The following is a 140736-nucleotide window of genomic DNA, read 5'->3' as shown; positions in this document are numbered from 1 at the left end:
AAAGGCTAATATACCTATTGGTGCTGATGGCTTTCGCTAATGGGTAAATTAGCCTTTTGGCTACTAGCCGTTTTTTTTTCCAATGCACCCATTAGCGTTGGTGTTAATGGCCCCCCTTGTATGTTCGCCATGAAGCTATTATGGCATTAACACTGAAACGAATGGCCCTGTTAGCTCTTGTCCTGTTTTTTTTCTGGCAGCAGAGAGCTCTAATTAATGCCTGAGTACCTAGAGAGACCAGGCAGCCCAGATTGGAGAGCTTTTGCCCTGGGGGAGAGAGGCGTGTTCTGAGGCTGCTGTCTAGGTGGTCCCAGGCCCCCTAATGGTCTAGTCTGGCGTGAGTGGTCTCGCCGCGTGCTAGTGGTCTATGCGTATGCTAGTGGTCTAGCCGCGTGCTAGTGGTCTATGCGTATGCTAGTGGTCTAGTCGCCTGCTAGTGGTCTATGCGTATGCTAGTGGTCTAGTCGCCTGCTAGTGGTCTATGTGTATGCTAGTGGTCTAGTCGCCTGCTAGTGGTCTATGTGTATGCTAGTGGTCTAGTCGCCTGCTAGTGGTCTATGTGTATGCTAGTGGTCTAGTCGCCTGCTAGTGGTCTATGTGTATGCTAGTGGTCTAGTCGCCTGCTAGTGGTCTATGTGTATGCTAGTGGTCTAGACCTGTGCTAATGGTCTTGTCGCGTGCTGATGGTCTAGTCTCGTGCTATTGGGTTAGCCCTATGCTAATGGTCTTCCCAGCATGCATTTGGGCGGCGGTGGTCGTGCTGGTAATGAGAACTTTCTCCCAGCTCTCCGTGTGACTCAGAGATACACGAGGGGGGGGGGGGGGAGTCTGCACTGCGGCACCACCAACCTCCAAACTGCCCTTCCGTTGTGATGTCCTAGTGATGTCACTTCCTGCTGCTGCTCCTGGCCTGAGGCCCGGTGCCCGGGGGGGGGGGGAGTACTCTGTATTCCTGTGGTGAGTCGGTCTGTCTGCATGCCGGAGTCACTGAATGACAACGAAGCCGGAGCAAAGAAATATATCTGATATGAATATAAATGTTCAGAACGCAGCCCTGCATGGACTTCCAGATCCGGGAACCTCCACACGCTGCTGCGTGTTGTAACGGCGTCTCTGCGACACGCCGCTGCTTGCACAAGGCATGACGATGTGGCAAATGTACCCGAGGTGGCAGTTGCGTGTGTGTTCTTGTTGCCTACCTGACCAACAACTGATCCTGGGCCGTGTCGTTGTCGTTCCCATGGAGACGGTCTCTCCGGGGTCATAGGTCGAGAAGGGACCTGTGTGTGTGTGTGTGTGTGTGTGTGTGTGTGTGTGTGTGTGTGTGTGTGTGTGTGTGTGTGTGTGTGTGTGTGTGTGTGTGTGTGTGTGTGTGTGTGTGTGTGTGTGTGTGTGTGTGTTCGCATTGGCCTTCTGTGCACACGGATTAGGAGGGGTGTCCTCGCCCATCATACCCCAGGCTGCTAGTTCGCTGGTTCCTTCATAGAGCTCCCCCATGCAGCTCCTGAAACGGGTTACTGAAATATGGTTCGCTCGGGGCCAGGAGGTGAACCCCCCCAACCCCCCCCCCCCCCCCCCCCCCCCCTGCTCGTTAATGACCTGTATCTAATACCACTAAAAACAACTAAATGCTAATTCGACCGTCGAAGGGCATGCCGGCACCAGCGGCGGCCATGTTGAGAGAGTGTGGTGCTGGATGTTATGATGGGTCGGAGGCTTTAGGATTAAGGAGGTCTCACTGTTCAGGAATGTCCTCCTGATCTCCGGGTCTTTGAGAGCCAGCCTCCTCTTTATGAAGCCCCTTGCTCTTCGTCCCTCAGACCTCCCCCCCTCCTCCTCCTCCTCCTCATCCTCCCCCCCCCCCCCCCCCCCTCACACCCACATTTAAATGGTTGTGTTTATTCCTTTGGTTGTCTTTTGTTGTTTTATATATATTCTGTTGTCTTTTTAAGCAGGTTTTATTTGTGCGGTTGCCGTAAAACAAAACCAAAAACATTCCCCTTAATCCCTGCCCAATCCTAAACTCTGTCTCAATCTAGTTAACCCATACTAGCTAGCCTAACCCCTTAAAATGATTCATCTGAATTACCGACTAACTAATAGCTTTGGAAACTCTAACCCGGGTCAACAGGACTGACCGGGTGAGAGTTCACTCACTCACTTACTTACCTGATCCCTCACTGTCTCATAACCAAGCCCACCAACGAACCAACCTCACTCACTCCCCCACTCACTGTCACCAAACCCTCTCCTCTCTGTGAAGTCACTAAACTCCCTCCCTCACCCACTCCCTCACCCAGTCACTCACCGATCTCTCATTCAATCTCAACAACTGTGTGAATAGGGGGTGGGGGGGGGGGGGGGGGGGGAGCAAGCATATTATCTTGAGTCGTAGAATCATATTCAGTTTATATACACACACACACACACACACACACACACACACACACACACACACACACACACACACACACACACACACACACACACACACACACACACACACACACACACACACACACACACACACACACACACACACACACATTTCAACACACAGACACTGCAAGACATACTGCAACACACAGACACTGCAAGACATACTGCAACACACACACATTTCAAAACAAACATACACATTTCAACACACACACACACGCGTGCCAATTTCAACACGCTTAGCAACCAGCATTCTCGCCGGCCAGCTAAACACACGCATCCCTCCTTGCACCCGTCTGAGGGCTGACGTTGATGTTGTCACGGCCGTGCACTCCCTGTGGCGTGGCGTTGCCCATAGCGACGGCGGTACTGATGCTGTCCTGAGCGACCGGGGTCCGCCCCCGCTAGGAACGTCGTTACCCAGCATGCCCGGGGCTGAACACGCGCCGGACCCGGGCGTAGACACCTAGGGCTGCTGGACCGCAGGTCTGCTGTCAGACAGACGGGACAGACAGACGGACAGACAGTGGGAGGCGCAGCCTGTTGGGGGGGCAGTGGTTGATGCGGGCCATGGAGACGCTATGAGTGGTACACTTCCACCGCTCATCCCTTGGCTATAGGGCCGTGTTGATCTACCAACCGGCTGTGACTCTGATCAGGCATTACCAGGACTCCAACTTGTGATGTCATTAACAGCTCAATTCTAAAACGGCTGGTCATTTCTGATCAACATCCCCCCTGGTGGAGGAATAGTGCCCCCCCGCCCCGCCGCCCCTCTGCGTCTCTGCGTTCTGCTGGTCAGTGTTGAGAGTAGGTTGACTCTAAAGGCAAACCTGGGATGGACTCAGATCTAGACCGGATCTGGAGTCTCCATCTCTAATCCCACCGCTGTTGCTTGGGTCATGATGTCATCCCAGTAACACCTCGCCCAATAACACTTCCTGTTTTGGAAAACAAAACAAGCCAATCACCTCCCCGGCTTCTCATCCACTAATGCCACACCACCCAACACCCCGCCCCGCCCCCCTCACCCTAACCCTAACTCCCCCCCCTCCCTCTGGGCTCCACAGAACAAGTAGACCTCATCTGTAACATTCTCATGCCTTGTCCCCTCCCCCTCACTCTGACCTCCCCCAATCCCCCCCTTCTCCCACACCCCCCCCACCAACCCATTCCACTTCCAGGACAGGAAGTTCTTCAAAGGATTCTTTGCAAAAGTAAGTTACGCTTCGTGTGTCCTCGCTGTGTGCCTCCCTGCCTCTCTCTCCACCCCCGTCTCCTCCTCCTCTCTTCTTTTTTTGTTTGTTTTTGCTGTTTTGTTTGTTGTTGACCGATCTTCTCTCCTTACGTAACATGGTGTCACAACTGTTTCGTCAGTCAGGATAGGAGCACGCACACACACACGCACTGACACACATAGAGCGACTGAGAGAGAGACATTGATATGAAGGAGAGCGAGAGAGAGACAGAATAAGAGGGAGCGAGGCTTCTTCAGTCTCACCTCCTCTTCCTCAGAACCCCTGAGCTCCATCTGCTGCTGTTTTCCCTACAAGCCTTCATCAAGGCCTCCTCTTCCTCCCAGTCTATCCCTACCTCGGGGGTAACTCCTCCTCCTGCTCCTGCTGCTCCTCCTCCTGCTGCTCCTCCTCCTGCTCCTCCTCCTCCTCCTCCTCCTCCTCCTCCTCTCTGAGAACAAACTTACTCTGTACTTTCTCACTCTTTCAGGTCAGGGGTGTGTGTGTGTGTGTTTGTGTGTGTGTTGAGTTCATCCATACACTTTGTGTCCCTAAAGACGTCATAACGGGGGCCATGCGTAGTGGTGGCGTGTTGCGGTGGCGTGTCTAACGCCGCCCGTCTCTGATTGGCTTACAGGCAGGGAAGAAGGCAGTGCGCGCCGTGCTGTGGGTGTCGGCGGACGGTCTGCGCGTGGTCGACGACAAGACCAAGGTAGCGTCTGCTCTCCTCTTCCTGCCCTGTACCAGTTCACACCCTGGGGAACACCGCCCCCTGCTGGAGGAAGCTGGTATCATTTGTTTAGTTCTGCCATGTGCCATGACGCTATTCTTTATTTGAAGCCGGCAGCTGGCATTTGTTCTCATCATTCAGCCGGTGTTTTATCTAAATGTATCAATGAATATTTTTTGGATGAAGTCCATTGATCCGTGATGCATTTTTTTCTTTGTTCAAAGGCCGGGTCCCCAAAAGCAAAAACGGTAAAAAAACGGGGCATAATAAGTCAACGCAAAATCCAAAGCACATGAATAAGACATGAAAAAAAAAATGAGGACTGTTCAAATAAAAGCTTTACCAACGATGCATTAATAGAAGCATCTCAGTAAGTAGGGCCTCTCTCCACGCTCACAGGACCTGATCCTGGACCAGACGATAGAGAAGGTCTCGTTCTGCGCTCCAGACCGTAACTTCGAGCGGGCCTTCTCCTACATCTGCCGGGACGGCACCACGCGGCGCTGGATCTGCCACTGCTTCCTGGCCGTCAAGGACTCGGTGAATACATATCTATAGATTAGGATCATAATGATGATATGACGATGACATCTGTGTGGGTCATGTGACGTGCATGTGGGTCATTTGAGGTCGGGGCGACCATGTGACGTCGGAGACCATGTGACGTGCCTGTGGGTCATGTGACGTCGGGGCGACCACGTGACGTGCGTGTGGGTCATGTGACGTGCGTGTGGGTCATGTGACGTCGGGGCGACCACGTGACGTGCGTGTGGGTCATGTGACGTGGGGACGACCACGTTGACGTGCGTGGGTCATGTGACGACGGTGTGTGTGTGTCTCCCCAGGGCGAGCGGCTGAGCCACGCGGTGGGCTGTGCCTTCGCCGCCTGCCTGGAGCGGAAGCAGAAGCGCGAGAAGGAGTGCGGCGTGACGGCCACATTCGACGCCAACCGCACCACCTTCACCCGGGAGGGGTCCTTCCGCGTCACCACGGCGACGGAGGCGGCGGAGCGGGAGGAGGTGATGCGGCAGCTGCAGGAGGCCAAGAAAGGTCAGAGTTCGGGGAAGCCCCCAAGTGTCCGTGACAACCGAGGACAAACAACCGTCGATGTTTACACGCTAGGCTAACGAGTGACGCTAGCCAAGCTAGGCCCAGTGAGCTCCCAGTTAGCTTATCGGCTATCAGGCCGACAAGCTAAAATATGTACAAAACTAGCGCCTAACTTTCCTTTACTGTGTGTAGAATAGTATCTAAACTAAACACGGAGGCTGTACTCCCACTTCACCCCACACGGTGTTCGGGGGCTAGGCTATCTGCTAGGCTATCGGCTAGGCTACCGCTAACCATCCAACGCGCTGAACTCCTCCCACAGCCGAGGCCGCGCCCCCGCCGCCGAGCTCCGCCTCCAGCGGCAACGGCTCCTCGGGCCCCCCGTCGGACTCGCCGGGCTCCTCCCCCCCGCTGTCGGCCGCCACACTGGGCCCCCAGGCCATCCCGCGGCGCCACGCCCCGGCCGACGCCCTGGCGCGGCAGGGCTCGTTCAGGGGCTTCCCGGGCCTCAGCCAGAACAGCTCGCCCTTCAAGAGGCAGATGTCGCTGCGCATCGGCAACGAGCTGCCGGGCGGCGCCCCCCCCCGCAAAGACTTCCCCCTCAAGAACAGCGGTGAGCGGCTTGTTGTGTTAAGGGTTGTTGTGTGTGTAGTCGTTGTGTTTAGGGTTGTTGTGCTCAGTGTGGTTGTTGGGTTTAGTGTTGTTGGGTTTGGTGGTGTTGTTGTTGTGTTTAGGCTTGTTGTTGTGTTTAGGCTTGTTGTTGTGTTTAGTGTTGTTGTTGTGTTTAGGCTTGTTGTTGGGTTTAGTGTGGTTGTTGTATTTAGGATTGTTGTGTTGAGTGTTGTTGTTGTGTTTAGGCTTGTTGTTGGGTTTAGTGTGGTTGTTGTGTTAAGGCTTGTTGTTGGGTTTAGTGTGGTTGTTGTGTTTAGGCTTGTTGTTGGGTTTAGTGTGGTTGTGTTTAGGCTTGTTGTTGGGTTTAGTGTGGTTGTTGTGTTTAGGCTTGTTGTTGGGTTTAGTGTTATTGGGTTTGGTGTGGTTTTGTTAAGGGTTGTTTTGATTAGTGTTGTTGGGTTTAGTGTGGTGTTGTATAATGTGTTGCTGTCTCCATAGCCCTGTTGTCTGGTGTTGTGTAACGTTGTGTTTCTGTCTCCATAGCCCTGTTGTCTGGTGTTGTGTATCATTGTGTAACATTGTGTTTCTGTCTCCATAGCCCTGTTGTCTGGTGTTGTGTATCATTGTGTAACATTGTGTTTCTGTCTCCATAGCCCTGTTGTCTGGTGTTGTGTATCATTGTGTAACGTTGTGTTGCTGTCTCCATAGCCCTGTTGTCTGGTGTTGTGTATCATTGTGTAACGTTGTGTTGCTGTCTCCATAGCCCTGTTGTCTGGTGTTGTGTATCATTGTGTAACGTTGTGTTGCTGTCTCCATAGCCCTGTTGTCTGGTGTTGTGTATCATTGTGTAACGTTGTGTTGCTGTCTCCATAGCCCTGTTGTCTGGTGTAGTTGTGTATCATTGTGTAACGTTGTGTTGCTGTCTCCATAGCCCTGTTGTCTGGTGTTGTGCATCATTGTGTAACGTTGTGTTGCTGTCTCCATAGCCCTGTTGTCTGGTGTTCCCTCCCCAGTGGTGGAGGTGGAGGGCGAGGCCGACAGCATCAGCTCCCTCTGCAGTCAGATCACCACCGCCTTCAGCGGGGGGCCGAGGGACCCCTTCGCCTCCGCCCCCATGCCCAAGCCCACCTCCTCCCCGCAGTCGCCGGTCGCTCCAGGTAAGCTCCCCCCCGTCTCTCTCTCCCCCCGTCTCCCCCCGTCTCCCCCTGCTGGCAGGGCCATGTACTGCGCCGTTTAGTTCAGCAAGAGAAATGTGTTGGGGTGTGTGTGTGTGTGTGTGTGTGTGTGTGTGTGTGTGCGTGCGTGCGTGCGCGTGTGCGTGCGTGCGCGTGCGCGCGCGCGCGTGCGTGCGTGCGCTCTCACTGGGCATGGGTTCGATCAGAAGCCGTTTCTGACTCAACTATCTCATCCGTCACGTTGGCTCACTCTTTATTTTTACAATCATTAATTTGTTTACATTTGCATCCACCGCCTAACAACACCCCGTTCGCTCACAGCATGTGTTCGCGGCGCGCGCCTGCATGTGTCGCGGCGCGCGCCTAGCCTAGCCTAGCATGCCCGGCTCTAGCGTCTTGTCTCTCTCTGTGCCGTAGTGAACGGCTCGTCGCCTGCTTACCCCCCAGCCCTGCCCCCTCCGCTGCCCGCCCGGGACACTAACCCCTGGGCTAGGCTCCCAGCGGGCCTCCATTCGGCCCCAGGTAAGCGCCACAGTCCCCCCCCCCCCACCACCACCCTGGAGCTCACCGGAGGTCCGGTCCTCGTGTTTGTCCGGCATGAGAAATGTGCATGATGTGTTTGGTGCTCGGCCTGCCTTTCCATGAGTGCTTGCTACGTCTGGCTATGGTCTCTTAGCTTACATGCTAACAGCTATGCTATGTCTGGCTATGGTCTGTGAGCATAGCTTTTAGCACGTAAGCCATGTCTGGCTATGGTCTCTTGGCACATATTTTAGCATGTAAGCTATGTCTGGCTAATCTCTCATATCTTGTATCCAAGCAGTTAAGCTATATTGCCGTCTTAGCATAGCTTTTAGAATTTATGCTATGTCACAGCTAAAGCATAGCTTCTAGCATAAGAACATCTCTTTCCAGTATGATTCTCTCCACGTACTGCCGATATTATGTAGGAAATGGAAACTTTATTCGCTCATAAAGTTTCGCATATCAAATATTTCTGTTCGCTTTGGTCGCTGGTGTGGACGCACAGTCAGTCCTATAAGCCCTGACCCCTAGCTGCTCCTCTAATGAACTGGTGTCTGACTAGGATTGATGTTGGGTACCCCCGTACCTCCATGGGTACCGCTACTCACTGCTGTCCTGTTCCCCCCCCCCCCCTCCCCGAACAGGAAGTGACTGGTCCACGTCGGCGACGGGGCCGGCCCTGGGGGGCCCCGGCTCCTCCCCCGCCCTGCCCTCCCACCGCCGCACCCCCTCGGAGGCGGACCGCTGGCTGGAGGAGGTCACCAAGTCCGTCCGGGTGCCCCCGCAGCCGGCGGCGGCGGCCGTGCCCCACCTGGGCCCCCCCGCGGGACAGCACCCCGGGGCGGCGGCCCCCCCGCCCCCGCCGCCCATGGGCTTCCTGCCCCCGCCCCTGCCCATGCTGCCCCCCCGCCAGCCGGCGGCGGCGGCCTACCCGGTGTCCAACGGGCTGGCGTTCGGCCCGCCCGTGGTGCCCGTGGTGGGCATCACCCCGTCCCAGATGGTGGCCAACGTGTTCGGGTCGGCCGCCCAGCCCCCGCCCCCCTCCTTCGCCCCCCACCCCCACCCCCACCCCCAGATGCTGCAGCAGCCGTTCCCCATGCCCCACTACGACCACGGCCACGCCCACGCGCTGGCCGCCGCCCACTACAGCAAGCCCCTCCTCCTGCCCCCCGTCCTTAGCCCCGCCCCCCTGCTGCAGCCCTCGTCCAATGGCAGCGCGGCGTTCAACGGCGGCGCGGCGGGGGAGAACTGGGCCACCGCCGCCGCCTCCCATCAGCTCCCCTCCCTGGCCCCGCCCTCCCCCGCCCTGGCCCCGCCCCAGACCTCGCTGGCCCCGCCCCCTCCCGCCGGGCAGGTGGACGCCTTCGAGGCCCAGTGGGTGGCGCTGGAGGGGCGGTCCCGTCAGCACGCCTCCCCCTCCCCCACCAACCCCTTCTCCAGCGAGCTGCACCAGACCTTCGAGATCCAGCTCTGAAGACCCTCCCACTCTCCCCCATTCTGCTCCCGGATAGAGGGGGGGGAGGGCTCTGAAGACCCTCCCCTCCCCCCATAAGAGGGGGGTGGGGGGGGTTAGGGAGATCTGAAGCCCCTCCTCTCTACCCCTTCTCCTGGGGGGAGGGGGTTAGGGAGCTCCCCTACAGCTGTTGGAGACGGAAAGACTTGAGGAGGAAGATATATAAAACTAGAGGCTGATGTGGCGGCTAGAGAGGAGGGGGAGGAGTCTTCTGAAGCAGAGGGGGGGGGGGGGGGGGGTGACGGACGAGGCGTGAGGTTCCGCCTCTAGTGGTTGGCCCCGCCCACCCCAGCATCTCATTACATTGCCTGTATCTGTTTTTGTTGTTATGACATCATGATCGTTGCATCATCCATCGCCCCTGCAAAGTGGTGGGAGACCCCGAACGCTGACCCACGACCTCCCTCTCCCCCCCCCCCCACCCCCGCCCCCTCACTGGCCTTCGGACCACCGACAGCACTGAGAGACCCCCAGCTTCCAGACAGGAGGTCCTAACCCTCGATGACTTCACAATCAGAAGGAACTCAAGAGCGACCGAATGCCAAAATCTTTATTTTTATGCATCGAGTATATTTTAAATAGCTATGAAATCTAAAACGGAGAAGTTGTAAGTTATCTTTGCCAAAGGCACAGGCTAGCTAAAAGGTGTGTGTGTGTGTGTGTGTGTGTGTGTGTGTGTGTGTGTGTGTGTGTGTGTGTGTGTGTGTGTGTGTGTGTGTGTGTGTGTGTGTGTGTGTGTGTGTGTGTGTGTGTGTGTGTGTGTGTGTGTGTGTGTGTGTGTGTAAGAAGTGACCCTATATATATTACGCATAAATATATATCTTTAAAGAATCTATACTGAACACACCGCCGGTGGCAGTGGTAGTTTTCCATGTTCTGTAGAGAGGTTGTGTGAAGGGACTGCTGCTTTTACTCGTTTATTTAACGATTTTTATTTTTTAAAACGAAAAGCATTGCCGTCAAAGGTATCCTGTGATTGGATGCCCAGGATCGCATTGAATATAAAGGGGCGTCATTGCAGCAACAATCAGTTTGGACCCGACAATGGCGGTGGCGCCCCCTGCTGGTGACTCCTCCACTGGCGTCCTCTTTTTAAACTCATTTATTTTAATTTTAAATAGTTTAGTACTCGCCATAGTACTTAACATTCGATTTTTCCTCATGATCTTCCTTTTATTTTGTGTTAACATTCTATATTTTCCTCGGTATTTCCATGATTTTTTTTAATTTGCACAAGCACTAAGAATAGATAAAGGACCTCACAGGTGGCTGTGATCCGCAGTAAGCAACATGGCGACGGGATTTGTAGTTCTGCACAAGCTACGGCCCAACGGTTAGACCGTGGCGTCACCTCAACACGGTCTGCTCTCAATCTGGTTCATCTCTCAATGTCTTATTTTCCCTCGTTAAACGCTAGATTCTTTTTTTTTCTTTTTTATCAAGCCTGTGAATGATTTTATTCTGATTTTATTTTATTTTGTACATTGAAGCTAAAGGAATGAATAAATCTATGGTGGTAGAGGAAAAAGGCTGCCTGTGTGTGTATTCTTTTGGCTGTGTATTTATCTACATTAACTGTCATAAGAAGCTAAAATCCTTTGGCTGCATAATCCAACCTTCCTGAAGTCCGCCGCATGACTCACCGGGGAGATGGAGAGAGCTGGGAAGCGTTCGTTTTCCACCTTGACATCGTCCGTCCGATGGGCGTCGCTGCGCTGAACGACCCCGCCCCCTGACGCTGTCACTATATAAAAGGACCGGAAGTGCTTTATCATAACTGCATAAGAAACGAGCGTGGATGTACCCGGCTCTGGCCTCGTCCTACACAGGTAACCGTTTGAACGTTTTACCAAGTCCATACTTAATAACAGGTTTTACACAGTGAAGCCAATGCCAGATAAGGACACAGAAACGCACGTTTTCATGAGATAGTTGTAGGAGAGCGTTAGCATGTCTCACATTCTGAGCTGTCTGTCTTCGATATGATAAACAAATCAACGATGTGATAAACAAGCGTGTGCGACATGACAAGATTGAAACGTTTGATTTGCAGTCTGTCGCTCTGTTCATGACTTCCCGTCTACATCTGCAGCTGACTGACGTACAGGTGTTTGCAGTCATCATTAGCCACATGGCTAGCAGTGGATCAGACCACCTCACTTTTTCTGTTGACCAACTAGTCCCGAGTCCACACGTCTAACCGCGTGGTGAGTATCGATTGTAGCTGCAACGTGTTGACGTAAATCAATAAAGATCGCCAATTAGACAACCTGATTGGTGTCTGAACGCGTACGACTTGGGTACGACTTGGCATGGCAGGCTTGTCACTTTGAACGTTTGTTTTATAATTAGTTTTCCAGGGCAATGCTGAGTCGGGAAGTATCATAACGGAGGAGATTGATTTCCAGTGGTCCCCGGTGACAAAGGGCAACGCCGATACCTCTCCATCCAGCGAAGAAGCCGGGCGACGCACGTTGAACTCTGCCCCACGGACGGCATGTTTTGATACCCAGTCCAGTATCCTCTACCCGTCCTACTACCCCACTCGAAGATGTCTCCACGCGGGTCCATCTCGACCGTCATAACGACGGTTCTCGGGGTGACTCTAGGCGGGTTGCTGATATGGCGCGTTTACCGGAGACAGAGGAAGCGACTACCTTGCAGTCACAAGGCAGTCGATTCACCCGTGGTGGAGGCGGCCCCTCCGCCTCTCTCAGTGGAGTCTCCAGCCACGCCGGTTTCTTCGTCTTCTTCTTCTTCTCCTCCTCCACCACCTCCTCCCCCCACCCCGGCGCTACCATCTCCAGAGCAGCTGCTGAGGGTGGCGCCTGTGGTAGTGGGCTCCGAGGACGAGTGGGAGCGCGCCTGGCCCGCCCTGCAGAAGGACCTCGCCGTCTTCCCCGTGTTGGGGTTGGACTGTGAATGGGTAAAGAAGCGCGGCGTAAGAACAGTTTTGCATGACCGTTTAGATGAGCGCATGTTGTTGTTGTTGTGGCAGGCCCTCCTCACCCCCTCAGCTGCTCTCTCCCCCCCCCCCCCGCTCCAGGTGTCGGTGAAGGGTCGGACCTCCATGGTGTCTCTTCTCCAGATGGCCTCCTACTCGGGCCGCTGTGTCCTGGTCCGGATGCTCTCCCTCCGAGGTGGGGGGGCGCGGTCCATCCCCCTCAGCCTGATGGAGGTCCTGCGAGACCCCCACGTCTTGAAGGTTGGGGTGGGCTGCTACGAAGACGCCAAGCGGCTGATCCGAGACCACGGCCTGGCCGTGGGGTGCACGGTGGACCTGCGGTACCTGGTCCTCCGAAGGTGGGTTAGACCCCGCCCCCTTCATGGGGTTAGGCCCCGCCCCCGTGGGCAGGCCTCATTAGTGACCCACTGTAGCGGGATTAACTTTGGAGGTGAGGAGAGAGTGGTTACGCTGTGGCACTCCCAGGTGAAAGGTTGTGGGTTCGAAACCCCCACCCCCCCGATTATGGTCCCACGTTCACGCAACGCAAGGGGGTGACGGACCCTCCTTGCGTCCACCGCAAGAGCCTGACGGGCGCCTCCCAAAAAATGTTAACCTTCCGTCGCGGCGACGCAGCGTGGGCTGTGATTGATCCCCTCGCTAGAACCCGACGCAGAACCATAAAGGTTCACGACTGCGTCGAAGCGTCTGCGTGGTCGTTGCGTATACGTGGGACCATGTGTCCCTAACCCTAACCCTAACCCTAACCCATGACTCCAGTTCTCGGCGAGTTGCAGAGAGTAAAAGTGCTAAATGAAACCTAAACTAAAACCACTTGAATTCGAGAACCCCTTTACCTCCTAGTCTTGGATTGATTTTTATGTTCATTAAATCCGGCAGACGCAGTTGAGTTGCTTGTCACAGTTATGATTGCTCATAGAAAGAAGATGTCAATAATACATTTTTGCTAAAAAATTAGGTGTCTCCTTTTTCTGGAGGGTTCTGAAGACGTCTCCGTGTTCTAAAGGGTGTCCCCCCCCCCCCCCCAGGAAGGTGCTGCTGAACAACGGCATGAGTCTGAAGTCTCTTGCGTCCGACCTGCTCGGCGTCTCTCTGGATAAGTCTCTGGCGCTGCGCTGCAGTGACTGGGAGGCCAAGAAGCTGACCGCCGACCAGGTGACCTCTCCTTCTTCCTCCTTCTCCTCTCTCCTTCTGCTCTCGCCTTCTCCTCTCTCCTTCTGCTCTCTCCTTCCCTTCCTCCTTCTGCTCTCTCCTTCTCTTCCTCCTTGTCCTTTTTAAGGTAACTACAGCTAACTCCTCCATGTTGTTCATCACAATTATGCTCAAGAAGTACATTCAATAGTGTGTGTGAGTCAGAAAATCGAATGTAACTAATTCTTTCCTATATGTAGTGAGCTGTTTTGTGTCTGTATATTTGTAGATGTATTTAATTGTATCATTTAAAAAATATATAGATGTCAGTTGACTGGTCCAATCGGCTTATTGCCATGTTTCTTTTTTATTTTAACTGAACTATCTCCTCCCTGGTCATATCCCTCCCCCCCCCCGGTCATGTGACCCCTCTCCCCCCACAGGTGCGCTATGCGGCGGGCGACGCCCAGGTCTCCGTCGCTCTGTTCTTCCACCTGCTGGGTCTGGGCGGAGACTCTAGCCCCTCCCCCTGCTCCTCCATCAGCCCCTCCCCCTCTAGCCCCGCCTACTTATCCACCGGCACCGCCCCCTACGCCCAGCTGGCCGCCCAGTGCCAGGGGCTGGTGGACGTCCCGTTCCGGGAGGGGCGGGGCTCGGGGCGGGGGGCCGCGGAGGGCGACGAGAACACTCCGTTCAGGGGGGGCGGCGGCGACGGCGGCGGCGACCGGAGGCCGAGGAGGCTGGCCTTCGAGAGCCCGGAGGCTGGGGACCAGCAAGTCCCAGACCCCCGGCGCAACCAGAAGAGGAAGCCCCTGGGGGTGGGCTACTTCGCCAGGTGAGGAGGGGGGGGGAGGGTCGCCACTGGGGTTGGGTGGACCACTACTCCACTACTACGGCCACATGTGCATTTTATTTTGGCTCCTGAGAATAAAGTCTGACTTGTGGCCCTAATCCTCTTCTGTTATTCATACATTACCCTCTCCAACTCGATTCCCGAAATGCCCTTTCCCATGTTCTCAGTAACGACTCCCTCTAGTCTACCAAGTATTAACGGGTTAATTAAGTTTCCCGTCCAGCTCCTAATTGGCTGACCACCGTCTCCTCCCATTGGTGTGTCAAAACAGGAAGTCTCCTCTCTATGACAACTGCTTCCTGTACGCCCCCGACGGAGAGCCGCTCTGTACCTGCGACAAGAAGAAGGCCAAGTGGTACCTGGACAAGGGCCTGGGAGGTACCCGACCACTAGTTACTATAACTAGTACTATTACTAGTAGTTACCCATAGCTAGTACCAGTACCGTGTGTGTGTGTGTGTGTGTGTGTGTGTGTGTGTGTGTGTGTGTGTGTGTGTGTGTGTGTGTGTGTGTGTGTGTGTGTGTGTGTGTGTGTGTGTGTGTGTGTGTGTGTGTGTGTGTGTGTGTGTGTGTGTGTGTGTGTGTGTGTGTGTTCCCAGTCCTGGAGTCCCAGGACCCCTTCGTGGTGCGGCTGCTGTTCGAGCCGGCGGGCCGGCCAGAATCCAAGCAGGACTACTACCTGACGGCCAAGGAGAACCTGTGTGTGGTCTGTGGCAAGGAGGACTCCTACATCAGGTGGGCCGGGCTGAACATAAGGAACTTTAAAAATAAAATGTTCATACTAAATCCCAATTAGATGATTTCCCCAAATCGTTCAGCCCTCAACTAGATTTTCTTCTTACTTTTTCAAAAGATTTTTTTTTTATTTTCCACACAAATACAAACCTGCATTCGAGCCGCCATACTTGTAGTCCCCCGTCCACGCTCCCCCTCCTCATCCCGTCCGCTCCGCCCCTCAGGAAGAACATCGTCCCCCACGAGTACCGGCGCCACTTCCCCGCCGAGCTGAAGGACCATAACTCCCACGACATCCTGCTGCTGTGCACGGCGTGCCACGCCGCCTCCAACGTCCACGACGGCTCCCTGAAGCAGCTGCTGGCCGAGGAGCACGGCGCCCCCCAGGGGTGTGAGGAGGGGGTGCGCGTCCTGGAGGACTCGGACCGGCGCCGCGTGCGCTCGGCCGCCAGGGCGCTGCTCACGGCCGGCGACGCCCTGCCGCAGCGGCGGCGCTCCGAGCTGCAGGGGCTGATCCAGGACTTCCTGGAGCCGGACGGACGCACGGACGGCGGGGAGCTGACCTCCGAGGACCTGCAGTACGCGGCCGAGCTGGAGACCAGGTGAGGAGGGGCGGGGTCATTCAGGGAGAGGGGCGGGGCTTCAGGGAGACGGGCGGGGCTTTCCAGGTGATCGGGGAGGGGGCGGGGCTTCTGGGAGAGGGGTGTGGCTTTCCAGATGAGGAGGGGGATTGGGGCGGTGCTTCAGGGAGAGGGGCGGGGCTTCAGGGAGAGGGGGAGGGCTTTCCAATGAGTGGGTAGGGGGTGGGTCTTCAGGGAGATGGGCGGGACTTTCCAGGTGAGTGGGAGATGGGCGGGACTTTCCAGGTGAGGAGGGGAAGGGGTGGAGCTTCAGGCGGAAGGGCGGGACTTTCCAGGTGATGCTGGCAGGGGGAGGGCTTCAATGTTGGATTTAGACCCAGAGACTATAGTACCATCGTTGTGTAACTGTTATGAGTATTTTTTGCTATGCAATGTTGTGTATGAAATCCGCCACACGCCGTAGCGTTATACTTAAGGTTTCCGGGAAAGTCAAACTGTCACTCGAACGCGACAGTCATGATGATTAAATGGCATACATTACTATGTTTGGGATCATATAAGTCAAATGACCATGTTTAAAACAAAATAAAAGTGGTTTTGGGTTCAATGGCTCTTTAAGACCTGCAAGACAGCGAATGCGGGTAGAAAGTAAACTGGTAACGACATGACGAGGTTAATGATGTTAATATCATTAATCACCACTGTCTGCTAGCACCAAACAAGACGCCCTTCTGTCAGCGAGCGCAGCTGTAGACTCCAATATAGGGCTGTTCGGTTATGGAAAAATCATAATTACGATTATTTTGGGCATTATTGAAATCACGATTATTCTATTTTGTGTGTGAAACAAGATGCATTTCTCTCCAAAATAACACTTTGTAACTGAGAACTTTGAAATTTGCCATTTAAAAACAAATACAGAAAATGTTAAAATAGAAAATGTTAAAAAGAAAATACTGTACTAAAATGTAACCAGCGGTTCATTATTGCAATTTCTATAGAACACTTAATAAATAATATAAAATCGTTTCAACTCTTAGTGTGGAGATTGTTTGACCCAAGAATCAAAATCGGGATGAAAAATTAGATGAATCGCGCAGCTCCTCAAACCGTGTTTCTCTGCCCCCCCCCACCGCCTCCTCCTCGCCGCAGGATCTTCAACGCGTCCTACGTGCCCCACGGTCTGAAGGTGGTGCGGGCGCAGGCGGGCGGCGTCGTCGGCGGCCTGCGCGGCCTGATGGAGCTGGAACGGCGCTGGCGCCAGCACTTCCTGTCCTCCATGCGGCCGCGCCACCTGCCCCCGCTCTGGGCCGTCGACCACAACCACAGGAAGCTACGCCACAAGTACGGCGAGGACCTGCCCGTCCTGCCCCTCTGAGGACCCCCCTTCCCCGTTGCTCATGGCAACCGGAAAGAAGGAACGCTGACTGGAACCGGGTGGTTTGTGGGAACTTTGCCAAAAACTATGTTCAATAAGGGAACCCCCCCCCCAAACCCGGCAGCAACTGGCACGAAGGAACGCTGCCCGGAACCGGGCGGTTTGTGGGACCGTGGCCAAAAACTATGTTCAGTACAGAGACCCTCTCCCCCCCCCCCCCCCCCCCTCCCCACGAAGGCCTAACGCTGGACTACAGAACCTGAATGTACCAGAGCTCGTTTCTGATTGGACCGGGGGACGACCCGGTCCGGTGCCAAAGACAACCCGTTGGATGAGATGTACAGTGGGCGGAGCTTGGTGCGCACATGCTCAGTCCACTGACAGCTGTCCCTTTGCTCCCCCCCCCCTCCCCCATGAAGGCCAGCACCGATTGATACACTTGATTCATTTAAAAAAAAACGAAAAAAAAACGTTGATCTAGATATTTATTTACGTATTCCTCCTCCACAGATAAGGGAACATAACCAACTATACAAAACGGCAACACTCATCCTCATTGGACGGATGACTTAACAATATCAGCTCTCATTGGACGGATGTAATGAGGCTCTCTTTCATTGGACAGATTAAAGGACAACAGGGGTCCCAAAGGCACCAATCAAGAGCATCTTACTCCCCTGACGGTCAATTCATCAGGGGACCTCTCTCTGGTTGGTCCTTGGGGCCCCTGAGACTGGGGGGCCCCAGGATGAAGGTCCAGGTGGACCCTCTCCTACCACTCCCCCCTCTCTGTTCCCGGGCTCCCCCTGAAGGCTCGGATATTTCCCCGGCCCCTGTCCCCAGGGGCCCCTAAACCTCCGAGCACCACCGAGGGACCGGGTTCAATGCCCCGCCTCCGCCACGGTCTAGATAGTCTGCTTATTATGTTTGCGTTTTTTTATTCTGGGACAGGGTGAGGAGACGTGGGACGTCAGAAGTGTGCACCATGAAGTTTATTTTAAAAGAGATTTGTTTGTTGTTGTGAAATGTTTGACTCGACATTTTAAAAAAAATAAAGTTCTTTGTATTCTGCATCCCAGTTTTTCTCTAGAACTCTTCCGTCGTGTCTCCATTGGTTGAGACCTTTTTATAACATCCCGCAGCCGAACTTAAAGGGGTGATGTCATGCCACCAGGTGAGAGTTTGATTGCCGTTAGAAGAACTGCTCTTCCCTGTGCCTTATGGTGCGTTTTTAGTATTCTCTGCGAACCGACTCGGACCTCGGATGTGACGTCACACTTACCCTTCAATCGTTTTATGTTTCGCTCGGTCGTTGGAGAAAAACATCCGGACGCCACCCGGAAAGCTGTTGTCGCGGTAGCATTGGCAGAGTACCAGGCGCTCCAAAATAAGTAGGCTATAGGCAGAGATACGGACGCAGTAAGGTATTGCATTAATACGAGTGATTGAAATTGCCATTTAAACCACCAAAGTTGTCCAAACACAATGAAAACAGTTCATACAGCAAGTCACACCGGGCGTAGCCATCTTGAATTCTCTCTCGGAATCCTTGCTCGGCCGCATATGAGTTCATCCGAGCAAGCAAGTTCGCCGTCCGAGCAACAGGCGCGTGTTCATGAATGTCGCTAGGCAACGTCCTCGGACCTCCGAGTCGCATGGATAATAAAACGCCCCATTAGTGTCATCACAAGTGGGCGTGTCCACCTAGATGTAGGCTGGGTGGATCAGTACCAGCCTACAGAGTGGACTGTACCAATTGTTGCTTAACTATCATACATTCTGGATTGACAAGCCCACTTGGGATATCACTAAAACACAGGAAGAGATGGAGTTTCAAACTGCTTGTAATGGTTAATCACACCTAGTGGCATATCACACCTTTATAATGTCTCTGTACCGGTCTCAACCAGCAAAGGATTTAATGTTATAAATCTTTTATGTTGTCAAAGGACGTATTCACACCAGGAAAGTCCTTAGTTCGATAGATACAATGAAGGGCACTGAAATGTATTCTGAATTTATTTTACAAAACGTGTTTAAATGTACACAACGTCATAGTTCAGAACATCAAGTATTCCATGGAGATCTTTTCTGTTCTGCTGAATTCCTTGAATCTTCTGTTCGTTAATTGAAGGAAAAATGCAACTGACAATGTTTCCCATTTAATGTTTTTATTTCTTACAAAATCACAGTTTAATAAATAGTCTGTAAAAAATGAGTAGAAAAGTGGTTTTAATATTTAATATATGAATCATTCGTGACTTTCACGTCAAAGCAGTCTTTAGTTGAATTTTTTTCTTACAATCTGGTTTTGCTGAATTAAGGCCTCTTGAATTTGGCATTGGAACAATACGTCAGTCGAATGGTTTGTATCTGGAGTTGAATTGGGGAGGTTGCCTCCCTCGGTTCACAGTTCAGTCACAAATAAAAACAAACCTCAAAATAGTACTACGCGCTGATTAAGTCCTGGACGACGTTCGCCCGAAATATCACATGCAGATCACATACCGACAAACGGCCACTTCTCTAAAGTAGAATTTACATCAGTTAGAATAGTGATGCACTTTTATGTGACAAATTTTTCGATAGAGTGTTAGGTTTGTAAGTATGTCTTTCATTCTATTAAATGTCCCATCTCCTTCGAAGTAAGCGTTACCGTAGACGACGGCGTTATAACGCGCGTTCTGAATGACATTGCTGATGAGTGAGTGACCTCGTTAGTCGTCACTCCTTAGCCACGCCCCCACACCTTAGCCACGCTCCCTCCCTCCCACCCACAACACTAACCTTACTGCATATTATTGAGCAACTTTGATCATCCCAGCTTTAGAACAGAAAAAAAACAAGTAGTTTAAGGACAGAGCGACATGATAAGGAATGAGAAGGCCTTTTGTCACGTCCCTAAATCACTATCAAGTGAAGGGGTACGTTTGGTTCAAATGTTTCACATTTCATAAACCACGCGGTAGAATAATGTTATCGAAGTATTTAAAACATTAATCTTAATCTCTAAAGACAGTCGATTTAAGTAAGGCATATTCTGAACACTACATTTAACCTTAAAGTTGTCTCCAAAAAGCAAGAATTTGACACTTTTACTTCATAATACATCAAATTTAGATTTAGATTTGACAGCGAATGGAAAGATTCATTCCATTTTCTGAGAACCTTTTGCTCAAATTTCCTAATAAGGTTTGGCACTTCTTAAGCAAATCATCTTTCTATGACTAAGGGATTAACATCTCCCTTGGACAGGATCCACCTTATTACACAGGAGAGAACCAACAGATTGTCAATGTCATGTAAAACATTGCAAAACATCGCTTCGAAATACAACAAAGCGCATTGGGCAACTGCTGCAAATAAATAATATTAAATATAATGTTAAATTGTGATATTGTCTTAATTACGGTCTTTTTTGGTCAAAGGCTGTATGTTGCAGTCAAAGTATTGTCATACATCGGAAATTAATATTAAAACTACCAAAGTGACTGCATATCCTTGCTTGGTTTCTCGACTTCCCAACTGACTGCTGGTCTTACTGGTGTGGTGACCTGTTCTGTGACCCCTGAACCCAGGGTACTGCCTAAAAGACACAGTATTTGACTTTTACTGAAATACATGGGCACCAAATGATAGAAAACCCACAAACACACCGTTCCCTTGTGTTTGTCACATGACGATTTCCCTCCATTTGTTAAGCGCCGTCGCTGCTCTCCCCCCCCCCCCCCCCCCCCCCCCCCCTGGCCAGCCCCCCCCCCCCCCTTTATTGCTTGCGTGATAAAACGTAATGCTACTTTCTTGGTCTTTCTCAAAACACGGACATCGAACTACTACAACTATCTCTCGTCTGGCCTATCTCACGTCCGTCCGTTGACAGCGAGGGAGGGAGAGGAAGGGACAATGCTGTCATTTGCTGGTGATTTTAGAAAGAAGCTCACGTATTCTTTGGGGTTCACTCCATGAAGACAAAATGGAGCCCGCTGAATTCAAGATCAGCCGCGGCCACCAGGGGGCGGGGGGGGGGGGGGGGGGGTTACAAAATCACGGACAAACTCAACCACCTCAAATCACACCCTAAGTTCAGGCACGCAAGTCAAAGATAAGTAAATATATAAATATTTCAGGTACACACACGCACGCACACACACACACACACACACTAACCTACTGCATTTCTCCGTCTTCCTCGCCACAACACGGTTTTTAAAACACGCTTGGCACGGATCATCTAAATAAACACCCTGGAAGCTTGGCACTATGCAAAGTAGAGTTCACATTTTAAAGGAATCTTATTAAAAAAACGAGTGAATCGTTTGTCTACGCCACGCGTGTCGGTTCCGCTCACTAATATTTAAATACTATATGCTGATGACGGTGGCCTGTGGTGAAGTTATGAACTACCACTGGAACTGTAGAGCCTGTTCAAGTAGAACTTTGTTTCCACAAACATGTACACCAAAACGAAGTATCTAACATCTATATACCGTAGATAGTGCTGTCGTCTGCGTTGCATCTGGGTCCCGGTGTCTCTCTAGACCCCGCCCATACAGAGACCGCCCACTGTGCGTCACGATCGGTCAACACAGAGCGTAATCTCGTCAATCTCGTCTGGCTCTGGCCGCTCTGTTTCAGGGCGCCGACGCCGAGTCGGTCCGCCGCTGTAAAGGGAAGCACGCCTCTCTTTAGTACAGTGGGGCCCTTGTTCACGAGAGACCCCCATGCTGGAGACCCCCCGCGATGGAAACCCCCCGCGGTGGAAACCCGCGTGGTGGAGACCCCCACGATGACATGGGCCTGCTGGTGGGGGTCATCCCGCCACGCCCCCCCCCCCCCCCGGTCAGGCTACCTCACTGGTTTCCCATCCAGGATGCCGGTGAGGGCCTGGTCCAGGGAGTGGCCCAGCGGTGCCCTGGACTGGGCCCCGCTGGGCCCCTGGAGACGCTGGAGCTCCAGGATGCTGTCGATGGCGCTCTGGAGATGTTCAGTCAACACGTTGTCCTCCTGGCGCGGCGAGGCCGCAGGGCTGGCCCTTAGCTCCGCCCACAGAGGCACCTCCGGCCTATAGCGTTTCACGCATGGGTTGACATCACGAGGCGGCGAGACGGGCCGCGGCTCTTTGACGGCGATCGGACCCGCGGGCTTCACCTCGGGGGGGGCCCGGGGTTCAGGGGCCTTACTGACGGGCGGGGGCGGCCCGGGGGCTTTAAGGGGCGGAGCTCCGTTGGATATCCCCTTGCCGTTCAGAGGCCGTGGAGGCGGGGCCTCTCCTGGTGCCTCCTTGTCCCGCCCCCTCATAGAGTCAGCGCCGCCATTGGTCAGCAGGCCGGCGTGGTTCCGTTTGCGCGCCGGGTCGCAGGCGGAGTGGCGGACCACCTTGCGGGACCCGGACTCGTGCTTGATGGTGAGCCGGAGGCCCCCCCTGGAGCTGGAGCGGTAGGTCTTCAGACCGGGGGGGCGGTCCGACAGGCGGGGCCAGGTGGGCGGGGGGGACTGTCTGGGGAGGGGGCCGGAGGGGCCGCCCGGCGCGGAGGCTGGACCGGTCAGGGCTGCCATGAAGGACTCTGGAACAGAAGCAACAGCTGGTGTCAGACGGACCGCAACGGGACTACAGAGGTGGAGGGTCATCAGCCTCGCCTTATGACTCCACCCTCAGTCAGACGGCTAAAGGCAGACATATCAAGACGTGTCAAGATGGTTTCACTTGCACCCTTAAAGGGCTCGTGTCATGCCACCAGGTGAAGCTGTGATTAGCTGGTTCAAGCATTCCTTCCCTGTGTCATAGTGACATCACATGTGGGCGTGTCCAAACCAGATATATAAAGGATAAATGAGCAACGTTTGCTACAGTCCACTGGGTAGGCTGGTAGACTGATCTATCCAGCACACATCTAGGTGGACACGCCCACTGGTGAAGTCACGTTGGCACAGGGAATGATTTTCAAACGGCTTGTACCAGCCTATCACACCCACACCTGGTGGCATGACATGAACCCTTCACCCAGGGTCTGGTTCCCCAGGGTCTGGTTCCCCAGGGTCTAGTTCCCCAGGGTCTGGTTCCCAGGGGCTGGTTCCCAGGGTCTGGTTCCCCAGGGTCTGGTTCCCAGGGTCCTCTCCGGGGGCTCACCTGGGTCTCTGCGAGCACGTCGCCGGTCCTCCCCCAGAGCGAAGCGCTCGGCCTGCAGGAAGAGCCGCTCCAGCATCACCATCTCTGCCGAGGGACTGTCCTGCTGTGGGACCCCCAGAGGGGGAGCAGACGGTGAGCTCACGCTAGGGGAGTGGAGGCCGATGCCCCATGGGGGGGCGGCCACTTGGTTCAAACGGTCCCCAGGCGTTTATCTTAGTGTTGAAGAGGCAGCGCTGTCTCACCTGTGCCTCCGCCACCAGCAGCTGTCGGTATTTGTTGACCATGTCTTTGGTTCGCTTCAGAAGAAACCCGGACACAGAGTCAAACTCCTGGTCCACTAGAGAGAGAGAGAGAGAGAGAGACTTCATTACGCTGGAGTCATCAAGTGGAACAAAGTCTGAGGAGGTGTTATCTGCTGCTTTCAAAGAGGCCGATTTTGTCTCGGCAATTTCCAGTCTGCTAGTTCAGTCCCAAAACGAATCAATCTGGGTCTGACTTTTTCAGTAATTAAAGTAATCAAACTATTACTGGAACGGTCTGAGGTCTAAGGTGCAGCCAATGCTGCCTGTGTGACATTTCTAAAACAGGAGGGATGGTTCTAATGACTTCAACGTGTCAATAAAGAAGTCAGAATCCCTGAAGGAGATCCCAAGACCCTGCTGACCCAGGTGGAAGTGGTCCCGGGGGGGTAGGGGGCCGGCGCAGGCGTGGTAGGGGAGCAGGCGGCCCACGGCCTCCCCCAGCGTGGTGAAGGACGTGTGGGTGTAGGGGGTCTGGATCGCCGCCCGGTCCCGGAGCTGCTGGTTCTCGAACCTGGGGAAAAGGGAGGGAGGAGTTACTACTGGGAACCCGGAGAACTGGGAGGGAGGAGTTACGACGGAAACCATGGGAACGGGGAGGGAGGAGTTAACCGGTAACCCGAGGAACTGGGAGGGAGGAGTTAACCGGTAACCCGGGGAACTGGGAGGGAGGAGTTACCACGGAAACCATGGGAACTGGGAGGGAGGAGTTACCATGGAAACTATGGGAACGGGGGGGGGGGAGGAGTTACTGCTGGGGGAGGGAGGAGTTACTACTGGGCTTCGAGTAGTACCCTCTCCCCCCCCACACACAAACACCTGATTGGCACAGCCCCTTATGCATCCATCTTCAGGAAGTGGGTGTGGTCAATTCTGCTGGGAGTGCGTTCGCTGTGTCTGACAATCTCAGAACAGGGAAGAAAGGCCCATGATTGGCCAGGTGCCGACGGTGATGGTAATGAGAGGAAACGTGATCGTTTACAACAGCCCTCCCCGTTCCCAGTGCTGCTGGATGTCAATGACTTTTATGGAGCCCGAGGGATGTTGTGTGGCGAGGAGCCAGGGGAGTCACAGGGCTGTGCGTCTCTACCGAAAACAGGATCAAACACTCATCAACACTAACCATTCGCCGGTCTCACTGGGCCAAGGCCAGACCACAACTGCTACCTTGTTTTTACTCATTTATCAGACACTTGGGGTAAGTATCTTTGGGGTTTCGGCTAAGGCCCAATCCCATTTCTACCCCTTACCCCTTCAAAACAAGGGGGAGGGGTAAGGGGAAGGGGTAAGGGGTAGAAATGGGATTGGGCCCTGAATTCAACGAGTCCATACTGAGCAGGTAGGCTGAGGGCATCTTGCTCAAGGATGACTAACTCCGCTAGGCTGAGGATACGGGGGGATCAAAACAAGAACCTTTCCTATGAGAGTAAAACGCCCAGAACCTATCCTTCCCCTGAGGCCCCCCTAAACTCCCCCCCCCCCCCCCCCCCCTCCCCCCCTGGTAACCCACGCACTGAACACAAACTAAATAACATTCTCTTCCGGGTTCAAACGGTAAAACGTCTACTCTGCGGAAGTAATCTGTTGTAAAGTTGTTCTGCTGTGGTATTGTGTAGTACCTGCGACTGCCAGGCATGGCCGCGTACCTGAGCCGTCGCATTGCAGGGGTGGGTCGGTCCTCCATCACCTGCTCCACATGTTCTGCCAGCTGGCCCGAGAAGGTCGACAGCCCAGAGGACGTCAGCGGGGGAGAGCCCAGGTCCGTCTTGTAGTCGGACAGATACGACGGATTCTGGTAAGCAAACAAATGTGTTGAGATGGATGGTCTCAGTTACAAGTAAGAAGCAAATAATTTTTGCAATAACAAACCCTCTGTAGATTTAGTTATTTGAAATCTTTGGTTAAGTTTGTTGTGGACTATTGACTACTTGTATAACGTATTTAATAAAACAATGATAGATCTAATAATCTATTGAAGGATTTGGCTTCAATGGTCCGTCTCCATGCCTCACCTGATCCTCAGGCTGAAGGGAAGGTTCCTGAAGGACCTCCAGGTGATCCAGGGGTCCGAGGCTCCCCAGGGCCTGGGTCATTAGAGACGGCGGGGGGACATCAAGGGAAAACTCTGGACCCTCTAAGACCAAGGCAGCTGCTGGCTCTGAGCAGGGGACACCAGCGAGAAGGTGGAATGAACATGAGGTATGAACAGGCTAGAAGTTGAACTGGGAGAAACCGATTGGGTGATGTTCAGGTTACAGGAAGTGATGCAACCTACTGCTTAGTGAGTGCTGTTGGACCGCTGGTTCTTCTGCCCCGCTGGAGAGGCTGGCGGGCGTGACCGGGGCGTCATGCTGCTGGTACGTGGGGTGATGCTGGTGCTGGGACAGGTTGAAGACCTGGTCCTGGTCCAGGACCACCAACTCGGGATGGGCGTGAGGCACTGAGGCCTGGGTTTGGATGTTGGACACAAAGGCTTCTAAGACATGGGCCTGGGGTTGGATTTCAGACTGGGTTTGAGGAACCGAGTCAAAGTTCTGCATCAGAGGAAGGGAGGCCTGCAGAACCGGGGGCTGGATTAGGGGCTGAGGCTGGTGACCTGGTACTGGGGCCGGGGGAGTCTCTGGTTGAGATGGAGCCCCCTGGTTGATTGGTGAGAAGCTGGCTGATGCTGTGTTTGGTGTCTCCTGTACAGGGCGGGACGAGCGGTGTTCAAGGGCTTCCTCAGAGTCAGGCGGGAGGGGGGAGAGCTCCACACATCCGTCCACGAGTGCAGCAAGGGTGTCAGCCTGGGCCATGGAGGACTGTATCTGGGACAGAGCCTCTCTCTCATTGTCTGAAGTAGAATCAAGGGAATGCATCGGCTCGACTGGCAGAGCTCCCATCAGGAGCTCAGAAGGTATGATGGGATGAGAGCTAAGTGCTTGCTGCAGAGGAGACAGTCATGCAAATAGAGGGGTAGAGGGTTAACAGGTGGCGTATCTTGGTTTCAATTTCCCCATCCACACCATCTGAGTCCCAAGGGGGCTCTTTGGAATGTGACCTTTGTTCACGTATGATGAATGTATGAGATGACATGATATTACTTAATAGTGTAGGAAGATCACCCCATGGGTCAATGACTCGTTACATTACCCAATACATGCATCAACGATGACATCGATCAACCAAAAAATCCATCCCTACATCATCCAACCCGTGCATCCCCATCACATCGCACGGTGACCTCTGACCTGTTGGAGTTGCATCAAGGCCTGGTTGGTAACCGTGGAGTGGTCCAGCTCCTCCACCTCTTGGCTCATGTCTGTTTGGGGCAGCAGGGGTTTGGGGAGCTGGGGGACCAGAGGGGCTCCCGCTGGGGCCTGGAGAACGGTGACCACCGGGGGAGAGGGGGGCTTGACGGAGACATGATGGACGACCGGTCGGAAGGCCTTCAAGGACACAAAGAGGAAGGCGTGATCCTATCACCCAAGTTTGGTGAATTCAATATTAAGGTGTATTAACAATACTAGGCCTACTTCCCTTCAATCTGATGGTTCAGGGAACCTACCTGGGACAGTTGGTGGAAGGTCTCTTCTGGATGGACCCTCTCTTCAGGAAGCGTGCGGTCGGCCAGAACCACGACCGAGGCCTGCTGGAGGTTCAGCTGTCCCTCGGGGCCCCCGGCCTGCAGGCTCGGGGCCGAGGCCGCGAAGGGAATACCGTGCACCAGCTGAGAGCCGTTCAGGATGGAGATGGAGGTCAGGTCGGTGGGCAGCACCCCGGAGCTGTTGATCAACGTGATGTGGTTCCCCAGGGCAGAGTTGTGGACCAAAGTGGCCCGCTGGCCCTGCCCCCCCGGGTTATAGGCCCCGGCGAGGTGCGCCGGCATCTGGAAGACGGTAGGGGCCGCTGACTGGAGCTGCAGAGACCCAGAGAGCACGGTGGCCTGGCGGAGGGAGAGCTGCCCGCTGGGGCTGGTGAAGACGGGGCTGAAGTTGAGCTGCCTGTGGGGGAGCGTGAGGATGTGGGGCCGGTCGGCACCGTGGACCGAGGACCCCTGGTGGCTGGAGGTCAGAATGGGTCCCGCCGCGCCGGCCGGCTGGGCGATGGTGACGGGACACTGGCCCGGGAGGAGGAACTGGTTCTGGCCTTGGAAGAGTCCCTGGGGCTGGAGCACGAAGGAGCCACCCTGGTTGACCAGCTGCAGACTGAGGGGCTTGCTGAGGTGCTGGTTGGCCTGCTGCTGCTGCTGCTGCTGTGGAGGCGGAGCCTTCGACCCCGCCTGGGACAGCAAGATATTCGACGAGGGAGTCCCAGGGACAAAGGTGAGACCCTGTTGGGATTTCTGCCCCGACGGCTTGGGACTGATCTGAACCAATCGGGGCTGGATGCTGACGGGCAGTTTGGGCTGGATGTGGAGGGGGGCTCTATGCAGGAGGATGCCAGGGGTAGAGGCGGCGGTGGCCGCCCTCAGGCCCGGGCCCGTCAGGTGGCGGCCGGTTAGGCTGGGCATGGCCTTGTGGATGATCATGCCGGAGGCCTGGGCCGGGCTGAGGGAGAAGGAGCTCTCCGGGGGTGGGGTGGGGAACACGCTCCCAGGCAGGAGTCCCATGAGCTGGGGTGGACCGGTCGGCCTCAGGGAGGGACAGCCGGGCCCCACCGCCAGCAGGGAGGGGTGGGGGGGCTCCACGGCCGCTTGGGTGTCCCTGGGCAGGGTGTGAGGCTTGGGGAGGAACGGCGGGGCCAGCGGCGGGAGCAGGAAAGGGGCGGGGGCGTACAGGGACAGGCCGTCTCCAGGGTGGGTCAGGTCGGCCCCCAGGGCCAGGGTCTGCTCTGTGATGTCCGCCTCCTGGAGACTCTGCTGCAGAATGTCACAGGCCATCCCCTCCTGCACCTCCTCCTCGTCCTCGTCCTCCTCCCCTCCTCCTCTGCCCACGTCCTCGTCCTCATCGTCTGGGGTTCGGTGGTCTCCCACCTCCTGCTGCACCTCCTCCCGGGACCCCTCTGGGGAGGAGAGCAGAGCCTCCTCCAGGAAGGAGAGGTCCACGCAGCCCGGAGGAGGCGTGTCTGAGGAGTCCCTGTCATCTCCCAGCAAGGAGACTGGGCTCTGGGGGGGGAAGGAGGAGGAGGAGGTGGGACAGGTTCACATCATCTAATTGCTAATTGGCATGGTTTAGCCGTTACCTGCACAGATGCTGCCAGTGAATCACTCTCTAAGGGTGTGCCTGTGTGTCTGAGCCCATATGTGCCTGTGTGCGCAATGTACTCCTGTGTGTTCCCCCGTGTGAGTTCCCCGATGTAACTGCCTGTGTGTGTGTGTGTGTGTGTGTGTGCTTCTGTGTTTGCAGTGTACCCATGTGCTTGTACCAGGGTGCGTCTGTGTTAGTGTGCATGCGTTGTGTAACTTGTGTGTGTTTCTGGGTGGATGCAGTGTACCTGGGTGTGCGATTGTGTTTGTGTGTGTGTGTGTGTGTGTGTGTGTGTGTGTGTGTGTGTGTGTGTGTGTGTGTGTGTGTGTGTGCGTGTGCGTGTGCGTGTGTGTGTGTGTGCGCTCCACTCACCGGAGGGTCTGTGAAGAGGGAGGGCTCCCCGGAAGACGAGGAGATGAGCAGGTCCTCAGACTGCAGCTGGAGAGAGAGCAGCGTTTAAGGGAAGGTCCCCAAATACACAAAAAAAGTGTGTGGGTGAGTCTGTCCCCAAATACAACAATACTTCCATGCTGTGTCTAGTGCTATGATAGAGAGAGGGCGTTTATTAAAGCGCTACCTTGTGTATACTATTAATAAAACGATAGCGGTATGGTTCTCTCACCTCATTGGTCCCATGGAGGAAGTCGTTCAGGGCCTGGGGGTCACTAGAAAGGTAAAAAGCAGACCCGTTCAGACGGACGGACGGACAGACAGACAGAACAAGAGAGACGGACCGACAGCGTGACATACGGGTGGATCGATGAATATAAAGATGAATGGATGAACCGAGTTAGATATGTTTACCAGAAATGTAATGTACGTTAAATTAAGATACAAAGAAATTGCCCCCCTGTTGTATGAGTTGCTGTGTCCACAGTCCCAGCGAGACACAGAACATAGACTCCAGGATATTTATGATACAGGTCCCGGTGGGGAGAGTTAGAGTGACGTAGAGTTTGGCGCCCGGGAACTGACGTGACATTAACAGCAATGGATGAGGACGATTTTAGAAGAACCCGGAACATCCCGGAACAGCCTCGACCCAGACTCACCACAAGACGTCAAGCAGGCATGTCCCATCTTCATCGTCCATGTCAACTGAAACGCACACGACACAAGCATGTATTAATTTATTACTATTTACTGTTGGGTTTACAGATGGCCCAGTATTAGGCAACCTACGAAGGATTCAGCTGCTTGTCTTTAAGGAGGGATCGAACCCAGGACCTCTCCGCTGGGCGTCGGACAGATCTCTACCTTCCGACAGGTTGGTACACCAGGGCCAGAAACTCAAGCAAACATCTCCACTTATTCCAATGAGGAACACGGACATTAGAACGATGGCAGGCGTTTTTACTTAGCAATTAGCACAGGGCAATTAATTTAAGTAAATTCATCACAATCCTTCTAAAATACATCAAATATCCATTATGATGTTTTGTTGTGATCTTTTTCTGAACCCACTTCATGTGTTGTAGGAGACCCCATGCAGAGCGGTGGAGCTGCGTTCTCGCTGCGGTGTCATGGGAAGCTCTGGCCGGGTATCACAGCGGCGAGGTGACGGCTCTCCGGGTCCAGACGTCTCCGTCGGGGCATCGCGGTGATCTTGCGGCGTGGGAGGGCGGAGGTGATGGAGGAGGAGTCAACTACGACCGGGCTCAGCACCTGTGGTCTGCAGGGTCGTCTGAGGCCGTCAGAATCACAGTTCAGTTACACAGAGATCCGTAAGATCAATATATTATTTCAGTCTGGGGGGCAGGGGGGCGTAATAATAATAAGCTTAATCCGAGAACTTTCTATCGCGTTTTCTTATGACAGACCCAATCGTTATCAATGATGACGTTAATACCGGATTTTATTGAATATTCCAATGAAACTACAGTTTGGGGAGGACGGGACACAGACAGACCTGGAGGCATGTCTGCTGGCCGCAGCTGTCCAGATGCCTCCACCACCACCAGCAACATCAGGTCGAGGTAAACACTCATGCAAAACCCCCGACGCATGAAACCAGCCAATTAGAATAACACACTCCGTCTCGCTGGGTTTCCAGGGGAGCTCCGTGGGAAGGGAAGGAAAGCTTTCCTCACCGCTGCCCCTGTCATTTGTTTTGTTTCACAGCCCAAGTCGACCGCATTAAGGTACCGCATCGCCCGTCGGAAGATGCGGTCAGACCCTCGTCCAAACCCGCGGCAGCACATGCACATTGTTTCTCCGTCACGGCGCTCGGTAAACACAAACACACACACACACACACGCGCAGAGGGTCTAAATATAGTCCATTCGTTAGGGGACCGTGTGTTCATCTAAAAATAATGTCCCGAGCGATGCCTGGGAGGAAGGGGGGTGCGGGTGGTGGTCCTCCTTGTTTTGAGGAGAGCTAGAGGGAGAGGGGGGACCACGGCAACTGATGCCCGCTGTAAGCCCGAACGCAATAACAAAAGACGCCGGGGTAAATGTCCCCGTCCTGCGCCCGCAGACCCACGCGTCGCGTCGCGCGTCGCCTCAAAGCCGCTCCGCGAATCCGACAACAAAACAACTCACCGCTCCGTCTTTGTGGTTTATTGTGCTGTCAAGCGGCCCTCTGCGCCATCGATTCTCACTCACTGGTCCTTTCACATGCTAAGAGGAGAAGGCGGGGTAGGGTGATGAGAGGGGGGAGAGGGGGGCTGAGGGTGGGGTGGGAGGGTGTGAGAAACAGACGGGGCGCCGAGCGCAACACAAAGGTGGATATAGTAAGGAGCAATGTGCACAGCTGCTGTCGCGATACCACACGCACGCACCCACATACACTTCAAATATGCCCGCTCTTCCATCGCAGCTAGAGCAGTAGGCTACAATCATATTTTACTCCAGGATGTAGGCCTACTCCCCCCAGTGAAGAGGCGATTGTTCAGTTTTATTAAAAAAAGAATATACAAATATTTCAGTCAACGGATAATGGAAAAAGCGTTTTCTGAGACCACTTCCAATGGGAAATCGATATTTCAAGACGATTATCATTTCCATAGCTTTGAGCGACTTTTGTTTGACGGTCCCAGTTAGACCGCACAGCAAAGTAGCCGCTCATCCAGAAACATCGCAGATAAACGCCATCCATAAAAAATAAATCTGCATCTGCAAGTCAATTTAGCAGGCAAGAAACTACTTCAATCGCTTTGTTATGGTTGTTAAACATTGATCTCTCACAACCAATGACTTTGGTTCAGCTTAATCCAGATGTTGGTTGAATTCGGACAGGTAACCATGGCAATAGAGATGAAACATCCCGGTGGAGTTGAGATTCCCTCAGACATCCATAAAGTTGGGTTACAATTGATGGCCTCTAAAGCTCCTTAGGAAAGAGAAAAACGCTTTAACAATCAGAGTTGTTTTTTTAAAGCAATTCTTTATTTATAACCCGGACATCGTCATAGAAAATAAACGCTGTTCCCCATGCAAAACAATCCACCCATCCCTTTGACATGTGACAGATAGGAAAATAACGCATTTTATTACAACAACGTTTCAGCCCGCCCCCACCCCCCCACCCCCACCCAGACCAGCCCCCGGTCCCGAATCAGCCCCCGGTCTCCGGTCTCACTTCCCCGCCTGCTGTGCCTGTCGCCGCAGCAGGACGTAGATCTTCTCCTTGATCCAGTCCTTGTTGTAGGGCTGGTAGGTCTGGGTGTCGGCACGGTACCTGGAGGGGGGGGGGGGGGGGGGGGAAGACAGACATCAGTCTTCAGGTTGCACACAAACTCTCAGGGTCTACACTTAAGAGTGACATATTATACCACCAGGTGAGAGCGATTAGCCGTTACAAGCGTTTAGGAAATCAGCCTCTTCTGACATCACAAGTGGGCGTGTCCACCTAGATGTGTGCTGGTTAGATCAGTCTACCAGCCTACCCAGTGGATTGCAGCAAACGTTGCTGCAGTCTATCCGTCATACATCTAGGTGGACACGGCCACTTGTGATGTCAGAAGTGGCAGATTTTCCCGGCTTGTAACGGCTAATCACACTCACACCTGGTGGGGTAATATTAGGGCTGCAACAACAAATCGATAAAAATCGATTACTAAAAGCGTTGTCAACGAATTTGGTCATCGATTCGTTGAGTCGCGGGATTAATGCGTCACTCGTAAGTTGGTTCATGCACACCCACAGCGAGCTTTAGTGTGAGCGACCACAGCTTGTATTTTGGTCATATCTTAACACTGGACTGTAGGCCTACATAAAAGTGTTGTACCTTCACTGTCTTTGGGTTAAAAAAACTCCTTCAACTCTGTATCTGTCTAGTCCAACCAAAAACTGTCAGCTGCTGCTGCTGCAGACGGTGTGCAGACGGGCTCGGAGTCGGCACCGCGTGCATCAACAGTCATTCAAAGCAGTGGTAGTAATCACACAACCGGACGGTGTAGAAAGTCCCGTCATTTAAAAATAGTAATCCGGTTTCTAAATCCATGTTAAAATATAGAGCTAGTTAGCTTAAAAAAAAGTAGCTAACAGTGTCAAATGTGACGTCTTCAGGTCGGCTCAGTTTTATGATTGATGTGTTGAAATGCAACGCAAAAAAAAAGAAATTTGAGATTTTGGCGAAATCTTGTTTTCCCAGCAATATAAAATAGATAGTAATTCATGAATGTTAGGAATTGGTGTCATGGCGACAACCCCCAAGCACTAAACTTGGGGAGTGGTTCAACCACCAAAGTAGCATTTATAAACATGGAACTCCATCTATTAATCAAAACTATTTCAAGTTTTCATATCGGCAAACATACGCGCAGATAGATATACCTCAAAACTTATATCTGTGCACATCGCTTTGGTTGAAAGCGTCTGCTAGACAACACGGTGATGGTGATCGTCACGGCCACTTACACCAAACAGCTGAGGTCAGCGAGGTCGTCGATGAAGTCGAACAGCTGGCTGATGTCGTAGGTTATCGACGGGCTGCTGGGGTTCATCCTCTTCAGATGCTCCTCGTACATCTTACACACCCCTGGAAACACAACACGCCGGTTAACCCTCTTACAGCTCTGTTACTGCTAACATACACCTATAAGTCTTAAGAATAAGTCTTCAGTGTAAATGCTTTGGTTCCTCTTGCCGTCATTCCTCCAGCGGCCATATTGGGTCAAACCGCTAAACAAACTCTGTTCTGAATGGAACCAAGACGGCTGTTGGGTGAAAAAGGAATGGCCCTTAGAACGGCTAAAAGCTAGCTCAATCCCTGGCGCCTCCAGGCAAGATGCCCAACTGCTGCATGGCTGACCCCGCGGTCCATCTATGAATGGGCCTCATGAACGGGCGAATGTGAGGCACTCGTTTTAAAATGCTTTGTGTAGCCAAAGGTACATTTATACTCCATTTAACAAGATTCCTCTTACAGCAGACCTTCAACCTGGAATCTTGAACCCCTATTCTCGCCAGTGTTGTTGATGCCTTGCTCACCTTCCATACACTCGTTGACGGATTCATAGTCTGCGTACGTCCGCCCTTCGGGCCGCTTGGTGGGCTGTACCAACAGGATGGTGTGCGACTGCAAACACAACAACGATTATTATTGGAAACTGATAACCACGCATCATTTGTTTTACAGTCATCCAGGGTACCAAGTCTGACTTGGAGAGAGAGACCATGCAAACTAAAGCGAGAATTACATTATTTAAATTACGAATTTGATTCTCGTCCTGAGTCATTGTGAGAAACTGGATGCGTGACCTATTTTTTGCCTAGTCCACGTCAGGCCACAGAGCAAACCCCAAAACGATCACGTTGTTTTTCCCGTGCATCTTAGTTTGTAGTAGAGCCCACGGCCCAACGCCATCGTATCGTCCTATACCGCTGTTATATTATAGCATCAAATAACGCTGAATGTTACTGTTTTTTTTCAACGCTGATTGCGACCACTACACTCCGCGGACGCTCACTAGACGTGCACACCTGTGCTCGAGACGTCAGCTGGACGACAGAGCACGTGACAATATCACAATGTAAACCAAATAAAAAAATGATTGGGCCACAATAGTTGTATCGTGTAAGACTAACCATTGCTTTGGGCCGTTTCTTCTCGGTTTTTGGTAGATGCTTGATGCTCGCTCCGTCAATGACCGATGAGCTACACTTTGACACCGGAAGAATAACGTCGTAACCCAGCGAGATCACAGATCTGTTAACATAGAAACTGTATAGAATCAGAGCGCGGCGATACGTCTCGTGGTCGCCATATTGGGAAGGTAACGGTGCACCAAATCAAACAAGATCTTGAAGGGGTTAAAAACCATCTACTCGGGTACTATTTCACATGACTAACAACCGATGTTCAGCAAATGGGTATTGATACACCTATACATAACAGCAAGATACAATTTAGCAAGTGAAACTTCAGTGGTAACTAAAAAGCCTATTTCCGTCATGAAGTTCTTTGAAAAATTCTCAATAAACATGTACATATTTATTTTATTTTTGATGCATGCAAAATATGTCAATTGATGTGTTTTTACAGGATGCATTAAAAAGGATTTCCAATGGTCGCCCGCCTCAAAATGGCGGCCGCGCCGACGTATCTCTCAGCGCATCTAGGTTTTTATGTCTATGTCCAAAAACGCTGTGCCTCGGCCAGACATAACAATATACGAATTAATTCAAGTGGGGTTTTTTATGCATGTACTGTCTCTTACATAATAGCTAATAAAAAAAACATTTCTGAACGTACAGTTAACTATGATTGCTCCAAGTTAACATCTGGAATAGGCCAACAGATATCGGGGTAGTCACTCACTACATCTCGCAACGCTTTTTCTGAAATGAAGTAAAGGCAAACGGAAAACAATTAAAACATATTGAACATTTTAAAAGTGTGTATACATATACATACACATACATTAAACGGCGAACTATACATCTGTTAACACATAAAATTAGAAATAATCATCCAAACCAAACTAATAAAACATACACTGAAATTATTGCTGGACTTCTGATTCAATATTCAGAATATTTTACTCAATATTAACACACCTATGATTATTTTCATTTATATTCATCATATTTATTTATTATTTATTTATTTATCAGAACATGCTTACTATTTTTTTCAACCTTCCTCCTGTGACCAGGAAGTAGCGGATCATGACCGGATCCTCTCTGTTGGGGGGAACAATAAAGAAGAAGAGGGAGATAGTCCCCGGGTTTTATACACATCTGAGAACGCTCCGAATGCCAAATAAAGTGCTGTGTCTACGAGCCTTGCCAGGTAAGACAGACGTGTTCATACCGTCCGACTGCATTAACGGGGCGCCATGGTGGCCGTGCCGAGGAGCCGGTTGGGAAACGTTAAATCTGCTAGCCTTGTAGCTAACGCTACAACACCCCCCAACAATCTCAGCACATTTCACTAAATCACAGCTCTCACATACGATCAGAAAGTATGTTTTTCGTGTATGATAACTCTCCGTATGACAGGTGATTCAGCAGGCACTGTGATATTGCACACCATGATCATTTGCATGTGGTCTTTGTGTAGAAACGGCCACATAAATGTATATTTCATAGCATGTTGAACTAAGCCACCCCGCCCATTTCGTCATCCTGCACCGCCACTGTTAACGTGCGGTGCTCCTTCGCCAATCTGTCATCGTTTGCTTTGCTTTGCTGATTTGCGTCAATACGTTTAACCTCTTTCAGATACAGAAGAAAGCGACTTGCATGTGAGGACAAGTGTCAGCTCGGGCCGACAATGGCGAACAATGCAGAGGACGTGGAGAACAACACGGTGTGTATGAGCAATGCACTCAGGTCGCGGTGCACCTCATGCACAGATAATATTCTGTGTGCGCGGAAACTTGTAAATCAAATCGTGTTTGTTTGGCGAAATTGTTCCACTCGTTGAGCAGAGTGTTAAAACGTTCAGGAGGCTCTTAATGGGATGAATGAAGGATTACGGCTCACCCTGCCATTAATTAATCAGAACATTTTACCGGGTCAAATTTATTTCCACATTTCCTCTAGAGTCAATCGACATTGTAACGTTTGAAAGAAATTATTCACATTTTAACTGCAACGCTTACAATGGTGTATATCCTTCAATGCATGTCATTTATTCTTGTATTCTAAATTACACCTACCCTAAACATTGTCTGTGTATGTGGTTGTCTGACAGTTATTCAACCAATCAAATCATTCCCCACATTTAATTGTAACCCGTTGATATTTCTAAAGATATATGACACAATCCTTTTGTCTCCCTTCATTGGAGTATCCCTCTTTTTCAACGAAGGAGATGTGCCCGAACAGGCATCACTAATGTAGCTCTAGTGGTGTGAGTGGAAAGACTCGTTTTTGAGTTTTTTTTTTATTATGAGCCTCAGCCACACTGGGTTTAGAATCCCTGGAGAATAAACTCCATATCATCATCATCATCATCTACATGCACCCCCTCCCGATCACCCCTGGGTTTGTGATCTGTCCCAGCGGGGTATTAAACGTGTTTCCTGTCATTCCACTGTGTGTGCATGCTGGTGTTTCGTGGTCACTATCCACCAAACCCTTATAACTTTGTCATCCAAGGATATGTTTATTTGTTCTCGATACGGCCTCATTACAAGCCGAAGAGAGATTTAAGAGTTAATATGTAACGCATGCAGTTGTTGTGTTATACTGTGATAAAGGGTATAAATGCTGTTCCTGACGGTAGATATAAGGCTCTCTAGTTCAAAGTGCAGACGCTGGTTAATCGTACTGCACACACCATGCTTAGGTGTCTGAAATGTCTCATTATGCAGTTGGCTGGACTGTGTGTTCACGCTCCAACGATGCAACCTTGGCATGGTAAAATTACCCATGATGTTTTGCCAAGACTTCCAATGTTATGGCCACAGAACAGTCCTACCGAGCCCATGTTGATGTGATAACAGGAGCTCTGCTAGCCTCCCGCCGGGAGGCATTTTGGCTTTATACATCGGAGAGAGTTCTCCAGTTCAGTTCAAACACTACATGTATCCCTGCTTTTTCTGAATGAGTGACTCCAGGATATCCAGAGTTTCCACTCCAGTTCTTCTCTGCTGGTGTACAATTGTAGCATTGCGGGGGCTTAACGATCTAGTACAGTAGTGCACTACACTAGGACAGTACAGTAGGACAGTACACTAGTACAGTCGGACAGTACAGTAGGACAGTGCGCTAGTACAATAGGACAGTACACTAGGACAGTGCACTAGTAGAGGTCAGTAGTTAGAGCTAGGAGATTAATTGTTTGTTTTTTTTATCGTAATTCGAATTAATGGTTTAGGACGATTTTTGTTTTAGAAGGTTAAATATCAACATTGCAGCATGCAAAGTCTGTGGCAACCATAAGCAGCAGTACAACACATCTATTCCAACATCCTAAACTGAGGCACGCAGCAGAATGGGAGATGTGTTATTTATTATGATTTTTTTTAATCATTGTTACTCTTCAAATAAAATCCAAACTTAAAAAAATATGTATATTTTTCAGTTATTAAAATCTATAAAAAGATATAATCGTAATGGGGTTTGGTTTGAAAAAACAGAGTTTTTATTTTTAGGCCAAATCGCCGAGCCCTATCGGTAGTGAGGACTCAACCTCCTCCTTCTGTCCTCCAGGCGGTGACCCCCAGGCCAGAGGACGATGCAGGGGGCCTGCGGCTGCGCTCCCGGGGGGGTGGCGGGGACGGCGCCGACGGGGACGCTGGAGGGGGCGGGGGGGCGGAGCGTAACGGGCAGCCCCCCGCCACCGGACCCCAGGGGGGCGGGGTGACGGCGGCGGTGGAGGACGACGACGACGAGGAGCTGACGCTGAAGTACGGCGCCAAGCACGTCATCATGCTCTTCGTCCCCGTCACGCTCTGCATGGTGGTCGTCGTGGCGACCGTCAAGTCCGTCAGCTTCTACACGCAGAGTGACGGGCAGAGACTGTAAGTGTGTGTGTGTGTGTGTGTGTGTGTGTGTGTGTGTGTGTTGACCCACATCGGGTGATTACGGTTCTAGACTCTCTTGTCACCCTCTCACTTTTCAACCCACTTCCCCAGTTGTCTTCACCGTCCTGCACAGAAAGGCACAAAACAAATTAAAAATAAACATCCATCTACAGTGCGATGGCTCCATCATGCCACTAGGTGGTGCTCATACATTGGCTGTGGGGCCGGTCTGTCCATCAACCAGCACAGTGGAACTACACCTGAACTGAAAACCGGATGTAAGGAGGAAGCTCTCCCCCTGGTGGTTCATCTCAGTCTTGGACTTGAATTTCAGACGCTAGACAAACGTTCTTCGAGTCCTTTCGGTGTGGGGGTCGGACATTCACTTATTATTCCCCGGGGCTAGGCACTGGACCAGGCAGGAGGGGGAGTGACAGTCTAGCGCTGAGGGGGTTCCACTCCCACGCCAAATGTCCCGAATTCATGTTATTCTACTGATTTTTACTGATGTGCAAATCGTCAGTGTAACCCTGAAGTTGAACCCTGAAAAGTGTCCTGTGGACATTCGGGGCTTGTAACACGCTTTTATTCAAAGTGACTCACATACGTACATTTGTCAGAAGAAGAGAAGCAAAGATGTATCGCTGTCGGTACAGTAAGAATGTTCATAGAACAGTGTGCAAAGCACTAGCATTTGTTTGGTTAACCCCTTCCCCGTATACGACGAAGATAGCTAGGATAAGATGCTACACAATGCTCAGTACTATTTTTAAGTGCGAGGACGTACATCATACAATAAGTGTGTAAGAAGGGTCACCACCCCCTCCTCCCCCTCCCTGTTCCCTCCCCCCCCCCCCCCCCTCCCTGGTCGGGACCTCACTGACCCGCGCTGCCCCTCCCAGGATCTACACGCCGTTCTCGGAGGACAAGAACACGGTGGGAGAGAAGGCGCTGTACGCCGTCCTCAACGCCCTCATCATGATCAGCGTCATCATCGTCATGACCGGCGTGCTGGTGCTGCTGTACAAGTACCGCTGCTACTCGGTGAGCCGCCGTCAAGTACTGCTGCATACTGCAGTACTGATGCTAATACCGCTAAGTACCACATACTGCAGTACTGATGCTAGTAATGCTAATACTGCTGCTCCTTGGTGAGACGCTAGTAGTCGCTAGTATCGCAAAGTACCACATACTGCAGTACTGTCGGAAAAAGGCTAGTACCATTAAGTACTACATACTGTATTACTAATGGACTGATACTATTGGTACCTGTACATACATGCTGCAGTACTGTTGGACTGATGCTGTAGATACATGTACACACTGTAGTACTGATGGACTGATGCTAGTACAGCTAAGTACTGCACACTGTATTGTTGGACTGATGCTATTGGCACATACTGTAGTACTTCTTGACTCATGCTGGCACTGCTGTAAGTACATCTACATACTGTAGTAATGTAAGGCCTGCAATGATGCAATGTGTATCAGTACTAGTATCTTTTTCCGTATTATAGTAATATTAGTCATGGGTACCTGTCCGTACTTTGTTGAATATCCATAACATGTCCCATGTCGTCATGGAGACTGAGCCTGCTTGGTGTCCAAATGTCGTCATGGAGACTGAGCCTGCTTGGTGTCCAAATGTCGTCACGGAGACTGAGCCTGCTTGGTGTCCAAATGTCGTCACGGAGACCGAGCCTGCTTGGTGTATCGCGGCGTCTTGGGGCGTTGTCGTGGCGACGGCTTGGTGCGTCGTGTCTGATGACCTCTTGTCCCGGCAGGTGATCCAAGGCTGGCTGTTCCTCTCGTCCCTCCTCCTACTCTTCATGTTCACCTACATCTACCTCAAGTGAGTCCATCGCATGCTCTTCCTCTTCGCCTCCATCTGCCTCCAGTGGGTCCAGTGGGTTCAGTCCAAAGGGCAGAATGCAGTACCCTGTTGACCATTCAACCTGAGTAGAGGATCAGAGTGTCTTCCCATTTAAAAACGGCCAATCACAGCAGATCAACACAGGCTGATCAACTTTATTTCTAGACCACCTTTTTCCAAGACAAAGTGCTAGAATAATGTGTATTGGTAGACTTAATGAAGACATCGATATATAAAAAAAGTTAAAGTATCAATTAGGCCTTAATCGTCAATGAAGGTAGGAAGAGAGCGGGAAGTGACCTCCGTGTCCCTGACGACGTCCTGTCCCCTCGCAGGGAGGTGCTGAAGACCTACAACGTGGCCACGGACTACATCACCATCGCCGTGGTCATCTGGAACTTCGGCGTGGTGGGCATGATCTGCATCCACTGGAAGGGCCCCCTGCGGCTGCAGCAGAGCTACCTCATCATGATCAGCGCCCTCATGGCGCTGGTCTTCATCAAGTACCTGCCCGAGTGGACCGCCTGGCTCATCCTGGGCGCCATATCCATCTACGGTGAGCTCACCTGCTCACTCCTTCATGAATGAATGAATCGACACCCCAAGGGTTGGGTGGGTCGGTGGACGGGTGTCTCTAACCTTGCATTGGTTGGAAAAGGGGTTTACGGACGGATCACGGTTTATGATATCAGATGACACACTAGCATACTGTTCCCTCTGGAATCTAAGATGGAAGTTTGGCAAAGTTTTTTTTCTAAATGCAAGCACATTTTCCCCACATTCTGTACAGCATGCAAATCTTATGTTGGTCTCTTATGCTGGGTTTAGCTAATTGACAACCTAGCCTTGTAGGGCTATAAAGTATGATGACACCGAATACATTTGTTCTGGATCAGTTTACCAAAGCTACCGGCAGGGAGGGAGTACTCCAGTTTGAGCCCTTATCTTCACTCTGGTTCTTAGGGGTCGTGTGGATGTCCCCTCAGGGAGCATTGAGTTGGGTGTGGGTGGTGTCATCTGACCCCTGTGTTCTCCTGTCTCCACAGATCTGCTGGCGGTGCTGTCGCCCAAAGGTCCTCTGAGGATCCTGGTGGAGACGGCCCAGGAGAGGAACGAGCCCATCTTCCCAGCCCTCATCTACTCCTGTAAGGAGCGTTGTTGTGTGGGGGGGGGGGAATGTATCAGCAGTGAGACTCATGAATTATCGAGTTGTTCCGATACCGATACCAGTATCGGAAATACCATCGGGTATCGGCGAGTACGCAAGTCTATGGGCTGATCCGATACCGTCACATGACTCATTCACTACCCAGAACAAGTGCTATTAGTAATCACAAATCTAGGTGCTGTATCTGTATACACTCGGTATCAGCCCATACTCTAGTTAAGGAAGGAATTGGTATCGGGACGCAAGAAATGGTATCGGAATAACTCTAATAAATTCCCCAAAAAACGGGTTGGAGGTATTCATGAACTCCCAGATGACTTCCGATTGGCTGTCATCTGGACTTCAGAGAGCCGTAGTAACGATTATAACTCTTCTTAGTTGGCACGCAAGGCAAAAGCAGCAAGCCCTGGTTCAGCCTGAAGTTCAGATCAGATTTCACAGCAAAATCAAGCTTAATCTTTTGAATGTGGCAGTGGGACTTTTACTTTGAAATGTGAGGTGCATTTTGGGTAGGTTTGCTCCCGGTTCTTCCTAATGACAGCATGTGCTTCTTGCTGTGTGCAGCCACCATGGTCTGGCTGGTCAACATGGCCGACACGGAGTGGCCGCCGAAGAGGAACACCACCCAGGCACCCGAGGCCCCCCCAGCGCCAGAGCCCCTGGGTGAGTAGAGGGACCGCAGCCCCCCCATCTCTATAGAGGCCCGTCTGTTTATAGACCCATCTAGTAAACCTGTCTATATAGACCCATCTCTATACAGTCCTAGCTCTATATAGACCCATCTCTATATAGTCCTAGCTCTATATAGACCCATCTCTATATAGTCCTAGCTCTATATAGACCCATCTCTGTATAGTCCTAGCTCTATATATTATAGACCCATCTCTGTATAGTCCTAGCTCTATATAGACCCATCTCTGTATAGTCCTAGCTCTATATAGACCCATCTCTATATAGTCCTAGCTCTATATAGACCCATCTCTGTATAGTCCTAGCTCTATATAGACCCATCTCTGTATAGTCCTAGCTCTATATAGACCCATCTCTGTATAGTCCTAGCTCTATATAGACCCATCTCTGTATAGTCCTAGCTCTATATAGACCCATCTCTATATAGTCCTAGCTCTATATAGACCCATCTCTGTATAGTCCTAGCTCTATATAGACCCATCTCTGTATAGTCCTAGCTCTATATAGATCCATCTCTATATAGTCCTAGCTCTATATAGACCCATCTCTGTATAGTCCTAGCTCTATATAGATCCATCTCTATATAGTCCTAGCTCTATATAGACCCATCTCTATATAGTCCTAGCTCTATATAGACCCAGCTCTATATAGTCCTAGCTCTATATATTATAGACCCATCTCTATATAGTCCTAGCTCTATATAGACCCAGCTCTATATAGTCCTAGCTCTATATAGACCCAGCTCTATATAGTCCTAGCTCTATATATTATAGACCCATCTCTATATAGTCCTAGCTCTATATAGACCCAGCTCTATATAGTCCTAGCTCTATATAGACCCAGCTCTATATAGTCCTAGCTCTATATAGACCCAGCTCTATATAGTCCTAGCTCTATATAGTCCTAGCTCTATATAGACCCATCTCTATATAGACCCATCTCTGTATAGTCCTAGCTCTATATAGACCCATCTCTGTATAGTCCTAGCTCTATATAGACCCATCTCTATATAGTCCTAGCTCTATATAGACCCATCTCTATATAGTCCTAGCTCTATATAGACCCATCTCTATATAGTCCTAGCTCTATAGGGCTTGTACGTCGCAGTGCATCTTGGGACTTGGGACTGTCGCTGATGACCTGCTGTGGTGTGGTGCGGCCCCCCCCAGCCGAGCCCTCTCCCCCCCCCAGCAGCCCGCGGGAGGAGGACAGCGGCTTCAGCCGGGACTGGGTGAACCAGCAGCAGAACCAGCTGGGCCAGCTGCAGTCCACCGAGGAGACCCGGCGGCAGATCCAGGAGATGCCCTCGGACCGGCCCCCCGTGGAGGAGGAGGACGACGAGGAGCGTGAGTACCGCCCCCGCCGTCGGGGTTTCTACCCACTTTTTGGATCCGTTTTCTACTTGCGGAAGTCCGGTATTTTCGACATTTTCGGGGCAGTGGCGTTTTTACGAACTTGGCACGTTATTTTCGTAGCTTTAGCGTTTTTCGTAAGGTATTAGGCATTTAGTTGTAACTTGACGGTTTTTTGGAGCATTTAGTTCTTCCCGGGGTCTTTGGAACTCAGTTCTACCCGGTAACAAAGATCCTTTGTCCGTGAGAACCAATCACAATGAAACGCTGATGGGATTTTAATCATACGTGTGTGTTTTCTTTTTACAACCCGTTTGTCGGGATGGGCTTGGGTCTCCGAAATACTGTCAAAGGCACGGGAACCATTTATAGTCCCGGCCGATCAGGAAGCGATTATTCACGACAATTACATGTTCAGAGTCTGTCTCCCTCTCTCTCCCTCCCTCTCTCTCTCCCTCTCCCTCTCCCTCTCCCCCTCACACTCGCTCTCCCTCTACCTCTCAATGTCGTAAAAATGGGTTGGGAAAGGCTTGTTTGTACAATAATTACGTGTGTGTTTGCGTGTGTCGACCTTAGGGCTGTCACTTTTTCCAAAAATGAAATTCGAACGAATTTCGAATGTCCATAATTAATTCGAATACATTCGAATACATTCGACCCCCCCCCCCCCCCCCCCCATAGAACTATTAAAAAAAAAAAAAAAAAAGAAACACGACAACAGCTGTTGTCGTGTTTCTTTTTATTATTTTATTTCTTGTGGAAATCACGTATACCTACTGAATTCATAACAGCACAGGATAAAAACACATCTTTGATAACACATTTGTAAACACAACAAGAGGAAGCTCCGACACACAAGTGCGGCTGTCTTTTACGCATTAACAATAACTGCTCGGAGCGCGATATGCGGAGCGCATGTCGTCCATGGCACACACAGCCTATATAAACGAACAATCTGTGAGGCCGACCTCCAACACGGCATGCTGCTCTTTTTATTCCTTACGGAAAGAAAATTACAAGTAGTCTCGCAGCTCTCCGTTACCGCTGCAGCTGCTTGTGTCAGCCGTGCTGTATAAGTCCCCAAACAGGCTGCCCATCGCGCCCAGCGCAGCAGCGGACTTTTCTCCCTGTCGTGTGCGATCAGTGTCGGTCTCCGTTTCAGTGAGCTCGTGTGAGAGGCTTTCAGTCACGAGATGTTTCTGTGCAGTGGAAAGGTGGACTAACCGGGAGAAGCGGGAATCCAGGAGGGCCGCTTTATTGAGGAGAAGCCACTCGCCGCTCTCTTCTTTATAGCGCATTTTTACAGTTCGAATGGAGAATTACACTTCGAATTCGAACTTTTCACCCCACCTTCGAACGAATATTCGAACTTCTAATAAAAAGTGACAGCCCTATTCGACGTGTGGGTGTGTGTGTGTCGGTGTGCTCTAACGCGCCTGCCTTGCTCCCCAGGGGGTGTGAAGCTGGGTCTGGGGGACTTCATCTTCTACAGCATGCTGGTGGGCAAGGCCTCGGCCACGGCCAGCGGGGACTGGAACACCACGTTGGCCTGCTTCGTGGCGATCCTCGTGGTGAGTCCTCCATACTCTCATGATGTCCTTCTGTTTCTCTGGCTATTTCTCTGCCTCTCTCTCTCTTTGTCTGTGTCTTTGTGTTTGTCTGTCCTCCGTCCCTCTCTCTCACTGTCGATCTCTCTCTCTCTTCTTCTGTGTTGTATGCATCTGTCTGTCTGTCATTCTCTCCATTTCTGGCTCCTATTGTTCTCTGTAGTGTCACCTCTCTCTCTTTCTCTGTCTCTCTGTGTCTCTGTTTCTGTCTCAATGCCTCTCTCTCTCTCGCCTCTCGTGTATTTGTATTCTCATTGTTTTGGTTTTATTATAGACTCGAAAGACTGTTCTTTCGTTCTCGTAATTCTCACACCCTCCATCTCTCCCTCTTTGTCTGTGTCTCTCTGTGTGTCTCTTTCTTCCCATTGATCTCTCTCTCTCTCTCTCTCTCTCTGTCTCTCTCCCTCTCTCCCTCTCTCTCTCTCGCTCTCTCTCTCTCTCTCTCTCTCTCTCTCTCTCTGTCTCTGTCTCTGTCTCTGTCTCTGTCTCTGTCTCTGTCTCTCTCTCTCTCTCTCTCTCTCTCTCTCTCTCTCTCTCTCTCTCTCTCTCTCTCTCTCTCTCTCTCTCTCTCTCTCTCTCTCTCTCTCTCTCTCTCTCTCTCTCTCTCTCTCTCTCTCTCTCTCAGGGTCTGTGTCTGACGCTGCTCCTGCTGGCCATCTTTAAGAAGGCCCTGCCCGCTCTGCCCATCTCCATCTTCTTCGGTCTGTTTTTCTACTTCTCCACCGACTACCTGGTGAGGCCCTTCATGGACGAGCTGGCTCTGTACCAGTTTTACATTTAGCAGGACCTCCCCGGCACAGGGGGGGGGGGGGGGGGGTGGTCTGGTGGCCGGGGCAGGGGTGCTGGCTGGGGGGGCGACGGGTGAGTCTTCCTCTCCCCCATTAGCCTCTTGTGGACTCATGAACTGAACAACGGAACTAGTTGTTTCATCACCTTCATGCTGGAAGGACTTGCTTCCTCCATCCTCCTCCTCCTCCTAGCCCTCTTCCTCTTCCTCCTCCTCACTTTTTGTTTATTTACGATGAATAAAAAAAGGATCATTTTAATTGAACGGATCTCGGGCTGTTGGCGGTCCCCCCTCGCTGCTAACCAGATGGTCCGGTCCTGCCTCCGTTCCAGCCAATGGGAGAAGACGATCGGCCTTGTTCTGATCTCTGATTGGCCGAGAGGTCGATGGATCAGAGCACAACCCCCCCCCTCCCCCGCACGCTGCGTTCCCCTCCCCTGCCCCATACACACACGTTAACACCGCCGTCTGCTTTGGCCCGCCGTGCATGTGCACTGAAGAAGAACTTTTTATTTCAAGGACTGAGGAGGTGCCTTGCTGAAGGACACTGCGGTGATGGTTCGTTCCAACACCACTGCAGTGGGTCTGCTAACATTTTAGCGCCTGCTAACATTTCAGCGTCATTGCGATTACATTGTTTGCATCGTCTGTAGAAAGACTTTCCTGAAACTAAACTACCTTAATGATGACGAGGGGAAGAGGATGATCCTGTTCTCCAAAGCCTGGGACCGTGGAGCACTGAGATCATTACCCATCAGCCCCGTCACCGGTCTGAGCTGGCTCTCCCTCCCCAAGGTGAACATGTGTAAGCGTAGTTATTATAGAAGGAAAGATGATTATTATTTTATCTTTTTTTGAATCATGAAACTTGCACTCTTTGCATTCTCTCACTATCTCGTTCACTCTTTCACTCACTCGGTTTCATTCACTCTTTCACTCGCACATATTCGCCCCCTTATTCCTGCCGGACCAGTGGTCACGTGACCGCACGGCGACGTGCGCGTCGCCATGGCGACACACCCACCGCCACCACTGTACAGCGCTGTGAACCTCTGAGCGGCTATTGGTCGACCCATCAAAGGACCTCTGTACTGGGTGGTGATTGGCCCTCACTAGCCATCTCAAACGTACCGCATCACGCGTGGCCCCCGCTGGAGTCGGACGCGGCGTCCGGGAGGACCCGCCCACTTGTGATGTCACAAGTTTGACGTGACCTGTGACAACCAATGAGGCGCCACGCCTGGTGGCGACATAGGGACACTTTACGCTGTGTGACTGAGTGTGTGAGTGTCCAGGTGCGGATATCAGTCTCTCGGGGGCGGGGCCATCATTCCTTACGCAATATGCCGGTAGGGGGCGTTGTCAGGAGTTGCGCTGACGACTGACTTCCTGTTTCTCGCTGCTCACATGGAGGTCAAAGTCAGCCTGCGGAGACTTTTATCCTGATTGTTGATTGTCTGATTGGCTGTAATGCGTGATTGATTGTTTTGCTGTCGTGCATGTGTACATTTATGTACATTATGCAACAGTGATTTCTTTAACGTATGTGTCATTTTTTTTCTTCTCTTTTTTTAATAAATACTGAAACAAGAACACAGTCCTTCGTCCGTCTTCCTTCACTATGGTTACAAATATTTTTCCCAAGATGAAATTGGTTTAAATACAACTGCTATTTCTTAAGCACAGTGATGAATGCAGAGCGAAAAAAAAACACAGGATTTTCCTTAAAATATCTTAAAATAATCGTACAATCTCGAACGTTCATCTGAAACATCTAGCGGCCGTGTAAGGTTAGGACCCTGCAGTTACCAAGCGCCTAACGAGAGCAAAAGGGGAGAGAGACCTTGACCTTCAACACTGAAGGCCCTATTGACCCGGCGGCCATCTTGCTTCTTCACCCTGGCTCCGCATTCAGATCCGCCTGCCAGGGTGAAGAACCAAGACGGGCCCAAGATCACTCGGGTCCATAATGTGGGAACTCCGTCAACATCCGTTGGAATTCTGGGTCAGGGAATTTCCCTGGTGAACGAGTCGCCCCATGCTGCCAACTGGCCCGTCCTGTGATTGGCCCAGTGCCTAGAACGCGGCAAGGTGTTAACTGTGTCGCCATGGGGACCGTTTTGTCCTGGCTGCAGGGGGATGCCGGCCTTTAGTGTCTTGTCGTGGTGGATCTCCCCCCATTGCGGCATCCTGCTGTTCCGTTGGTGTTACATGTGCCAGTTGACGTTTGCTCCAGTCCACTGGGCAGGCTGGTAGATATAGGTGGCCACGCTCACTTGTGATGTCAGAAGGGGCAAGATTTTCTAAACGGCTCGTAACGGCTAATCACACTCACACTAACCCTATAATATGTCACCTTTTTAAACGGACATCTTACTAGTGGGTTGATCCGCCACAGTTTAGCTCATGTTTTACAACGCGCGCCATTTGTTTGTGATCTCTCTGGACATGTCCCCTCCCAGCGATCTTTGCACGCCTTACGACGCTCGAGGTGTGTAAGCTGTTTCAACTTGGGAAGGGGACACGACCGGAATCACAAGATGATGTAACCTCGTCAATCACCCTCATCCTATTTGCCAACTGAGGACTCCATGGGGGGTGTTGTTCAGGTAAAGGCTCACATCCCATGTGGTCCAGGGCTTCCCTGAATAGCATGTCCCTGAGAGGATTAGCGTATCTTCAAGGGAGGGGATTACCACTTAGCGATCCGTCTGGACCTCAAACATCACCAGCCGGGCGCAGTCAGAAGTCAGCGCGTTCCGACGGGATACTTCAACTGCCCTCAAACGGATCCTCTCCTCGCTCGGCCACCTGAGAGAACCGGGAAAAAAAACGCAGCGATGTCCAAGGAGAAGCTGGAGAGCCTGGTGCTTCGCATGGAGGAGACGCTGTCGGAGATGGAGCAGCTGAAAGCCCACTGCGGGAAGCAGAGCGGGGAGCTCAGCCAGCTGGTGGTGGAACTCCGGCGGGAGAACCAGGAGCTGATGGAGCGCTACGAGGAGCTGGCCCAGGACATGAAGGAGGCCAAGGAGATCATCGAGCAGCTGCAGGACACCAGGTACGCCTTTGAGGCCAAGGAGCGGCAGGCGCAGAAGCTCCGCCGGCAGCTGTGAAGAAGCTCCTCCAGAGGAACCGGGAAGAGGAACCCTGGAGAGATGAAGGCTGTAGAGAGGCTGGTGTTGGACGCTACAGGAGGAGGTCTCTTGGGTTTCCTGGCACTGGATCTAAATGTGTGTGGCGGGGGGGGGGGGGGGCTATAGAAACGGTTTGTTGGATGGGGGAACTGCATGTGGTGGGACGTCCTGTATGGTTGTGGCTGGAACATGTAGGTCTTGTGTTTACCCAGACAGAACATATGTGTACATTTTAGGGATGGGAGGGACCAATGTAAAGCTAAGGAAGTTTCAACGTCGACCAGGGTCTTGTGGGTTTGGAGCTCTTGTTAATGCCATGGAGAGAAGTAATGACCAGGAATCAAAGTTGGGTTTCTTGGGGGAAATTTCGGGTGCGGACAATGTGGAATTTGTTTGAAAAGGGGGTTAATTTTTTTTTTTCTCCCAAAGTGGGAATGGATGTTGTTTCGAACTCTTTACATTTCTATAACTATCCAAAGCCTGTCTGCTCCCACCTTAAAGACATACGTTTTTGGATCAAGGGGCGGAACCACGGACAAACATCGGGGGGTCCAACTGTCACCCCTCCCCAAAACTGAATTTTCCAGAATTCTGATATTTATACATGAAAATGTGCACATTTAGAACATACTGTATATTTGAGGACTGCTGACCAAATCAAACCCCTGAGATTAGCATCACAGCCCAGAACGACGCACGGTGGATTAGAACCTCAGGAGTAGTCATTCTGTGCTTCGGGGAACTGATTCTTAGATTCTTAAAACTTCAGGAGAACTCAGATTCTTAGAACTTATTCTGAGCTCCTTAAATGACAATTAAAAGCGCCAACATTTTGAATCTGAGTATCTACATGTGTGGGCTGGCTGACCCTGGGCGCAACCATGTGTTCAATATGGGAGGTGGAGGTCATGCACTTTTCGTGTGTTTTGTTTGTTTGCATTTTCTTGACAAACGCAAATCAATTGAACATAAATAGGAACTAACGAGACAGATCTGTTGACGGTGTTAGTTAAAGGAGGGCATTTTTAACATGTTCTACTACTGTATATCCCCCCCACCCCAAGAATGTGTGTGGTTACACCCATGTGTTGGATATTATCTTAACCGAACCAGGGCCCAGAAGAAGTGGGTGGTCACCTTTTAGTGGAGCTGAGTCTGTAATAAACATGGCTGATCATTCTTCTCCACCCAAATCCTTGCCTTTCTTTGATTTACTTTTGACACCTCTTCCCTGGGTCAGAAAACCAGAAGCAGGAGAAAACGATTACCTGATTTCTTTCTCCCACTCCAACCAAATAAATGATTGTTGATCATTGACTAAGTTAAAGTTGGCAGGGGGAACACCGAGTTGCAGGTCTTTTGCTGCGGCGGCCTTCAAAACATTCTGGATTCCCAGTAAACATCTCACGGCCCTCCCTCGGGATGCAGGAAGAAACAAACACCTCCCCGCTTCACAACCTCGCCTCTCCCTGGCGTCGAGACTCCAACGGGAATGACAGGTGGCTCTTTGTTGTGAAAGCATCAGAATTTCCCAATGCTTAGGGTTTCCTGGATGCTATGAAGCACTATACTTTGGCCACTTTAGGAGCCAATTACTCTCCCAGGAGTTACTGCATGACTAAATTAAATAATGCTATTGCGCCATCCAAACGTTGGCGTTGGGTTTAACCTCTCTTCACTGCAGTCACACCCAATCTACTATGTCAGTGTCCTCCCCTGCAAATTATGTTCAACAGTCAGTTTTAGTTTGCAATATGGTTTTACTTCACTTATAGGATTTGCTGATCAGCCAACCATACTTACTAAAACATAAGCCTAAGGATGTCATTACGACTAGACACATTTCTCTTGGAGTCTGTAGTCTATATACGGCTATTTCATTTTTTGGGTTGAGCTGGTCTATGAGCTGGTCTAAGAATCCTGGCTCCGGTACCACCTAGCACACTGATTATGTATGCATCATGTATGTTTGAGGAACACATCCCACGCAGTCCATGTTTGTCCGAACCTCGGTTGGTACGTGTCGGTCTCTGAGTCTGCGGGCGCAAAGAGGGACACACAAACACGCACAAGCACTTTCTGGACACTTTTGGAGCATGATGAAGGACAAACACGTCTTTCACATGGCAAGAAGGTTCTGCACTACAAGCCCGAAATAAGTTGTGTGGTGTTTATATGTCTGCATGTAATAAATAACGCCCAGCTGTGGGAGACATGCTGTCGTTTCCTAGGCCTGAATATGAAAATAACTGGGTGGTGATTTGATTGCGCCAAGAGTGGTTTGCCTCAATTTCATAGCAGGCCTACTGTCACTTTCACTCCTTCCTCGTGTCATATCGGAGTACAATTAGCTGTACTTTCCATTTTTACCATCAATATCCTACCTTTAACTAACACCAAGATTTCAGTTGAAATAACTGGATAAACACGGTCTGGGGTATTTGCGGATATCCCCGTACCCGCATTCCCGGAGCATATAGCGACATAATGAGGACGTTGGTTAGCACAAAAGTGGCCGTAAACTTCCCTAAGAACCACCTATAGTGCGCAACAACTAGCGCACACGCTGATTTAGCGTTATTTTTACTTCTCCTTAAATTACAGTGCGTGAAAAGGCTGCGGTCACTCTTGAGTTACGGGGGCCCGTAATTGCCCTATACGCGCAGTGATTACAGGAGCCGTGAGTGCGCCGCCACTGCAGGAGTAGCACACTGATCCGCGAGTTGTTCCTCCTCCTGTGCGCTTCCTGTCGAGCCCCCAGCGGAGGGAGCGGGGACCAGCCTGCCTCCCGTCCTATATCAGGACCACCTCCACACAGTGTGGGCCACACCGGGTTCCTCTGAGTCCGCCCCGAGGAGCTTTACCAGGCGTTTAGCAGTCCCGTGGATCGCGATCATCACTTACAAAGTAAGTTCTCTTCTTAAACAAGACTCGGGTAAGGTTGTTGTTTTCACCGTTTTATTCAAACGGTTAAACAGTGTTTAGCGGGGGAACCACTTATTGCAAGAGTGCCTTCATTCTTTACAGCCAAAAAATAGTTGATGAGGAGATAATAACATGAGTGTGCCTGGTAAACGGTGGTGGTTCATTTAAATGTGATTGTCAGTGATTGCGCAGTGCGCACGTTATTAAACTTTGGGATTTGATTCGACTTTGGCATGTTTATGTTTCAACAAGGCATGTTTATGAATGATAGGAGTACTTATCCTTCAACTGACACGTTTAAAGACTACATAATAATTTATTCTTTCTAAAGATGTGATCGAGAAACGGGGCGGACGCTCTCTTGGACAATCGAGACTTTATTGAAATAGTATTGATTCGATTGGCTTGACTTCCTCACAGTAAATCACCGTTACCCTGTGCGAACTTTCAACAGGCTCTTTAATAACATGAATCAATTCATCAGTTAAATCGCTTATGCTTATATTATTGTTATACATTAGGTAAACTGTATTTTGGTAATGCATATACAAAATGACACACAATATACGTATACCCAGAAATACAATACAATCCAAAAATATTTGAGCCATTCTTTTCTACATTTCTACAGTTAAACTTAAACTCATCTTTTAATCGTTTTCTGGTAATCAGGGATAAAACCTTGACGTCACCTCTCCTCGCTCTTTCCCGTATAGATAAAGGTTCTGATGGATTTAATTTAACATTTGCCATAGCAGTCCATCAGAAGCAGGTCGATCCACCAGCAGTTCTTCCTGCTCTGGGGTTATCTGACAGGAAATGCGGACCTGGGTAAACAAACCAAGTGGTTCCAAGCTGGTTCGCATTACAGCTCAGTATAAACACTGAACCCATAGGCAAGGCAGCGTCGGGTTGTGTGAGGATGGGTTTCACCCCCAGGTCTGAGGCCCCAGAGATACTCTCCACAGGGGGCCAAACGCAGGACCACTGAGCTGACGTACTCACAGTCCCTCACGCGTGACATCGTGGTTCGGGTCGTTTGAGCAGTCAGGGGGAGAAAGCACTCACTTTACGTATCACAGAGATAAAGAGGCAATCTGAGTATCAGGCCAACCCTGATGGCCAGCGCAGAAAGTGGTCCTTGCCTGTTTTTAGTTCAGTCCACTAGGCCTTCCCCAAAACTTGCCTAAAAACAGGCATAGCAGGTCAGACGTAGCAGGTCTGGTCGTCTACCAGGAGTTCTGAGGCCTAACTCTCCCGTGTGGTTCCTCCCAGATGCTGGTGTCTCTGGCCATCCTCCCGCTGCTCCTGGTACCAGCACTCACGGTAACTAAAGACCCTCAAACACAGCTGAATACGGCCGGGCTTGATCCCCGGTGCCCACGGTCTACCTGTGGTCCTCCTAGAGCACGACCCCCCCACCCCCCCCCCCTGACCCCTGACCCCTGCTTGCTCCTTAACCCCTTCCTGTGTCTCATCCTCACTGAGCGCCGCTTTAGATCAAGGCCGTCCATCACCCAGTAGTGAGTGATCTGTAACGGGCTCTGGACCGGCCGTCTGTCCGCAGGTGCCCACCGGAGACAACTGGGAGCCCTGGGGGCCGTACGGAGAATGCAGTCGCACCTGTGGAAGCGGCGTTACCATGAGAACCAGACGCTGCATCACCCAGAGGTACCACGCTAGGGCAGCGCACGGGTCTGGATGTAGAGCGTGTAGACGGGCAGTTCACATAGAGGCGGTTTGATTGAGCACACAGAAACGCACGCACACACAGAAACAGACACACACAACCTCACTCACTCACTCACTCACTCACTCACTCACTCACTCACTCACTCACTCACTCACTCACTCACTCACACATGAACTATTCATCCCTTTCTCTGCCCCTCTCCGTCTCTTTGGTGCATAATGTTTCATATAAATGATTGTTGATTCTTATTAAGCGATTATATGCCAGTTGATTCGACACCCAAAGGGGGACCATTTCTGTGCCTTTTTAAAAGGTCGTGATGTTGTGTTCTTTCTGAGAGAGAGGGAGAGAGAAAGATCTCGACGTACTCAGGCAGAGAGGGAACAGGGCGTGGTCCCGGTCCGACGGGGGCTAGCCCTTTGTCAGAGGTTGGCCTGCAGGTACGTGTAAAGACCGGTGAGCTGATCCTGCCTTTGTGTCTGGGTCCAGTTGGGGCAGGTTCAGGCTGTTTCTGCTCCTCCAGGGCCTCTGTGCTGTCATTCTTCTGACACGGTTGTTATTCTTTAATACAACAAGCAGGAGGTGAACCCTTATAGTCATCAAGCTTGATCTATTTATGTCCATGTTCCACCACACCCCGGGCAGACGTCTCTTCCCAAGTAAGATTCCCCTTTAGCCCAAATTAGGGGCTCTTACCCCCCCAAGTATTCCAGAAGATGCACTATACACTGTTTATATTCCAGCTAGAGATAAGAGAGTGGTTTTTTTATCCAGGATAACGGGAGATTCCGGGTCCACAGCAGCAAGCACAGGAGAGTAGTAAAAATGTAAAGAGAAACGGTAAAACTACCCGAAATTATAAAGAAAATACATCAAATACACGATAAGGGAGGACGCAAACATTAACGTTATTATAAGCGACCCGGGTTTGATGCCAGCCGGCGGTCATTGGCGGCCTGCCCTCCGCTGTCTCTCTCCCATACCTTCCTGTCTTACTCTCGTTGTATCTCTCATGAATAAAGCATTAAAATGCTCGAATGAATCTTTAAAAACCAACGCAGCCTTAGCTAGGGCCGTCCGTGTGCTTCCCCGACCGGGCGGCGGTGTTATGTCCACACGACCGCCGCTATCTCCCCTACGGCCGCAGCCAGGCAAGGTGTTTACCGTGTGAATACCTGAGACCCGAGAGAACGCTGCGCTCGTGTGCTCGTGTCAGGAGCCCGAGGGAAGGGAACCTTTGACGTTAGGAGTGTGGGCGAGACAAGGCCCACGAGCAGAGCATTGGTGATGAATCCATATATCCGCTCCGACACGTCAGGTGCCCGCGATGCTGACAGTGGCCTGAGGCGAGAGGGCGTGATTTAGTGGGTTCTAAAGGGAGTCGTTTCCTTAAGGTATACACTGATGTCGATATTCACAAGCTGTCTCTGCTTGCATCCACGGTGCAAGCCTTCAAAGTTGAGTTCAGGTCAATTCTGTGGTCCAACTAAGGGAGAATTTCTGTTACGTAACCCAAATGGCCGACCAGTCAGAAACAAACTGTAAATGATACATAAATAACCCTGAAACCACCCTCAGTCCTGTGTCTAGAACCAGCCCTGTTCTAGAGGGTTGTAGTAGGTTCTCCAGTGTCCGGACCCGCCCTCAGAGTGTGAGCCAGTGAGTCAATCAGAGTGTTGGTCTAGACGTGCGTCTCCATGGAGACCAGGTTGATAGTCACGGCCTGACTTAAGAGTATGATGGGTACTTTGGCGGGGGCGGGGGGGGGCGGGGGGGGGACCATGTTTTGTCTTGTTGGGCTGATTTCTCAGAACTCCCAGGAGGCTTTTCTCCTGTACTCTGAGTCACAGTGTGGTCGGGCTTTATCAGAAACCCGGTCCCGATCCCGTATCATTACCGCAGATTAAAGGGGTGGAGTCCATCATTCTGCCGTTACAAACCGTTTTGGAAATCGGCCTCTTCTGACATCACAAGTGGGCGTGTCCATCTAGATGTGTGCTGCATAGATCGGTCTACCAGCCTACCCAGTGGACTGTAGCAAACGTTGCTCATCTATCCGACATACATCTAGGTGGATTGACACTCACACCTGTGGTATAATATGTCCCCTTTTATAAGCATGCCGCTACGTCTCGCTTCAGAACCGTGGTTCTTTCCCTGAATTCTAACACAGTGTTGCCCTCCCTCCGCAGATAAAGCTAGCATGTCCATCCCAGGAGTAGACCCCCACTCTGTTTGCACCCCTCCATGTGTGATGTCACAAATGGCTAGATTTTTTAAAATGGAGAAATTTCAAAGTAATCCTGGTACTGAATTAAAATGAGTGCTGCTCAAACTGTAGTCTTTGGTGTTTGTTTCCGTTCCGACCTCCGGGCCGTTTTCTCGTTGTGTTTGACATTGTGTTTGGTTGTCCTGTTGTAAGGGAGTAAGCGTGACCTTTAGAACAGAGCGTCACTTCATACCAGGTTACAACGGCGGGTTCACCATCCAGACGTTGGTTTGGAGCTGTGAGGGATCAGGTCGTTGAAGTGAAAGGTTGCTTTGATGTGTCTCTCTGTTGACACGCCTGGAGGAATAGTTCTTTCGGCCGGTCTACCTGCCTACCTGTCTTTCTGTCTGTCTGTCTGTCTGTCTGTCTGTCTGTCTGTCTGTTGGATTCAAGCCTTTGGGGCAATGCAAAGGCTGTTCTGACTGTATATGCATTCCTGTGTGTGTGTGTGTGTGTGTGTGTGTGTGTGTGTGTGTGTGTGTGTGTGTGTGTGTGTGTGTGTGTGTGTGTGTGTGTGTGTGTGTGTGTGTGTGTGTGTGTGTGTGTGTGATGAAAGAGTTATGACTGGTACTTGATGTCAAGAACACACCTTGTTCTATATCCATAAACAAATCACTCCAAAATGTTTGATTCTATGATATGTATTCCTGTATTCTGTTACTGCTGAGTTCTGCTCTGTTCAGGAAGATGATCTGTTACTTCACAGGCACTTTTGAGGAGCTTCTCTGTTTTAATTCTCAGATGTTGGACTGCTCACGTTCCTCCCCTTGGTTTTAGACCCACGATCTCTTGCTCATCCTGCTTCTGATTCTTTCTGTTCAGGACGGACGGCGGACACAACTGCGTGGGTCCCAACAAGTCTTACAGCTCCTGCAACGTCCAGGTGAACCCATGGACTCACCTGTCCCCCTGTGTTACTGTCATTCCCCGTTTACCGTCTGCCTCTGTCTCCTTATCCCTTTCACCGTAGAAAACGTTTCCCCTTTCTTGCCTGTCAAGTGTGGGAGCGTTTAACGTTTTGTTACTGATCAACTGGTCAAGCTTGCACATTAAAGATCCCATACTATACCACCTGGTGTGAGTGTGATTAGCCGTTACTAGCTGTTTTGAAAATCTGCCTCTTCTGGCATTACAAGTGGGCGTGTCCACCTAGATGTGTGCTGGATAGATCAGTCTACCAGCCTACCCCGTGGACTGTAGCAAACGTTGCTCATCTATCCGTCATAGATCTAGGTGGACAGGCCAACTTGTGATGTCAGAAGGGGCAGATTTTCAAAACATCTTGTAACGGCTAATCACACTCACACCTGGTGGTATAATATGGGACCTTTAAGTGTCTGACCTATTCTTGTTTTCACACGATGAAAGCAGTCCTCAGAGTGATAAATGATCAAATAATGTCATCGACTTCCCGTAGAGTCACTGACTTAGGGAGTTGGCAATTAACTTTCTTGTTTGCATCATAGCAACTTCGTGCGACTTCTTGAACCCTTTTGCGCTAGTCATTTTCAAGTGTTGGGTTGCTTCATTTAGCGTTCATCTCCCTTTGACGTCGACGGCAGGGATGTGTTTAACCTCTGACCTCTCCCTCTGCTCTCCTTTCGGTCGGAGCAGGACTGTCCGGAAGGTTCCAGGGACTTCCGTGAGGAGCAGTGTTCTCAGTTCGACGGGACCGACTTCCAGGGCAAACGCTACAAGTGGCTCCCCTACTACGGAGGTTCGTCCTCAAAACACACACAAATGACTCACACCGACCAACACATCCTCGGGCTCCACTTCACCACCGTCAGATCGATGTCCCCTCCTAGAGAATACGCTCTTTTGTTTACTACGTACAATATCGAAGTCGTACATACGTACATATGTACATATGTACGTACATATATTGTATGCACATATATTTGCTATACGACTAGCTATTCCAAATACTATCTACATTTTTATTTTTTACACTATCCAAAGCGACTTGCAATAGTTACATTTCTCAAAAGAAGGAGAAACAACAATATATTGCTGTCAGTACAGTAAGGATGTTCATAGAACCAAGTGCCAGGCCCTAACAATTGTTAGGTTCACCCATTCCCCGTATACAACAAAGATAGCTAGGATAAGATGCCACACAATAATACTACTGCTACTAAGTACTATTTTTAAGTGCGAGGACTTGAGTCTTGAGTCTTTTGTTGACTACATAATAATTGAGTGTCATCAAATGAGCGAAAGAGCAGAAGCTGGTTGGCTGAGCTAGAGGGTTAGCATCGCCATGACGCAGCTAGCATGGAACTTGAACCCGGAGCTCCTGTCTGGCTGGGTCGAGTCTCCTGACCCCTGACCTCTGACCCCTGCCCCTCCGCAGCGGAGAACCCGTGCGAGCTGAACTGCATGCCGCGCGGGGAGAACTTCTTCTACCGCCACCGCAGCTCCGTGGCCGACGGGACGCCCTGCCACCCGGGCCGCCGCGACGTCTGCGTGGGCGGAGTCTGCAAGGTAACCGCCAGTCACCGCCGGTTATGACCGGTCTCCGCCGGTTATGACCGGTCTCCGCCGGTTATGACCGGTCACTCCCGGTTAGGTTGGCTGTTCATGTGATATTTTACAGACTTATTCTTATTCTTTAATTCAAACCCTGTTTGACCCTTTTAACAACAAGAAACATATTTTCTCCCTCCTGTGTGTTTGTGGGCTTGGACGGCTGTGTGTGTGTGTGTGTGTGTGTGTGTGTGTGTGTGTGTGTGTGTGTCTGTGTGTGTCTGTTTGTCTGTTTGTCTGTGTGTGTGTGTGTGTGTGTGTCGGTGTCGGTGTGCCTCTGCTTGTGTGTGTGTCTGTTCGTCTGTGTGTGTACGTGTGTGTGTCTGTTCGTCTGTGTGTGTACGTGTGTGTGTGTGTGTTCCTCTGCTTTTGTGTATGTGTGTGTGTGTGTGTGTGTGTGTGTGTGTGTGTGTGTGTGTGTGTGTGTGTGTGTGTGTGTGTGTGTGTGTGTGTGTGTGTGTGTGTGTGTGTGTGTGTGCGTGTGCCTCAGCGTCTGGGCTGTGACAACCTCCTGGAGTCCACCCAGCAGGAGGATGCGTGTCTTCAGTGCGGGGGGAGCGGCCAGTCCTGCCGCCGCGTCCAGAACACCTTCTCTGTCCAGAGCCTGCCCAACGGTACGGCTAGCCCTAGCAGTAGCATTAGCATTAACCCTGGTGTAAGCCTCAGGAATTAGCCTTAGTGTTAGCATAAGCATTAGCATTAACCCTAGTGTTAGCCTTATGAATAGCCTTAGCGTTAGTTTTAGCATAAGCATTAGCATTAGCCTCAGTGTTAGCCTAACTGCATCAGGACAGATCTTTATGAATAAACGGTCTTTATAGGACAGATCTTTATGAATAAATGGTCTTTATAGGACAGATCTTTATGAATAAACTGTCTTTTTCCCGCAGGTTACAACCAGATGTTCATCATCCCTGTAGGCGCGACCAGCATCCGCATCACAGAGACCACGCCCACTCGCAACTACTTCGGTGAGCCCCAGCAAAGACTGGGAACTGTCGTTGTCTCTATTGGGATTTGAATAGTTCCCTAAACACCTAAAATCCCTAAACACAATCTGTTAAGCGCTGTCTCTGTTGTTTTCAAATGGGCGATGGAAATACATTTATTTGAGTCGTACTAACAAACCGTTTAGCTCGTTTAGATATCCTTTCTTCTCGATTAGTCAAAGAGTTATTTTTTTAACCAAACACAATCAGGTTAAATGATACAAGAACACACAAATAATTGTATAAAGTGATCAATATCATTAGCTCGTCTCCTAGCGTATTTTAGCTTGCGCGGTTGAGGGTTTAGCGGTTGGCCCTTGGTTCCTCTGTTCCTCATCGTTCCTCTGTTCCTCATCGTTCCTCTGTTCCTCATCGTTCCTCTCTTCCTCATCGTTCCTCTCTTCCTCATCGTTCCTCTGTTCCTCATCGTTCCTCTGTTCCTCATCGTTCCTCTGTTCCTCATCGTTCCTCTGTTCCTCATCGTTCCTCTGTTCCTCATCGTTCCTCTCTTCCTCATCGTTCCTCTGTTCCTCATCGTTCCTCTCTTCCTCATCGTTCCTCTGTTCCTCATCGTTCCTCTGTTCCTCATCGTTCCTCTCTTCCTCATCGTTCCTCTGTTCCTCATCGTTCCTCTGTTCCTCATTGTTCTTCTGCTCCTCATCGTTCCTCTCTTCCTCATCGTTCCTCTGTTCCTCATTGTTCTTCTGCTCCTCATCGTTCCTCTGTTCCTCATTGTTCTTCTGCTCCTCTGCTCATCGGTTCCTCCTCGGCTCAGCCATCAAGAACCTGCGGGGGGAGTACTACCTGAACGGCCACTGGGTCATCGAGTTCTCCCGCTCCACCCCTGTGGCCGGCACTGTGCTGTACTACCAGCGCGGACCAGAGGGGGGCAACACGCCCGAAACCATCATCGGCCGCGGCCCCACCACCGAGCCCCTCGTCATCGAGGTGAGGAACCAGGACCTCAGAACCTCAGAACGAACACAGCAATGGTTCTGACAATGGATACAATCCCCCATATCTATGAGTCATTTCCTTGATAGACCATCACTTCTTCTAACAGTCGCTCACAGATAATTTCTTGCTTTTTCTCCTTTTTTCTTATGTATGATTTATTGCTGTCTTTATTTAGTTAGTCACCATCTGTGGTCATCCCAGATGGAGACATGAAACGGAAAACAAATGAGAGTTGGACAGTCTTTGCCATTCATCAGTGGTGGTCTGGAGAGGCAGTAGCTCAGGAGGCAGAGCGGGTTGGCTGGTAACCGCAAGGTTGTTAGTCCAAGGTTGCTAGTCCAAGGTTGTTAGTCCAAGGTTGCTAGTCCAAGGTTGCTAGTCCAAGGTTGCTAGTCCAAGGTTGCTAGTCCAAGGTCAGCTCCTCCTAGCCGAGTGTCGAGGTGTCCCTGAGCAAGACACTAACCTCACCCTAACTGCTCCCTACGAGCTGGCTGTCGCCTTGAATGGCCGATGCCGCCGTTGGCGTGTGAATGTGTGCATGAATGGGTGATTGTTATGCAGTATTGTAAAGCGCTTTGAGTGCTTTATAAATGCAGTCCATTTACCATTTACCATTGTCCAATGAACGGATGGGTTAACGGGTGGTTCTGTCCATTTCAGATGATCAGCCAGGAGCCAAACCAGGGGGTCGATTTTGAGTACTACCTTCCCAACGGACGCTCTCGGCAGGGGTACTTCTGGAGCTACGGCTCCTGGGCGGCCTGCAGCAAGGAGTGTGGATCAGGTGAGAGGCCTTACCACCTGGTCGTTATGTCTGACGACCACGGTATCGATCGCTGACCACTGGGTCATTTTTACAACGTCGTTAAGGCTCATATTGGATTGAGCTCAAACCAGTAACAAATAATTGATTTAATTTATATAGCGGTTTCCGGACACTCAAAGACGCTTAACAGTGAAGGGGGGACCTCACTAACCACCACCAGTGTGTAGCACCCACTTGGGTGATGCATGGCAGTGAATCTGTGCCAGAATGCTCACCACACACCAGCTTGAGGTGGAGAGTGAGGGAATTAATGAATAAGCCAATTATACAGGAGGATGATTAGGGGGCCGGATGAATGAGCCTGGTTGGGCAGTTGTAGCCAGGACACCGGGGAGTCTCCTACTCTTTGGGATAAGTGCCCTGGAATCTTTTATGACATCAGTGAGTCAGCCAGTGTGTGTCTGTGCATCTGCGTGGGCCTGTGTGTGTGTGTGTGTGTGTGTGCGTGTTCCTCTGCTTGTCCGTGTGCGTGTGCCTCTGCTTGTGTGTGTGTGTGTGTGTGTGTGTGTGTGTGTGTGTGTGTGTGTGTGTGTGTGTGTGTGTGTGTGTGTGTGTGTGTGTGTGTGTGTGTGTGTGTGTGTGTGTGTGTGTGTGTGTGCGTTAGAGTGTGTTTGTCCCATGAAAGGATTGATTAACTGGTGATTCTGTCAGGCCAGCTGATCAGCACTCACTCACACACACACACACACACACACACACACACACACACACACACACACACACACACACACACACACACACACACACACACACACACACACACACACACACACCAGTGCTGTGGTTTCCTATCTGGAATTTGTCTTTTGGCTGCTTTCTGTTCCTGATGAGTTTTCTGATGGACCCCTGTTCCAGGCTTCCAGTCCCGTCTGGTGTTCTGTGCCATCGATAACGAGGTGTTCCCCGACTACCTGTGTGCCTCCCTGCCCCGACCCTCGAGCAATCGCACCTGCAACGCCCAGGCCTGCCCCCTGACGAACAGGTACGCCAGGACAGACCAGGGACGATTCAAGTTATCACGTGGCCCTGTTGACGCTGTACTGAGAATATATATGATACATGTTTAATATGAGGCTCTTGAGTATGGATTATTCCCAGGAGTATTGCTGCATTACTGCAGTAACACTGCAGTAACAAACAGTAACAAACCATTAAGCAATATTGCAGTATTACTGCAGTAACACTGCAGTAATACTGCAATATTGCTTAATGGTTTGTTTAATAAAGAATAAGGCCTGGGATTTATTAGATTGAAGGCCGTATTCACATTTTAGGGTATAGACACTGTATTATTTAATGTAGTTACAGTTTTATGTAGGCTGTTTTATAGTCTAGTCCAAGACGCTAATGTTTAAGGCTAATGATGAGTGGCTCTGCCAAGACGTGGTGGTGGGGCTGATGGTTGTTGAAGCAGCTTGTTTCGCTGGTGTGTCTCATAAGGATGGCGTTCCTGTACGCCCCACTGTTGTGGAGCCCCACAGAGAGGCCTGGGCCCTCCAGGTAACCTCCTACGGGTCACCTCCAGGCCGGACTAGCTGGACCTGTTCCCCAGCTCAAACATGGAGGGGAGAGGACAACAAATCACATTTTTAAAACAAAATGTGTATCAATCATCCATTTTGTTATCCTTACTCCCTAAAATCGTTTTTAGGGAGTTACTTGACAAATTCCCGGCCGCTGGAATTTGACAGAATCTTTTGGATTTCTAATTTGACCGCGGCCTCTGTTTCCTCAGAAGTGTTTGAGCTTTCCCTAGCGTTAGCTCCTGTGTTTCCTTAATAGTGTATGTAGCTATTAGCAACAGTGTTTAGCATAAGCATCTGTGTTCAGTATTAGCACCGGTGTTTAGCATTAGTCTCTGTGTTCAGTATTAGCACCAGTGTTTAATGTTAGCCTGTGTTCAGTATTAGCACCAGTGTTTAGCGTTAGCCTCTGTGTTAGTATTAGCACCAGTGGTTAGCGTCTGTGTTCAGTATTAGCACCAGTGGTTAGCGCTGTGTTCAGTATTAGCACCGGTGGTTAGCTTCAGCGTCCGTGTTCAGTATTAGCACCAGTGGTAAGCTTCAGCCTCTGTGTTCAGTATTAGCGCTACGTTTAGCGTTAGCACTGGCCTGTTCTCCCACAGCATCAGGCGGCAGTGACAAAACCCATGACGAGCTACACTCTGCCTCTCATTGGGGGGGGTCACATCAGAGAGCTTTACTTCATGTGACCTTTGACCCCTAGAGCTCCCTGATTGCTGTACAAAACAGTTTAGCGGGTCCAGCTCCCCATCACCGTCAATTAGTGTGGCTTTTATGTCGGTTGGTGTTTAACGCTCATTTGAGCACTTCCAGGGTCAAAGGGCATAGTGTTTAGGGGCCTGGGGGGGGGGGGGGGGGGGGGGTATCCAGCTGGGTCTAACACTCTGGGTTCGAGTCCCAATATCCTGATAGAGCCCTTGAGCAAGAGGCCACCCTAACCCCGGCCTGCTCCTTCATGGCGCCTCGAAGACGTTGAGTCACTAAATGACCCCATAGTAGATAGATGTGGACCAGTAGTGTGTTGTAGCTAACGGTGAGTGACGACGACGCTTTCACATTCTAACATTCTCCCGTCCCACTCGCTCTTAACCTGCCATAATTCCTTCTGAACTGGAAGTCCATATTTGGGCGATTCTGACCTTCCCCCGTTCCCTTTCCATCTAACTTCTCCCCCCCCCCCCCCCCCCCTTTAGCTGGACGATGGGGGAGTGGAACACGTGTTCGGTCACCTGCGGGGGGGGCTCCCAGCTGCGCAGCGTCCAGTGCGTGTCCCATGATGCATCTGGGCCCCGCGTGGTGGAGGACGCCGTCTGCGCGGCCTTCTCCGAGGCCCCGCCCACTCTGCAGACCTGCAACATGCAGAGGTGTGCAGAGTACAGCGTCAGCAGCTGGAGCCAGGTAGGGCCCCCCCGAACCCGCTGGGAGGGAGGTGGGGGAGGGGGGGAGCGGTGATGGGGGGGAGGATGAGGAGGGGACGGGGATGAGGTTGATGATGATGAAGGTGGTAGTTGGGTTGATGATGATGATGATGATGATGAGGGGAGTCGTGATGATGATGGTGGGGATGATGGTGATGATGATGATGAGGTGATGATGAAGGTGGTAGTTGGGTTGATGATGATGAGGAGGGGAGTTGTGATGATGATGATGGTGGGGAGGATGGTGGTGATGATGATGAGGGGACTGGTGATGATGAGGATGAGGATGAAGGTGGTGGTGGTGATGATGATGAAGGTGGGAAAGGGTGATGATGATGATTGGGAGGGGTGATGATGATGATGAAGCTGGTGGTGGCTATGGTCTTGATGATGATGAAGGTGATAGTGGTGAAGATAGTGATGATGACGATGCTGATAGTGGGAGTGACGTTGATGATGAGGGGAGCCCTGATGATGATGATGGTGGGGATGATGGTGATTATGATGAAGGTGGTAGTGGTGATGATGATGATGATTATGATGAAGGTCATAGAGATGAGGATGACGGTGGTAGTGGTAGTGGTGATGAAGGTGGCAGAGATGATGATGTTGTAGTGGTGATGATGATGATGATGATGATGAGGAGGAGGAGGGAGGGGTGAGGCTGATGATGATGATGAAGGTGGTGGTGAGGAGGATGAGGGTGTTGACAGTCTCTCCCCCGGTCCCCCCCAGTGCTCGGTGTCCTGCGGGGCCGGGGACCAGACCCGGGAGGTGACCTGCGTGGGGTCCGGGGGGATGAGGCTGGAGGAGGCGGCCTGCAGCGCCTTGCCCCGCCCCCTCGCCGCCCAGGCCTGCCAGATGGCGCCCTGCCCACGCCGCGCGATTGGCTGGCACGTTGGAGACTGGGGACTGGTGGGTTTACCACACACACACACACACACACACACACACACACACACACACACACACACACACACACACACACACACACACACACACACACACACGAACACACACACACACGAACACACACACACGAACACACACACCTGCATAAAGACACAAGTACCTGCACACACACACACAGACAGACCTGCATACACACACACAGTCCTGCACACACACATCCAGACCCAAACTAACTCACTCCTCCTCATCTCTGATGGGAGATACATCCACAGCATTATGAGGAGGTGGGGGTCCATGATATTATTCAACAGGACATCTGAGTTCAACAACCCCCGGGATTCCCTCTCCTCTCTGTCTTTGTTGATACACATCCAACACATCCCATAATACCCAGAACCCACGCCGCTCCTCACTCGACCCGAGTGCGACCCCGCTCACCCCTCTGTCCTCTCCCGGGTCCTCAGTGCTCCCGGAGCTGCGGCGGGGGTCTGAGGGACCGCCGGGTGATGTGCGCCGACGCCGACCGGAACCTGTACCCCGTGGAGCGCTGCTCCGCCCAGCCCCAACCCGCCGCCGCCGAGAGCTGCAACAGCCAGGCCTGCCGCCGGCCGCAGCGTGAGTCTGACCGCCTGCAGACCGCCGCCTGGTTCTGATCTGGAGAACCACGGCCAATCAGACGGCCTGGTTCTGCTCTGGAGAACCACACTCAAAGTGAAAGTGAAAGCAAAGTGAAACTAAAGGATGGTTTATTGTGGTTTGGCTGCGACTACTTGAGGTTTTTTGAGTATGAATGAAACTGAATTTATTATTATGGGGTTTTCCATGTTCATGACACAACTTGAAAAGTTTGGAAGAAGATATTTTTCCATACTTACTTGCAAGAGGCAATCACATATTCAGAACACAGAATAGGGATCATATGTAAAGGAAAAGCTATCAAAAATTGTGCAGATAACACGAGTGAATGACGTCGTGTTTTGTGTTTTGTGACCCTGTATCTTCAGTTGTTAACTTGGTGTTTTGTGACCCTGTATCTTCAGTGGTTCCCAGCGTTCAGGACCCCACAGGACATGACAACACACAGACCGGATTCACCCCCTACGTTCCAGAGGTGCCCACCACAGGTTAGAATCCCTCTTGACTCTCCTCCCTCGAACATAACCCAGACCTTAACCTCACCCAACCCTTACCTAAACCTAACCGTCAGGATAGTTTAGTCTTGGTATAGGCATCTAAATCCAAGACAGAAGGTCGTGCGTTTGATCCCTGTTGTCGACAGCCTACCGGTCGTCATCCCTGTGCAGAATGCCCAAATCCCCTCAACCGTGTATCTGAATTCACTTTAGGACACTTTGGATGAAAATATATTCCGAATAATAATAGTAAATTATCTCCAAGTTAATACCTAAAACTTGAACATCTCTCATCGAATCTCTCTCCATCATGATTGATTTGGTTCCCCTTGGAACACAGAACCCCCCCTGATTCTAGAACCCTCCCATGGAACCCCCTGTTCCCAGGAGAACCGACGACAGAAGCAAAGCCTAATCTGTTTTGCTTTTCAGCCATCCTGTGCCTAGCTTGACATCTTGCTAAAGGGCTACAGTTGAAAATTGGCCTGCTGACTAACACTGCCACATTTACAGAAATGTAGATTAATGTGCACTGTCCTTAAAATAAATAAATAAATGAAGTGAAATGCATTTGCGTGTCCCCAGTGCACCAATTCAGAAAAGTGTCCCATTTGTGACTGACATCCAAACCCTCCCAGCCCCCCCTAGTTCATCGCCCCTGTGCCCCCCCCCCCCCTCCCCCCCTTATTATAAAGAGCCTCTGGACATCCCATCTCTGCGTCAGCCTGATCTAAATATCTGCTGTTCACTCGAGTGTGCTAGCGAGTGCGCCCACTGACCTGGGCTGTGCTGCATGGGCCTGTTGCTGACGTACTCTGCCCGGTACCCCCACCCCACCCCGCCTCCCCCTCCTCCCCCTCACCCCCTCACCCCCGGGACAGTACAGGCGGCCCAGCGCTCCCCGGAATGCTATTGAAAAGGAATTCTTGGGTTTGTTCCGATGTTGTTCCCCTTCCTGCTCTGCGTTTGTGTACAAATAGAGACGGATAGGAGGGAGTTGGGGGATGTTTTCATATCGTCGGCAAACATCGTAAGCATGCTACTTTCGTCACACACTGGGAATCACACCCCCAACCCGACCCTGGTAGGGTTAAAGCCAGGCCCTCCCTGTTGTAAAATGGTGGGTGGTAAACGGACTGTGTTTACAAAGCGCTTTTCTAACCAGTGGCCGCTCAAAATACTTTGCAACATTCACCCATCCATGCCAGGCGACGGCCATCTTGCCGGGAGCAGTGAGGGTGAGGTCCCCTTGCTCGGGGACACCTCGTCACTCGGATGAGCCTAGCAAGGGATCGAACTAGCAACCTCCCGGTTACCAGTAAACCAGCTCATCGGTTAGATAAAGGTTCTGATCCACTCTGCGCTGGAGTTCACCTCCGCCTGGTGTCATCCGCACGCTGCAAGCATCCCACTCACAGCTGGGAGGGGGGGGGACTCCCCTACTGAGCATTGAACCTGAGACCCCGTGACCCTGAGACCCCAACGACCCCACGAACGGCGCCCCCATCATCCCCTCCTCAACAGGGGAGGGAGGAAGGGGATCCGAATGCTAATCAACGACTGACATGTGTACCTCCCCCCCCTCCTCCTCTCCGCAGGCCACGGCTCGGCGACCGGCACCGTGCACGACCCCCACAGCTCCGCCCCCGCCATCCACTGCAGCCAATCACAGTACGGCTGCTGCCCTGACGGACGCGTGGCGGCCGGCGGGCCCCGCGGCCTCGGCTGTCCCCGGGTGCAGGAGCTTCCGGTGGCCCCGCCCACCGACGCCCAGCAATACTGCACCGGCACCAGGTAGCTAGCCGCTAACTTAGCCCAGCGCCCCGTAAGCTAGCCGTTAACTCAGCCCAACGCTACGTAAGCTAACTGCTAACTCAGCCCGGCTTTACGCTAGGTAGCTGCTAACTTAGCACAGCGCTACGTAAGCTAACCGCTAACTCAGCCCAGCTTTACATTAGCTAGCTGATAACTCAGCCCAGCGCTGCCGTAGATAACCGCTAACTAAGCACGGCTTTACGCTAGGTAGCCGCTAACTTAGCCCAGCGCTATGTTAGCTAACCGCTAACTTAGCCCAGGGCTGTGTTAGCTAACCGTTAACTCAGCCCAGCGCTAACTAAGCTAACCGCTAACTCAGCCCAGGGCTGCTAGCGGAGAAAGCCCAGGACCAACCAGTATTTACACTGCGGCCGCGCTGGGTGGCGTGTGAGGCGTCTAAATTACGGGCCTGGTTTGGGCTTGGCCTCCGGGGACGTGGGACATGGGTTTATAACGGCCTAGCGGGTTCTCTGCAGCCAGAGTGGTTTACGTTCCCCCGACACTTCGGGACTATCTTTAGCCTGTCCTGCGGTCGCGGGTCTGAACAGTCTGTCCTGCAGCTACCAGGCGGCTGATGGGTACAGAGTGTCCTGTTCTCTCTGTCCTGTTCCCTCTGTCCTGTTCTCTCTGTCCTGTTCCCTCTGTCCTGTTCTCTCTGTCCTGTTCCCTCTGTCCTGTTCTCTCTGTCCTGTTCTCTCTGTCCTGTTCTCTCTGTCCTGTTCCCTCTGTCCTGTTCCCTCTGTCCTGTTCCCTCTGTCCTGTTCTCTCTGTCCTGTTGTCTCTGTCCTGTTGTCTCTGTCCTGTTGTCTCTGTCCTGTTCTCTCTATCCTGTTCTCTCTGTCCTGTTCTCTCTGTCCTTTCCTCTCTGTCCTGTTCCTCTCTGTCCTGTTCCCTCTGTCCTGTTCTCTCTGACTTGTTCTCTCTCTGTGTGTGTCTCTGTCTGTCTGTCTGTCTGTCTGTCTGTCTGTCTGTCTGTCTGTCTGTCTGTCTGTCTGTCTGTCTGTCTGTCTGTCTGTCTGTCTGTCTGTCTGTCTGTCTGTCTGTCTGTGTGTGTGTGTGTGTGTGTGTGTGTGTGTGTGTGTGTGTGTCTGTGTGTGTGTGTGTGTGTCTCTCTCTGTGACTCTGTGTATGTTTGTGTATCTGTGTGTGTGTGTGTGTGTGTGTCTCTCTCTCACTGTGTCTCTGTGTGTGTCTCTCTCACTGTGTCTCCCTCTCTGTGTGTGTGTGTGTGTGTGTGTGTCTGTGTGTGTGTGTCTGTGTGTGTGTGTGTGTGTGTGTGTGTGTGTGTGTGTGTGTGTGTGTGTGTGTGTGTGTGTGTCTCTCGCACTGTGTGTGTGTGTGTGTGTGTGTGTGTGTGTGTGTGTGTGTGTGTGTCTCTCTCTCACTGTGTCTCTGTTTGTGTCTCTCTCTCACTGTGTCTCTGTGTGTGTCTGTGTGTGTGTGTGTCTCTCTCACTGTGTATCTGTGTGTGTCTCTCTCACTGTGTCTCTGTGCGTCTCTCTCTCACTGTCTCTGTGTTTGTGTCTCTCTCTCACTGTGTCTCTGTGTGTGTCTGTGTGTGTGTGTCTCTCTCACTGTGTATCTGTGTGTGTCTCTCTCACTGTGTCTCTGTGCGTCTCTCTCTCACTGTCTCTGTGTTTGTGTCTCTCTGTGTGTGTGTGTGTGTGTGTTAGCTATGGCTGCTGCCGTGACGGAGTGACCCCGGCTCAGGGCCCCAGCAGGGAGGGCTGCCAGGAACACGCGGCGGCCGCACCGACCGTAAGTTTACCGACCGTTACAGAACGGATCTGTGGAGCAGGGGAGCCTGCTGAGTCCTCTGGGGGTTCAGACCCCGACAACCGCCGTCTACATGTAGGCATCTATGAGCCCTGAAAGAAATGGTATGTCCGCAGCACTGCTTAAGCTCCCATATTCATATATTAATTAAAAAGTTAACAGCAACGTTTCGACCCTCTTGGGTCTTCTTCAGAAAAATGGTGAGACCCATTTGATGAGGGGATAGATCCAGGTCATAGGATCAGCTGACCCACGATGTGACCAATGACAGCTGTATTAACAAAGACTAAAGGGACTGATTTCCCCATTGATGCCTCACTTGAGAGTAAAACTGTATATTTTACAAAGAGGCCATTCAAAATCCAACATCCCAAAAAAGATACGATACATAGCTATTAAAAAAGAAAGAACCTCAACTTTCTGTGCTTTTTCTTCGCTAGACAAGAGGCGCTAGCTTTACACTTAGACATGGTTTGGTGAGGAAGGATCCTCTGCCAAGGGAAAGGGGTTGTGTTGTTGAAGTATAAATTCAGTGATACGAATCAGACTAGACGTTCACAAATAAAGAGGAACCATTGGTGCATAATATACATCTGCCTTTATGAGAGAGAGAGAGAGAGAGAGAGAGAGAGAGAGAGAGAGAGAGAGAGAGAGAGAGAGAGAGAGAGAGAGAGAGAGAGAGAGAGGAGAGAGAGAGAGAGAGAGAGAGAGAGAGAGAGAGAGAGAGAGAGAGAGAGAGAGCACCAGAGAGAGAGAGAGAGAGAGAGAGAGGGGGAGAGAGAGGTGTAGCATTGGACCACAGGTCTGCCTCCACGCTGGGTCGCTACGCCGGTTAGCACGCTAAGCGAGTGGAACCGCCGCCCGTTCCAACATTCTTATTTAAAGCTCTCCACCGTGGTCGTTCCCCTCCTCCTGAGCCCACATTGCACTCAGTGTTCTCCCCGTGTCTCCGGTTCCCCCGGCGCCGTGTTCCCGGGCTCCCCAGGCGGCGGCGGCGGCGTCCCTCCCCACCACCAACGCCCTGCAGTGCCGCACCACCGTCTTCGGCTGCTGCTACGACCGCGCCACGCCCGCGGGGGGGCCCAACGGAGAGGAGTGCCCCGCCCACCACCGTGAGGCCACGCCCACCACACGCCCCACAACTCTGATTAATTATTGATTGTAAACCCAGGATTCATATGGTGTGGTTCCCGGAGACATCAGCAGATATTAAGTTAAGTCAATCACGTGTGACGACAGACAGACATGTGACGTTCACCTCCTCGACCTGTAGAGGGCGCCATCTCACCGTTTCGCTGTTGCAAGTTGTACTTCCTGGCACTTGATGTACACACTTATTGCACTTAGAACTTAGCATCATGTAGCATCTTATCCTAGCTATCATTGTTGTGTCCGGGGAATAGGTTAACCTAGTGATTGGGATGACTGACCTCTAGAGCGCCGTCTACAGGTCGAAAACAGCAAACTCAAATTTGATTTATTATTGATTATAAACCCAAATTAGGATTTATATGGGATGGTTCCCGGGGACATCACCAGACACTCATTTGAGCCGATCACATGTGACGACAGAAGGAGAGGTTCACCTCTTCGACCTGTAGATGGCGCCCATCCCACCATTCCGCTGTTTAGAGTTGTAGAAATCCCTGCCAACCCTTCCTTCTTCCTGTCCTCCTGTGTTCTCCTTCCTGTCCAGTGGAGCGCACCGTCTGCACGCTGCCCAAGGCCGCCGGCTCCTGCGCCGACTGGACCGCTCGCTTCCACTACGACGTCATCGCCGGCAAGTGCGTCCACTTCTGGTACGGGAACTGCCACGGCAACAACAACAACTTCATGACCCGCGCCGAGTGCCAGCAGGCGTGTCCGTCCGGACCGGCGTCGGCCCAGTGGACCCCGGGGCCCGCCCCCATCGGCCCTGCCTCCAGGGGCCCCGCCTCCAGACCTCCAGCAGGGGGTGCCACCTCCGTCGGTGGCGGCGGCGCCACGCCCGGTGTGGGCCGCGACATGGGGGGGGTCTTCACCGCCCCGGGTGGGGCCGGGGTCGCCCGGCATGGGGGCAACGCCGCCTCCCACGCGCACCGCGCCCGCCTCCACCTGCGTCCCCGTCGGCCCACCTTCGGGACCGCGGCGCAGAGCGCCGGCCCGGCAGCGAGGTAAGACCCCCACCCTCCACTGTGTGAGACCCCCCCACCCTCCACTGTGTGAGACCTCCACCCTCCACTGTGTGAGACCCCCACCCGCCACTGTGTGAGACCCCCCCACCCTCCACCGTGTGAGACCCCCACCCTCCACCGTGTGAGACCCCCACCCTCCACTGTGTGAGACCTCCACCTTCCACCGTGGTTCTGGGGGCGCGGCTTCACCCCCGCCTCCCCCCTCTCCCGCCTCCTCCTTCCCCGGCCTCCCCCCTTACCTCCACCTCTGGCTCGCTGGCGTAGCCGTCGTCCACGGGGGCCCCTGCCCTGACGGAGCCCGGGTTCCGAGGGCGTAGCGATGGAGCTACACCCCCAAATGTTTAAAGATGACCGCGTGTGTTTACTACACCGATGAAGTCTCAGCGTGTTTCCTCCCAGGCTCCCCGGCCTCATGAGGATTATTATAACCTCCAATTCTTGTTTCCCATTTCTCGTAGAAATATACCTGTTTCACTACTAAAAGCTCAATGTGCACTCACACTCGCCTCCTTGGGATACTTTTATTTTGTTGCCCGCTCTTAACTTGAAAAAATCTCGGGTGGTCCCCTGATCGCTTCACAGCAAACCTTGTTGGACACTTTTCTCTGCTTCTTGGGACTTTTGGCTACTTTCTACTACTACCGTGTTTGTGTTGGTCTGTTAATCTACCACTACCTCAGTGTGTCTGTCGCCATCTGGGTCCCTCTGTTGTCACCTCTGTTGTCACCTCTGTTTGTCATGTTTAACTGAACTAATAAAGGTTTGTCTGTGATGTTTCATACTGGTCGTGGTGTCCTCTGTCTCTCTGTCGTCACTAAAACACAACGCTCTCTGTCGCCTCCTGTGGTTTCTGGGTGTCATCGCCTCAATGTTTTTACATTCTTCCGATATTTGTTTACACATCTTCTAGTTTCTTCACAAATTATTACTTATTAATTATTAATAGATGATTTCAGCACCTTGCTATTACTGTTACCTTCAGACTTTTAACTCTGCATTAATATTGAATATTCCAGTTATGGTCTCCTGTACATTATTCATTCCTAAATGTCAGTGTTATTTGAGTGAGAATTTTTTTGTATTGAACTATACAGACTACAAATTATTACAGATTTCTATTACTGTAGACTGTGTAGAGTATAAACTCAGAGACATTTCTGGTGGACGGAACAAATTGTCTGATGAGCTTAGATGCAGTTTGTCTGTCCCGCCAGCAGAGAGCAGTTTTTGATCCAGTGAACCCGGTATAGGTGGTCTCTGTCCCATCTATCTTTCTCAGGTTCATCCCCTGTCGCAGTGAGTGAAGTGAAACCCCGTAATAATGCTGGGCAAAATATTCCATACGATAAAAATATGCTTATTTCATATGAACCTACCAGACTGTTATAGCTGACTTTGACTTGCCTTTACCCACTTAGTCATTAAATCATCATTACCGATGATTATCAATCAAATATCGAATTCTGTAAATATTTAGTGAATGCACAAATAGCCATCCCTACAGTATTATCACAATATCTATATTGAGATATTTTGGTCCAAAATGTACATATTTGATTATGTCCTATTGGCCCAGACCTAATAAAGCTTTAGTGCTTCTGAGCTCTGGTGGGTCGTCAGTAAAGCAAGAGTAATGCTAGTAGTACACGGTGTACTACTAGGATTATTCTTGATAGTTTGTGTACTATTACTATCGTGTTGGTACTAGCTAGTACACTACAGTACAATACTCCCTCTCACTACTAGTAGTAAACTACTGGCAGTAAAGTAGTACTAATAATAGTATAACTAGTGAAACAGTAGAGTACTAATACTTTGGCGTGGCGGGTGTTTCTCTGGGCAGTTTGGGTCGTACCAGGTGTTGATGAGCCAGTCTGACCTCCTCTCTCTCTCTGACCTCTGACCCCTCTGACCGACCAATCAGGGCCCAAACGTGGCTCTCCTTTATGCTTGCTGTGGTGACCAGTGACCGGACCAACAGTGGAGCATAAAGTGACCCTTCTTTCTGGCTCTGTCTCCATCTCTCTTCTTCTGTTCCTCTGTTGATATTTACTCTCTTTCGTTCTACTTCACTCTCATTTTTACCTCTTTCTATCTTTCTTTCTTCTTCTTTCTATCCTTCCTTGTACTCCTGCCTCCTTTCTCCTCATCCCCCCTCCCCTCCTCCTCTCCTATCCTTCCCCCCCTCCTCTCCTCCCTCCTCTCCCCCTCTCTCCTCTACCCTCCTCCTCCCCCCCTCCTCTCCCCTTCCTCTCCTCCCTCCTCCCCCCCTCCTCTCCTCCCTCCTCTCCTCCCTCCTCTCCCCCTCTCTCCTCTACCCTCCTCCTCCCCCCCTCCTCTCCCCTTCCTCTCCTCCTCCCCCCCCTCCTCTCCTCCCTCCTCTCCCCCTCTCTCCGCTTCTCTCTCCTCTACCCTCCTCCTCCCCCCCTCCTCCCCCCCTCCTCTCCCCTTCCTCTCCTCCTCCCCCCCCCTCCTCTCCTCCTCTTCTCACCTCCCCCTCCTCTCCTCTCCCCCCTCCTCCCCCAGTCTGACCCTAGGTGGGGGTGTGACCATCGACCCGTCGGACCCGTCCCGGGTGGAGGCCCTGGTGGGCCAGACGGCGGTGCTGCCCTGCAGGGTGAGCCCCCCGCCCTCCTCCACCCTCATCGTGGAGTGGCGGCGGGACGGAGAACCGCTCTCCACCCGCAGGTCAGACACACGCACGCACACACACGCACGCACACACACACACGCACGCACGCACGCACGCACGCACGCACACACGCACGCACGTTGTTAACCCTTTGACGTCCATATCACGGACGTACTGTCACACCAAAATTGTACCGGGGGCGAAAATTGTACCGCCTACGTAATCTGCGTTCGAAAAATTCCAAACCTGCCTGGCAACAGACGATCGCCTCGAATGTTGCCTGGCAACGGACGACCGCCTCGAACGTTGCCTGGCAACGGACGATGAACATTCGCGAACATTCTCGCTCATTTATTGAGCGTCACAAGACGAAATAACCTTAAACACATAACACTTATTTTACATATGACATTTATTAGCGCAGCTAACTTTATATTTTTATTGTATTTAATAGTTTAATCACATTTAGGTAGTAAACTGAGTGTATTAATACAAGCTAGCTAGACTATGATACACTTTAAACACTCAGTTTACTAGCTAAATTCAATAAAATACAAATATAAAGTAAAAACAATTGTTATCTGTATTATGTTATTTTGTCTTTGGCAACAAATGTTTTTTGAAACCAGCCTGGCAACGGACAATCGCGTCGAACGATGACGTTATGTTTCCAACGCGGAATACGTAGGCGATACAATTTTCGCCCCCGGTACAATTTTGGTGTGACAGCAACATGCAAGGAATGTTGACTTTTTAATTGTATTGGAATGAACCAGAATCCCTTGAAACCAACGAGGGAACAAAATCACCCTTTTGGAGGAAATGTTTATATTGGGCCTTTAGTGATTGCAGCATCTAATCACTCTATTGTTTTATTTACATTTATCTATTTTCAGATTTTTTTTTACAATTAACTTGGCCATAAATAATCAGAGGTCAAAGTTCAACTGTTGTTGTCTCCCTGACGACGAACTTCTTTGATCTTCTTCATCATAAAAGTTTCATCACACTTTTCACATGACAGAAATACTTCAATGAATAACATGCAATGACCTCCACTGTTGACCTCTCGACCTCTTGGCCTCTCGTACCTCAGACACCACCAGCAGCCTAATGGCTCCCTATTGGTCGGTCCGCTCAGCATGGCCGACGCCGGGTGGTACCTGTGTGTGGCGACGCAGGACCGAGAGCGAGACCACCGATACATCTACCTGTCTGTCTCAGGTAAACACAGACACCTACCTGTCTGTCTCGGGTAAACACAGACACCTACCTGTCTGTCTCAGGTTAACACACAGTGTGTGTGTGTGTGTGTGTGTGTGTGTGTGTGTGTGTGTGTGTGTGTGTGTGTGTGTGTGTGTGTGTGTGTGTGTGTGTGTGTGTGTGTGTGTGTGTGTGTGTGTGTGTGTGTGTGTGTGTGTGTCCCAGAGGGATCTCAACCCATTCCAACAGAACCACTACCGGGTGACGGACCTTCACCCAGGTAAAAACATTCTCTCGCTTGCTTACCTGCATCTCTGAAACACCTGTCACCCTATCCCCCCCCCTAATGATGAGCCATGATGTGTATGCCCCCCCCCTCCATGATGTGTGTAATGGATGTGCCCCCCCCCCCCTCCATGATGTGTGTAATATATCCGTATTTGCCCCCCCCCCCCCCCTCCATGATGTGTGTAATATATCCGTATTTGCCCCCCCCCCCTCCATGATATTTATAATATATGTGTATGTGCCCCCCCCCATGATGTGTGCACTGTATGTTTATGTGATTGTTGCTCCCCCCCCCCCCAGGTTCAGCATCCAGAGCTCCGCCCCCTCGGTGATGGAGCTGCGGTCCGGCCAGACGGCCACTCTGCCGTGTCACATCCTGCCGGCCTCCGCCCTCTCCTCCGTCACCATCCACTGGACCAGAGAGGGACACACACTGACGGAGTCCAGGTACGCACACACACACACACACACTGACGGAGTCCAGGTACGCACACACACACTGACGGAGTCCAGGTACGCACACACGCACACACTGACGGAGTCCAGGTACGCACACACACACACACTGACGGAGTCCAGGTACGCACACACACACTGACGGAGTCCAGGTACACACACACACACACACACACACACTCACTGACGGAGTCCAGGTACGCACACACACTGACGGAGACCAGGTACACACACACACACGCACACACTGACGGAGTCCAGGTACGCACACACACACACTGACGGAGTCCAGGTACGCACACACACACACTGACGGAGTCCAGGTACGAACACACACACTGACGGAGTCCAGGTACACACACACACACACACACACACACACACACACACACACACACACACACACACACACACACACACACACACACACACACACACACACACACACACACACACACACACACACACACACACACACACACACACACACACACACACACACACACACACACACACACACACACACACACACACGGAGTCCAGACAGACAGACAGACAGACACATCCTTGTATCACCTCATCAATCCAACAGGCCTCATGCTCGTTTCCTTTTGTCTTCGTCACAGAATTACCCAGAATTCCGAGGGCACGCTGACCATTGGCCAGCTGAGGTCAGGTGACTCAGGGGTTTACACCTGCACAGCGTCCAATCAGAAGCAGCTGGAACAGAGACAGCTGCAGCTCAGGGTGAAAGGTGATGCTCATCAACGGCAAAGCTACATGCTAACAATGCAAACGTTATCTAATACACTCAGATCTATGATATGCTAATGTATTCTAATGTCAATATGCGAGTGTCCAACAACCAAATCATGACACTGATGTTACAATTAGTCTCATGCTAACTCAATTAGCTTAGCATCAAGCTTTTCCAAACCAGGGGTTAAGGTGTTTGCTCTGTGATCGTCTAGCCGACCTGCGGATCACCACGGCGCCCACCAACGTCCACGTCACCCAGGGCGACACCGCCGTGCTGCCCTGCGTCGTCTCCGGGGACAACGTCAACGTCGGCTGGTCCCGGTAGCAAGCTACTTCCTTGCATAGCGTTAGCGATGCTAAGTCAACGCACGATTCTTTGCCGTCAGGTTTTAGCTAATAATCACTCCTATCAACAAAGGCCAAAAAGAGGACACTAGGATGTATTATCTATTGATCTTTGTGAATATTTTACGCTGATGTTTTTGTTGTATTTTCATCCTCCTAGATGTTTTAACGGTCGGAGTCCTCCATTTTTAGTTTTACTGGCCACATACTTGTGTGATTGTGCTCATAACAAAGCTTTACAACTTTGTGATGTTAAATGTAGACATCCTCCTGGAAGACACCTGGTAGCAATCAGAGGAAATAAGCACTTATAGCATTTAAAGATAACTACTATCTTGGCCAATTCGATGTTAAAGGTTAGATATTATCCCACCAGGTGTGAGTGTAATTAGCCGTTACAAGCCGTTTTTGGAAATCGGCCTCTTCTGATATCACAAGTGGGCGTGTCCACCTTGATGTGTGACGGAGAGATGAGCAACCTTTACTACAGTCCACTGGGTAGGCTGGTAGACTGATCTCTTCACGATGGTAACTCCACCACCATGCTAACGCTGGTCCCGTTGCCGTAGGAACGGCGTCCCGGTGCGGGCCGACGGGGTGAAGGTGCGGGCGTCGCCCGACGGCAGCCTGGTGGTGAGCGACGCCCAGCCGGCCGACGAGGGGACGTACACCTGCAACGCCTACACCGGCATCTACTCCGTCAGCGCCGCCGCCGAGGTCAAGGTCACGAGGAGGAGCAAGCAAGGTCAGGGAACCCCCTGCTCTCTCTCTGTCCGTCTGTCACTGTCTCCCTTCCGTTGTGTCACACTATGTGTGTGTGTGTGTGTGTGTGTGTGTGTGTGTGTGTGTGTGTGTGTGTGTGTGTGTGTGTGTGTGTGTGTGTGTGTGTGTGTGTGTGTGTGTGTGTTTGTGTGTACTAAGTGTGCGTTATAAACTGTGTGTGTGTACCATGTGTGTGTTCTAACCCCTGTGCCCCCCCCCCCACAGTGGACCTCCCCCCGGACTGCGTGGACCAGCCCGACCTGGCCAACTGTGAGCTCATCGTCTACGCCCGCCTCTGCTCCAACTCCTACTACTCCAGCTTCTGCTGCGGCAGCTGCACCCGCCACGCCCGCTCCACCCGCAGGGCCCACCAGCGGGGCTAGGGCCCCCAGGACCCCCCCAGGACCCCCCCAGGACCCCCCCCCGAGGACCCCCAGGATGCTGCTTACCTCTGGGGGGGGGGGGACGCTGCCTTCACAGGATCCCATTGAAAAGACTGAAGGTACCGCTCACTAGGGTCGGAGGTCAAAGGTAAAAGGTTGCGGTCCGACCAGCGGTGGGACAGCAGGCGTGGCTCCGTAGAGACGCTGAGACGGGGTTGGGTTTACACAAAACAAGGGATCAGCGTAGCGATGAGGGCCTGGTGAAGTCATGTCTTCATAAGTAGATGGTAAAGGTCACTCCAGGTCAGATGGGGGAGGGGGCTAGAGATGGTGAGGGGGGGTGCATCTGGGGTCAGGAGGCGGTGGGGTTTGGGAGGGGGGGGTCTTGGGAAACCAGGAAGATAACGTTGCATTTCGAGCATGAACTTTGAAATCTGGACGGCGTAAAAAAAACGTATCATCAAAGACATTCGAATTATGAAGATGTTGATGTAACTGAGAACCTCAAAATGAGTAGGAAACTACTGATTAACCTGAAATTGAGTAGAGAAATACTGGTTTTCAGTCAGCAGAAGACTACGGCATAAACTCTGTTCAGAGAGTATTTGAAGACGAGTACATGTTATGGACAGCCTTCCTTCTCACTGTCGCCCCCATCTGTTCAGTAGAGGTTTATCACACTTTTCAAAGCATTGGTATTTTAAAGAGGGCGCTGTATGTTTTATTCAGATTAATTAAGTTAATTTGGTAAGTGTGATTGATTCATTTTATTTCATTTGAAATACTATCTGCTGCACTGTACGATTTTATTTGTATTATTATATGTTGTGGCTATAATGAGACTTCACTAAATTATGTTTTTGCAGTCTAATTTAATGGCCATGCACTGCCACTGTCTTTCTTGAGAACTATCTTTTATATTTTGACTCCATGTTTCTGTTCATTTTGTAATATTTTTATAATAAGAATCATATTTTGATAACACCTGTGGTGAGTTTATTTCTGTATTCTGGTGCACAGCAGTCAAGACGTTTACCACAGGGGTCTGTGTGACACCTCCACAACGGGGGTGTGTGTGCGTGTGTGTGTGTGTGTGTTTGTGTGTGTGTGCGTGTGTGTCGATTTTATACATTCAAGTGCATTCCTGAGTGTGCTAATGCTTGCGTGTGAATGAATTATGGATTTTCAAAGCATAAACACAAGTGAAAACAGGGAATAGACTTCTAAAAGATTGAAGAACAGTTGACTTCGAGGATTGCAACAGTGCCGGCAGATGGAGATAGTTTTGTACGCGTTTCTTTTGTTTAGTTTGAGCACTCACATTGACTTCAGCTTTCACAGTGGTGAATGAAAGCACTAAACCTTATGCTTTTGAGGAGGTTACCTTTCCCGTCACCTGTAGTTGACTTTCGTCATGTAGCAGTTGCACAACAGGTTTTCATATTCAGGTCTTCACCTCAGAAGCTCTTTTGCAAAATGCAAACGACTGCACCGGAAACAGAGGCAAGCAGCTGCCTCCAAACACCAGCCAGAAGCCCGCCGCACTGCGCGCTCACACGCACGCCCCCGTCACCCCCGGCAACCGCCCCCCCCCCCCGTGGAAAATTCTCCGCCCGACTGCAGGCTGTTTTGCACGAGCAGGCGGCAGGTGTCTGGGTCGTGGTGGGGAGGCAGGAAGCTGCCGATCTTTGACATTTCTCGCTTGTAAGGAGGATGTGGGGCACCACATCCTGTATCACCTCCTTCTCCTCCTCCATCATCAGCTCCTCTTCTGCTGGCTGTCTCGCTCTGGAGACAAGAGCAATTTTGGTTCTCTGATGTGTTTTGTTGGTAATTTTCTATGTTGCCGATGATTGTGTATGTCTTGGTACGTAGTAAGGCGTCTGGTATACTAGTAGAATATATAAATCTACGAGAGTAACTCAACACATTAACTTTAGTTAATTCTCTCATCTCATCTCAGCAACTTTTATTACAAACTAGCGAGAACAAAACCACAGCCATTTCAACCTTATCGACTTTAATACAGAAAGAAACATTGGGTTTTATGAAAACAAACACAAATCATGCAAGAACATACATTCTAATGAGACAAAAGCATCATGGATTTCAGCAAAAATTATTATCATTATTAAATATTCTTCTTATAATTATTTTAGCGTCCCAATCATTTCATCAGCGATCTTCAAAGTGATGAGAAACTGAGACGAAGCGGGCTGATGCCTGGATGTAGAACACAGCGTGGCTCTCCAGAGTACAACCTAATGTGTTTATATCCTCGCATGGCATGTTTCACATCACCAAGGCAACAACGGAGACAATGCTCAGCTGGAGCCGTCACCTCCCTTGGACCGCCCGCTGTCTCACTTCTTAGCCTGGGGGACGAGACGGGACAAGACACAAGTTGAGCCACGGACGTCCTGACCAGACGCCCCCCTTCAGCCTTCACTCGAGTGCGGCTTCAAGGTTCACGTTTTTTTTCGCGGGCACATTGATCTGCTTGAATATCGTGCTAGCTCAACAGTGCAAACAAGTAAAAGTCCGACAGAAACTAACATTATGCACAAGAAAGGTGTGTACATGCGTGCCATCTACTGTATACATATACATGTCTTGCTATCATAAGTATAAATGTAAAGTAGCAAATGGCAACTCACAGTGTAACCAATTGTGCTTGCGAGGGTTTGAAGTAGAGATGCTAAACAGACTTACCTACAAACTATTTGGACAAACCAGATTTTCCAAGTCAACATGCTCTAACCTTTATGAAATATGTGCCACAGCATTGTAAACCCAAAACACTTGTTTTCATAACCACATCATTGCTACATGCTAGCTTTGTGTCGCACGTAAAACGTACCGTAGCGTGCGATCGTCCGATGCCGAGTTTCCAGGCCAGTATCGTGACAAAGACTCCGTAGACGATGTTCTTGACGATCATTAATATGTAGGACAGTTTGGCCGTCTGGGTGACCTTAAGAAATTCCTCTGTGGGCAAAACAAAGCAGAACTTCAAATGAACAGCGTGTTGGGGTTTAGGTTCAGGTACTGTTCTGTTGAGACACAGTTGGGATGAAGTGAAAACTACAGTAAATGTGGAAAGTAAATATTAAATATATCGGATTAACATTGAATAAAAGATATATATAGATATATACAGGATGTTCACAAATAATAAGTAATATAAGATATGTAGTATATTTTCAGTCTGAGTGACCGTATACAACAGGAGCCTATACAGGTAAAGTAAGTGCCTGTACATGGGTCCTTTCTGTAAGTTAGTGCTGTGTGGTTTTACTGTGTGGTCAGAACTGGTACCTCTGGTCATGGCGTCCGTCTGGGTCCCATTGACTGGAAAGATGGAGTGGAACACGTATTATTACACTGGTTTCCTACCAATCAAATCAACGTTTGTTCGTCAGCTGACAATCAGCTGTGGCTCTCCTAAAGCTAGATGTCGTAGCGGCTACTGCTCCTTAACAAAGTGTTATACTATAATAACTTACGATAATAAAGTAGTGTTATACTTTTTATTGACTGTTCAGTCATTAAGCAGACCCCTTTATCCAATTTGAAGTCCAATTAGTCTATATATTCTATACAAATATATGGTACGGGACTCCTAAGGGTCATTCATGTTCAGTAGTGCTACTGTGACCCCATAAACCAGTTCTGGTGTAATGGACTCTTAAGTGTCATTCTGGGTGCTGTACTGTACCATCACCGCCCCCATAAACCTCCGCCGAGTTGTAGATGGTGTCTGTCCCGTTGAAGTAGCTGACATTGCAGTTGAAGATGGTGCCCTCTGTGTACCACGTCCGGGCCTCCACCCGGAGCCGGCTAGTGATCTGGTATTTGTCGGCCACGCGCAGGGCGGTGTGGTCACTGGCCACGCCCTTAGTGACCCACTGGCCGTTCACAGTCCAGGACACGCCGACGTGGTCCGGGTAGAAGCCCGACGCCACGCACACCAGGGTCTTCTTCAGCTGCTTCTTCCGGTCCAGGCACTCCTTCTCAGAGGGCGGCAGGACCACCACCGTGGGCAGGGAGACGTTACACCCCGGTTCTATGGGGACAGAGGGACGCCGTCAGACCGTCTGACATGCGGGGTGACCAGCCTCCGCTTTCCTTTGACCGACTTGCCTCCCATACTAGTTATGATTGTGCACATGACTGGTACACCCTGGTGGGGCCTGCATGTGGGACCGGCCCTGGCCGATAAACGTGGTACGTTGGTGTACATTAGGCGGATTAAGGAGCGATGTTAACAGAGCGAGGCTGTGTGATTCGTTACATTTACATTTAGGGCATTTAGCAGACACATTTATCCAAAGAGACTTACAATAATTGCATTTGTCAGAAGAAAGAAAAACAACAATATATCGCTGTTGGTACAGTAAGGATGTTCATAGAACCAAGTGCCAAGCTTTAACAATTGTTACATTACACTTTAATCCCATTGTAATCCGTTACATATTTTTTAGTTAATTAGCTTTTTCATTAGAACCTTTTTTTTGCAATATTAACACATGTCCTTAATTTAGACCAACGCATTTTTGCTAAATGACTATTAGCCTTACTAAGCAAAGACAGTGTTCGCTTTTGCTGCTTGTTAAAAAGACAATTAGCTATATTACCTATCTATTATTAATTTCTAATTTATATATCATGAAAACACTTATATTAATTTTGCTATTAGTAAATATTAACTTTGTTTCTTCATTTAAATTATTGCTTTTCCCTCCATTGTTTTGGTCAATACTAACCAACATAATGCTGTCTCTGCAAACAAGTTATTCCTTACCTAGTACCGTGAGTCGTGTGCCTCTACCAGACAGCAGGCTCGGAGTTCAGTTAAAGAACAACCAGTCCATGCGAATTAATCAAACAACCACTTTAATGGTTTTGTAGCCTAGCCTACAGTAGAAACAGTGTACAGTTTATTTAAAACATTTAACCTGGTTGTGTAGACCTACACAACACACTTCATCACGAATACGACTTTTAACCACCAAAATGGTCTCGGTGGACGTATTTCTCTTTTATATATATATTTACATGTATTTAACATGCGCCATTAGAGAATTAATATGCATTACGAATTACATACGATAATTTTACTGCGTATATCCTTACCTAAAACGGTGAGTTTTGTCCCCTTTCCGAAGTATGCCTCGGACTGGGAGCACAGCCGCTCACTGAGCGGTTAAAACTTGTTGTTCTCCGGGCACCGGGCCAACATGCACCACCACAGCCTTTACAGTCTGGGAGCGGATAAAACTGACTCCAAGTCGGTGTTCTCAGGGCACTGGGCCAACACACCGCTTGGATCAAGATTTTCCTTTTATGAATCCGAATCCTAACTCACCGTTTTCGAACATTCTTTACACATAAACAATGAATTATTTTTTTAAATATTTGATGAGATCTTTTTTTAATTTTAGCCTACCGATTAACCAAACGTCTACACCATGACTCCTACGAGATAAAGAGCTTTGGAGGACACATTTCTTACCTAAAACGGTTAATTTCGTTCCAGCTCCAAAGTAGGCTACCGTGTATGAGCACAGAGGATTTCCACCGTAACATAACCCTGTCTCCACCTTGCCTCCACATCACCGGCTACACCTCACCTCGAACGGGAGAACCCTCTCCTTTAGTAGTTTATTCATTCTTATCGCTATGCGTTCAAGTGAACGCTTTACACACTAACGTCGAGTCTCAACCCTCCGCATATATTAATGAATGAATAGATTATTTCATTTTATTTCATTTAAGTCATAAAAACGCACTATCCGACCGAAAAGGTTGGGGAGTCCGTTGAACTGCTAATTTGCACGTTTCAGGTTAATATATATATTTCAATCAGTACAAGTAAAAAACAGAATTCGATGACTCACCTATAACCGTTAACCTGGTTCCTCCACCAAAGTGTGCCTCGTTAAAACCACCGGCACAGTGCAAAAGAACAACCAATAAACCCAAGACCCAGCTGGGCTCACTGTTTTAATGCCTTTAACCCCTTCTCCTGAGATATCTGCTCCAAAGCGATCCTACCCCTTTTCTTTATAGAGACAGGCCTACTAACACATTATTTCCACAGATTAGTTAACCAGACTCACACAAGGTAAATGTTTCATTCACAGGTCAAGTACATTCAATGCATACCGAAAACTGAAATAACGTTAGGACTTACCCAGAACAGTGAGTTTTGTTCCCTGGCCGAAATAGGCCTCATAATTGGCACAGTGCACCATCTTAATGGCAAGAAGTAGGTACCGTACGAAGCAGGACAACTATAGAGCTCTTTGACTGCTCCCCTTTACATTTTACCTATGTATCTTAAGTTGTACATCTTTTCTTTATCATTCTCTTACCCAAAACGGTCAGCTTGGTTCCTTTTCCGAAATATGCTTCACTTGAATCATCACAGTGCAGAAATGGCTGGTATAATCTGCTCAAACTTTCACCAACAGCAATACTCACACTATATCGAATACTGGCATACGGTTTTCATGCCGAGGCTGTAGAAAGTGTCAGTCTTAGCCTACATTTCATATTTAGAGAACGAAATATTTACCTAAGACGGTCAGCTTGGTTCCTTTGCCAAAGAAGGCTGGTTCAGTGTTGGTCACAGTGTTATCGATTCTTCCCAAAACCCAGATCTCCCAGATCAGTCTATATTAGAACGACTCGGCTCTATTCGCGGTCAAACGCTTGTTGTCAGCTGGTCATAGCGATGGATTTTGAGCGTGGACTTACCCAGGACCGTGAGTTTCGTCCCTTTTCCAAAGTAGGCCTCGTTTCCAGTGTCACACTGGTCTGCTCTTGTACCAAAAAGCCATCAAACTTTCCGAATTCATCCCCAAGGTAGACGCCACATCCCGAGATGTATTTGGTGTATGGACGAAACACGCATGCATGCTGCGGAGTTTGATCAACTAGGGCGAATTACGCACACAAATGGAATCGATTGGCATCAGAAAAACTGGAACAAAATCTATTTTAACGTCTTGAATGTTCCTCATGGTTTGTATAGAGAAGCACCCGGGAAGCCATGGCGTCGACTTTACCTCCATTGTTGGTTTTTTTCCTTGAGATGCAGCGGGTTGTGCGGTGGCACAGTGCGTGTGAACGGCGGGAGGTTTTTGTACGGCGCCTCTATGGGGATGTATCACCGTGGCCCCCTGTCCCCACGGTGAAACATCATCATACAAAAACATCAGCGCTCCCCGCGCACGCCCCCGCGCGACCTCCCCATATCTCCCCCGAGCATCAGCAGCAGCAGCAGCACGTGGTGCGGGTTGTCTTAGATCATGCAGAAACAGAGCAAACGGCTGTACCCCGCACGTGCTGCTCTGCACGAGCTAAGAAAAGCCGCCGGCGCCAGGAATAGCAGGCGCGAGGCGTCAGATGAAAACTTCTCGTTGTGTTCTGTTGTGTGTTTGTTTGTGTCGTTTTTCCTTTGTTGTGGATGATGACACGGTGGATGTGGACACCTTTGGTTACGTCTCTCTCCACCTGCCGCCTTTTTATAGCAGACTTCGTCATGGTGACGTGGTCTGTCGCTCACACACACGCACGCACGCACGCACGCACGCAATTTAGAATAAAATGATCGTTTTCATTTTTTCATTTTAGTTTATTCAACCCCGGAAAACACATTGAGGGAAATAATCCTTCTTTTGCAACGGTGCCGAGGGAAATATAAAAATAAAGTAAATAAGATAATAAAGTAAAGTAAAACAATGCAATGGATACAAAAACATTAGCAATTACAGTCAATGCAGGATAATTATGTTGGAAGGGAGATGAGATTATTTAATTCTCGGTGAAACACAAACACACATCAAGTATTGTTGGAGTTTGTTCCAAATGGAAGGTGTTTTGTATATAGTCTGCCTTCCCTAATCCAGTGTTTACATGGGGCTGACATAAGGAAATTAAACATTTCTTCATAATTATCTTTTAATTATAAAAAATATACAATTTTTTGGAGTGAAATAACTTGAAAATCAGCACATCTTGAAATATAAAATGGTTTGATTTGATTATTTTATGAATGTTCTATATCTGTCTAATAACCAATGCTTGGGTTATGCAAATTATTATTATATACGAGGTTATAATATTGAAAAAGTTCGCGAAAAAGCATGTCATTTGAGTGAGAAATAAGGAAAAAAAGTTTGTTAAAATATATATAAACATGACCTTCCCCTCAAATAATCCTATCAAAGAATGATGACTTCAGTTGTGCTTTAATTTTGTATCTTTATTGTCATCAAAGATTAAGGACGTTTTTTGCAGGCATGTTATTATTATAACATGCCTATTATTAAATTATTCCAACAGCAATTCTTCCTTGTGGGGACAGAATGCCAGGATAAAGTATATGAGTGGGGGGGCCTAGCCCCAAGGCAGCTACAGAGGCATAGGAAGAATAAAAAAAAAGTGGAGCAGAGTATGAATTTTAATATCGTAGATGTTCATTCTGCTGCGTTTTAGGGCGACCTGGTGGAGATTGTACATTTATTCTGGAGTGTAGATAGAAAATGAAATAGATAGATAAATCTATCTATCTATCCAACACATTTTATATTGTTAACAGTTTATTGTCAGAAAAGCACAGACCTTTTGTAACAGTGTAACCTCATTATCTCCCCTCCACTGGGTTCATTCCCTCATTGTGGCCTAGCGGTGGCGGAGCCATCATTTGAGTCATCCTAATCCTCATGGTGCGCCTTGTCCCCTGCTGGGGTTAAGCTACCTTCCCAGGGGACTGCCGTGACATAACGCCGCAGGCACCATATTCTCAAGGCCTTTTCTTTATCTCTTTGGTTGTGGCCTGTAGGTTCTAAGTCTGTCCGTTTTCTTGTCACATTGTCAGTGACGTGACGACGTCAGCCAAGTCACTGCATGGTGATTATGATGTCTTCTTTGCTTTTCAATGGGATGTCCTCCTCACTTGTTGCTTAGAGTCAAGAGCTAATGTTCTTATCGCAACCACAGCCTGTATGATGTGTGTATAGTTATTTTAGTTCTTTTGTTTATAGTTCCTTTAGGCCTGTTAACATCGGCCCATGGACAACAGATGCAAAATAGCCATTTTGGCTAATTCTGGTACATTTTTCATGTTTATTAATTTGCACTGTCCATGTGTAACTAAACCTTCAATAATAAATAATGATAACTGCACTGTTATGAGAACGCTTGCATAGCTTGCATATTCACCAATCAAACCGCCTGCCTGACAGTTGGCTATCTCGACTTCTATCAAAACCACGAGGTCTCCCGGCGCCCTCGACATCTGGAATACCCGCTCCTCAACAGCGCTAATAACGTAGCTCAACGACTGTATGTGTACGCCTGCTGCACCCAGGCGTGTCGCGGTGATAGGCTGCGCAGTAGAACGTCCCACTGTCGTTCACCTGCAACTCGCTTATTCCCAGCGAGAAGCGGTTCTGGTTTGTGTCCAGAGTGGCTTTGAAGCGACCCCGACTGGTGTCGTATTCTTGGATGATGAACTCGATGGGATCACCGTAGACTTGTTGTCGGTACCAGAGCATGGTGTAGCTCGACATGTCGGACGCCAGACTGCAGGTGAGCGTGATGGCAGCGCCCGGCTGGAGGACCAGATCCCCGGGTTGAACGGGCACCGGGACGGCAGCCAGACCTGCATTGGTCAAGAAGGGGCGCTCTGGTTAGTTATTCATTCACACACAAAAAAGGATGGAATACAGTACAAGCCTGTGTCTCCTATGTACTATTGAGGGTGAGTAAGAAAGTATTTAAAAACAAAAACATTCAATGGAATTCTCCATTATGATGTCTAGCCATGAGCCCTGCCCTTCAATGACAAAACTCACCTAAAAAGAATAAACTGAACAGATGAAGAGCTGTGACTAGCATGCTGCCGATATGGCTGACGGCAGCAGAGTGAGGCCACACCTTACTCGGTTCAACATATGAGGCACGACCGCCACCACTGAGGCTGTAGGAAATGCTCCTTCAATGAGGCAGGATGCCCAGACCAGGGGTTCTCACCCTGGTCATCTCACGTCCATGCCCGTAGCCAGCTATGAGCTCACCGCAATTCGGTAGACGTAAAAATTAAATTAGAAATACTAAGTTCTAGCTCTGTAAGGTGACCTTGGGTGTCTTGAAAGGCGCCTCTAAATTAAATGTATTATTATTATTATTATTATTATTAAGTACAGCTGTATACAAAATCAGCGGTTGAGAATTTCTCCATGACATGAGAAAATGCTTAATTCTGTTGAGACTTGTCACTTTGTTTCCGCCATGTGTGACATTTGTTTGTGCTTGTGCGTGCCCCCCCCCCCCCCCTCCACATAACTGAACCCCTGCAACTGAAGCCAGGACCTCACTATTTTTCTAACCCTGGCAACGCCCCTGAGGGATATGGCTATTGGCCTTCTTTGAGATTGAAAGCTCATATTTCCAAGTGTAAAAGTGTGTAACATTTCAAATTCTATTTGGTTTAGAATTGTTGCTAGACTTTTTTCGTCTGATAGGTTCATAATAAATGGGACATAAATTGAGCGAGGCAGGCTCCTTAGCATATGGGGGTAGAGGAGTTATGGTAAGGAGGTGGGAGGGGGCTAGAGGAAGGGTCAAACTTCAGAGAGATGACCCTGGACCACCAGCCTACCACGGCTGTCACCCGAGACCCAACACCAGATCCATGGATCTCAACACAGGGAAGAAACAAAGACAAATGGCACCGTGCAGAAACCCCACAAAGACCAGACCAGGAGCAGAGAACCAGTCCAAAACCAGTCCAAAACCAGAAGCCAACATCAGGACCAAAACCATGATGACACAGGAACCAGAGGTAAACCCACCTCCCTGGGGTGCAGAAGTAGGGGTTCTCTCCTCCAAATTGTTTTCAGACGACACACAGACCCTCCGACAGAATAAGTTGTTTTCATGGAGAATAAGACACACCCTCCCTAGTACTGCTCATCATCAAAGGGGAAAGAGCAGTCAGGCTGCGTTTTAATTTCTCAGGGTGTTTTGGCAAGGGAGCTGTATCAAACCACATCACCGTGTACTGGCAGCGCAGAAATACACTGCCGAGTCGGATACCGCTGCCTCTGTAAGAACCAGCGTTCCTTGAAGGACACTTTCTTTTGTAATCTTGAACTGCTCTTCAAACCGATCCTCGTAGGTCTGAGTGGACAACTCGTAACCAAACCCAATGAGGGTCAGGGACGGGCTGTCTTCTTTGCGTTGGTACCAGTACATTAATAGATAACTGCTCTCGTCATGGCTGCAGTCAATCTGGATCCCTTTGGCACCTTTTCTGACTATTTTAGCGGATGATTGCTGAAAGATAACACTTTGAACTTCATCTGCGAAAGGAAAATTGTAATTGTTAGTTATTTTATTAGCTAACAAAAATTTAAATAAGTAAAACGCAATTTCAAAATTTCTTTGCTTTTCAATTGATTTGAGATAAATTATTGTATATCGAAATAAGTCTCACGTGTAAAACAGAAAACAAGAATCCCAAGGCTGCATATAAATTGAAACATACTGCACAGTCCTTCAAGAGATCTTAAAGACAATATACTATGAAGTTCAACTCTTGTCATATATCGTTCATAATCCTCAGTGTCGCTGATCATGCTATGCTATGTTTCACCAGGGTACGCTAGGCCCAAAAACAGGGGCTTGAAAGAAAGTCGATCTTTCTACTCTTTGGCCCTGCTCTAGTCTCCTCCTCCCTCGACCGGCATCACATGTACTGAAACCTGCCTTGCTCAAAGACGCTTGTTCTGACCAGAATGATGTGTACATGGCAGACTCAATCAATCAGGGTGTAGGCGTATAAATTATTTATATTGACTTGATCCTTGCATTTCTTCTTAGTAGTCAAAGACAATACAGTATTCAAAGTCATATTTTGATCTTTAAAGAGACAGAAGTGGCAGATGGAAAATCAGTGAACAAAACGGATAAGGAGTCGTACAGTTTGGATTTGACACGAGGGACTAGCGTTAGCTGCTTTTGTTTGAGCTTTGATGAAAGGACAGATCGGTTTTGAGTGAGCACGCACATCAAACCACATCACCGTGTACTGCCAGCGCAGAAATACTCCCCAGAGTCGTTTGCCTCTGCCTTTCGACGTACCAGCGCTCCTTTTAGTCGGCTCTCCCTCGTCAACTCAAATTGATCTTTGAACTCTTTTTCGTAGTTGGGGTCGTTGCCAAAGTAGCTGTAGCCTATTAGACTCAAATTGTTGCTCTCTGGTCTTCGCTGGTACCATAACATGACATTGAGAGCATCGTCGTCGTGTTGACATTTAATCTCCGCCTGGGTGTTTTCCTGAAGTATTATGGGATGGGATGGCTGAAATGTCACACAGTCTAACACACCTGTGAACAGAAAAGCAGAGGGACAGATAATGTTCATTTAAAGTCCAAGACAAAACTGTAATGATTGACATTTGACATTTTGGCAGACTTATGAGAGAGATTATACCCAGAAGTCTAAGCAAAGTCAGGAGTACACCAACGACTGCAAAATACATCCTGTCCTCCATGTTGTTTTCAGACATACAGACCCTCCTTCAGAACAAGTCTGTTTCATGAAGACTAAGACACACCCTCCGCTGCGTAGTACTGTTCATCATCGACTCGATAGACAGAGGAGCGTTTTAGTGCGCACACGGTTCAAAACCACATCACTGTGCTCACCAGCAGCGCAGAAGTACACCGCCGTGTGTGTCACGTTTGCCTCCCGAACCGCCAGGGATCCGCTCTGCCTGTCCTCCATTTTGATCTCAAACTGCTCTTTGATGCCGTCCTCATAGTTGGATGTAGTGGCTCCATAGTTATAACCCAGCAAGACCAAGGGACCCGAGCCCTGTTTCTGCTGGTACCACAGCATCACAGGCCGAGAGTTGTCGTCATGGCTATAGTTGATCACGACCTCTGCCTTCTCGTCCGGTACTATCTTGGGACCGGACTCCTGAAACTCGATGCCTTTGACCTCGACTGTGGATGGAATGAGGAGGAAGTGGAGCATAAGTTAGAGAAGTCACATTTGCAGTACATTGAGTCATTTTAGCCCACGCTTTCATCCAAAGCAACTTTAAAATGAGGCTGTGATCAATGAAAAGCTAACTCTTGAGGGAGTGTAGATAGCTGAAGGAATAATAAAACAAGGATTACAACAACAAAATACAGTACGTGTACATTGAACAAGGGCCTGGTACTGCATCCGTTAATAGCTTGACTTGAAACTGTATTTTCTGGTTATAAAAATACGAAACATAGCAACTTACACTGACAGAGAATAAAGATAATTCATATCTCATGCAGTGCATGGCTGACATACAGTATTCAAAGCCATATTTTTATCTTTAAAGAGACAGATGGGTCAGATGGAAAATCGATACAGTGAACAAAACGGATAAGGAATCGTACAGTCTGGATTTGACACGAGGGACTAGCGTTAGTTTCTTGTGTTTGAGCTTTGATGAAAGGACAGATCGGTTTTGAGTGAGCGACTCACATCAAACCACATCACTGTGTACTGGCAGCGCAGAAATACTCCCCAGAGTCGCTTGCCTCTGCCTTTCGACGTACCAGCGCTCCTTTCACTTCGCTCTCCATCGTCATCTCAAATTGATCTTTGAACAATTCTTCGTAGTTGGGGTCGCTGCCAAAGTACCTGTAGCCTATTAGACTCAAATTGTTGCTCTGTGGTCTTCGCTGGTACCATAACATGACATTGAGACTGTCGTCATCGTGTTGACATTTAATCTCCGCCTGGGTGTTTTCCTGAAGTATTATGGGATGGGATGGCTGAAATATCACACAGTCTAACACACCCATGGACAGAAAAGCAGAGAGACAGAAGATGTTCATTTAAAGTCAAAGACAAAACCATGGACTGTAATGATTGAAATTTGATATTAGTAAATAGCTTTAATTGGAAGCAGACTTATGAGAGAGATTTTACCCAGAAGTCGAAGCAAAGTCAGGAGAACCCCAACGACTGCAAAAGACATCCTGTCCTCATGTTGTTTTCAGAAAGACATACAGACCATCCTTCAGATCAAGTCTGTTTCATGAAGAATAAGACACACCCTCTCCTGCCTAGTACTGTTCATCATCGACTCGATAGACAGAGGAGCGTTTTAGTGCGCACACGGTTCAAAACCACATCACTGTGCTCACCAGCAGCGCAGAAGTAAACCGCCGTGTGTGTCACATTTGCCTCCCGAACTGCCAGGGATCCGCTCTGCCTGTCCTCCATTTTGATCTCAAACTGCTCTTTGATGCCGTCCTCATAGTTGGATGTAGTGGCTCCATAGTTATAACCCAGCAAGACCAAGGGACCCGAGCCCTGTTTCTGCTGGTACCACAGCATCACAGGCCGAGAGCTGTCGTTATGGCTACAGGTGATCATGACCTCTGCCTTCTCGTCCGGTACTATCTTGGGACCGGACTCCTGAAACTCGATGCCTTTGACCTCGACTGTGGATGGAATGAGGAGAAAGTGGAGCATAAGTTAGAGAAGTCACATTTGCATTACATTGAGTCGTTTTAGCCCACGCTTTCATCCAAAGCGACTTTAAGATGAGGCTGTGATCAATGAAACGCTAACCCTTGAGGGAGTGTAGATAGATTACAACAACAAGATACAGTACTGTACATTGAAACAGTACTGTATCCGTTGATAGTTTGACTTGAAACTATGTATTTTTAGTTATAAAAATACAAAACATAGCAACTTACACAGACAGAGAATGAAGATAATTCCTATCTCACGCATTACATGGCTGACAATCATTTCTGACTGGAAGATGGAGGCTTGAGCTTGATCTGTGATATCAACAAAATATAGGCTAGATGTTTTTCATCGGTTGGTGTTGGTGTAGTCTGTCTGGGAGGGGGGATGGGGGGGGGGGGGAAGTCGATTTTGATTCTCTGAATAGTGTTTTGCCTCCACCTATCGGATACAATTACCAAGCTTCCAAAAGTACAGTAGACCTACACTAGCAGCTGCATTTAGCCTGAAATCCTATCTGATCAAATATCTACCCTGTTTGTTGTCATAGCGACAATAACTGTTGGCTGGGTGGGATAAAGATGAAATGATTGTGGACTTTTGCAGAATTCTTTCCTTCTATCCCATTTACTTTTGTTCACACATTTTCAATAGGCTATTGTATATCCTGGTCTTTTAATTATTGGTTTGGGTTGCAGGCATAATTAATTTAAGAAAATTTGCTTGTCACAGATGAAATGTATTATTTATTCATCATGGTTCATACCTCCTGAAAAAGCCCATTAAAATAGCATGTACGGTATGCCTTGGCCCATTTAGATCCGAATTGTTATAAAATATTTATAAATATATGTTATTTAGACTGAGAGGTGGCCAGGAAAAAGGAGAAAGTCAAGAGTGCAAATAGTTCGGATTCATGTTGATCTGAAATGCAGAAATGCATGAAGGCAGAGAAGTAAAGAATTCCTGCGATGCATGACGTATCTGTTAGTATGGATGACGTCTCCCCCAACATCCAAGCCCAGCACAGTATGCAGCACAATCAACATATTATAGAAATTATCTAATTTATTCGTTGATTTATGACAAAAGAACAATACGCTTGTGTTTCATAATGCGCCATTGAACACTATTGGTGTTTTTGTACAAGGAAGCGGACACTTTGCACCATCGTGCAGTTTGGAGCAGCAGTAGTAGACGCCGCTGTCCTCGACGCTCAGATTTCCAATCATCAAATTAATCTTGCCTTTTGCATTTCCATTAAGGACGAATCTATGCTCAAACTGCGGCTCGGTGTTGATGATTTCCGCATAGACGTAACCTATTAAAACCAATGGTTCACCAAACTTCCTCAGTCGATACCAGAATAGATAGAAGACTGCGTCGTCGTCGTGGCTGCAGGTGAGGGTCACCGTCTCACCCGGCGACCCCACCGTTGACCGTCTCTGGAATAGGTCAGTTGGAAAACCTGGGTGAAATAAACTGGCTGGGAACGAGGTGGACGCATTAGTCGAATACACACGAGATGAATAGCATCAACAATATTCAAATGTTGATCACCAAGATACACAACAGGTGCACAAGCAAAATTAACCAAAAGCTAACGGTGCTATCAGTCCCATGCTATAGCCTAGCTCTGCTAAATGAAAAAAAAAGAATATAAAATAAGGATTATATAAACAAGATGTCTAAAAGACATAGACGTTAATAATCCACATTTGTGTCTCAACAGTTCTGTGTTTTTTTACATACCTGCCACTAACAGTAAATAGAAAAAGGAGAACATGGTCTCATCTTTCATCACCGTGCGTATCATTTGAGAGACTTGGAATAATGACGTGACATGAAATCGATGCTTGTTTCAGATGCCCGCCCCAAATGGACAGCTATAGGCCTACGTCTACCACCTGCAAGTTTCACTTCCGAAAATTATGTCAAATTTGTATAAAGATTAGAAATATGTAAACCAGGACTTTAAAAAAAATAAAAATATTAGAAAGAGGTAGTCAAATATACTGCATTTAGAAAAATAAGGATATTTAAAGAAATGCACTTTGAGGGAAGTATTTTGATGTTAGTCAAAATATCCTATAATATAGAAGTCCTGTAATAGTCCTGTGGAGCAGTAAATCAGACAGACACACACACACACACACACACACACACACACACACACACACACACACACACACACACACACACACACACACACACACACACACACACACACACACACACACACACACACACACACACACACACACAAACACTTGCAAAAATGACTAGAATAAATCCAGAACTTGAAAACAAACACAAACCAAAAAACAAAACAAAATGGAAGACATGGCGAATAAATGTCCCCTCATAGTAGCCTGCATCCATTTATTTAACGGTCTCATTGTGGTGGTTAGGTGCAGGTGTGTGTGTGTGTGTGTGTGTGTGTGTGTGTGTGTGTGTGTGTGTGTGTGTGTGTGTGTGTGTGTGTGTGTGTGTGTGTGTGTGTGTGTGTGTGTGTCAGTATGACAACTAGACCAGATGACAACGTTTTTGTGACAGGCGCTCTTCCAAGAAGACGCACCGTGCATACTTGCTGCACAGAAGTATTGTGCGGTATCGGACTGATGGACCTGGGAGATCGTCAAATTGACATCGGCCTTAGCGTCGCCCGTGATGCCAAACCGGGTGATGAACCCCAACTCCATCTGCGCTGTGTTGTGGTAAATCCTCCCGACCATGACCATGTGACGTCCCGTCCCTTGGACGGTCCTGTGCTGGAACCAGAACACGTAGGGGTAGTCGGAGTCTCCATGGCGACAGTGGAGGGTGACATTCTCAAGATCTCGTGCGGTCAGGAGATGTCTCGGGGACTGGTTGATGTCGAGGGACGAGAGGACAAACTCTGGATGTTGTTGTCGAGGAAGAAGAAGAAAAAGCAGAAGAAGAAAAATAAGAACAGAATATTAAATAAGTCACATCTAAGGTGAAAGAGCTAAAGGTGCTACCTTGTTCTGTTACCAGCAGCAGCAGAATAAAACGTATAAAAGCTGCTGACATGTTGAAAGCAAAACAACTAACTACATTCAAGACGCCTCGGAGTCCACTCTGATTCTGGAGGGAGGAGACTCTACTTATTCTGTGTTAATGCGTTGCTTCTGCCCCCTGCTGTGGTGTTTCAGTTTCACATGCTAACCACTACCCCTTACCCTAATTAGTCTGACCCTAAACTCTAGCCCTTATCCATACAGGGCCTGAGGACCCCAGTATGGAAGCATATATGTAGCAAAATTCAAATGGCAATGCAATTTGACTTTTTGGAAAACGTTTTGGATTCCGTTTTGCCAAATCTTTTGCAAAGCGTTCGTTTTGCGGATTGAAATGTCATTTGAATATCGCAACACACGGAGCATGGCGAAGTGGATTGCAATCACGGGGACGCTATAGCTTTTCAATTTGAATAAAGGAACTCAAAGAATTTGACAAAATGTTATTGTATTTTTATTGTTATAACTTTTGTAAATTTAATTGAGGATTGCATTGTCACTTTGCATATTAAAATACACTTTGAATAACGTATTTACAAATTACATTATGAAATTGCATAATGCATTGTCAATTGCATAACGTAATTACTTATTGAATTGCAAATTGCATTGCCATTTGAATTTTGCTACATATATGCTTCCATACCCCAGCCCTAACCCGTAACTCAAGCACTAACTCATCCTGCCATAGACCTAACCCATAACTATGGCCCTAAATAATCCTACCCTAGACCTAACTCAAAGTGGCGTTGTGCTGTGTTTTTTTTTTATTTTGGCCTCAAAACAAAGAAGCAGTAGCCTGACTGCTATGTTCAAGGCATATCTTTGTATGTTCATCGTTTAATTGCATTATAGGCTTTTTTTTTGTACCGTCCTGTTTTGATCAGTATATGCCAATGTTATTATCAATAAAAAAACAATTGCACAAGGCAAGCCGATGCACTTCTCCATGTTGATAAGAGCATTAAAATGAGAAAAATGAATGGGACAAAGAATTCAAGGGATATTTAGCATAGAATTTTTTTTTGCGATTAATCACGATTAATCGTGAGTTAACTATGGCATTAATGCGATTAATCGTGATTAAATATTTTAATCGCTTGACAGCCCTAGTTCCTATATATACTTTGATGTTAATGACAAAAAAAAGTCACAAACATTCAGTGCTTTATCGAACATGCTGGGTAAACACAGTCTGCGTGTCTTCCCCTGTGCATCATGCTACATTACATCAATAAGTGGCCTACAAGGAATTATCAGAATGGCAATACTCAGAGGAGATAACTTATCCTGCAATAACAAGAACAACATGGTACTAAAACAGTAACATTAACAACAAAGTACGACTACATCATCAACCAAAAGGAACCCAAGCACTGCACTGACTCTACATGTCGATAGAGTTTCTGAAGAAAGACAGTGGCCACCTGGCATGGTTTTCTTGTGCTGATTCTGTTGGCGATACTAGCTGCTCAACTGAAACAAAGTCAAGCTACTAAAAAGGAGAGAGCCTCATATGAGGGGCTCATCCATTGGCTGACAAGGGGATCAAAGTTGCCTTGGATGAACTTAAATGAACCAATGTTAGGGAATGGAGGTTAACACCGTCATGCGGTTTGCTCGACTTGTATCCTCCAAATGTACCCCTCCACACGCCTCCTCCCCTTCCCAGATTCAACAAGTCAGCAGGAAACAGGGTTTTTACCCTCTCTTGTCTTGTGGTAACATAAGGGTTTTTGTACCAGAGTACGTTGGTTCTTCATCACAGTGCATTCTGGCTGCACAGTAATACTCTCCCGTGTCCTCCGGGCTCCTCGGCTTCAACAGCTCCAGTCTAGACCACTTCTCTCCATCCCCGCCAACGGAGAAGTAGCCTGTAAAGTTAGCCTCGACGGTCGGCTGCTTGTAATAGACAAACGCGATAAGATCCAGCCGGTTTCTTCCTTGCGAGCGCTGGTACCAGAGGATGGTGTCGTAGTTTGGGATTTGATGCTTGCAGGACAGGTTTACTCTGCTGCTGTTCTGCTCTTCCAGCACGGCTGCTGGAGTCTGGTCCACCTTGTGCTGTGGAGACGCTGCCAAATGAGAAGATCCATGAAGTTATACCTCACACTGAAGAAGCTAGACTACACAGACGACTCTGTAAATAATTTACAGAAGGCTAACCCATTTGAGAATGTATCTTGTATATTTGCATGCCTTGCCTTCACTAATAAATAAATGTAGACTTAAATCCATCTTTAGAGTGTGAATTGATCTTACGTGATTTCAAACTCCAAGTCTATTTTCTCTCCCCTCCAACCCCCAGAAACACCTCACATACTAAGGGGTATTGCTTTGGCGAGGAATCACGATAAGTGAGCCAAGTGAACGATACCTTTAATCAAGATGACGTTCATGGTAATTATGTTGAGTAGCAGAGTTCTCATGCTGTCCGTCTTTCCTGTTCTTAGGGTTACAATGTCCTTCTGTCTGCGCTGAGCTCAACAGTGCTGCAGGTTCACAGGATATGGAAAGACCACAAGATGCTAACAGGGTTGCTTTACACAGGTTTCAAGGGTCCAACCTCAATGTCTGTAGTCTACCTGTAGGCTTCCTTGAATTATGTTTTGGTTCATGATTATTAAAGGGAAAATAAGAAAAATTGTAAATTAGTAATTCCGAGATTCAGACGGGTCGTTTGATTCCAAATTCATCATTGTGCATCCAGGAGGGGAGCTTGCTGTGTTATAAGGTGAACGGATGAACCTTTGTCATTATTATAGTGTCTATAGACTCTATATTGTTAATAAGAGTTGTGTCATATAGTGTGTGTGTGTGTGTGTGTGTGTGTGTGTGTGTGTGTGTGTGTGTGTGTAGGGTTTTATATAATGTGTATAGTGTCGTCAGTGACATGGCGTGTTCCTTCATCCTGACTGCAAACAACGATCGCACGTCCATCAATGCTGGTGATCTACCTAACCTGCCGGTCCTCTTCGACTTGCCTTTCGCGGGTGCGGTAAACGTTTCCATGGTAACAGCGAGCTCCACCAATCAAAGACGTCGTGTCCTGAATTACTAGGCCCACAGACCCACAGTCCTGAAGAGGTAGGCTCTCAATTAATTTTAGATTAATTTAGGCTAAATAAACAGGCATATTTCTTCAATCCTTTTTGAAAAACATGGCCAGCTCCGGCCAGAAGCGTTTGGTCCTTCTTTAAGAGGCCCATGGTCTGGTCACCCTACTTTGTTAGCATTTGCTTTCCGTAAGCCATTACCAGGATTTCTCGGCTACATTCGCCGCTGAATTATCTGCGTGTTTGTAGACATATTTCTGTGTTGTTACTGGCACTCGTTTTGTATAAGCGACTATACGGAACACATTGGAAATGTTTGGAAAGTAATTCAAAGTGTACTCCCTTCACATCAACAGGAGCTAGGCTACTTTCGGCTAACGGAAGGCAAATGCTAACCTCACGAGCTCCCCTCCTGGGCGCACAATGATGAAATTGGATTTAAACGACCATTTGGAATCTGGGTAAGACTAACATCGCCCATTTTTTTTTAGTTTTCGGCTTATCCTTTTAAATTAAAAACATGTGTTTCGGGTTAATAAGCATTGGGTGTCATGCCTAACCCGATCTAATCCTGGGTCCACCATTCATACCATGTTATGGCAGAACATTTGGCGGGTGACGACAAAGAACCTCGGCCAGAAACAGAACAACAGTCAGAGTTACACTGTTTTGGGGGATTTGAATAAGCGTTGACTATAAACCTTTACAGCATCTGTGGTCGCTGTCTATAGTAACTACAACTCGCGTACAGATTGTACCAGGTGAAGATAGGCCTACTATCTAATAGAGTACTAAAGCGTGACGTCTTGTTCCATAGCAACCGATTTTCCGTTCTGCACAAACCAAATTAACAATGGGAAATCCTATGGCACACGAACCTTTTATGTAAAAGGAACGATTTTTTTGAGAATTGATTTGCGAGTTTGCTTTACCAATGATGTTAGTAATATTGAGAATGTATTGTGTTCATATAAAAAAACTAAAACTAAGTTAACGTTGTGTAAGCTGCTAGCGCGAACTTTTCCGTTTGGTTGTCATTTTCACCTCTTGAAATGTATATATTTTTTCATTTTGAAAGAAACAACGCATGGAAGCAATGGAAAACGCCATCCCTCGTTCGGTTGTTTAGAACTGAAAATCCGGTTGCCAGGACAACGCAACGTTTTATAATAATAATAATAATAATAATAATAATAATAATAATAATAATAATAATAATAATAATAATGACTGATCAGCTTTTTATAGATTTTTGCTAAGTACTCAAAGACGCTTTACAAATAAGAAAGGAATACATACAATAGTATTTTATTCCCATCAGCAGTCCCCTACGGATTGACACTCGCATACAGCCACACACAGCCCAATTTGACCTCAAGTGGGCCGAGCCAGTAAAACCATTTATAATAGCTTAAAAATTACAAAACCTCCACAGTTGTCCCTTTCTCTTACTGTAAAGACGTACAAGTTCATTAAGAACTTTTTTTGACCAACATGTTAAAAGTGTAACAAGAATGGCATTCTTTCATCTAAAAAATATTGCAAAACTCAGACCAATGTTATCTGCAGCAGATGCAGAGACACTCATTCACGCATTTATATCATCAAGACTGGATTATTTTAATTCACTGTTCGCTGGTCTATCTAACTCGACCACGAGAGGCCTCCAGCTTTTACAGAACGCTGCAGCTAGATTATTGACCAGATCGAGTAAATTGGATCATATTGTCCCTATTCTCGCCTCTCTAAATTGGCTACCAATAACTAACAGATCGGGTGCCAAATGCGTGGATGATGTGTGTCAATGTCTGTCTGTACATGAGAATGTTTCTGATTGTATCGAAGCATGTTTGTTCGTGCTTGTTTGTGTTGTCACAAAATTAGCAGCAGTCTACATTCCAGTATGTACTTTGCCCTTCTAATTCATTATTCTGTGTTCTAGCGTGTTGCGGTGACTGCGACTGGATGCCTTGACTCTCCTCATGGTTACCCGGCCAGCTCTGTGTTCCTTCTCAAGATTTCCTCCTTGCTAATTAAGGTAATTTTTACTGGCCTGTTATGCCCTTTCAGGCGGTTCCGGTGATTAAGGGCTATACAAATATAATTGAATTAGTATGATGCTACGGTGTGTGTAGATGGTGAGGCTCCGCCTGAGCAGCAATTTATTTATTACTTTATGCGTATGCTCGCCTCTTCTTCTTATTTAATTTTCTTCTCGATTTCTGTAGCAGAAGCAGCGCCCCTTATGGGCCTGGCATGTGTACTACAGCGTTTCTACAGATCTTGCCGGATTCGCTTGACTCCGTCTTTACGGAGATACTCCGAAACCGGATAGATCGAAACTGGAACGGTTTCGCCCGTTTCGGCTTCGTGTGGACGGGGCCCAAGTCGTGCCACGCTAAGCCGTGGCGAGTTGTGCTGGTAAAACGAAAAGGGGCAATAGTATATCGCTACAGTGTGTGGCACATTTCTTGTACAACATCGCTCATTGTAACAGTCAAAAAAGTTACACAACTACCTGCGGGCGACTCACTTGGTCACTGCGGGCACCATGTTGGCAACCCCTGATCTCAAGTAAAGACGTGACTTTACAACAATATTGTTTCTGCAGTAGTTTGGTTTCAAAGATCTTGAATAGTCATATATCATGTCGTTCATATTATGGAGATAACCTGACTGTGGGTTTTGCTCCAGAATGAAGAATTTCCCATAGTGAACTAAAGGTTGTGTTTTTGGCACTAAATTAAAGAGGAGATCCGGCTTATGCCAAAGCAGTAACAGCAGGTGCGGGGAGGTTAATCAGATAAATTATTAGACAAGGAGTTATTGTACGGTGAACCCCTAATACGCTGCATTGTGGAAACTAGCAGCACAGAAATACACAGCACTGCTCTCCATGCTGATGTTCTGTATCCCCAACGTTGCATTTTTGCCTTCTTCAGCACTCCCACTCATTGCAACAGCCATTCCTTCTTCGGGATTTGCATCAGTTGCGATCATGTACCCCAGTAATTTCAGCTGTTTATCGTTGCGTTGTTGCTTGTACCAGAGGATTCGGTTGTAGCCCTGAATACTGTGAGAGCAGCTCAGCGTGTCCATTTTCGATGCAATGGCCACAATCATCTCGGGCGGAGTTTGGTGAACCTTGTCACTATTGGATGCACCTAGGGAGAAAATAAGAACCAAAAAAGCAAAGTTGAAATGTGGGGACTGGAACCAGTCAATAGTATTCAGATGTGGAAGGCTCAAGTCGTGGAAAACAATTCAAAATTTGTAGCATTGTAGAATGTCCAACAATGAAGCCAAATAAGATACCATTTAAGGATAGTACCTGAGACGACCGTAAATGTAATTATTAGAGCGAGGAATGTGATTGTCATCATATTTGTCTCGTGATCAGTCGCTGCAATCTTGAGACATCCTTTACTGTCAACCCAACCCTATTGAGTAAATTTCCTACGTGCAATAACCTTTCAACTTTCATTGTTTTAATGGCAGTGGCTCCTATTTAATCTCGCAACCATATCGGAACCCCCATGTGGGAGGAGCCATTTGGTGCAAATGTTTAGAAGAGAGGAAGTGATGCCATCGAAATGTCTTACTATACAGCACTGACGGTGGTGATGATTTTTATGTGACTCAAACACAAGACAACTAAAGAACTCCCCCTAGTGCTTGGTACGTTTTTATTATCCTTTCTTATTGTGTTTTGTGAGCTGTTTGATTGGTTTGCAGCTGAGGACCAATCATGGGTTGGAAGAGTTTTGATGAGCAGACAGAGTGCACTGTTAAGAAATACAGCACATGATTGGTCCAAAAAATGATGAAGCAAAAAGCAACCTCCAACGCAGGTGGCCGGGGGAACACTTGATATGAGGTCTTCATTCCAAACCAGCGCGGATAAGAACCGCACTACTTTGGGTTTTTGTTATGAGTGGCGGTGGGTGTGTGTTGACGTGCTAATCTAGCAGCACAGTAATACACTCCACTGCTCTCTGGGTCTTTCAGATGAACCAGAAGAGAGCCGTTCTTGGTTGTCTCCCCGCTGAGATCCCCAGAAATGTTGAAGTCCTGTTGAAAAGCACTTTCTATGTTGTTGGTTTGGTAATTCAAGTGTCCGATCAGACTGAGGTTTCTCTGTCCAGCAGATTGCTGGTACCACAGCATCACTCTGTAGTTCGTTTCCCCGTGCCTACAGACCAACTCTGCACGGTCCCCAGGTTTCCTGATGAGTTCTGAGGGAGTCTGATGGACTTCAATACCCAGAGACACCCCTGGAGAAAGACAAGAAGAGACTAGCATTGTGAACCGCTCTTCAGTAACATGCTCTAACATGAAATATTGTACAGAGTTTAAACCCATAATGCAAAATGACATTAAATATCCTATAGTATACGTTCATCAATCTCATAATTATCATATAATATAATGGTTGACAATATTTCCTAATGGATTATTAAACTGATTCTAGTTATTACCTGTGAAGTAAAGTATACACAGGAGTCTCATTTCAACTGATGCTGCCCTTTGCTATCCAGTAGAAGCTAAGGTATTGCAAACCATTGTGTATGAAGCCAATAGTTGTGTGAGGCGGTCAGGCGGAGCAGGAAGTGATGTCCCCAGACACTGGTTGGTATACCAATGTTTCGGTAGAGATATGGGAGGGAATTGGCACATTGCTCTCCTGGGTCTCCTGGGAACATCTGGCAACCATTACCATTTCATTAGCTTAAGGCAATAACATAATATATATAGGCTATGTGTCCTTCAATAAATATCGCGATAAACGCAATAATTCTGATGATTGAAGTAGAAATGGTTTCAGTAGGGTAAATTGCAATCCGATCAAAGGTCTGCTAAGTTTCTTGGTTTCATTGGTTTGTGGATATGTTTGATATGAATTCTCAATTACAAAGACATTTCATCTATTGTTTACTTTAAAATTACACTGGTGGAAATTGTTCTTAAACGTCTACTTCAACTAGAGAAAAGACATACAAGCACACCCACGTACCCCATTTTATTTTTATTTTCAGCCACCATGTGCCTTGTATAACATCTTGCCAAAGGACTACAGTTGAAAATTAGCCTGCTGGCTAACACTGGCACATTTACAGAAATGTTGATCAATGTGCACTGTCCTTTAAATAAATAAATAAATGAAAAATGAATGGGTCTACGGTAAATGCTTTATCGGCAGTAGTTTGGTCAGTAAGATCTTCCCTTAAATAATAATGTAATATTATGTTGTTTATGTCCCAAAGTAAGCTAACCATGTGGGTTTAGTCACTTGGCTCCAGACTGAAGCATTTCCCATAGTGAACCAAAGGTTGTGTGTTGTAAAGTCCCTGTTAGTTGGTCATATCGTATTGCGTATATATATATATAAAATGTGTATATTGTTATTTCTATTCAGGCACTTGAGACAGCCCAGGTAGCGCCGTAGGGTCCTAGAGTTTTACTAGGTGCACGGGATTGCATAACCCGCCATGACAGAGAATGCGTTCGTGAAGAGTGAGTTAATACTGAACGACGTATATTTACGTATATTTATGTAGGATGAATGTTGTATGCAGTCCGCAATTCTGTTCCATATAGTGGCCTTGATTTTGTGTGTTTGAGCTGGCTTCTGCTATTGTGTTAGTTGATTCACTCACTAATCGAGCAGCTAGTGTATAAGTCTGCACCGCGTGTAGACATTGCATATGTGTACGTCACTCTGCTGCGCCGTTGTCGGCTGTTATATTGTACTGTGTTAACGTGTGTATGTGGAAGCTATTCATGCAAGTTATGTTTATATAGCATTCATGGGATGTTGTTAGTACTAAAGCCCGGTGCTTTAGTATGTGAATCTTGTAATAATTATTTGTCTATTTTCTTACTGTCTTACAGAAAACCATTCACATTTATTTATTCATTCCTTCATTCATTTGATTATTCATTAAAGCCATCATTGATGTAATTCGCCTATTCAAGATATATAAACAACAAAAACTGTGTATGCGTCTACTCTCTGACCGGAGTTGCCGTCTTGATAAAGTGGTCCCAGCACACACACGCACATTCTTCAATATTGTGTTTCTGGCACTAAATGAGAGCGGAGATCCAGCTGATGCTATAGCAGTTGCTGCAGGTGCAGGGAGGTTAATCAGATGAATTATTAGACAACGAGTTATTGTACGGTGAACCCCTAATATGCTGCATTGTGGATACTAGCAGCACAGAAATACACAGCGCTGCTCTCCATGCTGATGTTCTGTATCGTTAACATGGCAATTTGATCTTTTTCAGCACTCCCACTCATTGCAACAGCCATTTCTTTTTCGGGTTTTGCTTCCTTCAAGAATATGTACCCCAGGAACTGGAGCTGTTTATTGTTGCGTTGTTGCTTATACCAGAGTATTTGGTTGTAGTCCTCAATGCTGTGGGAGCATTTCAGTGTGGCCATTGCTCTTGACTCAATGGCCACAACCATCTCGGGCGGAGTTCGGTGAACCTTGTCGCTATTAGATGCACCTATGGAGAAAATAAGAACCAAAGAGGCAAAATTGAAATGTGGGGACTGGATACAGTCATTAGTATTCAGATGTGGAGGATCTGCTTTAGTCGTGGAGAACTAGTCACAAATGTAACATTGTAGAATGTCCAACAATGAAGCCAAATAAAGAAGCATTTAAGGAAAGTACCTGAGACGACCGTAAATGAAATTGTTAGAGCGAGGAATGTGATTGTCAACATATTTGTCTCGTGATCAGTCGATGCTAGTTAGCTTGTGACTGATCCTAATAAACACAACCCTAATTCAGTACATTTCCTAAGTGCGATAACCTTTCAACTTGCATCGTTTTGATGGCAGTGGCTCCTATTTCCATCTCGCAACCATACCGGAACCCAAGTGTGGGAGGAGCCATTTTGTGTAAATGTTTAGAATAGAGGAAGTGATGCCATCAGAATGTCTAACCGTACAGCACTGATGTTCACCTAGACTCAGTATTTGCCATCCAGTCCCCTCCTCCCACTATTGTATGATGTACGTCCTAGCACCTCATTTGCGCACTTAATGTATGTTGTTTTTATTCATAGTACCTAATTGTATAGCATCTGCATTAGCTAGCTCACTGCAACAGCGAATGGGTTAACCTTGCGATTGTTAGTACTTGTGCTTGGTTTGTGAAAATCCTTACTGCACAGACAGTGATATATTGTTTCACTTCTTATGAATGTACTTATTGTAAGTCACTTTGGATAAAAGTGCCCAAAATGTAAATGTAAATGTATGGTGGTGACATTTTTTGTAGAGACTGGAACAGTTGGATATAGAAAAAAATTATTGCTAACCCTGAAAAGATCGCTTTCAGTTTTGTTGAGGAAAATCCCTGTAGTATGTACAATAATGAAGACAAATCGGACTAAATCGTGGGAAAGAAGCTGAGACAACCGTAAACTTAATTATTTGAATACAGTATCTCCTATTTCCACCTCACAATCGTACCGAAATGACAAATGTGGGAGGAGACATTTTGTGTAAATATTTAGAAGAGAGAAGGTAATGCTATCAAAATGTTAAAAATGTCATCCCTGATCTGTTAAATTTTCTTTTTTTATTGTAACTTCAACACAAACCAATTAAAGAACACCCCCTAGTGCTGGGTATTTGTATTTTGTATCCACCAAATGTACCCCTCCACACTCCTCCTCCCCTTCCCAGATTCAACACGTCAGCAGGAAACAGGGTTTTTACCCTCTTGTGGTAACATAAGGGTTTTTGTAGCAGCGTACGTTGGTTCTTCATCACAGTGCATTCTGGCTGCACAGTAATACTCTCCCGTGTCCTCCGGGCTCCTCGGCTTCAGCAGCTCCAGTCTAGACCACTTCTCTCCATCCCCGTCGACAGAGAAGATGCCTGTAAAGTTAGCCTCGATGGTCAGCTGCTTGTAATAGACAGTGGCGATGAGTTCCAGCCGGTTGCTTCCTTGCGAGCGCTGGTACCAGAGGATGGTGTAATGGTTGGGGATTTGATGCGCGCAGGACAGGTTCACTCCGCGGCTGTTCTGCTCTTCCAGCACGGCTGCTGGAGTCTGGTCCACCTGGTGCTGTTGGGACGCTGCCAAACGAGAAGATCCATGAAGTTATACCTCACACTGAAGAAGCTAGACTTCACAGACAACTCTGTCTAACCAACCCGTTTTTTAGTTTAGAGAACGTATCTTGTATATTCTTGCGTGCCTTCACCTAGACTAAATCCATAATTGGATTTTGAATTGATCTTATGTGATTTCAAACTCCAATTCTATTTTCTCTCCCCTCCAACCCCCAGAAACACCTCATATACTAAGGGGTATTGTTTGGTGAGGAATCACCATAAGTGAGCCGAGTGAAAGATACCTGCTGTAATCCATATGATGTTCATGGTAATTATGTTGAATAGCAGTGTTCTCATGCTGTCCGTCTGTCTTGTACCTAGGGTTACAATGTCCTTCTGTCTGCGCTGAGCTCACTAGTGCTGCAGGTTCACTAATAGGAAATGGAAAGATCACGAGATGCTAATCAGCTGGCGTTGCACAGTTCTCAGTCTTCCAACCTCAATTTCTGCAGTCTACCTGTAGGCTTCCTAGAATATGATTTTGTTTTATTGTTTGAATATTAAGTTCTAAATATGTTGTGTTTTGGCGGAATTAGCATCAGGTATCAGGCCTAACCCGACCTATTCTCTGATCCAACAGTGCTACTATGTTATAGCAGACCTCCAGACGGCACAAAGCCTGGGCCCGAAACCAAGCACTACAACTGGCGAGTTACCCCTTGTTGCCTGTTTCGTTATGGAGATATTCTATCAAGAAATATACCATGTCAGCAAATGGCAGTAACAAAATATAAAGGCTATATTTGCTTCAATTATCATTAATATCCAGAATATTACAAGGATTCTGATTGTTGGTAAAGACTTGGAAATGTTTTCATTACAGAAATCTGCGGTTCACTGACTGAAATCCGATCAGAGGCCTGCTAAGTTTCTGGGTTCGTTGAGCACGTTCATGATTTAAATAACATGCCTATACCAACCTTGTTCGATGAATGGATTTTCTTATTTTCTTCGTTTAGAAAAGGGACATTTGATTTGAATGTGTTTGAAGTTTACTGTCAAATTATGCTGGGGGCAATATGTTTGTTTAACATTTACTCCATCTAGAGGAAAGACATGAATGGCATTTGGCAACGCACTCATACACAAAATATGATGGCAAAATATTGTTTTGGCAGTACTTTGGTTACAAAGATCATGAATATTATCATGTCATGATGTTGTTTACATCACAAAGACAAGCTAGTCATGTGGGTTTAGTCACTTGGCTCCAGACTGAAGCATTTCCCATAGTGAACCAAAGGTTTTGTTTTTGGCACTAAATGAAAGCGGAGATCCAACTGATGCCAAAGCAGTTGCTGCAGGTGCAGGGAGGTTAATCAGATGAATTATTATTAGACGAGGAGTTATTGTACGGTGAACCCCTAATACGCTGCATTGTGGATACTAGCTGCACAGAAATACACAGCACTGCTCTCCACGCTGATGTTCTGTATCCTTAACTCAACGGTTCGGTCTTGATCAGCACTCCCACTCATTATGACGCCTGCTTCGGGAAACTCAGTAGTACTGGATATATACCCAAGGAACACCAGCTTTTTATCGTTGCGTAGCTGTTTGTACCAGTGGATTTGGTCGTAGTTCTTAATGCTGTGAGAGCATTCCAGCGTGACCGTTGGTCCTGACTCGATGGCCACAACCATCTCAGGTGGAGTCTGGTGAACTTGGTCGCTAAGAGATGCACCTTCAGAGAAATCAAGAACCAAATATCAGATTACCAAAAATACACTTTTACAACTAGGGTAATTGTGACCGTGACAGTGAAACCAGTCAGAATTATAGTGAAATGTGGTTGCTATCCCCGGGAAGATCGGTTTTAGTTTTGGGACGTAATTCTGACGTAATAGTATAATGTACAACAATAAAGAAAAGTCAGACAAAATGTAAGGACAGTACCTGAGACATCGTTTAATGTAATCAGTAGCGCGAGGAAGGTGATTGTCAACATGTCTGGATGTGATAAGTCAACGCTAGCTAGCTTGTAATGGTCCTCCTTTAAACACACCCATATTGAGTACATATAACCTATGCATCATTCTGATTGAAGTGGCTCCTATTTCCATCTCACAACCATACCGGAACCCCCGGGTGGGAGGAGCCATTTTATGTAAGTTGTTAGAAGAGAGGAGGTGATGCCAACAACACTTCTAACCGTACAGTACTGATGGTGGTGACATTTGGTGTAGACTCAAACACAAAACAGCTTAAGAACACTTCCAGGTGCTTGGTATATTTGTATTAGCTTTCCTTATAGTGTTTTATGATCTTTTTGAATGGTTTGCAGCTGAGGACCCATCATGGGTTGAGAGAGTTTTGATGAGCAGCAAAATTGCACTGGAAAGAAATACAGCACATGATTGGTCGAAAACAACGACGAATAAAAAATCGTCCTCGACCTCAAACGCAGGTGGCCGGGGGACCACTTGGTTGAGCTTTTCATTCCAAACCGCCGCTGATAAGAACAACACACTGTTGTGTTTGTGAAGAATAGTGGTGGGTGTGGGATGACGTGCTAATCTAGCAGCACAGTAATACAGGCGAACCAGAAGAGAGCTGTTCATGACTGTCTCCCCACTGGGATCCCCCGACAGTGTAAAGTCCTCTATAAACACACTTTCTACGTTGAAGGTTTTGTAATTCACATGTCCGATCAGAGGTCTCTTTCCATCAGACTGCTGGTACCACAGCATCACTTTGTAGTCGGATTCCCCGTGCATACAGATATGTATGCACTGTCCCCAGGTTTCCTGATGAGTTCTGAGGGTGTCTGATGGACTTCAATACCCAGAGACACCCCTGGGGAAAGACAAGAAGAGACTAGTATTATGAACCACTTTTCACAAACAATCAAACATGGAATCATGTACAGAATACAGTTCATACCCATCATGGGAAATGCCATCCTTACGCTTATTTTTTTATAATTCTAGTTTCTAGTCATTACTTGTGAGGTAAAATACACAAAGGAATCTCATTATTTAAACTGATTCTGGCCAGTGACACTAATGAAGCCAATAGTTGCGTGAGGCAGAGCAGGAAGTGATGTCACAAGACACTGATAGGCTGGTATACCACGTGTTGGAAGAGATACAGGAGGGAATTGGCAGATTGCTCTCCTCGGTCACAAACTGATGAGATCAAATATACCAATAACAAGATCAAAACTGTATGGTGGGTAACATCTGGCAACCGCAACTTTTTAAAAAGCATTCAGCAGTGACACAATATATTGGCTATGTGTGCACGAACAATTGTAAATATCAGAATAATTATGTAAATGTAGATTATTGTAGTAGAAATGAAAATAGTTTCAGTCACGAACATCGCAATTCACCCACTGAACTCCGATCAGTTTCTTTGTTTGTTGGGCACGTGTATCATATGAATTCTCGAAACTCGTCATAAATATAGATTTTTCTATACATATTTGTACTGAATAATTTAAACAATTTCAATCATTATTCTCCGCCTTCCAAACCATATCACCCTGTTGCTCACAAATTACAAATCAAGTCCAAACTTCACGCAAAAATAACGTCTTACCTTTGTTGTTTTTGTCCTCAAAGTTGTGTTTGATCGCATGAAACGCCATAAGCAGATAATCCAGTGTCTGTGACCTATTTTGCAACTAAACACGGTGTTTTTTATCAAGGGCTAAGAGGGTATCTCAGGATTTCGGTAAATTGCCTTCAATCAGAACAGATATAATTTACTGCCATCTGGTGGCCATATGGTGTATTTGTGATTGTTTGGCTTGGTCTCATTCAATTATATTTGCCCTTACCTTTCAATTGAGGGGTTAAGTGTCCAAATTGTACTCTGGGTCCTCAAGTTATCGACTTGTTTGTATCTCATGAAGGTTGTATATGTTTCAGTTTTGCATTGGTTGGCATTGGATTTTTTGAGACTGCGCCTGAACCTTTCTCTACCAAAATCGTTGCTCTACTTCACTTTACTTATCAATTATTGACCCAGGTACTCATCAGATGTTATGCTATGGCCCTATAGCACTAAAGGGCTGCTAACTGATAATGCAAATGGTGGTATTTCAATTAGGGGTGTGAACGGTTACAAAAAATTGTAAACGGTTACACAACCCCTTTTTTTTTGTTTAACCGTTTTTAAATGAATTAATGAAATATTATTTATTTTCTTAAGTGGACCGCAGTCGCGCTATAGGGGGATTATTTGTTTATCAACACGGCGGATGCGCATGCAGAATGATCGCAAAAAGTAAATTTGTTTGACCGGTTGCCATGGTTATCTCCGTGTGGTTAATTTGCAGTTGCGGTGTTAATTAGGATGTTGTCAGCTTACTGTTTCATTAAACTGTAATCAGAAAACGTGGTTATATTCTGTAGACCCTATAGTATCTGTGGCATAAAGGCTTGGACGAATTTCAATTTATAAATATGTACACTTTATGTGGAAAGTATAGACCGTCGCTATTCCCATTGAAACGAATGGCGCAGTGATTATTCTTCAAAACGAGAGCTGGTTAATCGTGAAAAATGAATGAAACTGTAATCAGACAACGCGGTTATATGCTATAGACCCTAGAGTATCTGTGGTCTAAAGGCTGGGACGAATTTCGAATTATATATATGTAAACTTTATGTTCAGAGTATGGGCCGTCGCGATTCCCATTGAAACAATGGCGCGGTAATTTTTTTTATTTTTTTATTAGCGGTTATGATTTACTAACCGGTTACACGTGTACCCATGCACACCCCTAATTTCAATCGAAAATATGAAATCTATTTCAGGGGGAAATTAAATATTCAACATCTGCTCTATGTTCAATCACTCTAACCAAGTAGTACCCACGTTGATTATTTCACCTAAAGAACAAACTTTATTATGACTCCAAGATAACATCTTATAGCCCTTGCAGTTGTGGAGGTATGCTCTATTTGCTTTTGGTCTGTTATTTTCAGAACGAAACTCAGAAATAGCTTAAAATAGCTTAATAATAAATGATATGCCCTCATTGTTGAGTTAAGTTTTCCCTGTGGTATGAAAATGGCATAGAATATCCTTATTTTTTATGTAATTGTAGAAAATCCAGTATTGTCTCAACACACACACACACACACACACACACACACACACACACACACACACACACACACACACACACACACACACACACACACACACACACACACACACACACACACACACACACACACACAGCAAAATATTCTTTCAGGCAGCAGCTTGGTCAGTAACATTATGAATAATAATGTATCATGTTATGTTGTTTATATTACACAGATAACCTAACTATGTGACTTTAGTCACTTTGCTCTAGAATGGAGTCTCCTGTAGTGAATCGAAGGTTTTTTTTTTTTTGGCACAAAATGAAGGGTAAGATCCAGCTGATGCTGAGATGAGGCTGCTGCAGGTGCAGGGAGGTTAATCAGATGAATTATCAGACGAGTAGTTATTGTACGGTGAATCCCTAATTTGCTGCATTGTGGAATCTAGCAGCACAGAAATACACGGCGCTGCTCTCCAGGCTGATGTTCAGTATCGTTAACCTGGCAGTTTGGTCTCGATAAGCACTCCCACTCATTTCAACATGCATTCCCTTTTCGGGATTTGCATTTTCCGAGTATATGTACCCTAGTAACTCGAGCTGTTTATCGTTGCGTTGCTGTTTGTACCAGAGGATTACTTCGTAGTTCTCAATGCTGTGGGAGCAGTTCAGCGTGACTTTTGCTCCTGACTTAATAGCCACAACCATCTCAGGTGGAGATTGGTGAACCTGGTCGCTAAGGGATGCACCTTGGGAGAAGAGAAGAACCGAAGATCAGTTTTGGAAGAAAATTCAAAAACATAACATTGTACAATGTTATGCTATCCAGTAGCCATAGTAAAGGATAGTAGCCCTACCTGAGACAACTGTAAACGTAAATATAAGCGCAAGCAATGTGATCACCGACATAGTTGTCTCACTGTGCTCATTCAAGGCTAGCTAGCGTTGGACTCTCATCTTATGAACAAAGCCCTATCAATTACATTTCCTACGTGCGATAACCTTTCAACTTGCATCGTTTTGATGGCAGTGGCTCCTATTTCCATCCCACAACCATATCGGAACCCCCATGTGGGAGGAGCTATTTTATGTAAATTGTTAGAAGAGAGGAGGTGATGCCATCAAGTCTTCCAACCGTACAGCACTGATGGTGGTGACATTTGTTCTGACTCAAACACAAAACAACTAAAGAACTCCCCCCAAGTGCTTGGTATGTTTGTATTAGCTTTTCTTATCGTGTTTTTTGAGCTTTTTGAATGGTTTACAGCTGAGGACCCATCATGGGTTGTGAGAGTTTTGATGAGAAGCAAGATTGCACTGGAAAGAAATACAGCACATGATTGCTCGAAAACAACGACGAATAAAAAATTGTGTTTTAGATAAACTTCCAAAGCTTTCAAATCCTATTTGGTGTTTTATTTGTCCTTAATGTGCAAATTAAACAATGTACAAAGCAAATAAGGTGCAAAGTCAAACCAATCACAGCCCATGCCGTCTCCGTTGCGTCGACGTATAGGTAAAAAATATTGGATGCGCACGTAAGCTACGGAGAGGGTCTCCGACAGGCTCTCCGTGTCTACGTATGGCACTTTAACATGCGTAGCATTTGAAAAGGCACTATCCGGGTGTTTAGTATCACCGTTGCTGTGAAAAAAAAAAAGCGAGCTTTGCAAACACAGCTCACGAAATTATTTCAACAACCCCTGTCTGGAAATTCAGAACTGCAAATGCCATGACCAAGTCTATTGGTGTTTTCATTGCTGCTGATCCACAGCCATTCTCTGTTGTTGACAAAAAAAACTGTTTTTTAAAATGTTCCCCTTAACTATGAACTGTACCGCCCAATACCATCCATGACTTCAAAACCAAGGTACGTACCTAACCATGACTTTTGTGTACCGTGACACCCCTAATAATGTGTCATGTCATGTTGTTTATCTTACACGGATAACCTAACCATGTGGGTTTAGTCACTTTGCTCTAGAATGGAGTGTCTCCTGTAGAGAACCAAAGGTTGTGTTTTTTGACTCCAAAAGAAGGGTAAGATCCAGCTGATGCTGAGATGAGGTTGCTGCAGGTGCAGGGAGGTTAATCAGATGAATTATTAGATGAGGAGTTATTGTACGGTGAACCCCTAATATGCTGCATTGTGGATACTAGCAGCACAGAAATACACAGCGCTGCTCTCCACGCTGATGTTCTGTATCGTTAACCTGGCAGTTTGGTGTTGTCCAGCGCTCCCACTCATTTCAACATCCATTCCCATTTCAGGAGTTGCAAACGTCGAGTATATGTACCCTAGTAACTTCAGCTGTTTATTGTTGCGTTGTTGCTTGTACCAGAGGATTGTGTTGTAGTTCTCAATGCTGTGGGAGCAGTTCAGTGTGACTGTTGCTCCTGACTTAATAGCCACAACCATATCAGGCGGAGTTTGGTGAACCTGGTTGCTAGGGGTTGCACCTAGGGAGAAGAGAAGAACCGAAGATCAAATTATCGTAGAAACAGTTTTCCAACTGGAGATTTTTTTACCTAGAGTCAGTAATATTAAATTAGATTGCTAACCCTGAAAGATCGGTTTCAGTTTTAGAAGAAAATTAAAAAACATAACCTTGTAGAATATTATGTTATCCAGTAGCCATAGTAAAGGATAGTAGCCCTACCTGAGACAACTGTAGTAAATATTAGGGCAAGAAATGTGATTGCCGACATATTTATCTCACTTTGATCAGTCAATGCTAGCTAGCTTGTAACTCTCATCTTATAAACAGAGCCCTATCAAGTACATTTCCTACTTGCGATAACCTTTCAACTTGTATCGTTTTGATGGCAGTCGCTCCTGTTTCCATCTCACAACCTTGTCGGAACCCACATGTGGGAGGAGCCATTTTATGTAAATTGTTAGAAGAGAGGAGGTGATGCCATCAACTCTTCCAACCGTACAGTACTGATGGTGGTGACATTGGAAGAATAGTGGTGGGTGTGTGTTGACGTGCTCATCTAGCAGCACAGTAATACAAGCCTCTAGTCTCACGGTCTTTCAGACGAATCAGGAGAGAGCTGTTCATGAGTCTCCCCACTGGGATCCCCCGACAACGTAAAGTCCTCTATAAACACCCTTTCTACGTTGGAGGTCACTTTCACAGCATCACGTTTGTAGTCTCTGCACTGTCCCCAGGTTTCCTGATGAGTTCTGAAGCTGGTATACCCATGTCTTGGTAGAGGCACAGGGGGGAATTGGCACATTGCTCTCCTGGGTCACAAACTGATTGAGATCAAATCTACCAGTAACAAGATCAAAACTGTGTGGTTGGGTAACATCTGGCAACCGCTACTATTTAATAAGCGTTCGGCAATGACACAATAAATTGTCCATGTGCATATGAATAATTGTAAATATCAGAATAATTATATACATTTTCGATTATTGTAGTAGAAATGAAAATAGTTTCAGTTAAGAAAATCGCAATTTACCCACTGAACTCCCATCAGTTTCATGGTTCGACGGCCCACACTTGGTTCACCGCGACATGGGGGGTCTTCACGGCCCCGGGAAAGGCCGGGGTCGCCCGGCAGGGGGGCAACGCCGCCTCCCACGCGCCCCCGTCGGCCCACCTTCGGGACCGCGGCGCAGAGCGCCGGCCCGGCAGCGAGGTGACACCCCCCACCCTCCACTGTGTGAGACTCCCCACCCTCCACTGAGTGAGACCCCCCACCCTCCACTGTGTGAGACCCCCACCCCCCACTGTGTGAGACTCCCCACCATCCACTGTGTGAGACCCCCACCCTCCACCGTGTGAGACCCCCACCCTCCACCGTGTGAGACCCCCACCCTCCACCGTGTGAGACCTCCACCTTCCACCGCGGTCCTGGGGGCGCGGCTTCACCCCCGCCTCCCCCCTCTCCCGCCTCCTCCTTCCCCGGCCTCCCCCCTTACCTCCACCTCTGGCACGCTGGCGTAGCCGTCGTCCACGGGGGCCCCTGCCCTGAAGGAGCCCGGGGCCCGAGGGCGTAGGGTTGGAGCTACACCCCCACATGTTTAAAGATGACCGCGTGTGTTTACTACACCGATGAAGTCTCAGCGTGTTTCCTCCCAGGCTCCCCGCCCTCAGGAGGATTATTATAACCTCCATTTCTTACTTGCCATTTCTCGTAGAAATATACCTGTTTCACTACTTGAAGCTCAATGTGCACTCACACTCGCCTCCATGGGATACTTTTAATTTGTTTCCCGCTCTTAACTTCAAAAATCTTGGGTGGTCCCCTGATCGGTTCACAGCAAAAACAAATATTATCTGAGCTTAGATGCAGTTTGTCTGTCCCGCCAGCAGAGGGCAGCTTTAGAAACACTGATACCAGTATCGGTGGTCTCTGTCCTGTCTATCTTTCTAAGTTTCTTCACCTGTCGCAATCTCGGGTAGTCCCCTGATCGCTTTACGGCAAACCTTGTTGGACACTTTTCTCTGCTTCTTGGGACTTTTGGCTACTTTCTACTACTACCATGTTTGTGTTGGTCTGTAAATCTGCCACTACCTCAGTGTGGCTGTCGCCATCTGGGTCCCTCTATTGTCACCTCTGTTTGTCATGTTACAATGAACTAATAAAGGTTTGTCTGTGAGGTTTCATACTGGTGTCCTTCTGTCTCTGTCGTCACTAAAACACCACGCTCTCTGTAGCCTCCAGTGGTTTCCGGGTGTCATCGCCTCAATGTTTTCACATTCTTCCAATATTTGTTTACACGTTTTCTAGCTTCTCCACACATTCAGCACAATGCTCTTTAACTTTTAGACTTTAAACTCTGCATTAATATTGAATATTCCAGTTAGGGTCTCCTTCTTAAATAATTAACATTATTCATTCGTAAATGTAAGCATTATTTGAGTCCGATTGTTTTTGGCGTTGAGCTATACAGACTACAAATGATTCCAGACTTGTATTCTGTAAACTGTGTAGAGTTAGTATAAACTCAAAGACATTTCTGGTGACCGGAAAATATTATCTGATGAGCTTAGATGCAGTTCGTCTGTCCCGCCAGCAGAGAGCAGCTTTTGATCCAGTGAACCCGGTATCGGTGGTCTCTGTCCCATCTATCTTTCTCTGTTTCATCACCTGCCTTAGTGAACGAAGTGAAACCCCATATTAGTGCTGAGCTAAATATTCCATACGATAAAAATCTGCTCATCAAGACATGGCATAAGTGTAGTCTTTTCCTGGTTTTGAACGCTTAATTACAGTAAAGTGACTTTATGAACCTACTAGACTGTTTTAGCTGACTTTGACATACCTTTACCCACTTAGTCATTAAATCATCCTTACTGATGTTTATCAATCAAAAATCTCATTCTGTAAATATTTAGTGAATGCACAAATAACCATCCCATCAATATTGTCAAAATGTAGATATTTGATTATGTTCATATGGGCCAGACCTAAAAAAGCTTTAGTGCTTCTGTGCTCTACTGGGTCGTCAGTAAAAACAAGAGTTTTTCAGACACCTACCTGTCTGTCTCAGGTAAACTCAGACATCTACCTGCGTTCCAACCCCTGTGCATATATATCATATTTTGATAACACCTGTGGTGAGTTTATTTCAGTATTCTGGTGCACAGCAGTCAGACGTTTGCCACAGGGGTCTGTGTGACACCTCCACAACGGGGGTGTATGTTCGTGTGTGTGTGTGCGTGCGTCGATTTTATACATTCAAGTGCATTCCTGAGTGTGCTAATGCTTGCATGTGAATTATGGATTTTCAAAGCATAAACACAAGTGATAACAGGGAATAGACTTCTAAATGATGATGACTTCGAGTATTGCAACAGTGCCGGCAGATGGAGATAGTTTTGTACGGGTTTCTTTTGTTTAGTTTGAGCACTCACATTGACTTCAGCTTTCACAGTGGTGAATGAAAGCACTAAACCTTATGTTTTTGAGGAGGTTACCTTTCCCGTCACCTGTAGTTGACTTTCGTCATGTAGCAGTTGCACAACAGGTTTTCATATTCAGGTCTTCACCTCAGAAGCTCTTTTGCAAAATGCAAACGACTGCACCGGAAACAGAGGCAAGCAGCTGCCTCCAAACACCAGCCAGAAGCCCGCCGCACTGCGCGCTCACACGCACGCCCCCGTCACCCCCGGCAACCGTCACCCCCCCGTGGAACATCCTCCGCCCGACTGCAGGCCGTTTTGCACGAGCAGGCGGCAGGTGTCTGGGTCGTGGTGGGGAGGCAGGAAGCTGCCGATCTTTGACATTTCTCGCTTGTAAGGAGGATGTGGGGCACCACATCCTGTATCACCTCCTCCTCCTCCTCCATCATCAGCTCCTCTTCTGCTGGCTGTCTCGCTCTGGAGACAAGAGCATTTGTGGTTCTCTGATGTGTTTTGTTGATCATTTTCTATGTTGCCGATGATTGTGTATGTCTTGGTACGTAGTAAGGCGTCTGGTGGACCAACCTTTGAGATAATTGAGATGTGTTTATAATAATTAACTGGTTGGAGTGTTTTGGGTTTTGAGAAAGTGTTTTGGGTGATTTAGTAGGCCTACATCAGCGTGTCAAACATATATATTACAGTACATAAATATCCCTCTTCTTTGAATCTTACACAATCCTAAATCTCTTAAATATCAGACATTTAAGAGATTAAAAGTGTGTGAAGACATTGTCTTCACACACTTTAAAATTATGAACTACATCAAGTATAATTTACTACTTTCTTCTATTTTCATTGACCTTTAGCATAGACCTTTAGCGTAGAGCTTTGTCTTATACTAGTAGAATATATAAATCTACGTGATTAACTCAACGCAATAACTTTAGTTAATTCTCTCATCTCATCTCAGCAACTTTTATTACAAACTAGCGAGAACAAAACCACAACCATTTCAACCTAATCGACTTTATTACAGAAAGAAACATTGGGTTTTATGAAAACAAACACAAATCACGCAAGAACATACATTCTAATGAGACAAAAGCATCATGGATTTCAGCAAAAATTATTATCATTATTAAATATCCTTCTTATAATTATTTTAGCGTCCCAATCATTTCATCAGCGATCTTCAAAGTGATGAGAAACTGAGACGAAGCGGGCTGATGCCTGGATGTAGAACACAGCGTGGCTCTCCAGAGTACAACGTAATGTGTTTATATTCTCGCATGGCATGTTTCACATCACCAAGGCAACAACGGAGACAATGGTCAGCTGGAGCCGTCACCTCCCTTGGACCGCCCGCTGTCTTGTCTCACTTCTTAGCCTGGGGGACGAGACGGGACAAGACACAAGTTGAGCCAAGGACGTCCTGACCAGACGCCCCCCTTCAGCCTTCACTCGAGTGCGGCTTCAAGGTTCACGTTTATTTTCACGGGCACATTGATCTGCTTGAATATCGTGCTAGCTCAACAGTGCAAACAAGTAAAAGTCAGACAGAACATTTAAAATTACAAGAACAATGTGCACAAGTGTGTACATGCGTGCCATGTGCTGAATCTTAAGTATAAATGTAAAGTGGCAAATGGCAACTCACAGGGTAACCAGTTGAGCATGTGAAGGTTTGAAGTAGAGATGCTAAACAGACTTGAATACGAACTATTTGGACGAAGCCAATTTTCCAAGTCAACATGCTTTAGCCTTTATGAAATATGCGTCACAGCATTGTACACCCAAAAGACTTATTTTCGTAACCACAACATTGCTATATGCTAGCTTTGCGACACACGTAAAACGTACCGTAGCATGCGAACGTCCGAGACCGAGTTTCCAGGCCAGTATCGTGACAAAGACTCCGTAGACGATGTTCTTGACGATCATTACGATGTAGGACAGTTTGGCCGTCTGGGTGACCTTAACGAATTCCTCTGTGGGCAAAACAAAGCAGAACTTCTAATTAACAGTGTGTTGGGGTTTAGGTTCAGGTACTGTTCTGTTGAGACACAGTTGGGATGAAGTGAAAACTACAGTAAATGTGGAAAGTAAATATTAAATATATCGGATTAACATCGAATAAAAGATGTGTTGTATATACATATATATATATATCAGAACCGGTACCTCTGGTCTCGCCGTCTGGTTCCGTCTTGATCCATCTGACTGAAAAGATGGAGTGGAACACGTATTATTACACTGGTTTCCTACCAATCAAATCAACGTTGGTTCGTCATTGATCCCTAGGGTCTGCAGTAACCTTTCAGTCACCAGTCAGTCACCTGTCAGTCAGCTGTCTACCTCCTACAGCTAGATGCCCTTAGAGGCTACTGCTCCTTAACAAAGTGTTATAGCCATCATAAATGTTTTTTTTATTTACTGTTCAGTCATTAAGTAGACCCTTATATCCAATTTGAAGTCCAATTAGTCAACACATATTCTATTCAAAAATAAATAAATTAATAATTAATAAATTGTAATGGTCCCGTCCCCCCATAATGGTATGGGACTCCTTAGGGTCATTGATGTTCAGGGGTGCTACTGTGTCCCCATATGGACTCTTAAACGGTCAATCATGTTCAGGGGCGCCCCTTGAACCGTGGACCCCATAAACCAGGTCTGGGTTTCTGTGACTCCTAATGGCGCGTTTCCACTGCAGGGTGCGGAACGGATCGGATCGCAAAGGTGCGGGTCGGGTCGCGTTTCCACCGCCAAAAGTGGGCGTGACCCGGACATTGCCGTACCCGTTCCGGCCCCATTCTCGGGACTCCTCCGTTGCGGTACCCAAAACGAGACCAGACGCCTGAAAGGGTCCCGTGAAATTCTAGCTACACCCCCCCCCTCCGTTGATTGGTCGACAGAATCGTCACTTCCGGGTGACGCGGGGATAAAAACAAACAAACAGTAGCCTCGAGGTATTATTCTTTACAATTAACATGTCGCGTAAAAAGCTTGCTTGGGCGAACAAGGAGGTGGAGACGTTCGTCTGCATTCTTGGGGAGGAAGACGTTGTTTACGATGTTTACGTAGCTGCCGCGGCGATCGACATCCGGACTACCACCAAGGGTACTGTCGGCAGTGGAAACGCGGCCTCGGAACTGAGCTGGGCTATACCGCCCCCTCCCTACCGCACCTTCGCGATCCGATCCGTTCCCCACCCTGCAGTGGAAATGGGGCATAAGGGTCATCTGGGTGCTGTACTGTACCATCACCGCCCCCATAAACCTCCGCCGAGGTGTAGTTGGTGTCTGTCCCGTTGAAGTAGCTGACAGTGCAGGTGAAGATGGTGCCCTCTGTGTACCACTTCCGGGCCTCCACCCGGAGCCGGCTGGTGATCTGGTATTTGTTGCCCACGCGCAGGGCGGTGTGGTCACTGGCCACGCCCTTAGTGACCGACAGGCCGTTCACAGTCCAGGACACGCCGACGTGGTCCGGGTAGAAGCCTGACGCCACGCACACCAGGGTCTTCTTCAGCTGCTCCTTCCGGTCCCGGCACTCCTTCTCAGAGGGCGGCAGGACCACCACCGTGGGCGGGGAGACGGTACACCGCGGTTCTATGGGGACAGAGGGACGCCGTCAGACCGTCTGACATGCGGGGTGACCAGCCTCCGCTTTCCTTTGACCGACTTGCCTCCCATACTAGTTATGATTGTGCACATGACAGGTACACCCTGGTGGGGCCTGCATGTGGGACCGGCCCTGGCCGATAAACGTGGTACGTTGGTGTACATTAGGCGGATTAAGGAGCCTAATTGTGGCAGGGGACCCAAGTCGGATGTTAACAGAGCGAGGCTGTGTGATTCGTTACATTTACATTTAGGGCATTTAGCAGACACATTTATCCGAAGAGACTTACAATAATTGCATTTGTCAGAAGAAAGAAAAACAACAATATATCGCTGTTGGTACAGTAAGGATGTTCATAGAACCAAGTGCCAAGCTTTAACAATTGTTACATTACACTTTAATCCCATTGTAATCTGTTACATATTTTTTAGTTAATTAGCTTTTTCATTAGAACCTTTTTTTTGCAATATTAACACATGTCCTTAATTTAGACCAACACGTTTTTGCTAAATGACTATTAGCCTTACTAAGCAAAGCCAGTGTTCGCTTTTACTGCTTGTTAAAGACAATAAGCTATATTACCTATCTATTATTAATTTCTCATTTATGTATCATGAAAATACTTATATTAATTTTGCTATTAGTAAGTATTAACTTTGTTTCTTCATTTAAATTATTGCTTTTCCCTCCATTGTTTTGGTCAATACTAACCAACATAATGCTGTCTCTGCAAACAAGTTATTCCTTACCTAGTACCGTGAGTCGTGTGCCTCTACCAGACAGCAGGCTCGGAGTTCAGTTAAAGAACAACCAGTCCATGCGAATCAATCAAACTACCACTTTAATGGTTTTGTAGCCTAGCCTACAGTAGAAACAGTGTACAGTTTATTTAAAACATTTAACCTGGTTGTGTAGACCTACACAACACACTTCATCACGAATAGGCTACGACTTTTAACCACCAAAATGGTCTCGGTGGACGTATTTCTCTTTTATATATATATTTACATGTATTTAACATGCGCCATTAGAGAATTAATATGCATTACGAATTACATACGATAATTTTACTGCGTATATCCTTACCTAAAACGGTGAGTTTTGTCCCCTTTCCGAAGTATGCCTCGGACTGGGCCGCTCACTGAGCGGTTAAAACTTGTTGTTCTCCGGGCACCGGGCCAACATGCACCACCACAGCCTTTACAGTCTGGGAGCGGATAAAACTGACTCCAAGTCGGTGTTCTCAGGGCACTGGTCCAACACACCGCTTGGATCAAGATTTTCCTTTTATGAATCCGAATCCTAACTCACCGTTTTCGAACATTCTTTACAAATAAACAATGAAATATTTGATTAGATCTTTTTTTAATTTTAGCCTACCGATTAACCAAACGTCTACACCATGACTCCTACGAGATAAAGAGCTTTGGAGGACACATTTCTTACCTAAAACGGTTAATTTCGTCCCAGCTCCAAAGTAGGCTTCCGTGTATGAGCACAGAGGATTTCCACCGTAACATAACCCTGTCTCCACCTTGCCTCCACATCACCGGCTACACCTCACCTCGAACGGGAGAACCCTCTCCTTTAGTAGTTTATTCATTCTTATCGCTATGCGTTCAAGTGAACGCTTTACACACTAACGTCGAGTCTCAACCCTCCGCATATATTAATGAATGAATAGATTATTTCATTTTATTTCATTTAAGTCATAAAAACGCACTATCCGACCGAAAAGGTTGGGGAGTCCGTTGAACTGCTAATTTGCACGTTTCAGGTTAATCTATATATTTCAATCAGTACAAGTAAAAAACAAAATTCGATGACTCACCTATAACCGTTAACCTGGTTCCTCCACCAAAGTGTGCCTCGTTAAAACCACCGGCACAGTGCAAAAGAACAACCAATAAACCCAAGACCCAGCTGGGCTCACTGTTTTAATGCCTTTAACCCCTTCTCCTGAGATATCTGCTCTAAAGCGATCCTACCCCTTTTCTTTATAGAGACAGGCCTACTAACACATTATTTCCAGATTAGTTAACCAGACTCACACAAGGTAAATGTTTCATTCACAGGTCAAGTACATTCAATGCATACCGAAAACTGAAATAACGTTAGGACTTACCCAGAACAGTGAGTTTTGTTCCCTGGCCGAAATAGGCCTCATAATTGGCACAGTGCACCATCTTAATGGCAAGAAGTAGGTACCGTACGAAGCAGGACAACTATAGAGCTCTTTGACTGCTCCCCTTTACATTTTACCTATGTATCTTAAGTTGTACATCTTTTCTTTATCATTCTCTTACCCAAAACGGTCAGCTTGGTTCCTTTTCCGAAATATGCTTCACTTGAATCATCACAGTGCAGAAATGGCTGGTATAATCTGCTCAAACTTTCACCAACAGCAATACTCACACTATATCGAATACTGGCATACGGTTTTCATGCCGAGGCTGTAGAAAGTGTCAGTCTTAGCCTACATTTCATATTTAGAGAACGAAATATTTACCTAAGACGGTCAGCTTGGTTCCTTTGCCAAAGAAGGCTGGTTCAGAGTTGGTCACAGTGTTATCGATTCTTCCCAAAACCCAGATCTCCCAGATCAGTCTATATTAGAACGACTCGGCTCTATTCGCGGTCAAACGCTTGTTGTCAGCTGGTCATAGCGATGGATTTTGAGCGTGGACTTACCCAGGACCGTGAGTTTCGTCCCTTTTCCAAAGTAGGCCTCGTTTCCAGTGTCACACTGGTCTGCTCTTGTACCAAAAAGCCATCAAACTTTCCGAATTCATCCCCAAGGTAGACGCCACATCCCGAGATGTATTTGGTGTATGGACGAAACACGCATGCATGCTGCGGAGTTTGATCAACTAGGGCGAATTACGCACACAAATGGAATCGATTGGCATCAGAAAAACTGGAACAAAATCTATTTTAACGTCTTGAATGTTCCTCATGGTTTGTATAGAGAAGCACCCGGGAAGCCATGGCGTCGACTTTACCTCCATTGTTGGTTTTTTTCCTTGAGATGCAGCGGGTTGTGCGGTGGCACAGTGCGTGTGAACGGCGGGAGGTTTTTGTACGGCGCCTCTATGGGGATGTATCACCGTGGCCCCCTGTCCCCACGGTGAAACATCATCATACAAAAACATCAGCGCTCCCCGCGCACGCCCCCGCGCGACCTCCCCATATCTCCCCCGAGCATCAGCAGCAGCAGCACGTGGTGCGGGTTGTCTTAGATCATGCAGAAACAGAGCAAACGGCTGTACCCCGCACGTGCTGCTCTGCACGAGCTAAGAAAAGCCGCCGGCGCCAGGAATAGCAGGCGCGAGGCGTCAGATGAAAACTTCTCGTTGTGTTCTGTTGTGTGTTTGTTTGTGTCGTTTTTCCTTTGTTGTGGATGATGACACGGTGGATGTGGACACCTTTGGTTACGTCTCTCTCCACCTGCCGCCTTTTTATAGCAGACTTCGTCATGGTGACGTGGTCTGTCGCTCACACACACGCACGCACGCACGCACGCACGCAATTTAGAATAAAATGATCGTTTTCATTTTTTCATTTTAGTTTATTCAACCCCGGAAAACACATTGAGGGAAATAATCCTTCTTTTGCAACGGTGCCGAGGGAAATATAAAAATAAAGTAAATAAGATAATAAAGTAAAGTAAAACAATGCAATGGATACAAAAACATTAGCAATTACAGTCAATGCAGGATAATTATGTTGGAAGGGAGATGAGATTATTTAATTCTCGGTGAAACACAAACACACATCAAGTATTGTTGGAGTTTGTTCCAAATGGAAGGTGTTTTGTATATAGTCTGCCTTCCCTAATCCAGTGTTTACATGGGGCTGACATAAGGAAATTAAACATTTCTTCATAATTATCTTTTAATTATAAAAAATATACAATTTTTTGGAGTGAAATAACTTGAAAATCAGCACATCTTGAAATATAAAATGGTTTGATTTGATTATTTTATGAATGTTCTATATCTGTCTAATAACCAATGCTTGGGTTATGCAAATTATTATTATATACGAGGTTATAATATTGAAAAAGTTCGCGAAAAAGCACGTAATTTGAGTGAGAAATAAGGAAAAAAAGTTTGTTAAAATATATATAAACATGACCTTCCCCTCAAATAATCCTATCAAAGAATGATGACTTCAGTTGTGCTTTAATTTTGTATCTTTATTGTCATCAAAGATTAAGGACGTTTTTTGCAGGCATGTTATTATTATAACATGCCTATTATTAAATTATTCCAACAGCAATTCTTCCTTGTGGGGACAGAATGCCAGGATAAAGTATATGAGTGGGGGGGCCTAGCCCCAAGGCAGCTACAGAGGCATAGGAAGAATAAAAAAAAAGTGGAGCAGAGTATGAATTTTAATATCGTAGATGTTCATTCTGCTGCGTTTTAGGGCGACCTGGTGGAGATTGTACATTTATTCTGGAGTGTAGATAGAAAATGAAATAGATAGATAAATCTATCTATCTATCCAACACATTTTATATTGTTAACAGTTTATTGTCAGAAAAGCACAGACCTTTTGTAACAGTGTAACCTCATTATCTCCCCTCCACTGGGTTCATTCCCTCATGGTGGCCTAGCGGTGGCGGAGCCATCATTTGAGTCATCCTAATCCTCATGGTGCGCCTTGTCCCCTGCTGGGGTTAAGCTACCTTCCCAGGGGACTGCCGTGACATAACGCCGCAGGCACCATATTCTCAAGGCCTTTTCTTTATCTCTTTGGTTGTGGCCTGTAGGTTCTAAGTCTGTCCGTTTTCTTGTCACATTGTCAGTGACGTGACGACGTCAGCCAAGTCACTGCATGGTGATTATGATGTCTTCTTTGCTTTTCAATGGGATGTCCTCCTCACTTGTTGCTTAGAGTCAAGAGCTAATGTTCTTATCGCAACCACAGCCTGTATGATGTGTGTATAGTTATTTTAGTTCTTTTGTTTATAGTTCCTTTAGGCCTGTTAACATCGGCCCATGGACAACAGATGCAAAATAGCCATTTTGGCTAATTCTGGTACATTTTTCATGTTTATTAATTTGCACTGTCCATGTGTAACTAAACCTTCAATAATAAATAATGATAACTGCACTGTTATGAGAACGCTTGCATAGCTTGCATATTCACCAATCAAACCGCCTGCCTGACAGTTGGCTATCTCGACTTCTATCAAAACCACGAGGTCTCACGGCACCCTTGACACCTGTGATACCCGCTCCTCCACAGCGCTATGAACGTAGCTCAACGACGGTATGTGTACGCCTGCTGCACCCAGGCGTGTCGCGGTGATAGGCTGCGCAGTAGAACGTCCCACTGTCGTTCACCTGCAACTCGCTTATTCCCAGCGAGAAGCGGTTCTGGTTTGTGTCCAGAGTGGCTTTGAAGCGACCCCGACTGGTGTCGTGTTCTTTGATGATGAACTCGATGGGATCACCGTAGACTTGCTGTCGGTACCAGAGCATAGTGTAGCTCGACATGTCGGACGCCAGACTGCAGGTGAGCGTGATGGCAGCGCCCGGCTGGAGGGTCAGATCCCCGGGTTGAACGGGCACCGGGACGGCAGCCAGACCTGCATTGGTCAAGATGGGGCTCTCTCGTTAGTTATTCATTCACACACAAAAAAGGATGGAATCCAGTACAAGCCTGTGTCTCCTATGTACTATTGAGGGTGAGTAAGAAAGTATTTGAAAACAAAAACATTCAATGGAATTCTCCATTATGATGTCTATCCCTTCAATGACAAAACTCACCCAAAAAGAATAAACTGAACAGATGAAGAGCTGTGACTAGCATGCTGCCGATATGGCTGACGGCAGCAGAGTGAGGCCACACCTTACTCGATTCAACATATGAGGCACGACCGCCACCACTGAGGCTGTAGGAAATACTCCTTCAATGAGGCAGAATGCCCAGACCAGGGATTCTAACCCTGGTCATCTCATGTCCATGCCCGTAGCCAGCTAGGAGCTCACCGCAATTCGGTAGACGTAAAAAATAAATTAGAAATACTAAGTACAGCTGTATACAAAATCAGTGGTTGAGAACTTCTCTGACATGACATGAGAAAATGCTTAATTCTGTTGAGACTTGTCACTTTGTTTCCGCCATGTGTGATATTTGTTTGTGCTTGTGCGTGCCCCCCCCCCCCCTCCACATAACTGAACCCCTGCAACTGAAGCCAGGACCTCACTATTTTTCTAACCCTGGCTACGCCCCTGAGGGATATGGCTATTGGCCTTCTTTGAGATTGAAAGCTCATATTTCCAAGTGTAAAAGTGTGTAACATTTCAAATTCTATTTGGTTTAGAATTGTTGCTAGACTTTTTTCGTCTGATAGGTTCATAATAAAGGGGACATAAATTGAGCGAGGCAGGCTCCTTAGCATATGGGGGTAGAGGGGTTATGGTAAGGAGTTGGGAGGGGGCTAGAGGAAGGGTCAAAGTTCAAAGAGATGACCACCAGCCTACCACGGCTGTCACCCGAGACCCAACACCAGATCCAAGGATCACACAGGGAAGAAACAAATACAAATGGCACCGTGCAGAAACCCCACAAAGACCAGACCAGGTGCAGAGAACCAGTCCAGAACCAGAAGCCAACATCAGGACCAAAGCCCAAGGCCATGATGACACAGGAACCAGAGGTGAACCCACCTCCCTGGGGTGCAGAAGTAGGGGTCCTCTCCAAAAGACATCCTCTCCTCCAAATTGTTTTCAGACAGACCCTCCTACAGAACAAGTTGTTTTCTTGGAGAATAAGACACACCCTCCCTAGTACTGCTCATCATCAAAGGGGAAAGAGCAGTTGGGCTGCGTTTTAATTTCTCAGGGTGTTTTGGCAAGGGAGCTGTATCAAACCACATCACCGTGTACTGGCAGCGCAGAAATACACTGCCGAGTCGGATACCGCTGCCTCTGTAAGAACCAGCTTTCCTTGAAGGACGCTTTCTCTTGTAATGTTGATCCGCTCTTCAAACCGATCCTCGTAGTTCTGAGTGGACGACTCGTAACCAAACCCAATGAGAGTCAGGGATGGGCTTTCTTTTTTGCGTTGGTACCAGTACATTAATGGATAACTGCTGTCGTCATGGCTGCAGTCAATCTGGATCCCTTTGGCACCTTTTCTGACTATTTTAGCGGATGATTGCTTAATGATAACACTTTGAACTTCATCTGCGAACGGAAAATTGTTATTGTTATTTTATTAGCTAACAAAAATTTAAATAAGTAAAACGCAATTTGAAAATGTATTGCTTTTCACTTGATTTGAGATAAATGATTGTATACCGAAATAAGTCTTACGTGTAAAACAGACAAAAATAATCCCAAGGCTGCATATAAATTGACACATACTGCACAGTCCTCCAAGAGATCTTAAAAGACAATATTCTTTGTTATTGTAGTTCAACTCTTGTCATATATCGTTCATAATCCTCAGTGTCGCTGATCATGCTATGCTATGTTTCACCAGGGTACGCTATGCACACAAACAGGCTTAAAAGAAAATCGATCTTTCTACTCTTTGGCCCTGCTCTAGTCTCCTCCTTCCTCGACCAGCAGCACATGTACTGAAACCTGCCTTGCTCAAATACGCTTGTTCTGACCAGAATGATGTGTACATAGCAGACTCAATCAATCAGGGTGTAGGCGTATACATTATTTATATTGATTTGATCCTTGCATTTCTTCTTAGTAGTCAAAGACAACAGTATTCAAAGTCATATTTTGATTTTAAAGAGACAGAAGTGGCCAATGGAAAATCGATACAGTGAACAAAACAGATAAGGAGTCGTACAGTCTGGATTTGACACGAGGGACTAGCGTTAGCTGCTTTTGTTTGAGCTTTGATGAAAGGACAGATCGGTTTCGAGTGAGCGACTCACATCAAACCACATCACTGTGTACTGGCAGCGCAGAAATACTCCCCAGAGTCGTTTGCCTCTGCCTTTCGACATACCAGCGCTCCTTTCAGTCGGCTCTCCCTCGTCAACTCAAATTGATCTTTGAACACTTCTTCGTAGTTGGGGTCGTTGGGATAGTAGCTGTAGCCTATTAGACTCAAAGTGTTGTTCTCTGGTCTTCGCTGGTACCATAACATGACATCGAGAGCATCGTCGTCGTGTTGACACTTAATCTCTGCCCGGGTGTTTTCCTGAAGTATTATGGGATGGGATGGCTGAAATGTCACACAGTCTAACACACCTGTGAACAGAAAAGCAGAGGGACAGAAGTCCAAGACAAAACCATAGACTAATGATTGACATTTGATATTAGTAAATAGCATTGGAGGCAGACTTATGAGAGAGATTATACCCAGAAGTCGAAACAAAGTCAGGAGAATACCAACGACTGCAAAAGACATCCTGTCCTCCATGTTGTTTTCAGACAGACATACAGACCCTCCTTCAGAAGAAGTCTGTTTCATGAAGACTAAGACACACCCTCTCCTGCCTAGTACTGTTAATCATCGGCTCGATACAAAGAGGAGCGTTTTAGTGCGCACACGGTTCAAAACCACATCACTGTGCTCACCAGCAGGGCAGAAGTACACCGCCGTGTGCGTCACGTTTGCCTCCCGAACCGCCAGGGATCCGCTCTGCCTGTCCTCCATTTTGATCTCAAACTGCTTTTTGATGCCGTCCTCATAGTTGGATGTAGTGGCTCAATAGTTATAACCCAGCAAGACCAAGGGACCCGACCCGAGCCCTGTTTCTGCTGGTACACAGCATCAGAGGCCGAGAGCTGTCGTTATGGCTACAGGGGCCGGTTGCACCAACTGGGCGTAACTAAGCCTGGTCGTAACTGCTAAGTAGGTCTTAGTTACGACCTGGCGTTAGAATGGAACTAACGCCGGTTGCACCAACGGGACTTACGACTGGTCTCAACTACGCCCGGTCTTAGCCATGCGCGGCCATGTGAATGTTCCATGTAATGCGCATATCACCGCGTTGCTAGGATACCTCGTGACAACAGTTGTTTACTATTTTACTTGACATGCTGTTGGACACCGAAATAAATAATTCATTCGTTCACTCATTGTCATTCATCAATTGTGTTAATGCCTAACAATAAAACACTGCAAATGAATATAATTAAAATATGTATTTGTAATGTCTGGTTTACGACGAGCAGGCATTTAGACGGGGATGGTTCTTTTTGACAGAAGCAATGCATTGAACATCATCAAATGTCAAGGAGCTAAACTGAATTGTTTTGAGACTGTAGGAGTGATTTGCTTAATTTGTCGGCCTATATAAAACATATAAACATAGTTAAAACAAAATTCGCAACTGATTATAAGTTGAGAACGGACTAATCGGCCAGCGATATCTTCCCGAGAGGCAGTCGATCTGGGAACACTGATCATATCGCCGGCTGTGCTTTGAAATGCAGTTTAGTGAAGCGTACTGAGCAGTTGCATTGGATTGGATGTAATTGCTATAGAAACAGCCTGGAATTTCAACTCTACGCCTGCCCCTGACCAGGCGTAGGATTTACGCCTGGTCTTAGTGAAAAGAACGCTAAGCCCAGTTGGTGCATCCGGCGTAACGGTTAGGTTGGACTTAGAACGCCAAGTTACGACCAGGCGTAGTTACGACCAGGCTTACGCCCAGTTGGTGCAACCGGCCCCAGGTGATCACGACCTCTGCCTTCTCGTCCGGTACTATCTTGGGACCGGACTCCTGAAACTCGATGCCTTTGACCTCGACTGTGGATGGAATGAGGAGAACGAGGAGCATAAGTTAGAGAAGTCACATTTGCAGTACATTGAGTAATTTTAGCCTACGCTTTCATCCAAAGCAACTTTAAGATGAGGCTGTGATCAATGAAACGCTAACTCTTGAGGGAGTGTAGATAGCTGAAGGAATAATAAAACAAGGATTACAACAACAAGATACAGTACGTGTACATTGAACAAAGGCCTGGTACTGCATCCGTTAATAGCTTGACTTGAAACTGTATTTTCTGGTTATAAAAATACGAAACATAGCAACTTACACTGACAGAGAATAAAGATAATTCATATCTCATGCAGTGCATGGCTGACACACAGTATTCAAAGCCATATTTGTAGCTTTAAAGAGACAGAAGTGTCCGATGGAGAATCGATACAGTGAACAAAACGGATAAGGAATCGTACAGTCTGGATTTGACACGAGGGACTAGCGTTAGCTGCTTATGTTTGAGCTTTGATGAAAGGACAGATCGGTTTTGAGTGAGCGACTCACATCAAACCACATCACTGTGTACTGGCAGCGCAGAAATACTCCCCAGAGTCGTTTGCCTCTGCCTTTGGACGTACCAGCGCTCCTTTCACTTCGCTCTCCATCGTCATCTCAAATTGATCTTTGAACACTTTTTCGTATTTGGGGTCGTTGGGATAGTAGCTGTAGCCTATTAGACTCAAATTGTTGCTCTGTGGTCTTCGCTGGTACCATAACATGACTTTGAGACCGTCGTCATCGTGTTGACACTTAATCTCTGCCCGGGTGTTTTCCTGAAGTATTATGGGATGGGATTGCTGAAATATCACACAGTCTAACACACCCATGGACAGAAAAGCAGAGGGACAGAAGATGCTCATTTAAAGTCAAAGACAAAACCATAGACTAATGATTGAAATTTGACATTAGTAAATAGCTTTAATTGGAAGCAGACTTATGAGAGAGATTTTACCCAGAAGTCGAAGCAAAGTCAGGAGAATCCCAACGACTGCAAAAGACATCCTGTCCTCATGTTGTTTTCAGAAAAACATACAGACCATCCTTCAGATCAATTCTGTTTCATGAAGAATAAGACACACCCTCTCCTGCCTAGTACTGTTCATCATCGACTCGAAAGACAGAGGAGCGTTTTAGTGCGCACACGGTTCAAAACCACATCACTGTGCTCACCAGCAGCGCAGAAGTACACCGCCGTGTGTGTCACATTTGCCTCCCGAACTGCCAGGGATCCGCTCTGCCTGTCGTCCATTTTGATCTCAAACTGCTCTTTAATGCCGTCCTCATAGTTGGATGTAGATGCTCCATAGTTATAACCCAGCAAGACCAAGGGACCCAAGCCCTGTTTCTGCTGGTACCACAGCATCAGAGGCCGAGAGCTGTCGTCATGGCTACAGTTGATCACGACCTCTGCCTTCTCGTCCGGTACTATCTTGGGACCGGACTCCTGAAACTCGATGCCTTTGACCTCGACTGTGGATGGAATGAGGAGAAAGTGGAGCATAAGTCACATTTGCAGTACATTGAGTCGTTTTAGCCTACGCTTTCATCCAAAGCGACTTTAAAATGAAGCTGTGATCAATGAAACGTTAACCTTTGAGGGAGTGTAGATAGATTACAACAATAAGATACAGTACTGTACATTGAAACAGTACTGCATCCGTTGATAGTTTGACTTGAAACTAAGTTTTTTCTGGTTATAAAAAAAAAAAACATAGCAACTTACACAGACAGAGAATGAAGATAATTACTATCTCATGCAGAATATGGCTAAAAATCATTTCTGACTGGAAGATGGAGGCTTGAGCTTGATCTGAGATATCAACAAAATATGGATATTTTTTATCGGGTGGTGTTGGTGTAGTCAGTCTGGAAGGGGGGAGGCTTTCGATTTTGATTCTCTGAATAGTGTTTTGCCTCCACCTATCGGATAAAATTACCAAGCTTCCAATATTACAGTAGACCTACACTAGCAGCTGCATTTAGCCTGAAATCCTATCTGATCAAATATCTACCCTGTTTGTTGTCATAGCGACAAGAACTGTTGGGTGGGATAAAGATAAAAGGATTTGGGCTTTTACAGAATTCTTTCCTATCTAGGCTACTTTTGTTCTTACGTTTTCAATATTGTATATCCTGATATTTTATTGGTTTGGGTTGCAGGCAGAATTAATTTAAGAAAATTTGCTGGTCACAGATGAAATGTATTCTTTACTCATTATGGTTTATCCTTCCTGAAAAAGCCAATTAAAATAGCATGTATGGTATGTATTGCCCCCACTGATAACTAGATTGAGAACAGAACTGTCATAAAATATTTATAAATATATGTTATGTTATATGTTACATCATCTTCTTCCTCATCGAATTTCTGTTGCTCTACGTACGTCATCTGGTATAATTGATACGATTGGCTATGAGCTACGGACAGACTCATATGATAGACATTCATAGCGCCCCATAACTGGCTCAGGGCAATCGTAAACCACGGCTCAAATAACCACGCCAGTCACTTGGCTCCAGACTGAAGCATTTCCCATAGTGAACCAAAGGTTGTGTTATTGGCTGTAAATGAAAGCGGAGATCCAACTGATGCCAAAGCAGTTGCTGCAGGTGCAGGGAGGTTAATCAGATGAATTATTAGACGAGGAGTTCTTGTACGGTGAACCCCTAATACGCTGAATTGTGGAATCTAGCAGCACAGAAATATAAAGTGCTGCTCTCCATATCTGAGCGTTGACAGAGAATGCTGAAAGCGCCCAGATGAGAGGAAGAGTTTCCCGAATATCGACATTGTTTTTTGTGTATGGTTAAACATGACAATCAATCATTATAACAATGTTTATAGGTCATAAAAGTCAAAAATGCATAGTAGGTCCCCTTTAATGCTGTGAGAGCATTCCAGCGTGACCGTTGGTCCTGACTCGATGGCCACAACCATCTCAGGTGGAGCCTGGTGAACCTGGTCGCTAAGAGATGCACTTTCAGAAAAAATCAATAACCAAATATCAGATTACCAAAAATACACTTTTACAACTAGGGTAATTGTGACTTGGAAAGTAATATTGAAATGTGATTGTTAATTCAAGGAAGATCGGTTTCAACTTTGGGACAAAATTCCGACGTAATCGTATTATGTACAACAATAAAGAAAAGTCAGAAAAAATGTAAGGACAGTACCTGATACATCGTTTGATGTAATCAGTAGCGCAAGGTAGGTGATTGTCAATATGACTGGTTGTGATAAGTCCACGCTAGCTAGCTTGTGACGGCCGTCCTTTAAACACAACCATATTGAGTACATAACCTATGCATCATTCTGATGGAAGTGGCTCCTATTTCCATCTCACAACCATACCGAAACCCCCATGTGGGAGGAGCCATTTTGTGTTAATGTTTTGAAGAGAGGAGGTTATACCATCCAACTGTCGACCCGTACAGCACTGATGGTGGAGAGACCTGTAGGGTGAACACCCCCTAATGCATGGTATGTGCATTAGGGGGTCTAATACGATATGGCTCCGTCATATCGTGTTTTGTGAGCTGTTCTTTTGGTTAGCAGTAGAGGAACAATCATGGTTGGGGGGTTGAGCAGACAGTGTAACCATTTCACTGTGAAGAAGTACACTGCATGATTGGTCGAAAACCCCTCCTCCTCTCCTCCCCAAGCTCACTCAACACGTCAGCAGGAAGGAAACTGGGGTTTTCCCTCTCTTGTGGTACAAAAACTGAGGGTTTTTGTACCAGCGTACGTTGGTTCTTCATCACAGTGCATTCTGGCTGCACAGTAATACACTCCTGTGTCCTCCGGGCTCCTCGGCTTCAGCAGCTCCAGTCTAGACGACTTCATTCCATTCCCGTCGACTGTGAAGTGGCCTTTAAAGGTAACCTCGACAGTCAGGAGAGAGGAATACACTGACGCGATAAGATCCAGCTGGTGGCTTCCTTGCGAGCGCCGGTACCAGAGGATGGTGTCGTAGCTTGGGATTTGATGCTCGCAGGACAGGTTTACTCCGCGGCTGTTCTGCTCTTCCAGCACGTCTGATGGGGTCTGGTCCACCTGGTGCTGTGGAGACGCTGCTAAACGAGAAGATCCATGAAGTTTTACCTCACACTGAAGAAGCTAGACTACACAGACAACCTTACATTTTTACCTGGAGTCTGGAACCAGTCAGTAATATTAAATGAGATTGCTAACCCTAAAAAGATCGGTTTTAATTTTGGAAGAAAATTATAAACCGTAACATTGTAGAATGTACAATAATGAAGAAGGGTCATCCAAAGTTAAGGAAAGTAGCCCTACCTGAGACGACTGTTAACATAAATATTAACGCAAGGAATGTGATTGCCGACATATTTGTCTCGTGATAAATTAATGCTATCCAGCTTGGGCCATTCATCCTATAAACAAACCCCTATTGAGTACATTTCCTACATGTGATGACCCTTTCAACTTTCATTATATGGATGGCAGTGGCTCCTATTTCCATTTGAGCCATACCGGATTGGGCGGAGCCTTTTTGTGTAAATATTTAGAAAAGAGAAGGTACTACCCTCAAAATGTCTGATTTGTTGTGCGACTCAAACACAAAACAACTAAAGAACACCCCCTAGTGCTTGGTATTGGTATTGACCAATCATGTCTTAAGGTAGTTCTGATGAGCCAACAGATTGTCCTGGGGAGAAATACAGCAGACGATTGGTCGAAAACGATGAGGAAAAAAAAAATCCACATCAACCTCAAACACAGGTGAACGGTGGACCACTTAGTTGAGATTTTAATTCCAAACTGCCGCTGATAAGAACGACATAATGCTGGGTTTTTGTAAAGAGGAGCGCTGTTTGTGTGTTGTTGTGCTATGCTAGCAGCCCAGTAGTACAAGCCACTTGCCTGACGAACAATAAGAAAGCTGTTCATGGCTGTCTCCCCGCTGAGATCCCCTGAAATTGAGAAGTCCTTTTGAAACGTACTTTCTACCTCGCTGGCATGGAAATGTACGAGTCCGATCAGACTGAGGTCATTCCGTCCAGCAGACTGCTGATACCACAGCATCACTTTAGTCTGTTTCCACGTTCCTACAGACAAACTCTGCACGTTCCCCAGGTTTCCTGATGAGTTCTCAGGGTGTCTGATTGACTACAATACCCAGAGACACCCCTGTGGAAAGATGAGAACGAGAAGAGACTGTCATTTTAACCACTCTATACTAACATACTCCAACATGAAATATTGTACATTGGTTTACACCAATATTGCTAAATGATATAAAATATCTCATTAATTTCCATCAACCTGATAATTATAAGATATGAAAATGGTTAAAAATATTACATAATGGATTATTTAATCGATTCTAGTTATTACCTGTGAAGTAAAGTATAAACAGGAGTCTCATTTCAACTGATTCTGGCCTTAGTGATAGGCTTGTGTACCCATGTGTTGGTAGAGATAAAGGAGGGAATTGGCACAATGCTCTCCTGGGTCATACAATTATAGTGAGAAAATATACCAATAACAACACACAAACACCCCATAAGTCTTCGATAAATACTTTATCGGTAGTAGTTTGGTCAATAAGATCTTGATTTGGATATAAATGTCATGTCATGTTGTTTATATCAAACATATAACCCAACCATGTGGGATTATTACTTTGCTACAGACTGAAGAATTTCCCATAGTAAACAGGTTGTGGTTTTGGCAATGAAGGGAAGATCCGGCTGAGGCTAAAGCAGTATCTGCAGGTGCAGTGAGGTTAATCAGATGAATTTTTAGATGAGTTATTGTACGGTGAACCCCTAATACGCTGCATTGTGGAAGCTAGCAGCACAGAAATACACAGCGCTGCTCTCCACCCTGATGTTTGGTATCGTTAACGTGGCCATTTGGTCTTTGTAAGCACTCCCACTCATTACAACATCGATTCCCTTTTCAGTATTTGCTGTTGTTGTGAATAAATTCCCTAGTAACTTCAGCTGTTTATCGTTGTTTTGCTGTTTGTACCAGAGGATACGTTCGTAGTTCTCAATTCTGTGGGAGCAGTTCAGCGTGACTGCTCCTGACTTAATAGCCACAACCATCTCAGGCGGAGTTTGGCGAACCTGGTCGCTAAGGGATGCACCTAGGGAGAAGAGAAGAACCGAAGATCAAATGATCTTAGAAACAGTTTTCCAACTGGAGATTTTTTTTGCTAGATTCAGTAATATTAAATGAGATTGCTAACCCCACAAAGATTGATTTCAGTTTTAGAAGAAAATTAAAAAACACAACATTGTAGAATATTATGTTATCTAGTAGCCATAGTAAAGGTTAGTAGCCCTACCTGAGACAACTGTTAACGTAAATATTAGCGCAAGCAATGTGATTGCCGACATAGTTGTCTCACTTTGATCATCCAATGCTAGCTAGCGTGGGACTCTCATCTTATAAACAGAGCCCTATCAAGTACATTTTTTACTTGCGATAACCTTTCAACTTGCATCGTTTTGATGGTTGTGGCTCCTGTTTCCATCTCACAACCATATCGGAACCCCCACGTGGGAGGAGCCATTTTATGTAAATGGTTAGAAGAGAGGAGGTGATGCCATCAACTCTTCTAACCGTACAGCACTGATTGTGGTGACATTTGTTCGTACTCAGACACAAAACAGCTAAAGAACACCCCCAAGTGCTTGGTAAGTTTGATTGGTTTGCAGCTGAGGACCCATCATGGGTTGCGAGAGTTTGGATGAGCAGCAAGATTGCACTGGAAAGAAATACAGAACATGATCGGTCGAAAACAACAACGAATAAAAAATCGTCCTCGACCTCAAACGCAGGTGGGCGGGGGTCCGGGGGACCACTTAGTTGTGCTCTTCATTCCAAACTGCCGCTGAAAAGAACGACATAATGTTGTTTTTGTAAAGAATAGTGGTGGGTTTATGTTGACGTGCTAATCTAGCAGCACAGTTATACAAGCCACTAGCCTCATGGTCTTTCAGCTGAACCAGGAGAGAGCTGTTCATGACTGTCTCCCCACTGAGATCCCCCGACAGTGTAATGTATTTTATAAACACATTTTAGTGTAAAGTATTTTATAAACACATTTTCTACGTTGGAGGTTTTGTTATTCACGTGTCAGATCAGACTGAGGTCACTCTGTCCAGCAGACTGCTGGTACCACAGCATCACTCTGTAGTCTGTTTCCCCGTGCATACAAAACAACTCTGCACCGTCCCCAGGTTTCCTGATGAATTCTGGGAGCATCTGATGGACTTCAATACCCCGAGACAACCCTGGGGAAAGACAAGAAGAAGCTAGTATTGTGAACCACTTTTCACAAACAATCAAACATTAAATCTTATACAGAATACAGTTTATGCCCATCATTATAAATGCCATCCTTACTCTTGATTTTGTAATTCCAGCAATTTTCATGAGTATAATATATGATTTTAGTTTCTAGTTATTAACTGTGAGGTAAATATACAAATGAGTCATTATTTAAACTGATTCTGGCCTTAGCGGTCCAACAATAGACCACAAGGTACTGCAAACCATTCGGTGACACTCAGGGCCGTAACACCAAATTCTGGGCCCTGTATACAAGTGGTACTGATGGGGCCCACCCGAATTCTCACTACCAGCCCCTGCGCAGAATTTCAATCGGAAATATAAAATCTATTTCAGGTGGAAAATAAAATTCCAATTATGATCTGTTCTTGTTTCGTTCACTCTAACCAAGTAGTATCCACGTTGGTTATTTCACCTGAAGAACAAACTTTATTTTGGTTCCAAGACTACATCTTACAGCCCTTGCAGTTGTTGAGGTATACTTTATTTGCTTTGGAAACTCATAAAAAATAGGTCAAACAAAAAAAAAAAATCATATGCCCTCAATTTCCAGTTAAGTTTTCCCTGTGGTATGAAAAATGCCATAGAAAATCCTTATTTTCTAAGGAATTGTAGAAAATCCAGTATTGTTACACTATCTCACACTATTTCCACGCAGTAGTTTGGTCACTAAAATTGTGAATAATAATGTGTAATGTCATGTTTATATCACAAAGATAACCAAACCATATGGGTTTTTCAATTTGCTCTAGAATGGAGTGTCTCCTGTAGTGAATCAAAGGTTGTGTTTTTTGGCATAAAATGAAGGGCAAGATCCAGCTGTTGTTGAGATGAGGTTGCTGCAGGTGCAGGGAGGTTAATCAGATGAATTATTAGATGAGGAGTTATTGTACGGTGAACCCCTAATACGCTGCATTGTGGATACTAGCAGCACAGAAATACACAGCGCTGCTCTCCACGCTGATGTTCTGTATCGTTAAACTGGCCGTTTGGTCTTTTCCAGCGTTCCCACTCATTTTAACATCCATTCCCTTTTCGGGATTTTCATCATTCAAGTATAAGTAACCTAGTAACACCAGCGTTCTATTGTTGCGTTGTTGCTTGTACCATAGGATTTGGTTGTAGTTCTCAATGCTGTGAGAGCAGCTCAGCTTGACCATTTTCGACTCGATGGCCTCCACCATCTCGGGCGGAGTTTGGTCAACCTTGTCGCTATTAGATGCACCTACAGGGAAAATAAGAACCAAAGAACCAAAATTGAAATGTGGGGACTGGATCCAGTCAGTATTCAGATGTGGAAGGCTTAAGTCGTGAAAAACAATTCACAAATGTTACATAATAGAATGTCCAACAATGAAGCAAAATAAGATGCCATTCAAGGAAAGTACCTGAGACGACCGTAAATGTAATTATAAGAGCGAGGAATGTGATTGTCATCATATTTGTCTTGTGATCAGTCGGCGCAAGCTTGTGACATCCTATACTGTCAACAAAACTCTATTGAATAGATTTCCTACGTGCGATA

At 47.6% G+C, this 140736-nt stretch overlaps 8 protein-coding genes, 3 long non-coding RNA genes and 2 gene segments (V, D, J or C); 6 read left to right on the top strand and 7 right to left on the bottom strand.

The window, feature by feature from the left end:
• Positions 1–9473, top strand: part of numb (NUMB endocytic adaptor protein) — a 36777-nt gene extending 27304 nt beyond the window's left edge. The window contains exons 4-12 of the mRNA XM_056589769.1: positions 3624–3656; positions 4312–4386; positions 4804–4944; positions 5250–5454; positions 5777–6067; positions 7080–7223; positions 7659–7763; positions 8411–8775; positions 8842–9473. Of these exons, the coding sequence (XP_056445744.1) occupies positions 3624–3656; positions 4312–4386; positions 4804–4944; positions 5250–5454; positions 5777–6067; positions 7080–7223; positions 7659–7763; positions 8411–8775; positions 8842–9240 (1758 nt within the window). The 3' untranslated portion in view covers positions 9241–9473. The remainder of the gene's footprint in view (positions 1–3623; positions 3657–4311; positions 4387–4803; positions 4945–5249; positions 5455–5776; positions 6068–7079; positions 7224–7658; positions 7764–8410; positions 8776–8841) is intronic.
• A 1620-nt stretch (positions 9474–11093) lies between these two features.
• On the top strand, positions 11094–18108 carry exd2 (exonuclease 3'-5' domain containing 2). Of its 2 annotated transcripts, none has more exons than XM_056590352.1 (9): positions 11094–11486; positions 11632–12205; positions 12326–12582; positions 13273–13399; positions 13819–14210; positions 14500–14606; positions 14828–14963; positions 15188–15565; positions 16697–18108. In XM_056590352.1, exons 2-9 carry the CDS (start codon positions 11831–11833, stop codon positions 16920–16922), a joined length of 1998 nt encoding a protein of 665 aa, XP_056446327.1. In that variant the 5' UTR covers positions 11094–11486; positions 11632–11830; the 3' UTR covers positions 16923–18108. The 2 variants fall into 2 exon arrangements, with proteins under 2 accessions (XP_056446327.1, XP_056446326.1); XM_056590351.1 differs by having other exon boundaries at positions 11632–12220.
• Positions 18109–21767: 3659 nt separating this feature from the next.
• On the bottom strand, positions 21768–29609 carry si:ch211-168d23.3 (BRD4-interacting chromatin-remodeling complex-associated protein). Its single transcript, XM_056589768.1, has 12 exons — positions 29569–29609; positions 29139–29181; positions 28889–28954; positions 26896–28434; positions 26579–26776; positions 25624–26272; positions 25361–25506; positions 24995–25140; positions 23714–23862; positions 23292–23386; positions 23050–23152; positions 21768–22486 (listed from the first exon to the last, which is right to left on the bottom strand). Exons 1-12 carry the CDS (start codon positions 29607–29609, stop codon positions 21768–21770), a joined length of 3894 nt encoding a protein of 1297 aa, XP_056445743.1.
• Positions 29610–32063: 2454 nt separating this feature from the next.
• On the bottom strand, positions 32064–34651 carry LOC130382651 (enhancer of rudimentary homolog). Of its 2 annotated transcripts, none has more exons than XM_056590519.1 (4): positions 34550–34651; positions 33953–34040; positions 33380–33500; positions 32064–32198 (listed from the first exon to the last, which is right to left on the bottom strand). In XM_056590519.1, the coding sequence occupies exons 1-4, from the start codon at positions 34550–34552 to the stop codon at positions 32096–32098; spliced, it is 315 nt and encodes a 104-aa protein (XP_056446494.1). In that variant the 5' UTR covers positions 34553–34651; the 3' UTR covers positions 32064–32095. The 2 variants fall into 2 exon arrangements, with proteins under 2 accessions (XP_056446494.1, XP_056446493.1); XM_056590518.1 differs by lacking the exon at positions 34550–34651 and adding an exon at positions 34162–34498.
• A 979-nt stretch (positions 34652–35630) lies between these two features.
• LOC130383051 (uncharacterized) lies at positions 35631–38204 on the top strand. The gene is made up of 3 exons (XR_008895678.1): positions 35631–35756; positions 36188–36275; positions 38126–38204. It is a non-coding gene; the product is annotated as an uncharacterized LOC130383051 (long non-coding RNA).
• A 5-nt stretch (positions 38205–38209) lies between these two features.
• psen1 (presenilin 1) lies at positions 38210–45943 on the top strand (the record flags this gene model as incomplete). The annotated part of the gene is made up of 9 exons (XM_056589767.1): positions 38210–38436; positions 39342–39483; positions 40224–40291; positions 40648–40868; positions 41359–41457; positions 42045–42143; positions 43340–43516; positions 44975–45093; positions 45755–45943. Coding segments are annotated over 9 exons (1308 nt in total), but the record flags the coding sequence as incomplete, so codon positions are not given.
• Positions 45944–51804: 5861 nt separating this feature from the next.
• Positions 51805–78847, top strand: paplna (papilin a, proteoglycan-like sulfated glycoprotein). Its single transcript, XM_056591332.1, has 27 exons — positions 51805–51957; positions 53251–53301; positions 53543–53646; positions 56760–56820; positions 57552–57654; positions 58294–58424; positions 58957–59080; positions 59357–59437; positions 60231–60403; positions 61073–61196; positions 62094–62220; positions 63955–64159; positions 64915–65094; positions 65556–65706; positions 66132–66215; positions 67823–68018; positions 69713–69797; positions 70801–70927; positions 71512–71968; positions 74516–74677; positions 75718–75845; positions 76050–76104; positions 76413–76559; positions 77195–77322; positions 77540–77648; positions 78242–78417; positions 78660–78847. The coding sequence occupies exons 2-27, from the start codon at positions 53251–53253 to the stop codon at positions 78815–78817; spliced, it is 3627 nt and encodes a 1208-aa protein (XP_056447307.1). The 5' UTR covers positions 51805–51957; the 3' UTR covers positions 78818–78847.
• A 1601-nt stretch (positions 78848–80448) lies between these two features.
• Positions 80449–93667, bottom strand: LOC130382159 (T cell receptor beta chain MC.7.G5). The gene is made up of 9 exons (XM_056589766.1): positions 93589–93667; positions 91540–91839; positions 90922–91218; positions 88193–88490; positions 85580–85662; positions 82536–82883; positions 82136–82168; positions 81678–81805; positions 80449–81192 (listed from the first exon to the last, which is right to left on the bottom strand). The coding sequence occupies exons 1-9, from the start codon at positions 93641–93643 to the stop codon at positions 81181–81183; spliced, it is 1554 nt and encodes a 517-aa protein (XP_056445741.1). The 5' UTR covers positions 93644–93667; the 3' UTR covers positions 80449–81180.
• A 4720-nt stretch (positions 93668–98387) lies between these two features.
• On the bottom strand, positions 98388–100237 carry LOC130383132 (uncharacterized). Its single transcript, XR_008895702.1, has 3 exons — positions 100049–100237; positions 98780–98894; positions 98388–98477 (listed from the first exon to the last, which is right to left on the bottom strand). It is a non-coding gene; the product is annotated as an uncharacterized LOC130383132 (long non-coding RNA).
• Positions 99421–110338, top strand: LOC130383131 (uncharacterized). Of its 3 annotated transcripts, XR_008895699.1 has the most exons (4): positions 99421–99919; positions 101401–101496; positions 107776–107869; positions 108182–110338. It is a non-coding gene; the product is annotated as an uncharacterized LOC130383131 (long non-coding RNA). The 3 variants fall into 3 exon arrangements; XR_008895701.1 differs by lacking the exon at positions 107776–107869; XR_008895700.1 differs by lacking the exons at positions 107776–107869; positions 108182–110338 and adding an exon at positions 103657–107767.
• Positions 106947–108107, bottom strand: LOC130383129 (immunoglobulin kappa chain variable 12-41-like). The segment is given in 2 exon segments: positions 106947–107562; positions 107844–108107. Coding segments are annotated over 2 exon segments (441 nt in total).
• Positions 110339–119417: 9079 nt separating the features above from the next.
• Positions 119418–135197, bottom strand: LOC130382158 (uncharacterized). Its single transcript, XM_056589765.1, has 9 exons — positions 135059–135197; positions 133052–133351; positions 130062–130358; positions 127429–127726; positions 124819–124895; positions 121767–122114; positions 120688–120726; positions 120367–120494; positions 119418–119893 (listed from the first exon to the last, which is right to left on the bottom strand). Exons 1-9 carry the CDS (start codon positions 135180–135182, stop codon positions 119882–119884), a joined length of 1623 nt encoding a protein of 540 aa, XP_056445740.1. The 5' UTR covers positions 135183–135197; the 3' UTR covers positions 119418–119881.
• On the bottom strand, positions 127381–128988 carry LOC130383130 (immunoglobulin lambda variable 5-45-like). The segment is given in 2 exon segments: positions 127381–127726; positions 127908–128988. Coding segments are annotated over 2 exon segments (384 nt in total).
• Positions 135198–140736: the final 5539 nt, after the last annotated feature.

This window comes from Gadus chalcogrammus, chromosome 5, assembly GCF_026213295.1.
Source record: "Gadus chalcogrammus isolate NIFS_2021 chromosome 5, NIFS_Gcha_1.0, whole genome shotgun sequence".
Classification (NCBI taxonomy): domain Eukaryota; kingdom Metazoa; phylum Chordata; class Actinopteri; order Gadiformes; family Gadidae; genus Gadus; species Gadus chalcogrammus.
The sequence above is the reverse complement of the archived record's forward strand: the minus strand, read 5'-3'. Positions and strand labels throughout refer to the sequence as shown.

What these genes read in the sequence shown, in the direction of transcription:
- LOC130382159 (XM_056589766.1), bottom strand. Translation starts at nt 93,643, where the DNA reads ATGATTGTCAGCCATGTAATGCGTGAGATAGGAATTATCTTCATTCTC. An exon ending in TATCTTCATTCTCTGTCTGT is followed by an intron (nt 91,840 to 93,588) that starts GTAAGTTGCTAT and finishes TTCCATCCACAG; the next exon opens with TCGAGGTCAAAGGCATCGAG. An exon ending in GACGAAACTCACGGTCCTGG is followed by an intron (nt 82,884 to 85,579) that starts GTAAGTCCACGC and finishes CTGTCCCCATAG; the next exon opens with AACCGGGGTGTAACGTCTCC.
- paplna (XM_056591332.1), top strand. Translation starts at nt 53,251, where the DNA reads ATGCTGGTGTCTCTGGCCATCCTCCCGCTGCTCCTGGTACCAGCACTC. An exon ending in AGACGCTGCATCACCCAGAG is followed by an intron (nt 53,647 to 56,759) that starts GTACCACGCTAG and finishes CTTTCTGTTCAG; the next exon opens with GACGGACGGCGGACACAACT. An exon ending in AGCGCCGGCCCGGCAGCGAG is followed by an intron (nt 71,969 to 74,515) that starts GTAAGACCCCCA and finishes CTCCTCCCCCAG; the next exon opens with TCTGACCCTAGGTGGGGGTG.
- LOC130382158 (XM_056589765.1), bottom strand. Translation starts at nt 135,182, where the DNA reads ATGTACTCAATATGGTTGTGTTTAAAGGACGGCCGTCACAAGCTAGCT. An exon ending in TACATCAAACGATGTATCAG is followed by an intron (nt 133,352 to 135,058) that starts GTACTGTCCTTA and finishes TTCCATCCACAG; the next exon opens with TCGAGGTCAAAGGCATCGAG. An exon ending in TATCACCGCGACACGCCTGG is followed by an intron (nt 124,896 to 127,428) that starts GTGCAGCAGGCG and finishes AGTTTGATGGCT; the next exon opens with TTTTGGTACAAGAGCAGACC.
- LOC130382651 (XM_056590518.1), bottom strand. Translation starts at nt 34,200, where the DNA reads ATGACTCAGGACGAGAATCAAATTCGTAATTTAAATAAT. An exon ending in AAATTCGTAATTTAAATAAT is followed by an intron (nt 34,041 to 34,161) that starts GTAATTCTCGCT and finishes TTGTGTTTGCAG; the next exon opens with TCGCACACCATCCTGTTGGT. An exon ending in CGTCAACGAGTGTATGGAAG is followed by an intron (nt 33,501 to 33,952) that starts GTGAGCAAGGCA and finishes TTGTGTTTCCAG; the next exon opens with GGGTGTGTAAGATGTACGAG.
- exd2 (XM_056590351.1), top strand. Translation starts at nt 11,831, where the DNA reads ATGTCTCCACGCGGGTCCATCTCGACCGTCATAACGACGGTTCTCGGG. An exon ending in AATGGGTAAAGAAGCGCGGC is followed by an intron (nt 12,221 to 12,325) that starts GTAAGAACAGTT and finishes CCCCCGCTCCAG; the next exon opens with GTGTCGGTGAAGGGTCGGAC. An exon ending in CCTGGACAAGGGCCTGGGAG is followed by an intron (nt 14,607 to 14,827) that starts GTACCCGACCAC and finishes GTGTGTTCCCAG; the next exon opens with TCCTGGAGTCCCAGGACCCC.
- si:ch211-168d23.3 (XM_056589768.1), bottom strand. Translation starts at nt 29,609, where the DNA reads ATGGACGATGAAGATGGGACATGCCTGCTTGACGTCTTGTG. An exon ending in TCCTCCATGGGACCAATGAG is followed by an intron (nt 28,955 to 29,138) that starts GTGAGAGAACCA and finishes CTCTCTCTCCAG; the next exon opens with CTGCAGTCTGAGGACCTGCT. An exon ending in TGCTGGTGGCGGAGGCACAG is followed by an intron (nt 23,153 to 23,291) that starts GTGAGACAGCGC and finishes GGGGTCCCACAG; the next exon opens with CAGGACAGTCCCTCGGCAGA.